Genomic DNA, 144,179 nt, shown 5'->3' with positions numbered 1-144,179 from the left:
AGGCGTTGATCCGAGCCTATCACAAATTTTTGTTTACTATATTTTGTTGGTTTTCCTTGCTTTTAGAGGTTTACAATAAAAGAAAGAGTGAGAACAACCTCTTGGAAAAATTCAAAAAATGATTTGATGGGAATTTTTTCTTGACTAGTTCACCGGAGGTGAAAGGTAGAGGGAGAACCTAGTGGTAAAGGGAAGGGAAAATATGTAAATGTGAAAAGAAAAGATATGATGTGGTTGTGGAGCCATGCACCCATGATTCAAGGGTCATGAGTGGCTCATATCATCATGGCTTTGGAGCCATATGATGATTCAAACAGATGGGACCCAAGTGGAAGACTTGGTAAAGGAAGAAAACAGACACATGATTTTGCTGGATTTTTAAAAAATACTTCCACTTCGATCCAAGAAAAGTTGTCTTCATCAAAGTTGTAGCTGATGAGTTGGAGATTCTGACCATATTTTTTTAATAATTTTTGCATCTACGGTCTAGGAGATATGGCCAAAATGGCGGACACCAATTTTTTCAACTGTGGTGGAGACCACCCCTCTACCTTTACACACACACCCTTCCTTTTCCACATTGAGACCTTCTCTAAAAATCAGCCATTAGTCTTCTCACCCTCCCCTCCTTCCTCCTCTCTCTCAAGCTCAAAAAACCATCACAAATTCCTCTTCTAATCACCTCTCAAATCATGCTTAATCTTGTTGTAATTCATAAGTTCTCATTCAACCCCTTTCTATTATTACTAGATATGTATTGATTTTATGTAGATTCTTTACATTTTAAAATAAGGAAGCTCTTGGACTCAAGCTATGGAGGAAGGAGTGAAGACAACACAAGTGATGATGGAGCCAATTAGTTGCAAATTGGTCAACAAATCACTTGGAAGGAGCTTCTTCATTGATTGAATGTCCCTAATCAAGCTTCATTTGTACAAATTACACTTGGATCTTAACCTCACTCCTAATCACTCTCTTTCCTATATAAAGAGGCCCCCCCCTTTGTAATTTCAAGTCTCCCTCAGCCCCATTGAGTCTTTGTATCACTCACCATGAGCCCATACAGCTCATTCATTCACTCTATTCTTGCACATTCTAGAGTGCAAATTGTTTTATGCTAGTAACCTCCCCTCCTCTTACTTATGTTAATTAAGAGAAATCTTTTATGTGTGTGTGAGAGTGCTTGATGTGATTTTGGCTAATCCTTGAGTTGTTGTTTAGTAATCTACATGCTATTTGTGTTGGGAGTGCTTGAAGTTATCCATTCCTTGTACACACACTAAGGTTAATGCTTCATTCATAGTGATACCTCTCTCTCTCTCTCTCTCTCTCTCTCTCTCTCTCTCTCTCTCTCTCTCTCTCTCTCTCTCTCTCTCTCTCTCTTTGTGTAACGGTCCTAGTCCACGCTTCCAAGACTAGGTGGTGCCCTCATCTCATTTCCCTTGTGGCGCAATGGAGTTTGTTTTGGTGTAGAGGCCGCCATTCCAAATTTCCTTCGTCAGCGTATGTGAGTCAGGGGAATTTTCCCATGTCTCCTTAAAACCTTCATCTAGCTAGTCAGTCGGCTAATTGAGCCAAAAAAATAAAACATATTATGGTCCATTTATGTGTAAATATATCATTGTATATAAGGCTTAAATATGAGGAGTTTTCATAATTATTTTGGTATTTATTTAAATATTTCTAATTAGATGTGCGTTATTTGTCTATGTATGCTATGTGCATTGACTCACCATTATCATAATTTTTCTTACTATTTTGCATACTCTTTGTTCCATATAGAAATATTTCATGCAGGCTTCTCTTATTTTTCGGTGTGAATCAACTCTAAGGAAAAACCTCAAAAAAAAAAACTTTCACCATCAGTCATTGCCTTTCACTAAATTCTTATTTTCTACAGGTATTTTTTTTTACCTCTTGTAAATAAATATACATCAATAAAAACAAATGAGGACCCTCCTCATTTGATTTCCTATATTTTCATATCTCTATTTCTTGTGTATACAGCTAACACTATTCTAGATTCCATAAATTGTTTATATACTAATCTTTTTTTTTCATCATTTCTATATATTATATTTGTGCATAATCCACAACCATGCATGTTTTCAAACCTCTAAAACTTTATTAGCTCATGCTCTCATGCAAGGAGGAACTCACCTTTGAAGCTTTATGCAAATTCAACAAAAGGGGGGCTACTGAAGACTTTTTTGTGAAGAAAAATAGGCATTTTAGTGAGATTTTTTATATCTATCTCCACTCTGAACTTGAAGAAGTGACTTTAAAAAAATATGGATCAAAATTTGAATAATCACCTCAAAAATTTTGATAATTTTTGGAGCTACCACTGGTGAGATAGGATTTTTTTGGTGGACCCCAGTCTGCCCACTTTTCTCACAAGTAACCCATAGTCTTCTCTCACCTCCTTTCCTACTTCCACACACAAATACTCATTTCTCTCTATTCCTCGCTCAAACCTACAACTTCCATGGTTTTATCTCACCCTCTTCACCATTAGCCTCCCCTCTCACACCCATAGCTCTCTTTTGAAGCTCTATCTACATCCTTAATCTCCATATCTCTCTCTATTACTCTCATATTACAATTTTATTCTACCCTTTCAAGAATGCATTAAAAATCAACAACCTAACCATACTTAATCTCCGTCAAATGGGGGTTTTTTATCAACAAAACCCTCATTCTCTTTGTGGTGATTCAACTATGTCGGCAGCGTGAAAAGAAGAAGAAGAAGAATGGCGATCACTTTCAACAATCTACGCAAAGGTGAGTCCAAGATTTCTCAAGGATTCACCACCTCAAGGGTACACACATCTCATTCACCCCTATTTTCTCATCCTTCAAGTCATTTTTCTCGTTGTAAATATATTACTAAACTTTTCTAGTGATTGCTAATACTAACTACTAACCTACTAACACAAACACCCATTAACCCAACTCTAAAAGGCACCTTCCCTCAAGACATGTACATATAATAAAACTATCTCTCTCTCTCTCTCTCTCTCTCTCTCTCTCTCTCTCTTTAAAAATTTACTTTCATCTTATCTAGCATCAATAATGCGCTCTCTTGAGCCCACATCCATGACTCAAGCAGACAAGCAGGCCCACAATGTTTTGATATTCAAAAAGAATCATAATCCTGATTTGTTAGCTTGTAAAATAGGATTACCAATAAGCTTAATGAGGAGTCTCCAACCTATAAATAGGCCACTCTGCTTTTGTAAATCATCTCCAACATCTAACAAGCACCCCAGTACTCTATACGCGAGGAGAGATATAGGTGTAGTCATCATCTTGTGAGCGTCACACTTAGTGTGAGAGAAGCTTTGATGCTACACATTGCAAAGTGAGAGAGTGTGAGTTCCCTATCTCAAAACACTATTTTACATGCTCTTCCACTATCAACAATTGAGGTTTTGGTGCTTCAAAGACGTGTCTTGATTTTAGAATTGTCGTCCTTTCACTTGTGCTACGTGGTTTGGTGAATGCAAGGTAACTCGTATCTTTTAAGTTCTATCATTTGAGCTTGTTTGAAAAAGTGATTAGTGTGTTTTCATTGTAAATTTCTTGTTCATTATAAGAGGGTTTTGTGGTGAGAGGTTTCCCACATCCTAAAACAGTGTGTGTATACTAGCAATGCTTACCATTCACTAATTATTGATTTAGTTTATGCAAGCTCTGTGATAGTTTATAGCCTTACCTTGCAAGTCGTCAATCAGATATTTGCACAAACTCCATTTCTCTCTCTCTTTCTTATCTTTCTCTGACTCTCTTTTAAGCCCTTTAATGTGTGTCTTGGTGTGAGATCGTTTATGTGTGTGTTGTTGCACCTCCTCTTGGTCGTGACAAAATCTCTCTCGCGTCCTAGTTCACATCCCATAATTAGGTGGTGTCCCTTCACTTGTTTGGCTATGGGTTTGTTGTTACTTTTTCTTGCTTGTGGTTGCCCTAGCCCCAATTCAGCAGCACGAGAGCCTTGAGGGGTGTTTAGAGGTTGCCTCTCTTGTTGCCCACCCCAGACCACCTCAATTTTGGTGCCCCATGGAGGACGGCTTGTGTACGTTTTTGTGTAAGCTCAACCTTTAGAATAATCAAATAGTTTGCATGAATCACGAGAATTTGTATGATCCTTTCGTTCCCATTGCAAGGCAAAAGGTACACATAATTTTTAGTACTAAGTTGCAATTTCAACGAGTAATTCGTAGAATTTTGGTCCCTCTTAGGTTGGCCGAGATAAACGCTTCAGTAAATCCTTTTATTTTGCCTCTCGTTAGGTACGACCTTAGTTTGGACGTCTATATTTTTGTTTTGTTTTAAGCATTAGGTCATGCATAGACCATGGATAATGGCCCAAGAATAGAGTTTTTTCCCTTCCATTTCACTACACACATTAGAATAAACGTTGCAATTAGTAGAAAGATCCACTTTCAACAATGTATGGTGTCCAAAGAGTAGGAGAAATTCTCGCATCACCAAACCCTATCATCTTGCCCCTCTTGTTGACTATCATAGATCATTTGATGTGCATTTTTTTTTTTGTAGAATAGATTGTAATTTAGAAAACATTATTGTGTAAAAAAATTTAAGAAGAAAACCGTGTTATCACTTTGAAATTGATTCAATGGAGGCCCAATGCCAAATGTTAGGATATCATCTCTTCTTTGGAGAGCTTGGCAAGGATGCCAAGCTAGCAAATTTCAAAATGGCTTGCCGCATAAAAAGAGTGATAGGAGATGAAAAATGCTTAGAAATGTTTGAGGTAGTTCTAAGGAAGGATGCTAGCACTTGGTTTGACTCTCTGTCTCAAGAAGTTAAGGAAAACTATGAGGAATTCATTGATCATTTCAAGCGATATTTCTTTGATCCCCAAAACACTCAAAAGCTACGGTAAGACATTGTTTCTCACAAACAAAAAGACTTAGATGACTACTATATGTACAAACAAGAGTTTCTACATCTTTGGACTGTATGGGTGAGAAATGTTTCCAACCCTCGTGATGGTGCAGAGTTCCTAAAAAAGGAGAGGTTCATATCCGGTCTCTTTCCCACACTCAAGATAAAAGTCAAGGGCTATCTTTGATGTAGGTGAAACTAGGACTTTTGAGAAGTATAGAAAACTCAAGTCCTAAGAGGAGAGGTTGCAATTGAGGGTACTAGACCCAAGGAAAAAATTGCAAGCATCAACATCTAGAGAGATTCTTGAGGTAATACCTGAGGTAATTGAAAATTTAAATGAACCCTTAAGCAACTTGTCAATTCATCTTGCACAAGCTGTAGGTCCCAAGGGACAAACAAAGAAATTTGAGGAGCAACAATGAACCCTTAAGCAACTTGTCAATTCATCTGGACAAGCTGTAGGTCCCAAGGGACAAACTAAGAAAGTTGAGGAGCAAGAGCCACAACCCAGGCGAGTACTACAATGTTGAAATTGTGGGGAATTTGGGCATGGGATGTATAATTGTCCTTAGCCCCGTGGGGAGCCATGGAGACCTAACTTTAATTATCCAGTGATGAATGCAGGTGAAGGAATTAGTCAACAACCACGGCTTCTACAAAGGACAAATGGAGCAAGACCACCTCCACAAGGAATAGAAGGAGTTCCACCTTTGCCAAATCTTAAATGTGCATGTGGTAGAGGTGACAAATTCAAATGAGGTTGACATGGAAGCAAATGACATTAAGCGTGGCCATGGAAAAGGTAAGGAGAAAGAAGGAATCACATGACAAAGTGATTATGGACAAGAAAAGAAGGCAAAGGAGACCAAGGAAACCAAGAGGACTCGACGTCGTATCAACCTCCAAGACTTCCCTTTTGGACATGGTATGGCTCCATACAACTTGTTGGAAGACACGAGAGGTAGCCTCAATTTCTTGCATAATGTCCACAAGTTAGGAGGGATTTAACAAAGGTAGTTAGCATTAGGAGAAAGGTAAAAGAGAGTGTGCCTATTGTAAAAATTGCACAAGTTGAAATGAATGAGGACATCACACCGATGCTAGACTATTACATCAAAGGAAGGTTAGTTAGGAAAGGTTTAGTGGATGGGATTGCACAAACTTGCATCATGACAGAGGGACTCATGCAAAGACTAGGGGGGAATTCTAATCACCGAGCAAAAAAAACTGAGCGAAACCAAATTTCGAGCAAATCCGGGGCAATTTGATACAAGAGCAATAATGGGGAAAGATAATAATTATGCCATTCGTGTTGTTTTCACTACCATAAATAAGGGAATTCATTGACCAAATTTAGACTTCTGAGCCATTATGAAAATTGAATACTTGAGACATAGGCAATCTCTTCATGCTACAAACATAATACAATTCCAAGTCACATACTTTCTCTAAAAAAAAGTCCACACAAAAATTGGCACCCGTATTTCGCAAAAAAAAATCAACAAAACCTTGCAAGCCGACAATGTTGTTCGAGAACCTCCCAAGGCTTAAACATGAGATGAGTGTCAGCCCATAAGCTATGTAAATGTATAGGACATGCCCCTCTTGATTCTCAGTCAGTCACTACTCTCCTATTCAATGGAAACAGTGGAGGTCATGTATCCCTAAAATTATTGCTTTTTAATTAGCGTCTTTGAAGATTGTGTTGTTGTCTCTGACGCCGCCTTGACGAACACACCCAACATCATTAGTCCCGCGCCATATCGTACACACATGAAGCTAATTTAGCACATTTCAATACTCAAAAATATGTACTCCACTCAAGTTGTATTTTGTCCGTCCGCTCTCTTGTGAAATCACTACCTTATTTTTGAGATAAGGTTACCTTAAGTAATACTCCATGCTGTTGTTGTTAGTTGCTTCATGGAAATCCACTACTCTAACCTAGTGTTGTTGTTGTTACTGCCACTCAAAGCCTTATGCTGTTGTGGTTATTGTTCTTACTGAAGCTTCTCTGCTCTCATAATCCGCTAGCTCAGTGCCAACTTTGTACATGTCGTCTGCCAAAGCCATTGCTAGCGATGGATCTGAGATAGGCGAGGGAGCGATAGATCTGACATATGTCAAGTTCTAGTGAGTTGGGGTTGTGGAATGCATGTTCGTCAAAGTAGGAAGTAGCTAACCAATTTGTGGTGCTGGGCTGAGTGTGTGGTGCGCAGCTTACCGCCAGAGCTTACGATCGATGGTTGACAAGCCCTATTGTGCCCCAAGATGAAGCAACGCTTTGCCTGGTGCCATCGTTGTTTTCTAACCAGGTAAGCCCACTAAAATGCTGCGTACAACATTAAATTGAAATACTCCTCCCCTCCATCTGTGGCGTAGACAGGTATGAAGGGAGTCGGTGCCCACACATATTCCATATGCGCCCTTCCCGATCGGCTTTAGGGGATGGGAGCGAACGTCCACCTCAAAGATGGTGCGCCACAGCATGAAGTAGTGCTTTTTGGGGCGGAGCGTGCACCATTGGGTGGAACAATCTTGGTAGCCATATAAGAACAGTGGGAGCTCTCTCTCTCTCTCTCTCTCTCTCTCTCTCTCTCTCTCTCCACAGTCCCTGTGATTTTAGGAAAAGCAGGAATTACGGGCTCAAACCTTGGCAGAGCTCCACGCGCTGGGTAGCAAGAGCAAGCCGCACGGATCGACAAGCCCATCATGGATTGTGTGTTGTGTGTGTGCGTGCGTGCACATGTGGTGCATATGACATTGAATTGAAAGACTCATCCCCTTCGTCTGTGGTGCAACCAAAGTGAGAGGTGGGCTTAATTGGAATGTAACGGGGAGGAGATAGTGGAGTTTGAGAAGATTCCTACTAATAAAATTGAAATTGATCGAGTAAGTATTTGCTTCATTTTGTGAGTTGACATCCTACAAAAATTAATGCAAAAGTTATCTCCCCACAAGCTAGTAGCCCTTCCTTCATCAGCCACAATTTGTGGCACACACATCCATTTTGCTAAGGTTTGATGAGAGAGAGAGAGAGAGAGAGAGAGAGAACTAGACCAAATTACTTTCAAGTTACAACATGATAAAGAGGATCGGGAGGAAATTGTTATGTAGGATGACAAGGAAAATGGATCTGAACTCAATAGAAAGCTAGGTTTTTAGTCTTTTTTCCTACCGCGAGAGGATCAAATGGTTTCACATGTACAAGAACAAAGGTTAGTTTGTTTGATAACATTAATTTCTCCCAAGTTGACAATTGTTTTTTTAAAACTCAATATGCTCTTGCTACTTGCTTTCATGTTAGTAAATTGTTGGCCACAATATAGTAGGAATGTTTGAAGTGAAGAGATCAATCAAGCAAGGTTGCATGCTTGTCCCTATAACCCTTTGCAATTGGTTCACATCCACTTGTGGCTTTACATCTTTGTCTCGCCTATTTTGAAAATGACCAAATGTAATTGAAAAGAATTTCTAAAACTCATTTAACGGCTTCCATGGAAAAATAACACAAGAAACACAGCTTGATGGTAGTGAGGTGAAATGGGAATGGGTAGTAAGACCCAAGGACCAATGTGGCATTGGGATATGGAGCCCAAAGCTACACACAAATTAAGTCGTGTGTGCACAACTAGTAGTATCCTTATCAAATCAAAGGGAGGATTGGGTGGTGATGGCTTCGGATGTGATTGACGGACACTTCTCTCAAGGAGGCTAAAGTTCATGAGAAAATTTTAGCTCCAAGTAGGAATTTTTGAAAGCTAGGGGGTTTGCATGGGAGGGACACTCAAAAAAAGAAACAGTGGTATCATCACTAGAATGGAGAGAGACCTTCAAATACTTCAAGTGCTCCATCTTACATTTGTCCCTTGTCTCTCTAAGCTACGAGGAGGATCCTTGAATACCTTTTGGCGGGAACTTGGTGAGTAACAAAGGAATCTCCAAGCTGGCACATTTCTCAAATGATGGCAACTATTGTTGGAAGGATGTGGACTAATTGATGGTGCAACATAGTTTGAATCTAAAATGAATAGCTAATGATCAATAAAATCTTGAAATTATTTGCAATTCATAATGTGGAATGGTTCACTCTACTTACCAAATTGGGGAGGGTTAATTGGTCTGAAGATAAGTGGCTATAAAGTATGAACAACATTTGGAAAGTAAAATATGGCCAAGTTCAATGAAGATAATCACTTTGAAGGTGTTGTAGGGCCTATCCCAACTATGATATATTCCTACCAAAGGGATTGGCACAAACACTTTGCTCCAGGTGAAAAGTAGCTTTGGCCTGGATCCCTTACATATGTTTAAAGATTCCCCTTCCTCATAGGGTCAATCTCCAAGTGGGTACAAAGGACATGGAAGTTACTCTTCTTGAGGAACGGCTCAAGTGGTTTTGAGAGGGAGAATATTTCAGCACCAAGCAGTGCTTGTGTGCACACAAATAGCTATTTGCTATCTGAACCTTTATGTCTTTGGGAGAATCTTTGTGGTAGCTGAGTTAAATGATATCATGCCTGAAAGCACTGAGCTTATATATTTAATAGGGCCAAGAGTAGGGACAATTCTGCAAGTCAAAGAATGGAAACATGCACTGCATCAACTGCTTGGGTGGTGCTCTCTAGGGGGAAAACAGACTGTTGCCTTTGGCTAAAGCTGCTAGATAAAGATAAAAAGGGCCTTTTTCTTATGAATTATACACCACCTTTTTGGAAGTGTTGTCCCCTCAAGTCACATGTAGTACGTAAGGCTCATTGTTCATTATTTGTTAAGTTAATATAATATCTCCACTCACACTTGTTAGTATGGATTTAAAAAAATATTTTTTGGTAGCTGGAATGAAAATGATATTGCATGCCACTTTACATACTGATGGTTTTGATCACCTAATGTAGTTCCAAAAAAAACTAAAAATAAAACATGAGTACATACATAGTATAATAGAACTGGAATGACAAGATAAATAAGCTATGAAATGATTACCATCATCTCATATGTATGAAAAAAGTTAATATAATATCTCCACTCACACTTGTTAGTATGGCTTTAAAAAAAATATTTGTTGGTAGCCGCAATGAAAATGACATTGCATGCCACTCTAGCTACTGATGGTTTTGATCACCTGGTGTAGTTCTTAAAAAATTAAAAATAAAACATTGAATGCATACATAGTATAATAGAACTTGAATGACAAGATAAATAAGCTATGACTACCATCATTTCATATGTATGAAAAGAGATGTATACATGTAAGGCATGGACTTGGGACTTTAGTTCAAAAAGCTTAGGCTTTGCCTTTGTACCTTCTTTAAGTATTTTACGAACTAATAAATTCTCATATAACTTTATAATTTGTATGGTGGGGTGGTGTCCCCTTCTAGACCCCTAACAAAGAATCAAAATACACCAACAAATAAGAAATGTCAAAAAATGCTAAGTATTTGGAGCTAACCAGCCTCAATCAAGCTTTAATGGGTTAGTAGCATTCATAAAAAATTTGTATTTTTTATTAAAAAAAACCTTGAGGAAGGAAGAATCTAAATTTTCATTGTGATTGAGCATGCCTTAAAGATCTACCACAATAAGTCATTTTCAATCAAGTACAAGGTCCCCTCTAAAAGAGAAATCAATTTGACTTCAACTAGCTAAATGAGGGCATTTCTCATGCCCTTGCCTTTCAAAAGTGGAGAAAGACTCATGTTCAAGTGCATCCCATAATGATTAGGTGGTAAATCTTGAAAATGGAATTCCAATCTCGCTCCATACCTATCTCCTCAATAGATTTTTGTGCATATCTCTAGACCCGTCAGACCCGTTGTTTGCCACCTTAACATGCTAAATCTCCATTTTTTTGCTTTGCTTACCTACACGAGAAATTATTTCCTAAATTTGGTGTCTTTAGAGGTGAAAAAACCTGCATTGAAACCACCCTATGCTGCATATTATTGATGAAAAACTAAATATTTTAATGATGATGACTCCCACCTTGGTGATTACATTTCCTCTTAAAAGAAGGATTGTTTGAAGATATGGTTGTGTAGGTACACGGACATTTTTTCTCTTTATAATCAAGGTTACTTCCAATTCATGGCTTCTTTGGACTTTTGTACACAATTCCATGCTACCAAATTTGATGCATATGGTCCACTAGATCAACACTTGAGCTCACATCATATGTATATTTTAAAGAAAATGCATTTATTATTGGGTAACCTGTAACTTGAAATATGGGTACTATATTGTTTATTTTTAGAGTTCATCAAAATCACCAGAATTTAGAAAAGAAAAAAAGTCATTACTTTAGTCTAAAACATTCAGAGGTGCAATGGGAAATTGGTGGAAACTAGAAGGCTATTGAAATTGGAAGGTTGAACATAAATTAGAAAGTGAAGGTTAATAATATAGGAAATGGAAAATTTGATAAAATTGAAAAGGCAAAAAAAAAAGATTGTACAACTACAAGATTTTTCCAAATTCTCCCCGCGACATGAAAAGACCTAAATCTTTTTTAAAATCTCTAAATTAGAAGCTCCCAAAAATTAAGCACTCCTTCTCACATATGTACTATCAAACTTGAAATTGGTATTTAGGCAGACGCATGGCATTGGAGGCATTAACTTGGCTATGAAAAATGCTACTGCTTTTGTCTTGTAGCGTGCTCGCATGTACTAGCTCTTGCTAAGAGCTTGTTCAATGTGGATCAGCTTGACTCTCTTTATTATCATGTACCTTTTGGTGATGCACCTTGGAAGCTCAATAAGGGTCACCTTGTGTTGGATAAAGGACATAAGAGAATCACTTTGTATTCTCTTTCTGTATCTAATGTTGTTGATCAGATGGTTGGGATCATTGAACAACCTCTAGTGTTTCATGGCATAAGCGTTTGGAGCATATGTCACTGAAAGGAATGAAAATATTAGCACATTCTAACTATATCCTTGTTTTTTGTTTTATTTCTTTTGATATTTGTGATCATTTCATTTATGGTCAACATACTTGTTCCTCTCATAAAAAGAATTCTCCACACATGAAATAGGAAAGATAGCTCTTGTACATAGTGATGTACATGAGCCTATGCTTAGTGCTTCTCTTGGGCGTACTATGTACTTATCATGTTTATTGATGGTGCTAGTAGGAGATATGGACATACCCCATTCGGAAGAATATGGTGTTTGATGTATTCAAGCAATGGGTGGCCCTTGTTGAGACAAAAGCAAGTTGTAAATTGAATTTCTTACATACAGATAATGAGGGAGAGTATGTCTTATGCTTTCACTAATTTTGTGTTGAAAAGGGTAAACGGTGTGATCTTGGTGCTCCTTATATGCCACCTCAATATGGTGTTGCAAAGTGTATGAATAGGTAAATACATGAAAAGGTTCATAATATGCTTACTATGGCTAGATTGTCAAGGGTCCAATCCATTTGATCAATCATGCACCAAGTGTTCCTTTGGGCTTTGTAGTGCCTGAAGTGGAATGGATAGGCCCTCCATCATCTTATGGTCACCTTCATGTGTTTGACTGTGAGGCATATGTACATGTTCCAAATTAAAAAACGCAATAAGCTGGATCCAAGTAAGAAATGTATGTTCTTGGGGTATGGTAGGTCAGGAGATATGGGTAATAGATTATGGAATTCAATCAATAGGAAGATTGTGCACAACCATGACGTTGACAATATGTATAGAGCACCACCTGATTAGTTGAAGTTAATCATGTGAGGATGGGCATCGATATGAGGATCGTATTGTTTCTCATTTGTAGCCCATGCACCTCATGTGGGAGATCATCACTTGTTGGTGCTTACATAGATGTACAGACTAGAGATGTCTCTGATTCCTTATGATTTATCTATCAGTTCTCTGATATATGTCATGGTGTCTATTTATCCAGATATTGCCCATGTAGTTGGTGTGGTCAACAAGTACACTTTTAATCCAGGCAAGTGGCATTTGGATGCAATGGGAGCTTTTCTCATATACTTGAGAGTTGTCCTTATGCTTTGGTGAGTACCATATGTATGTGCGTAGATATGTCAATTCATACTATGCAGGGTCATTAGGCACCAAGAAGTCTACCGTAGGTTATGTGTTCATAGTTACACGTGGACTGGTTTCTTGGGCATCAGGTTTATAGCCATGTGTTTCTTTGAGCACTATTGAGGCTACCAAGGAGGCCTTATGGCTCTCACTAATAGTAAGAGATCATGGTATGGATGCAGATGCTCTTTTGTACATTGGGATAGCTAGAGCACAATAGCGTTGGCACAAAGTCCTATCTTCCATGTGAAGAAAAAGCACATTGAGGTGAGGTATCACTTCATTAGACAATTGCTAGAGGACAAGTTCATCCAACTTGTCAAAGTACATGCTAATGATAACCCTACTAGCATACTCACCAAGTCCTTGGCCTCACGATGGTACACACTCCATATCATTGATGCGTATGGCTTGAGTTTTGTTGTACGTTAGCCACATTAAAGGCACACTAGCTTTAACTCGGATATTTTTGGGTTAAATGCTAGTGTGTCCGGCCACCCTTTTCATTAAGTCAATGCATGAAGTTTCGTAGTATATCTCACTAAATGATCTTGTGTATGTTCATTATCAATAAATATGGTTGCTCTCAAAGGTAGTAAAACAGTGCATTACAATGTGCACCATTTTTTCCATTTATTGCAAGAGCTTTCCACCTGGAGGCCCAAGGGTGATGTTATGTCGCATCACTCCAAGGTGGATTGAGCTTCACTTGTAAGCTGAACAAGGAATGCATGAGTAGGAGAAGAGGGTTGGCATTTCCATTACTCAAAGTGTGAGTGGGAAGATTATTCTTGAAGAGATGCATTGATAGTATTTTCATTATTCTTTTCTCATGATCTAGGGTAGGGTCATACTAACTTAAGTCCTTGGTTGACATTTTCAGAGTTTAGTCTTTGGGGTTCTATGCTACGAGGATGATGTTGCACAACCATCAGAGTCCCCTTCTCCTCAATTGAGGAGCTTTTATTATTATGGTTGCATGAGACCCAAGCATCTTCCTTCAAAACTTGTGTCACCCATTCATCATTGTCTTTCTCATGTTGTAGCAATTAAGTTGCACTTTGACCGCAGATTCAACCAGACCTACCACTGGCACTCGAAATTGTGCGATATGTGGCTGTAGTAATCATCAAACCAAGGACTGTTTCAGTAAAAACCCTTGTACTCATTGCGGATAGACCAATCATCCTTTGGATAAGTGTTTTAAGAAGAATAAATGATAGCCCAACATGGTTGATGGTGATGATGAAGCACCGATGCTTCTCGTAGATAGTGATGTCATGTAGTTTTCAATTTGTCTTTATGTTGCCTCTTATGTTAGTCATTACAAAATTAATTGTACGGGCTATAGACACTGCCACGCATCAGTGATAAGACCTCCCATTTATGTTTGGTTCTGTGTTCTGTTGTCTCACTTTGATAGTTGTTTGAAGGAAGTGCACACACACACCTATGTTTTTCTCAAGGGGGGAGGGATTCTACTTGTAGTTTCAGGCGATTGAACTCTACCATGGTCTACACAAAGTCCATTGCTAGTGGTTTGGGCTTGAGGAAGGGGTTGTTGGGCTCCAAGCCCAAGTCTATTCTAGTAAAGTTATGCCCGTGGGAACATCTCCTAAAGCATGCAGTTAACATACTCAGTGTGTATGGAAAGTTTTACCTATATGTAAGGTTTTGAATTAATCAATAGAGCATGCTCTTTTTTGTGTGTCTTATGAACTTTGAAAATTGCGGAATTAAGAGAATTAGAGTGAGCATTTTTTTGAGACTATTTTGAGAACATAGAGGGTGAACTTAATTAGCGATAGCAACATAACCATAATACTTGATTAAATTGGCATGAACAATACTTTTGCAAGAGAGAAGAGAACTTGACAACAATTGAGGACCGGATTTATGTGGAGCCAGTCCCCCCTCCAATAGGCTTTTGTATTATAGATTCTCCCATCAAGAGAGACTTGGTACAATACAATCTTTGTGTTCCGTGTGACCTAGGTGATGAAATGAAGATGGAAAGATTCATGCATCACGAGCATAACATAATTTTTGTAAAAGCATAAACCATCCCCGGCCTCAGTCCCAAGGCCTCAAACACCTTCAAAGGTGGAGAGAGCTAGCGGTGAATGAGGATAGGGAAGAGGAAAAAGAAACATTCATAGGAGAAAGAAATAGTTCCTCGCTTATCATCACTCTTCTTGCTTAGCATACATAATAGAATAGTAATGAAGATGGAGAAGATGGCAAGCTTAAGCATTAGAGAATGGCTCTTGGTTGAATTTTCATTCCATAGCCAAGAGTGTTGGTGTAGCCTCTCAACTTCTCAACAAGCTGGGAGAAGGAGATGGAGCTCTTGAACTTTGCATTTCACACATTGAGTGTGTGTGTGTGTGTGTGTGTGGGGGGGGGGGGGGGGGGGGGGGGGGGGGGAGAGTATACCCTGCAGCTTCCTTGGTCGACGATCCCCTCTTCTAGCTCATGATGGAAGCTCATTGGACCCCTTCAATCCTGGCCAATCACATGCATACACAATTAATTTAATTAACTAAATTATCATTGGACCCCTTGAGAGGCCAACCAATAGGCTTTAGGCACACCATGAGGGCAACATGAAGAGGAATTTGGCAAGTGTCCTAGATGCTTTCTTTAGACCAAGCTTGCTTTGTGTGAGCACGTGTGTTCTCTCTCTAGCTCCTACAATGAGGGCTCACCCCTCCTTGTGTAGGAATGTGCTTTGACTTTTTGAACACCTTAACCCCTCAAGCACCTTATTCATGGAGCACCTTAGCCATTAAGCGCCTCAAGCACCTTAGTCAGCAAGCACGACAAGCACCTGAAGCTTGGGTTGGGTTCCCACGTCAAGCACAATCCTAGCTTGCATAAGGTCAAAGGACTTTTAACACTAACCTTTGGAGGTCTTTAATGAAGCTAATCCTAATGTCGTTCAAGCTCTATTAGCTAGCATTTCTCTTTGACATATCATCTCTCATTTGGGCCCATTAACTTTGGCATGTGTCGTGATAGATCCATAAGCACATGTCTATATTCTAACCCTTGTTCCCATTTATTCTCCCACATTAAATGATCAGTTTAATATGAAAAAATCATTTAGGTTGGTTAGACATTAGATTTTATGACATTACCTCTCTCTTGAAATCATAGTCGTCCTCGACTATGAGGTAGAAGAGATAAAGCCTTAATCATTAGTCAATGTTTCTTAGCGGGTAGAGGATCCCTTTTTACCCTACAACATCATTCTAAGATGCATGACTAATCCCTTTGGTGCTTGGGAGACGTAGCTACCGCAAGCATGTCTGCTCTTTATTCCATTTCATTCTCCCAAAGTAGAGTGACAAATTCTACTTGGTGTTTGAGAGACGTCCTCATCACAAACATGATTCTAAGCATGCATACTATTTAAATTTGTGCACAATAAAAAGAGAATTACTTATAAGAAAACAACATTGGTCATTTAAAAGAAACATGTACATTTTCTTACTCTAATGTAGCATTGTAAGCATTGACAGGGTTCATACTATCCTTAAGTTGTATTGCTTGCATCCATCTAGCATCTTCAAAAGGATAATTTTGAACTTAATAAGATACCGTCGAATAATTTTACCATGTCGTAGTACCTTGTCTTCATGCCGAAGGATAGCTTCGGGTTGTAGCACCTCTTCTTGGTCTTCAATTTCTGGAGGGTCTTCAAAAACTTGTTCACTTGGGGGCTCTCCTTTGTCGGGCTTAAGTAGGCTCACATGAAAAGCATTGTGTATGAGCCAATGGTTGGGCAGCTTAAGTTGATAAGCCATCTCATTGATTGGCTTTAAGATTTGAAAAGGACCATAGTATCTTTTTGCTAGTTTACTCATCGGCAGAGCGAAGATCAAGGGATTTTTAGGTCACGGTTATACTCATCAGCAGAGCGAAGATCAAGGGATTTTTATGTCTTCCCTCTATGATTTCATCCCATAGAAGTATGGATAGTATTATTGTATGTATACTCTATAAGGGGTAGGTACTCCTCCCATTGTGAGTGTTGATCTACTTCTGTAACATAAGTCTTTAGTAGATCGAGAATCGTAAGATTGGATATCTCACTTTCGCCATCCGTTTGTGGGTGATAGGCCGAAGAGAAATTTAGTCTTGTACCTAGATTTTCAAAGAGACCTTTCTAGAAAGTATTGGTCATTCTAGGATCTCTATCTGTCATGATAAATGTTGGAAATCCATGGTGTTTGAAAATTTGAGATATGAAGAGAGTTGTCATTTGGTGTGCCTTAATAGTATTTTTGATAGGAATAAAGTGTGCTTGCTTGATAAACATGTCGATTATTGTCCATATTCCCGTATTTCCATGGATAGACTTGGGTAATCCAAAGATCAAATCCATGGATATACTCTCCCATGGTGAATTAGGGATTGGAAATGGCTGGAGTAATCCAGGTTGCTTCCCTCTATTGTACTTAGTCTTTTGGAATACCACACATTTTGAAACATACTCTTGTATGTCTACTTTCATGGTAGGCCAATAGAAGTACGCCTCTACTCCTCAAAGAGTAGGTTGAATGCCTCTATGCTCTGCATAGGGAGGAGCATAGGATTCATACATAACTTTCTCACAAAGGGAGTGGGTAACGCATAGCCTCTTGCCATGGAGAAGATAACCATCCTGCAAGGTGAATGGTTCCTCCTTCTTCCCCAATGCAAGGGCTGACATTATGTCTTTATACTCAGGGTCAGTAGCATACTCATCTATCATAGAAGATAGATCATTGTGAGTTGCTATAGACACCACATTAACTTTTGGTCATCGTAAAAGTGCATCGGCCACTTGATCAGGCTTACTAGCAATGTGAGCAATATGAAAATAAAATTGCGAAAGAAAATTTTCCCACCTCATTTGTTTGTCGGAAAGCTTGGTTTGCATCATGAAGTACTTGAGACCTTGGTGGTCTGTTCGCAAAATAAATGGAGTCCTCAGTAGATAGTGCTTCCATGTGTCTAGGGCATGTAAAACATCTAAAATCTCTTTCTCATAAATGACCAAGATGAGCCTTCGGCTCTCATATGCTATGGCATGCCCTTCTTGAAGCAAGACTGCTCCAAGGCAATCACCATAAGCATCACATTGGACCTCAAATGGCTTTGAGAGATCCGCAAGCATAAGGACTGGTTGGGAGGTAAGCTTCTCTTTGATCTTGTCAAAAGCATTTTGCTCCTTAGCAGTCCATGAGTACTTAACGTTCTTCTTTGTTAAGTCATGTAATGGTCCTGCTATTTGAGAGAATTTGGCTATGAAGCATCTATAGTATGCACACATACCAATAAAGCTTCCTAGCTCATGTAGATTCCTTGGATTAGGCCATGCTTTTATTACCTCCAACTTTGATGGATCCATACGGATACCATCTTGAGAGATAATATGACCTAAGTAGTGAATCTCTTGAAGGAAAAATTCGCTCTTCTTTTGATTGATAAAAAGCTTGTTCTTCCTCAAAGCTTGAAAAATTAGCTGGAGGTGTTTCTTGTGTTCCTCCAAAGACTTGAAGTAGATTATGATATCATCAAAGAACACTCCAGTGAATTTTTGGTAGGGTCTAAATTTTTTCTCCATTCAATGATTGAACATAGTTGGTGCCTTTGTCAAGCCAAAAGGCATGGCAAGATATTCATAAAGACCAAATGTTGTACGGAACGCGGTCTTTAGGATATCTTCATTCACTATCCTTATTTGATGGTAGCCACTTTTAAGGTCATTTTTACTGAAGTAGGTCGAACCTTGTAGCTTATACAACAGATCTTCTACCCACGTTATGGGAAATCTATTTTTGATAGTGATATGGTTTAGCGCTCGAAAGTCCACACACATGCGGTATGTATCATTTTTCTTTTTCACTACAAGGACTGGAGAACAAAAGGGAGAGGAGCTAGGCCTGACCCTCTTGTTGAGCTTGGGAAACTTGATAAGGAGGCTTGTTAGGCGGTGAGCTTCCTAGTAGAAGCTCAATTCGATGGTCATCTTCCCCTCTTTTTGGAGGTAAGTCCATAGGGATATCATCGATGAACACACCTTGGAATCCTTTTAGAAAATTAGGCAAGTCTAACTCTTCTTGTTTACATTTGATGAAACATTAGGACCTTTTAGGGACTCTTTGACAAAAATCACTTACGCAAAAACTGAGCTTTTCATCGATTTATCAAAAGCAGGGGAATTTACAAGTGGTATAGTACGACCAGACTCACTAGCATATATATACATGCTCTTTTCCCTGTAGGTGCTGAGTAGATTCTCCTTTCAGGGAACTTCATGTTGGTAGCCATGCGGTTGAACCATGGTGCCCTTAGGATAGCATCCTCATGTTGGAGAGGAGAGATGAAAAAGTCTTCTTTGTCGACATGAAGCCTCAACTTCCCAATCAAGGGAGTAACGGAGGCTTGATGTCCCTTGAAAGCTCCATCTGTAGTTACAATTGATATGAAGTTGTGAGTAGAGCTAGGGTCAAACAAGATGAAGGCATCATGCTCCCTTACCTTTCCCCAAGCATAGGAGAGAGGTGATCATTTGCAATGAGCATCCTCTTTTTGAGCTTCGATCATGGAAGCTCTAGGAGTCTCATTGCGGACATTTCTCTTGGGGCAAGAACGATAGCCATGTCCTTGCTCCCCCGCACTTAAAACATTTGTGGTCCTTGCGAAAAGCTTCAAGCTCTTCAGGAGAGAGTTTATTTTTACCTTTGTAAACTCCCTTCTCTTTGGATCGATTTTTGTTGTTGTTGTTGTTGGAATTGCCTTGGGAAGAATTTTAGGCATTGTTTTTTCCCTTTGCATCACTTTGGTCTTTGCTTTCCATGGGTTTAGTATTCCTTTTAGCCCCTTGTTGGAAATTGATGCGGAAGCAACCATACTATGGTGGATTACTTCAGTAATAGAACCAGGCCGTTGGGAGTTAACATACTCGGCCATCTCTTCAAGTAATCCTGCGCAAAATTGTTGCTTTTTCTTGGCAAAGTCTATCTTTAGAAAGACAGTAGCCTTGAGATGTAAATCCCAAAACTTGTCCACATATTTGTGGATAAACTCATGGGAGAGAAGCTTCAAACTCCACCATTCGGTAAGCACTTTGTCCTTTGCATCACTTGCAAGGAATTGCTTCATAATGCAAACTTGTAGAGTTTTTCATGTCTTTGGGGCTTTGCCGTTGCCACAAAGGCTAGCCCACCATTGAAGAGTCGATTTCTGGAAGTACATAGCTACATGGTGTAGCTTGGAGGACTCAGTGAAGCCCTCGTCTCCAAAGGCCGCATCAAACTGTTGGATGAAGGCCAATACTTTGTCGGTGGCACCAAAGGTGCCATCATAGGTGAGAAAATAGATACTCTTTCCTCCCTCTTTGAACTTCGTTTTTCGGACCTTCACCATGCAGGGTAAGATTTGCGATGTCGTCTCCCCTTGTATCCTCTAGGAGAATAGCTATTGCTTTCATCAGAAGAGGAGGAAGGTGAAGAGGGTGACCTCTTTCTTGCCCTTTTCTTCCTTTGTTTCCTCTCTTCCCTTTCAGAGTGACAAGGAGAGGGACTATGGGTTGACCATTTCCTCTTGGGAGGAGTTGGCAACCGTCTAGACCGCCATCTTCGTGGAACCACATCTTCAGAGGAACTTAGGGATTCACTTCTTTCTCGTTCTTTGGATTCCTCCTTTCGTATGGGAGAGAGTCTTTTTTTGGGAGTCTCATCAAGAGGCCTCCTAAGCTCTCTCTCCTCTTGGAGAGGAAGGGAAATCCCATAAGCATAAAGTTGCTGGGTAACTTCGGCTTGCAAAGCAGGGTTGCCCATAGCTTGATGCAACCTAGTAACAAGATAATTAACAAACATGGGGGCATCATCATTAGCACCTTCATATGCAAAATCAAAGTTATCAATGTTCATTCTACTCTCTTTTACTTCTTTCTCATTCTTTGGATTCCTCCTTTCGTATGGGAGAGAGTCTTTTTTTGGGAGTCTCATCAAGAGGCCTCCTAAGCTCTCTCTCCTCTTGGAGAGGAAGGGAAATCCCATAAGCACAAAGTTGCTGGGTAACTTCGGCTTGCAAAGCAGGGTTGCCCATAGCTTGATGCAACCTAGTAACAAGATAATTAACAAACATGGGGGCATCATCATTAGCACCTTCATGTGCAAAATCAAAGTTATCAATGTTCATTCTACTCTCTTGGTTATTGTCAGCCATGCTAATTAAACTTATGTATAGATTACTTTGTGCTTTGGTACCCTCAAAAATCTTAGTTTCTACTCTTCTTTACCTTTGAAAATTAGTTCTCAAGCAGCCACATCCGTGGTTTAGACACTGTTGATTGCAAAGACTAGTGGAGAGGATCTAGCATTGCTCGGTTGATTATGGTTCCTGTTGAGCTTGCTCGTAGCTCAATAATGGTTAAGCCAAAGGCAAGCTCCGAGAGGCTCCATTATTAAGACTAAAGTCCTCAATGGTGTACCTTGAACTAAGTCCTTCTCAACCAAGATAATAGATCCGTGTCCATAAATATTCATAGGGAAGAGGAAGAAGAAACATTCATAGGAGAAAGAAATAGTTCCTCACTTATCATCACTCTTCTTGCTTAGCATACATAATAGTATAGTAATGAAGATGGAGAAGATGACAAGCTTAAGCATTGGAGCATGGCTCTTGTTTGGATTTGCATTCCATAGCCAAGAGTGTTGGTGTTGGCTCTCAACTTCTCAACAAGCTTGGAGAAGGAGATGGAGCTCTTGCTCTTTGCACTTCACACAATATGAGAGAGAGAGAGAGAGAGAGAGAGAGAGTGGGAGAGTATACCCTACAAGAAAGCCCCCAACTTCCTTGGTCAACCCCCTCTTCTAGCTCATGATGGAAGCTCATTGGACCCCTTCAAGCCTGGCCAATCACATGCAGAGTGCATATCAAGAAAGCATGCTAGCCTTGGGACAAGTGTCCCTCTTTCCCCTTTGAGAGAGAGGACTTGATAAATGCATACACAATTAATTTAATTAACTAAATTATCATTGGACCCCTTGGGAGGCCAACCAATAGGCTTTAGGCACACCATGAGGGCAACATGAAGAGGAACTTGACAAGTGTCCTAGATGCTTTCTTTAGACCAAGCTTGCCTTGTGTGAGGGCATCAATGAGGGCTCGCCCCCCCTTGTGTAGGAATGTGATTTGACTTTTTGAATACCTTAACCCCTCAAGTGCCTTAGTCATGGAGCACCTTAGCACCTTAGTCATTAAGCACCTCAAGAACCTCAAGCACCTTAGTCAGCAAGCACGACAAGCACCTCAAGCACCTTAGTTAGCAAGCACAACAAGCACCTCAAGCTTGGGCTAGGTTCCCACCTCAAGCACATCCCTAGCTTGCCTAAGGTCAAAGGACTTTTAACAATAAAACTTTGGAGGTCTTTAATGAAGCTAACCCAAAGGTCTTTCAAGCTCCATTAGCTAGCATTTCTCTTTGACATATCATCTCTCATTTGGGCCCATTAACTTTTGCCCCGTGTCGAGATAGATCCATAAGCACATGTCTATATTCTAACCCTTGTTCCCGTTTATTCTTCCACGTTAAATTATCAGATTAATATGAGAAAATCATTTGGGTTGGTTAGATATTAGATTTTATGACATGCCGAATCTGTGTGTGTGTGTGTGTGTGTGTGTGTGTGCACGCGCGCGCACGCACTTGGACCCGCCTCCAAGCTCACCATGGCCACTTCTCGCCACCACCCACCATAGCTCGCCGAGTCCCTTCAATGGAAGCATATCAAACTTCTAGTATGATGACTGTGGTATTCCATACTTGAGGTTCATCCTTTGACATTTCATTAAGTGGTAATTTGATGCCGAGGTTTACCCTTTGACTGTTTCTTTGTGGTATTTGCTTCCTGAGGTTCGCCCTTTGATACCTATTCAATTTCATTATTTAGAGCAGTACTTGACTGAGGTTTTGATCTTTTTTCACTATTGTCATGCTCTTTTTGTTTTGTTAAAGGGTTCGCTAATAAAAAACTTTTTTAGCTTTTTAGATATTTTGATATGTGACTTGCACTTACCTTTCTGGTTTCCTCTTTCTAGGATATTATGATGAGCAATGGGAAGTTCTCTCTGAGTACTTTATTTGATTCAACATATATCGTGTGAAGATATGTCTCATCTCCACACAAATTTTAAAGATTCCTAGTTATCTCTATCTTTCGCAATTGAAACTTCCCTATTGGAGAGGAATGTTATCGCTATTATTACCATTGGACATCTTATCATTTTTGCTTATGTTTTCTTCTCAAAATCCATTCAAAAGAAGCAATGTAAATAGAACTCCTATTTACCTACTATTCTGAGAATTCCAGTGAAAAGTAGCCACTTCTATTTAGGTGCATGCATGCAAGCAATAAAGAGAGAAAGGGAATCCCGAAATCATGTCATCACGAGCACCACACTTTCTTAGTAGGAATCATCTTCTTGACCCTCTACGAGGAAAACGAGTGCTTGAAGAGTATCTAGACTAAGTGATCTACTGTTTTACTCTCCTTTCGAAGATAACGGAGCCATCCGAACTTTCATTAGAGCCAAGTTTGTTGAAGATATGCTTTCCCCCCCTTCTATGCTAATATTCTCTCTTAATGATGTCATGCACTCTTTTGATTGCATAGCTCATGCTCTTTTATCTTTAATATATTTATCTTTTCATAATTCATGCTCCATGAGATGAATAAAGAGGCGAAAGGCAAATACTTAATCATATTGATTGAGAGGGGGGATTGGTACCCAATATGGTGTCTTATGTTTTGATTTTTGTTTATGTTGTTCTCTTCATATATTGTGATTATTTAATCAATTATTTTGCTAAATTTATTTTGATTTAATGGATTGAAGTTGTGGAAGTGTTGGGAAGATATTAGGAAGCCAACATTACCAAATGGACAACTTTTATGGTTGGGCTCTATGAGATGGAGCACCGATAACCTTTCCAATATGATAATTACTGTAGATTTTGAAAGCTTGTTTGCTTAGAGAGGATTAGATGAGCAATGATAAATGCTTACCGGATGGCCTTCTCCTTTTCTTCAAATAGTTTATGGAGATTTACATTCACATTTGCCTTCTTCTTTGCCTAACTGTGGATTTATTACCGAGCTTGAGTGCTAACTTTCTAGGCCAAGGTTTATAACCTCCACCATGCAAGAATATTAAACTACTTAAGTAGAATGACAACAACCTCTATTTTGGCCATATCACGTTGGACTTATCCTAAGCCATGCAAGAATATCAAGATGCGTAGGTAGAAAAGATTAGATGCAACATCCACCTCTATCTTGGCCATGTCATTTTCTTGTAAAACAAGCTTGAACCATACCAATCTTGACTCAAGTTTTAGATGCCATGATGCTTGCTCCAAACATGCTATTTTGAGGTCTGTTGGGATATCATGTTCTTGTAAAACAAGCTTGAACCATACCAATCTTGACTCAAGCCATGCTCTTTTGAGGTCTATTGGGATTGTTGCTTTGACTTTGAAGATCTTCTCAACGTGAGAATAAGAGAGAAACATGAGGAAATTGTTACATCCACCCAAGCGTGGTAGATTATGGAATTTAACTCTCGAGTTCAAAACTGTCGGATGCTTTTAAAATTTTGAACTGGAATCAACCGCCACTTCAAAAGAAAAGTATGGCGAGGGGACAATTTTGACGACGAGCCTGTGCCCTCATCGCTACCATCATGGTGGGATTGTCTTACATGAGGATAAATTTCTCCTGTTTCCGGTTCTGAACCTATCGTCCATAAATGTCTTCTGCAGGCGGCGGGCGTCCGCTTCAATCCATCCAAAGGAGCAGGTAGCTTGCTTTCTCCATTACGCATTCAGTACTGCAGAAAAAGTGGTTTCGAGTCTTGCAGAGACTGTGTCTTGTGCCGGTTCTTTGCAGTCTTCTCATCGTTTTATCTGCATGTAAGCAGCTTTTGATGCAAGATTAGAGAAGCAGAGAAAATCTGATGAGCAAAAGGACTTAATTGTGAAGTACCGTTTCTTCCATATTCTACATGCCCATCAGATGTTCTTACTTATTCATGTTAAAATGTTTTGTAGTAAAGAAGAATTAATAATAATGTTAAACTCTCAAGCAGATATGGAGGTGCATCACAAGCAGATGCCTGCTATTTCAGCTAATAGTTACCCTCATTAGCACGATGTTTGATCAATCCGTACTGCAAGAGATAGGATTATAACCAGCACTAGGGCTGCCATATTGACTGATCTATCAAAACGGGGTGTTGGATGGTGGCATGCATGTTGAGCATATGTATATGCTTAATCTCCAAGTAGCCAGTCGTTGGGGCTGCTGCCACCTGGGCATAGATTTGTCCAAATTCAATCTACATAAGAAAAGAAGAAATCAGTGTCTATTGCATCTGATCATGAACTGCTGAATGAGTCATAGTTGGACACTTTTCAGCAGGAACTTGATTCACACTTCTCAAATTTGTTGAGTTGAGGAATGGTCAGCCTACATGGGACTATGCACATTCCATTTTGCCATTGTTGTTTAATTAACTTTTGAAAAGAAAAAACATTTGATGCTTGAAGAGTGATTTTGTATAGAATAGACGCTATTTGCAGCCATCAATCTTTCAACGCAAATGGTTGAAATTTAGAGGAGTTGACATGTATTAGTTCGGCTCTCATTTATGGACCACACATTTCACATGCTCGTGTTCTTGATAGAGGGTCATAATCAACTGTTCTCCACTTGAAAAGGGTAAACGGAGAGGCTTATTGCAATGCTGTTGGTGCAGGGTGCATCTTTTAGATGTGTTGGAGCCTTGCCTTGGGGAGGTTGTGTGTGTGTGAGCCTAGTGGTCCTTGTTTGTGGACCCACTACCCATGTATGTGGACACCCTCCATTAGTTTGGGGACTCACATTCAATATTATGGTGCCTTCTTTCTGCATATCATGGGCAGCCTATTTATTTGTTGTGGGGATCTAAATCATGTTGTAGGGCTGCCTAGAATTACAATCACATTTGCAGAATACTACAATGAGGTGTCAATGGCGCGGTAAACAAATGAAAGTGTACAATCTAGACAAAAAATGGCAAAATGGGACAGGAGTGTACACTCTAGCCTCTAGGGCCAAGGCAAAATGGCAACAAGCCGAGATAGAAGAAGTAAAATAGAGGGGCAAGAGTCAAGAGGCTAGACAAAAGACCACAAAGGGTAAAGCGACCTCCTTAGTAAAGTCCTCAACATGTCACACGCACATCTAACCTATGTGCATGTGGACAAGCTGTAACTCTTTCTAGAATTTAGGACGGCCTAGGAAGTGTTCTGGGCCTAGGCACCCTTGTGAGCTTGTACGTATGACGTGCATGTCCAGACACTTTAGTGTTGTTGCATACCCTCTAATTGCACATGAGCACAACCAGTGTCTGCTAGGTGTAGGCACTCATACAACACCATTAAGCCTAGGTAATAAGTGCGTATAAAGCATCTCTTTTTAGTAGTTCATCTACTTATTAATAAGTTGACATATTAGCATCATTTTATAAAGTCTTGGGTGACATTGCTCGACCAAGACTTTTGCACCTATATAGGAGACCCTAGCAGTCACCTATCCAGGATTCTAGTACCTACGACATAAGTATCTTCAGTGTTTTTAAGCCATCAGCCTATTGCCAACTTTAGCAACAGAATCAGTCAGCATTTTCAGATTTCACTCCTAGCCTCATTGTCAGGTAGTAGTTCCAAGCTAGATTAGTGTCACAAATTGCTGATGTGTCAAGCCACTGAAGAACGGAGCCAACCTGCAGATCTTGGTCGAGGGGCCTAAATCCTAGAAAGTAGCAGAAGAAGAATAAGCAACAAAAGAAGTTTTTACCAACTTCTCGGACCCTGTCGGATGGGGGCCCAAGTGACCTAAATGAGACAGAGCCAACGTCACCATGAAACGCGTTTAGATAGGTCAGGACAGGTGAAACGTTTCGGGCCTTGAAACGTTTCGCTCATCAAGTGAAACACAAGCCGTTTCACTAACAACAAGTTACCATAGTTTTAGTTTCAAAGTCGCTAAACGGTCTCATGTTTCACTATGCTCTCATTTTGGACTGAAACGTTTCATGGTGAAACGCCGCGTTTCAAGGTGAAACGTTTCGGCCTTGAAACGTTTCGCGGTTACGCTGGACAGAACACACCTTGTGTAGAAACTGATGACGTGGCAGATTGTACGTAGCTTTCAGATTTTTCGCTTACATGACGACGTGGCATATTGTACGGACGCCCTTGTTTTAAAATTTATGCTGTTGATGTGGCACCTGTACAGATTTCTGTAATTTGTGCTGGTTGATTTTCAGCGCTAGCTTTTGGGCCAGATGCTTTTAGAACTTGAAGCTTTTCATTGTAAACTGCTTTTGAGAGGCTAGGGCCTTTAAATATGAGCCAAGGGCTCATTCTCTGGCATGCTTTGCGTGGAGGTGTAAAGGTGGAGTATTGGCGATGTACTGAGTTCAAGCAATATAAATAAAAACCAAAAGGGGCGCCAACGTTTGGGGCCAGTGCTCTCTTGGAGTGGAACTCCGCCAATCCCGTCTCTTGTGTCGTGCATCTCTTTCAGTCCAGTGTTATTTTAAGTGCTTAAAGTTGTTCAGTCTGTTCTTTTCCGTTGGCACGTGGTACTCGTTCTTGTGAAAGTGGTATCAGAGCTTCAGACATGTGCTTTTCTGAAAGCACACCGGTCCTACCAAAGAGCAAACAGAGCAAGATGGAACTAAGTTTTACAAGAGATTGCATTAAAGAGACGTGCTTTTCTGAAAGCACACCGGTCCTACCAAAGAGCAAACAGAGCAAGATGGAACTAAGTTTTACAAGAGATTGCATTAAAGAATCTTCATGTTCCGATCCCGGACTTATTAGTCACTCCCACCCTTACTCCATCGCGCATCGGGCGCGCTCCCGTCTTCATCGCTCTATCTTACAGGGAGGGCATAAGCCATAAAGATCACTTGCAAGAGAAGGATCAAAGATGTTTTTTGAGCCACCGTTTTTTTTTCTCAGAGGCGGTGCCATGAAGTGGCGGATCTAAATAGCTACAAAGCCACACACTCCAAGGGCTTGGCAAGTTTTTAAGAAATTTTTTTGCCCGAAGTTACATGCTTTTTGGCATCTTCCTTTAGAGTGCATATTCTGCCAAAGTGGGGTATCTTGAAATGCTTGCTATGGAAAGCCTAGCAGATTACAACATGGAATTTTTGGACATCTCTTAGCAAGTGTCTCTTCTCGAACCTTGGAGGCGTGAGATTGCTATAGCTTTGGGCTATTATCACCACCACATGAACACTGTTTGTCCAAGCCAGTTTCGACGATTCAAGAGTTTATGGACCATGTTGCAGTCGGTTGCAACCTTATGGAAGAACTTTAACCCTAATTTTGGTGCAGGTTTCGGGATGGAAGCCCTGTCGACTTTCGAGTTCCAAATGACGCAGGCTGCGATCTGGGGGGGGCGTTTGGTTGTAAAAGGCCTCTATATCTCATGGCCCGGACCTTTTTAGGTTATTTGCGGGAGGAGTGATGAGGGAGTCGTTGAACAGCTCATGGCACGGACCAAGGTGATTATTTGCGGGGGGAGTGTTCATCGGTGACTATGTCTTGTAACATGCATATGTGAGCGTTTGTGTTGTAGTGTGATGTGCCAACCATTAAATACTCCTTATTGGATGACATTTTTGTGTGAAACCAACGACCGAGGATATCAACAGCTCCAATCTGGAACGAGACTCCTTATTGGATGAGATTTTCTTGGGAAGCCAACTACCCAAGATATCAAGAGCTCCAATTTGGAATGAGAAAACTGATTGTCCCTCGGAATGATCCTCGGAAATTCTTGAGCTAACTTGAGTTGTTTTGCAGAAATGCTATAATCGCGGACGATTACTTTCTTTCAAGAAGGGGGGATTTCACAAACTGCTAACGTGTCAAACCACTGAAGAACGAAGCCAACTTGCAGATCCTAGTCGAGGGACCTAAATCCTAGAAGAAGCAGCAGAAGAAGAAGCAACAGAAGAAGTTTTTACCAACTACTCGGACGAGGCCCAAGTGACCTAAATAAAGCAGGACACACCTTCTTGCATAGAAACTGATGACGTGGTAGATTGTACGGAGCTTCCGGATTTTTCACTTACATGATAACATGGCAGATTGTACAGACGCCCGCGTTTTACGTTGTTGATGTGGCACCTGTACAGATCTTTGTAATTTGCGTTGGCTGATTTTCAGCTCTAGCTTTTGGGCCAGATGCTTTTAGAACTTGAAGCGTTTCATTGTAACTGCTTTTGAGAGGCCAAGGGCCTTCAAATATGAGCCAAGGGCTCATTCTCTAGCATTCTCCGCGTGGAGGTGCAGAGGATGGAGTACCGACGATGTACTGAGCTCAAGCAATATAAAGAAATACCGAAAGGGGCGCCGATGTTTGGGGCTAGTGCTCTCTTGGGGTTGGAACTCCGCCACTCCCCTCTCGTGTGTTGTGCATCTCTTTCAGTTCAATGTTTATTTGAAGTGATTAACGTTGTTTAGTCTGTTCTTTTCCGTTGACATGTTGTGCCCGTCCTCGTGACAATCAACCCTAGAGTTTTCAGTTTTCAGCCCTTAGCCTCGCAGATCCAAGCATCTCCCACAAGATCCCATCAGCATCTTAGCATCTAGGACCATTGTATCAGCATTTGTGCAATCTAGAGTAGCGATAGAGAGGAGGGCCCTTGGAGGGGGGTTTGGGACCCCATCTGGTGTTAGTCTTCTCTCTCTCTCTCTCTCTCTCTCTCTGTCACGTGACACATCCAACCCTATGTGTCCGTGGACAAGCTACAGCATGACGAGGGTTCAGTTCAGTCAAGTCAGTCTAGAATAGGAAGTGATCTGGCACTTTTGTGAGTCTGTTAGCAGACCTTGCATGTCCAGACACTTAGATTAGATGCATATCCTCTGGTTGCACACAGCGTGACAATCAGATTCCAGTCAGATCCCATCAGTAGCATTTTTATAGTGCATAGACCAATTTTCCCTATTTTTGACATTTTTCACTTATTATTTTTAAGTGACTTTTGTTGGAAAGTAGGTAGGGCAAATTCCCTAAGTTTGTATAAGTAGAAACATAGCGCTAGCACTTTTTGGCAGAAGAGGCAGCAGGAGCACCGCTCAAAGGCACCTTCTCAGCAAGACCCTCAACTACATGACCTAGCGTTTTTGTAACTCAGCATCAAGCGAGCGTTTTTGCAAGACAGATCAGCCTTGGCGATTTTGCATAGCAGAGGAGCTTCGGCCTTAGCAGACACAGCAGAACCACTTTACAACAGCAGATCAGCCCTAGCGTTAGGGGATTTTCTCCAGCAGTAGAACTCAATCCCTAGCATTTTTGCATCAGCATCACACTTCAGCGTTTTGCAGATTCACCGCGACGGAACATCAAGGAACACCAGCGTTTTCAGTTTTCAGCATTCAGTACCCATAGTAGAACCCCCAAACCTTGCAGATCTCACCTTCTCGTAGCAGATCCTCGCCGCACGGTTAGATCCCGTGTAGTTTGCAGATTCAGCCCGGAAAACGCAGATTTCAGCATCTGCGTTTTCAGCGCGTCGTTGTCACATCATCACCATCGACATCGTCATCGACATAGAGTCAGAATTCAACAGATAAAAATTTGCAGATTTCAGCTCTTAGCGTTTTTTAGATTTCAGCCCGTCTCATCGTCGTCCTCATCGTCGGCAAGTCCAAGCATTGTAGAGATTTGTGCAATCATAAGTAGACCGCTCTCGCCATGAGAGTGGGGCCTTCGTAGGAGGGTTTGACAACTTCCTAGTGTCGTATTCTCTTCTCTCTCTCTCTCAGTCTCATGCACTTCCATTCACAGTGTTCTTCACTTTGTTTGTGTCCATTGCACTCTCTCACTAAAGGAAGGCTCTCCCTTCCGTAAGTAAAAGGAATCCTTGAGCACAGTTCGGAGCACTCATCTTGAGCAAAGTTCAACATTTACTTCCGCTGCACCTTACATTGGTATTAGAGCTTTGGCAGTGTTCTGTATCACTCAAGGAAAGAACCACAAGAACCACATAATTTGTTTTTGCTTGTTGCGGTCGCACGTAACCCAAGACCTCTTGGACGTGTCGATTCCTAATCGTGTTTTTGAAGAGTGACAAGAAACCCAAGAAAGAAGGGCTTATCCAGCCTCCCCTTGTGCCTCTTTTCACTGAGAGCGGACCGTGCACTTAGCGGCCGGCCAATCGACGTGAGGTGGGAAAAAGCAACCTTGGTGTGAGCGCAAGTGAAAGGGCGGTGGTAATGCGTGTGCTAGTCTCCACCCAACCGTGCTATCTTATAGCCTTCCCCTAGCGTACACACTGTCCGGCCGTGCCGATGGCCTTGCCCATAGGACCCATGTCCTTACATTACCCCCCCTTTGGAAAATCGTTTTCGTCCTCGAAAACGAACGTAGGAAAACGTTTCTTAAGTGCGGAGACATTCTCCCATGTAGAATCTTCTTCAAGTCTATCTAGCCATTTTATCAACACCTGTCGTCTGACATGATGTTTGGTGCGAAGCTCATGAGAATCCAAAATCTTTTCGGTCTCATGAGGAATGCTTGGCGGTTCGATAAGGTCAACCAACACACCTGTGTCAATGACATTATCATTTTGTCCTAGTTGTTTTCGTAAACGGCCAACATGAAAAACAGGATGAACTCGTGAGTGCTCTGGAAGAGCTAACTTATAGGCCACTTGACCTATACGTTTCAGAATGGTAAACGGTCCACAGTAGTGTGGTGAAAGTTTAGCAACTTTTCCCATCTCCAGAATTTCTGAATGCTCCGGAACTTTGAGGAAAATCTTGTCTCCTTCTTCGAAAGTAGCAAGACGACGATACTCATCTGCGTACTTCTTATATCAATCTTGAGCTTGCTTAACATTTTGTCGAGCAACTCGAAGCATGTCAAAATGGTCTTGGAGAAAATCCTTCGCTTGTTGTATCTTCTCCTTAGCCAACCCCACCGTAACGGGTGATCTAGGTTGAAATCCATATAAAAGCATAAATGGACTAAACCCTGTAGTCACATGCTTTGAACTATTATAAGCAAATTCCAATATAAGTAAGTAGTCTTCCCAATTGGTTTGCTTCTTGCTAACGTACGCTCGTAGCATATCCTCTAACACTTGATTAACTCTTTCGGTTTGACCATCCGTTTCTGGATGATTAGCCGTACTTAGATTAAGTTTAGTTTCCAACTTTTGGAACACCTCTCCAGAAGTGATTATCGAACTTTCGATCTCTTCACTAATGATACTAGCTGGAAGACCGTAGAGTTTATATATATGCTCTATAAATAGCCGTGCTAATTCCGGTGTCTTAACCGTAGTCTCAATAGGAATGAATCGACCCATCTTTGTGAGACGGTCTACAATTACCCAAATGGCATCATGGCCACGATTTGTAGTAGGTAGTTCTACTACAAAATCCATAGAGATACTCTTCCACTTACCTTGTGGAATCTCTAAAGGATGTAAAAGGCCACCTACCTTGAGACGCTCTGCCTTATTAAGTTGGCACTGTTGGCAGTTTAGTACGTACTCTTGAACATCATGATGTAAGCCCGGCCAATAAAATTGCCGTCTAACTAAGGTATATGTCTTACGAATACCTGGATGACCAGCACTTGAACTATCGTGACACTCAAATAAGATTTGGCGCGTAGTGTCTGAGTCCTTTGGCACACATACTCTACCTTTGTGGAGTAAGTAGCCATCATCAATGAAAAAATTCTTCCATCGCTTAAGCTCTTCCTGAGTAGGGGTGGAGCTCTATGTGTTGGAGTTTCTATCTGCGCGTGTAGAGACATGTTGATCTGGCTGTTCAGAGACCTGTGAATGTGAGGGATCCCTTTTGAAAACTGCACTCCACACTTTAGCATATGATTGATCTTGTGCACACTTGCCACGTAATGACTCTAAAAATCCACTCTTTATTTCCGTGAAAGCAAGTGAATTAATCTGAGGCATCCGACTTAGTTCATCCGCTACTATATTATATCGCCCCTTGCAATATTGTAGCTTACAATCATAATCTTAAAGGATTTCGGCCCATCTAGCTTTACGGCCCTTCAAGTCCGTTTGAGTATTAAATCATTTGATACTCTCATAGTAAAAAACTACTTCAAACTCGGCACCATATAAATAGCGTCGCCACTTTCGTAAAGCGTGAATTATGGCATAGAGCTCTCTCACATAGACATAATTATTCTGTTGAGCTCTATCTAACTTTTTACTTCAAAGGCTATACGCCTTCCCTCCTGGAGAAGTACCGCACCAATCGCTTTATCACTAGCATCAGTCGCTACCACAAACGGCTTAAGTGGGTCTACGATTGCTAGGATGGGAGCAATGGCTATAGCTACCTTGAGCTGTTCGAAACTGTATTTTTGGGCTTCTTCCCAAGAAAAGGTCTTACCTTTTGCTTTAAGTTGATCCGTCATAGGAACAACAATTTTGGCATAATCACGGATATAATGTCGATAAAATCCAGCCATGCCTAAAAATATTTGAAGCTCCTCAACCGTGTTGGGATGTGGCTATCGAAGAATCGCAGCGACCTTGTCAGTGTCCATTTTGATGCCAGAATAAGAGATCACATGACCGAGGTAATGTATCTCTGTTTTAAAGAAATCGCACTTGCTTCAGCACATGAGCTCGTAGCTGTTCGAACACTAATCGTAAGTGTTCTATGTGTTCATCTTCAGTCTTACTGTAAATGAGAATGTCATCAAGGAAAACCACAACAAATTTTCCAAGATAGGGACGTAAGACACTATCCATGAGTGTCATAAATGTAGCTGGAGCATTGGTTAGACCAAACGGCATAACCAAAAATTCAAAATGTCCAAACCGTGTTCTAAAGGCAGTTTTGGAGATATCTTGTAGTAGGATACGCACCTGGTGGTATCCTGAACGAAGATCTATCTTTGTATAGTATCTTGCCCCGTGGAGTTGATCAAACAACTCATCCACTCGAGGCAGAGGATACTTGTTCTTGATGGTTATCGCATTTAATCCGCGATAATCTACGCACATGCGCATAGTACCATCTTTCTTTTTTACCAATAGAATTGGTGATGCCCAAGGCGAAGTGCTAGGTCTAATGAAACCACGAGCGAGGTAGTCAGCCAACTGACTCTCTGTAGCGCAGACAATGTGTCGTGCTCTCTACAGTGTGTGCTCCTCAGTGCAATGTGCGTGACAATCTCACTCAAAACAGACTGAAAACAGGAAACAATAGACAACAACTGAGCTGACAGAGACTCGACTATCTCAAAGAACTGATACAGACTCTGGCGTGGCAGCACACACACTCCAGCCCAGGACTCTCAGGTACAATGGGGTGTCGAGGCTCAGATATGAAAAGGATGGTGAAGATGTGCTCTGTGTCTAGACTCACTCAAGACGACTGCGTAAAGATGATAAACATGACCCAACAACTACTACTCATATGTGCCACCATAAAGAGCCACCAACGGCTCATAAATGTCAGCCATCTACGTCTCTCTGCAAACTGAGGGTGGTGACCTGGCCACGATGTCTACTAGAGTCCCTGCCACGTGTCACTGCCCAACCTAGAGAGTCTAGTCCAGTGTGAACCAGACCAGACCAACTGTACTAACTGTGTGTCCTGTGAAGGTGACACTATAGCTTGCTACAGAATGCCCACCACAAGACCGCCCACTGTCTTGGTGAGAGGAGTACTAAAAAATTGTGAAAGAAAACCACTAGGTACTGCATCCGTACATCTTTCGTGAAGCAGGTGCTAGGCCCGCCCAACCTTGACCTTACATGCCTCAAAAAGTGGAGTAAAAAACACTGACTGCTTGCAAACGCCTTAAGCCTTTGAATAGGCAAGAACCCAGTATGATTGCATAGTCCAAGAATCCCAATTGGCTAAACAGAATGAGGCTCCCCAGCAAAGAAATATGCTCGGTTTGGATCCATCACATCTTTATCTTCCATAACCATAGTGAGATGAAAATGACCTAGTCCACGCTTGCAAATGAACCTTGCAACACTTTCTGCACAACACTCTTCTCGAAAAGAGGGATGACCATAAGGTGGAGTAACACCGAAAATAAGGTTAAGCTCCATCGTGATGGCAGAACGAAAAGCATTAACAGCAACTGGATGCTTGAAAGCCACAAGGAAACCAGGTGAATGCTTGAAAGCCGAGGGGTGGGTAGGTAGTAGGTAGGGGGAAGGCGAGGGCGAGGGGTAGGTACGGGGGCTAGGGCGAGGCCTAGGTAGGGGGAGGGCGAGGGCGAGGGGTAGGTAGGGCGAGGGCGAGGGCGAGGGCGAGGTAGGTAGGTAGGGGGGAGTGCGAGGGGTAGGTAGGGGGGCGAGGGCGAGGGAGGTAGGGAGAGGGCGAGGGGTAGGTAGGGGGGCGAGGGGTAGGTAGGGGGAAGGGCGAGGGGGAGGGCGAGGGGTACGTAGGAGGGTGAGGGCGAGGCCTAGGTATGGGGAGGGCGAGGGGTATGTAGGAGGGCGAGGGCGAGGCCTAGGTATGGGGAGGGCGAGGGGTAGGTAGGGGGGAGGGCGAGGGCGAGGGCGAGGCCTAGGGAGGGGAAGGCGAGGGCGCGGGAGGGAGGGAGAGGGCGAGGGTAGGTAGGGGGTGGGTAGGGGCAAGTAGGGGGAGAGCAAGGGCGAGGGCAAAAGAGAGGGGGTGGGTAGGGTCGAGTAGGGGGTGGGTAGGGGCGAGAGTTAGGTAGAGGGAGGCGAGGGCGAGGGAGGTAGGGAGAGGGCGAGGGTAGGTAGGGGGTGGGTAGGGACGAGTAGGGGACGGCAAGGGCGAGGGCAAGAGAGGGGGTGGGTAGGGGCGAGAGTGTGTGAGGGGGTGGGTAGGGGCGAGTTGGGAGAAGATAGGGGCGAGTGCAAGTGAGGGGGTGGGTAGGGGCGAGAGTGTGTGAGGGGGTGGGTAGGGCAAGTGTTGTATAGGGGTGGGTAGGAGGAAAGGGGGTGAGGGGTGACAGATAAAAAATACACATCTCCAATGCAAAGTATAGTCAGATGAATTCTTGTTTCAGTGTAGATGAATTCCATGGTCCACTGGTTGAAAGAGAAGATGCTACAGAGCGTAGCAACCATGAGCAAGACAATTATCATGAGCAGGGAATTCATGAAGCAGGATGGGCTCTGTGAAGTGAGCTTTGTTCTCGTCGGAGAAGCATACACCAATGGGGCTGATGTTTGAGGGGGGGTGAACTCCTGTCGAGGAGATTTTTGTTTGTTTCTATGATCCTGCATAGGCTCACCAAATTCAAAGGCTTCCACCAAGGGCGCATCCGGAGTAACTTTTATGACCTTCAATCATTGAGCTGGCTCATTGGGTTTAGTTACTTTAGAAACATTGGGAGAGGGTGTACCTTCATGAAAAGAGTGAATAGAGACTCCATAACAGGGCATAGCTTTGGTAGCATCCAACCACTCCAACAGATCCTCGTCTGACCCGTTAGGTGGAGTAGGCTGTTCCAATTCAAGGTTGGTTGCTAGGGACAAAGAACTATTTTGCACTACGGGATCCACACCTCCCTCTAGGCGAATGGGTTGCATCTGGGAGCCAGGAGTATGTATCCACATGGCATCGTTTCCCCAATCATGAAGTGCTTTAGTGTGTCGCAGCCATGGTCTACCGATGAGCAAAGGAAATCCACCCTCAACCTTGGGAAGACGAACCACAGCAAAATCCAGACTAAAAGTGAAATCTTGTACCTACAGAGGCACATTGTCCACTATGCCCACTGGGTAGACTGTCCGCTGGTCAGCCAATGTAACTGTAAAGGGATCAGGGCGACGGGCATCAGGTTGATGCCAGATCCACCATCCACTATCAGTCCTGAGAATTGCCGACCCAAAACGGACACTGTCAGGCGAGGGCTTCTATAATCAGTGAGGGGAGCAGCGGGATTGGATATCATATAGGACTCTGATGGTCGCACTGGGAGGTGCCCGCCACTAGGACTGGCTCCGGGATAAAGTGACTGAATAACAGTGAGGGTGTCACTTCTAAAACTCGCATCTAGACGCAGCATGTCATATAGGGACACTTGTTGGAAGGTGTTCTTCAAGACTGTCTCTGCTGTAAACTTTTCCTGTTCTACCAGTGGTTTCTTTGGTACCTTGATCTTCTGTAGATCGGAAACTGCTTCCAAGAAAGCTTCATCAATATCGGAGAGCAAAGATTTGGATTCTTTCATGGCACTGGGAGATGACTTGTTAACAGCTGAAGGCAGGGTATTTACTGGTGTGAGAATGTGTGGGGGAGTCGGACTAGCTGGAATAGTAAGACCGAGAGCGGTTCTCTGGGCCCGGGTGAGGACACCCGTTGGCTCCTCTAACAACTGCAACTTCTCGAGTGGTAACATGGGCGGAAGGTGGTGGTTGAGGAGTGGGACTCACTGCTATCAAATTGAGCTTGGGAAAGGTAAACTCATTTTCGCTGTGACTTGGGTTCACAGCCGTGGATGCCCAAAGTTTAGGGCAATCTTTACTGTAGTGATCCTTCGTTTTAGGGCAATGACGGCAGGGAGGAGACCTTTTTGGCAGGAGGCATTTGCTTTGGTAATGCCCATATTCTCCGCATCTGTAGCACAAAATGTGCCGATTCAATGGGCGAGTCGAAGGGCGAGGTGGTCCTTGCTCGTGGTGCATGGAGTTGGAGGTGGAGGCATAGAAGTTTTGAGGTGATGAGGGAGCATGGGTATGATAAAAGCTCTGAGACGGAAAAGTACTTTGCATACCTTGCATAGGAGGGGCTGTCAGCAAAGGTGGCATATGGTGTGGATGGCCACATGTTGGATGCAGGTGCTTGCCCTTGTTGAAGAGTAGGACCAAGATTCTGTTGTATTTGTCGCAATCCCTTGAGGTAGTAACAGTCCTTGTCCTCATGTCCAGACTTTTCACAGAAGTGGCAGTAAACCCGAAGGGGTCATTCCTGTGGAGGATGTCCTGGAGAGCGGCATGAGATACATGTACCAAACCGTAGCTTTAGTCTCCTGCTGACACTTGAGCTCTTATAGCTCGCGCTTGATCTGTTCCAATGCCTCGTGATGTGGAGGCTTCTCCTGTCTAAGAGAGAAGGACCTCTCCTCTTGAAGAGCTCGCTGTAACTTTAGGGCTTCCAGTTCCCTGCGTAAAGAAGTTAAAGGATCATAAGGACTTTCTAAAGACACTGAGGGGGTCTCTACCAGAGGAGAGTTGGTGAACAGCTTCCTAGCCCTCTCTATCCTAGTAGCAGCTGCGATGAACTCCTCCAGAGTGGAGTCGGGTCGGAGACTCTCTCGGAGTTTTTGCTGAGAAGTTTTTGGAAACGCCTTCTCCACCCACTTCTTAACCATAAATTCATCGGGTTGTTGGGGAAGCTTGGCAACCAGAGACTTGGTTTTAGTCATAAGCTCTGCAAAAGTCTCCTCTGGCTGGAGCACCATGTTGGCCAACTCATCCAACACCTTCTCCTGGTAGTCACCTGGCATGAAAGCTGCACAGAACTGTTGTCTTAAGGCTGCCCAAGTTGCAAAATGGTTCTCTGCAAACTGGCTGTACCATTTGTCTGCTAAGCCGTCCAAGGTGGATGGAAAAAGTACCAAATAAGCATCTTCTCTGTTAAGACCACGACCCTTACAGAGAGATACGAACCTCCTTGCATGGTCGTCAGCATCTTCTGAAGAGAGTCCTTTGAAGGTGGGGAACTTGATGTTTACCTTGGCCAACACACTACCCAACGCCTCCATGGCTCCTTGCTGAGCCTGTTGCTCAATACCCTGGTGTAGCAGAACTGGAGAGAGCCTTACTAGAGAAGGTGATCTGGACGATATGGAACCCGACGAAGGAATGGGGGATGTCGTATGTGGAGGTATGGGTGATGAGGTTAATGGACTTCTACTAGGTACCAAAGGTCGTCTTCTGTTATAGTACTTCAGAGGGCTCAGTAGTGCGCTTTGACGCTCGACTGACCGCCTTGTATGTGTCATGCAATGACCACCAATCCAACCAAGATTTGGGCAAGAAGACCCTTAACTGTGGGCTGAACAACACAGGTCTAGACCAGGACAAGTGAGGATAGTGACTAGACCACGTGGTCCAGGACCAGTGACTAGACCACCTAGCTGGACCAGGCCGAGGAGGACTCGACCAGGGCCAGGAGGATTGGACCAGGACTAGCAGGGACTAGACCAGGACCCGGGACGAGGACAAGGACTGGTTGGACCAGGGCGAGAGAGGAGCAGACCAGCAGACTATCTGCACAATGCAAGCAAGTGGGCAAAGCTAGGTAACAACCAACTAGCTTTACAATTTGTATCTCAACAAAGAGTGAGACTTCATTTGAGGTCCCACTGTGATCGCCAAAATGAGAGCACCTGTAGCGCAGATAGTATGTCGTGCTCTTTACAGTGGGTGCTCCTCAGTGCAATGTGCGTGACAATCTCACTCAAAACAAATTGAAAACAAGAAACAATAGACAACAACTGAGCTCACAGAGACACAACAGCGACAGTAGACCACAACAAATGACTCGACTATCTCAAAGAACTGATACAGACTCTGGCGTGGCAGCACACACAGCTCCAACCGAGGACTCTCAGGTACAATGGGGTGTCGAGGCTCATATGTGCAAGGATGGTGAAGATGTGCTCTGTGTCTAGACTCACTTAAGACGACTACGTAAAGATGATAAACATGACCCAATGGCTACTACTCATATGTGCCACCATAAAGAGCCACCAACGGCTCATAAATGTCAGCCATCTACGTCTCTCTGCAAACCGAGGGTGGTGACCTGGCCACGATGTCCACTAGACCACCGTCCGTGTCCCTGCCACGTGTCACTGCCCAGCCTAGAGAGTCTAGTCCAGTGTGAACCAGACCAGACCAACTGTACTAACTGTGTGTCCTGTGAATGTGACACTGTAGCCTGCTACACTCTCAACCTCTTCTCACGTGACACATCCCAACCCTATGTGTCCGTGGACAAGCTACACCACAACAGGGTTCAGTCAGTTCAGTCAGTTTAGATTAGCAGTGATCTGGCACTTTTGTGAGTCTATTCGTAGACCGTGCATGCCCAGTCACTTAGCATAGATGCATATCCTCCGGTTGCACACAGCATGATCATCGGAATTCCCATCAGAATCCATTAGCATCAGTTAGGGGAATTTTCCAGTGCATTTAACCTATTTTCCTATTTATTGGGATTTTCACTTATTATTTTTAAGTGACTTTCCAACAAAAGTAGGTAGGGCAATTTTGCTAAGTTAGTATATAAGCAAACCCAAGTTAGCACTTTCTACTAGAAGAGGCAGCAGGAGCTTCCTGCTCAACAGCCAACTTCTCAGCAGTACCCCCAGCGTTTTGGATCCCCATCCTCGCCGGGCAAGTTCCCATCCTCAGCGTTTTCTCAGCATCAGCCATCGCCATCAAGTCCAACCCTTTCTAGCGTTTGTTCCCCCTTCAGGCAGCCCCCAAAGCCCAACGTTTTTGGGATTGCAAAGCATCAGCAGAATCAGCGTTTTGACATCAGCAATTTCAGCCAAGCTAGCGTATTTGCTGGCGTTTTTGCCTTGCTGCAGCGTTTTGACTTTCAGCCCCAACCTGCCGCAGATACACAACATTTTCAGCCTTTAGCAAGGTAGCAGATACATCCCAGATTGGTTGCAGAAGACTCCCCGTCTTTAGCCCAAGAAAACGCAGCCAAAAACAGTCATTTTCAGCCACCAAAACAGTCCCGAAATTCAGTCCCGAACTCAGATTTCAGCCATCAAGTCGCCGTCGTCATCACCGTCGTCGTCATCGGCATAGTCCCATTGCATCAGTCCATTGCATACGCATTGTACACCTTTGTGCAATCAAAGTAGACCACTCTCGCCGACGAGAGTGGGGCCTTCGGAGGAGGGTTTTACAACCTCTCGGTGTCGTATCTCTTCTCTCTCCTTCTCTCAGTCTCATTCACTTGCACGCACATTGTTCATTCACTTTGTTCGTGATCACAGCACTCTACAAGACGGAAGGCTCTCTCTTTCCCTAAGAACTAAAAGGAACCTTGAGCAATAAAGATCAATAATCTTGAGAAAATACAACATTCATTCCGCTGCACCTAACATTGGTATCAGAGCTTTGAAAGTGTTCTGCATTACTCAAGGAAAGAACCACAAGGATTTTTTTGCTTGTTGCGATCGCACGAACCTAAGTTTACTTGGGCGTGGCAATTCCTAATCGTGTTTTGTTGAAGAGTGATAGGAATCCCAAGAAAGAAGGGCTTGTCCAGCCTCCCCTTGTGTCTCTTTTCACTCATTGAGAGCGGACTGTGCACTTAGCGGCCGGCCAATCGACGTGAGGTGGGAAAAAGAAACCTTGGTGTGAGCGCAAGGCCGCCAAGGGGTGCGCCCGTAGAAAAGGGTAGAACTCGGGTGAAGAGAAGATCCTTCTCCAACGCGATTTGCAAGCGAAAGAAAACCTCAAGACCCTCAAGAACTCAAGACTCAAGAACCTCAAGAATCCAAGATTCTCACGAATCAAGGACCTCAAGAACCTCAAGACCCTCAAGAACCCAAGTTCCTCGTGAACTTCATAACCCAAGACCCTCAAGAACCCAAGTTCCTCGTGAACTTAAGAACCCAAGACCCCCAAGAACCCACAAGAACCCACGACTTCAGAATGATCATCACTCGAAGCGGAATGGATACTTCGCTTGGAGGTGATGAGCATGAGAGAGGCGAAGAAGAATTTTCCCCACCAGGAGGTTTTTCCGACGCTTCCCCATCTACGACAAAGATTGCACTAACTCCTATGGAGGAGTTGGACCAAGAAAGACATGAAAAGCTGAAAAGTTTGTATGTCAGGAAGTCGCATTCCATGTCTCTTCCTTGGCATGACACAGTTTCCGAAAGATCACATGATAGTATGAGCACCAATCATGGGCGTTTCCATTGTGATTTGCCACAGTTGATTGATTTTGATCAAACAGAAAAGATTCGATTTCATTGTTTGCATGTGTTTGATGAACGGGTTGTCACTCCGTCTCTATGTTCATCGACATTGCATACATAGTCTTTAGAGAAGACAAGAATTTTTTCCTTTACTTTATATGGAATGGGTCATTTTCAGCCACCAAAACAGTCCCAAAATTCAGCGAATAGAAGAACTCAGATTTCAGCCATCAAGTCGCCGTCGTCATCACCGTCGTCGTCATCGGCATAGTCCCATTGCATCAGTTCATTGCATACGCATTGTACACCTTTGTACAATCAAAGTAGACCACTCTCGCCGACGAGAGTGGGGCCTTCGGAGGAGGGTTTTACAACCTCTCGGTGTCGTATCTCTTCTCTCTCCTTCTCTCAGTCTCATTCACTTGCACGCACATTGTCCACTTCACTTTGTTCGTGATCACATCACTCTACAAGACGGAAGGCTCTCTCTTTCCCTAAGAACTAAAAGGAACCTTGAGCAATAAAGATCACTAATCTTGAGAAAATACAACATTCATTCCGCTGCACCTAACACCTCCTTGGCTTCTTTAGCACTCATACGATAAGGTGGTTTACTCACCGGTTTAGTGCCTGGCAAGACATCTATGCCATGCTGCACATCACGTGTAGGGGGTAAACCCGGTGGTAAACACTTGAGAACACATCACTATACTCCGTGAGTAAGTGAGTTAGCTTTTGCCGTGCAAAAGGAGAAAGTAAACTAGAGTTATGCTGGGATGGAGAATCTTATAATTCATGTAATGTTTGTTTTACAACAGTTGCACGTTGCTCTATAGAATTAAAATTGAGAGCACTTTGCTCGTTAGATTTGTTAACACTTTGTTTATCAGTAGAATTCATTGCACTTTGCATACCATTACTAGAATTCACCGTACTTTGCTCTTGAGAATTCAAAAGACTTGGAGACAAGCAGTAACACAAAAAGACTTCATCTATTAAATCTGCTTTCTGCAAAATAGAAAGCTCGGCTGGACATATAAGAGGTGCAGATGGTATATTTTTCTCACCAAGCAAAAGCACATGTTTACCATTGGTCATAAAGGATAAGGAGTTGTGTTCATAACTAGTGTGCAATGTGTTTCCTAAACCATGCAGCCACTCCCGTCCTAAAACTACATCAGCACGGTCCATGTTCATAACTTGGAAGTCAAGGGTCATCGTATGATCTTGAACAATAAGCTCAACCCCTTGAACTACCGTGTCCCATACTTCTTTATCATTCCCAGACATCTGCTCCCACACATACTTGTGAGAGCAAGGAGTCCGTGTAAGCTTCAATTTCTTGACGAGCTTATAGTTCAAGAAGTTATGAGCTGCACCATCATCCACTAAAATACGAACACGTTGTCCGTTAATAGTGCCATGCATGCGAATCAAATCATGGGGGCCAAAGGTGGGCTGCCACATTGAAGCAAGCACACAACACTTGTGCTTTTCTTCCATATGAAGAACCTCTACAGCACAATATTTAGGAGATGAATCTAATGTGAGACGTAGCATTGTGTGCATATCCCTTTCTTTGCCTTGTAAAAGAGGACAATCTTTCTTGTTATGTTGGTCGGAAAGACATCTAAAACACAAATTGTGTTTCTTTGCATGCTCAAAATCCAGCAGTGCTGAGAGACCCACGTGAAGTATCTCGTGATTGCTTAAGCTTCTTAGCCTCTTGTGGGCGTGGAGAGGTAGATTGTCTCTTATTCCTCTTGGAACGTGTGGGAGATCTACCTCGCCATTGGCTCTTAGCCACATTGCTCTTAGCAAAAGTATTCTTAGACTAGGGAACGTTTCCTTTCCTCTCTTGGTCATCATCATATCTTTGGGCATGATTGATGGCTTCTTCCAAAGTTTTTGGATGTTGGGTCTTGACATGAAGACGATAGTCTTTGCCAAGACCCTTATTAAAACCCCGTATCGTTTGGAATTCATCTAGACCTTCTAGTTTTAATATGATTTCTCAATATTTCGAAAGGTAATGTGTGAGAGAGAGTCCAGACATGCAGCATGCATCCCATGCTAACCAATTCTTATCTTCTTCATTGGAGTCTAAAAACTCTTTGGAGAAAGAAGCTTGAAACGCAGCCCAAGACGGTGGACGAGCATCTATTGGAAATGTCATCCACCACTTATAGGCCTTGCCTTAAAGAGATAGACTTGTTTTCACAACCGTCTTTATATCCGGGGTGTGTCTCAATCTATGAATATCACTCCATTTGTGTAAGAACGTATTGATCGCATCCTTGTTGCGATCACGCTCTTCTCCGTGAAACTTAGGAATGGTGATATTCTTAAGTAATGCATTGCTACCTTCTGCATTGTAGCGCAAATAATGTGTCGTGCTCTCTACAGTGGGTGCTCCTTAGTGCAATGTGCGTGACAATCTCACTCAAAACAGGCTGAAAACAAAGGAACAATAGACAACAACTGAGCTCACAGAGACAGAGACACAATAGCAGCAGACCACAACAAATGACTCGACTATCTCAAAGAACTGATACAGACTCTGGCGTGGCAGCACACTCAGCTCCGGCCCAGGACTCACAGGTACAATGGGGTGTCGAGGCTTAGATGTGCAGTAATGGTGAAGACGTGCTGTGTGTATAGACTCGCTACTCCTAACGACGACGCTGGACCATAGACCTAGAAGATGATAAACATGACCCAACAGCTACTACTCATATGTCCCACCATAAAGAGCCACCAACGGCTCATAAATGTCAGCCATCTACGTCTCTCTCCAAACTGAGGGTGGTGACCTGGCCACGATGTCCACTAGACCACCGTCCGTATCCTTGCCACGTGTCACAACCAGCCCAGAGAGTCCGTCCAGTGTGAACTAGACCAGACCAACTGTACTAACTGTGTCCTGTGAAACTGACACTGTAGCCTGCTACAAGTTGCCTACCACAAGACTGCTCACCGTCTCGGTGACAGGAATACTGAAAAAATGTGAAAGAAAACCACTAGGTACTGCACCCATACATCTTTCGTGAAGCAGGTGCTAGGCCCAACCATGACCTTACATGCCTCAAAAAGTGGAGTAAAAAACATTGACTGCTTGCAAACGCCTTAAGCCTTTGAGTAGGTAGAACCCAATATGATTGCATAGTCCAAGAATCCCAATTGGCTAAATAGAATGAGGCTCCACAGAAAAGATATATGCTCGGTTTGGATCCAGCACATCTTTATCTTCCATAACCATAGTGAGAGGAAAATGACCTAGTCCATGCTTGCAAATGAACCTTGCAACACTTTCTGCACAACACTCTTCTCGAAAAGAGGGATGACCATAAGGTGGAGTAACACCGCAAATAAGGTTAAGCTCCATCGTGATGGCAGAACGAAAAGCATTAACAGCAACGGGATGGCAACCAGGTGAATGCTTGAAAGCCACAAGGAAACCATGTGAATGCGTGAAAGCCGAGGGATGGGTAGGTAGTAGGTAGGGGACGAGGCCTTGGTAGGGGGAGGGCGAGGGGTAGGTAGGGGGGCGAGGCCTAGGTAGGGGGTGAGGCCTAGGCAGGGTGAGGGCGAGGGGTAGGTAGGGGACGAGGTCTAGGTAGGGGGAGGCGAGGGCGAGGCCTAGGTAGGGAGAGGGCGAGGGGTAGGTAGGGGGCGAGGCCTAGGTAGGGTGAGGGTGAGGGGTAGGTAGCGGGTAGGTATGCGGCGAGGTCTAGGTAGGGGGAGGGCGAGGGCGAGGCCTAGGTAGGGGGTAGGTCCGTATCCTTGCCACGTGTCACAACCAGCCCAGAGAGTCCGTCCAGTGTGAACTAGACCAGACCAACTGTACTAACTGTGTCCTGTGAAACTGACACTGTAGCCTGCTACAAGTTGCCTACCACAAGACCGCTCACCGTCTCGGTGACAGGAATACTGAAAAAATGTGAAAGAAAACCACTAGGTACTGCACCCATACATCTTTCGTGAAGCAGGTGCTAGGCCCAACCATGACCTTACATGCCTCAAAAAGTGGAGTAAAAAACATTGACTGCTTGCAAACGCCTTAAGCCTTTGAGTAGGTAGAACCCAATATGATTGCATAGTCCAAGAATCCCAATTGGCTAAATAGAATGAGGCTCCACAGAAAAGATATATGCTCGGTTTGGATCCAGCACATCTTTATCTTCCATAACCATAGTGAGAGGAAAATGACCTAGTCCATGCTTGCAAATGAACCTTGCAACACTTTCTGCACAACACTCTTCTCGAAAAGAGGGATGACCATAAGGTGGAGTAACACCGCAAATAAGGTTAAGCTCCATCGTGATGGCAGAACGAAAAGCATTAACAGCAACGGGATGGCAACCAGGTGAATGCTTGAAAGCCACAAGGAAACCATGTGAATGCGTGAAAGCCGAGGGATGGGTAGGTAGTAGGTAGGGGACGAGGCCTTGGTAGGGGGAGGGCGAGGGGTAGGTAGGGGGGCGAGGCCTAGGTAGGGGGTGAGGCCTAGGCAGGGTGAGGGCGAGGGTAGGTAGGGGACGAGGTCTAGGTAGGGGGAGGCGAGGGCGAGGCCTAGGTAGGGAGAGGGCGAGGGGTAGGTAGGGGGCGAGGCCTAGGTAGGGTGAGGGTGAGGGGTAGGTAGCGGGTAGGTATGCGGCGAGGTCTAGGTAGGGGGAGGGCGAGGGCGAGGCCTAGGTAGGGGGTAGGTAGGGGGCGAGGCCTAGGTAAGGTGAGGGCGAGGGGTAGGTAGGGGGTAGGTAGGGGGCGAGGCCTAGGTAGGGTGAGGGCGAGGGGTGGAAGGAGGTGGGTAGGGGCGAGTGAATGTGAGGGGGTGGATATAGGTACTGCAAAGGTTGTACATAGAGCATAGAGCAGTGTCGAGAAGCGAAAGCTAGACTGAGCAGAAGAAATACTGAGTAAAAGATAGCCGTATACGCACTGATCTTCCCCGATGTTTGACACCCCGCACGTTCAAAACCATCTGCTAATGAATCGAGGACAAAGGTCACTATCATGTTGGCATTCTCAATGATGGGTGCAACCCATGGCAAGGAACTCCGTCTTTGATAAGCATGTTGAGGCAATGGCCATGCAAAAGCGTACGGTGAAGTGAGGATAAGCTGCATGGAGGATCGTTTTTGTCACCCTATTTTTTGGTTCTCCATCCGCATACAACAATAACATGTTCTGCCCCGTTGCTTGGTCCACTCTCACGGGCCCAACACTTCAGTTTGAGCTATCATCCACCAGCAGGATGATAGTGATGCAGGGGGGGCAACCTACACTCCAGCTTGCCACAGAGCTTACTCCACAAGAGTGGTGCAGTGAGAGAGAGGTCTGCAGTGGCCTGACACTCTGGTTCATTTGGCGGGCCCGTTGCTTCCGCATCTTCGAGGTGCGGCCTGTACCACCAACAGAGACTGTTCGGGATCTTTGGCTTGAGCTAGTTCATACGCTCAGAGGACAGTTCGAGAGACTCCAGGGCAGTTCCGACCGCATGCAGGAGTGCAGAGAGGCTTTCCTTTGACTTTGGCGTCCGGGGCCATTTTTCACCATGGACCAGGGTGTGCTCAGATGGCACTACCGTCCACCTGTGTGGCTCTTCCCTCCTCCCATCCCCTGATCTAGCCTCATTGTACATATGTTGTTTTTTCATTGGGAGAGTCTCCCCATCATGATTGTTGTAGTCCTCTCTTGTAGAGGAGGTTGTAGCCCTATGGGCAGTTTCATTAACTAATAGAAGGATCTTTTCCTCGGAAACAAAAAAACATGTTCTACCCCCAGTCTCTATTATTGTTGCCCACTCGGCGCCAAGCACGTTGGCACTCTTCCCAGTCCCAAAAGCATGATGGGACTCGACAAAGTTATGTCTCCCCTCGTAAGTAGGCAACAACTCCATGGATAGAGCGCTTTCGAGTGTCACTCTACCCATCAGTGACGAGGTTAACACCATTGTTGGTCCATTACTACTTCATGTGGTTGGCGGCTATCTCCATGCTTGCCTTCTCCTTACTCAAGGAGAGACATGCGAATGGTCTTTGAAGAGGGGTGGAACATAGGAGAGACCATACTCCACAATCAACTTGCCCATAGCCTGAAAGTATGGAGACCTAGTCAAAAAACAAGCAAATTTCAAATTTCTAACATTCATTTAGAGCATAAAGGAGCATTGGCAATTGCATATGATTAGTTACTACTACTGAAGTGGAAAGTGAGGACTTACCGTGCCCCTCAAAATGCTATGTGGTCCTGATAGAAGAAATGTGCTATAGACACGTCCGCCTGCTTTTCAACTGAGGGCTCCAACTCTCATCAAGAGTCATTCGGCGAGCGCAAGAGGAGTGTGCCCCTATTGATGAGCGAGGTGGATGCGGCATTGACGTCCTCACAAAGGATATGGGATTGATGGTGTTATTTTTTTATAAAATGTTCTTAGCTCGTCTTTTAGGGTGAGCTATGGTGAACATGTATACAAATATGTGGTAGTTGCTCGTGAATTTGCAGTGATTGTCATGAGAATGCTTGGTCTGTAAGAGAATATACAATTTTTGATATGGCTTGGATGTATGCTTTCTTAGTCTTGCCGCTACGGAGTTACTCCTGCATTTGGTATTTCACATGGGATCAAGTTTCATTTTGTACTTGAGGCTCTCATGGTGAACTGAGCACTGTAGCGGCCTACATAGAAAGGTGGATGATGAAGAGTGGCAGACCATAAAATAGGGCGTCCCTACCAAACAAAAATTTGGGTGTAGGCCCTATACAGTGTGACATGAAACGTTTCGTGGTTTCGGTTGTTTCGGGGTTTCGATGTTTTGAAACGTTTCGTTTCATAGCGTCAAAAACATGAAACAGGTTTCATAAACGACATTATTTTATATATTAATAAAATATGATAAATATGTATACAAAGTAGCACACATGACTCTAGACTTTAATGTCAGAGAGAGAGAGAGAGAGAGAGAGAGAGAGAGAGAGAGAGAGAGAGAGAGAGAGAGAGAGAGAGAGAGAGAGACGTGCTCACTGCTTAGAAGCGACTTCAAGCGAGCACGATCAAAGAGATGTTCAATATTGATGAAAGTTAAACACAGCCACTAGTTTCATGAATCATAACTGATGCATCATTGATTCATTTACTGAAGTACTACTATTGAACAAAGTTTCTGGGAAAAAAAGCCCCAATTTTAAACGCTTCATAAAAAATGCCTGTCCGTTTCATGCGTTTCGACAAAACGTTTCATAGGTTTGGGGGTTTCATCTGCATGAAACGCGTTTTTATGTCACACTGGCCCTATACAAGACAGGACGACCTCAAAAGGCATGGCATAGCCACAAAGAAACCCTCATTCCTAGAAGATTCAAGATAGGCAAACCAAGGAGATGACAAACTCTAACAGCACCAACGTTAGCTTTGATATGAAATAGGGTAATACGTGAGGGATTCTCCCTAGCTTGTTAGACATAACAATTGTGCCATTGTTTAAAAGTGGAGACCTATTGATTTCCAACAACTACATGATCATTAAGGTTAGCCATTTATTGGTCAAGATATGGATCTATTGTAGACCTAGCTTTGAGCAGCTAGGCAAAGATGCATTTCAAGAGACCAATGGGTCATGGCTGGGTTTAGACAGGGGTACACTAATCTACATCATATTTTTACATTTGAGGCCAATCAATGAGAAGGGCCAAGTACAAAAAAAGAGGATTTGTTGTAGCTTAATGGATCTATGTGAAGCATTTGATATTGCTCCCAGTATAAGATTGATGAGGTTCCTATGAAGATTAGATGGAGTATTTAGTATTTACACATCACGTGAAAGATGACCAGTAGAGTGCATGCCCTTGGAGGTATGTGAGGTACTGTTAAGAGGACTCAGAATGTATCAAAATGGAGCAAGCGCTAGATAACTATGTACCAATAGATAGTGTTGATACCAATATCTGAATATTGGATGACATTGTATTTATTCCATTTGAATGCAGTACAAGCCTTTTGCACAGATAGAAATCTCAAAGAGAATATTCAAAAGACTAAAGTGTTTCCACACCTCAGCTGCTTGGATGACAAGATCAACGTATCAGTTCACGTTTGGTGTGGAGCTTGTGGAGTCTGTCAGATAATATCCATATCTGGGAGATACAATTAAAGGACCAAATTTCTGTTTACAAGGACCATAATGATTAGAGGCTCGGCTTGCACGAGCGTATGCAACACTTGGTGCATTGGGGAGGCAGTATGCACAATATAGCTCCATGAGCCACGCACACATAGCAGTCAAGCACGGGAGGGTAGTCAAATACGGCATTATATAATACGGACTATAAAAGGGACTTATGTATAATACTTGATTTTTTTATAGAACTCAATTTTCTTGGAAAGAGTATGTGTGTGAATCTATGGGAGGCCAAAGCTGAAGTGCTACCGGTTGAAGGTGACCAACATTGGTGCATATGCTCATCAGATGAATGCTTGGGATGTTGCAAATTGATAGACTACCCCTTGGAGTACACTTAAACTACAATCAAAGCTGAAATGGGGACTTAGAGCGGAAGTAATCAGATAGGTTATAGAAAAGACCTGGATCACACCCCCTTCCATTGATGGCACAAGGATGGCAGATTATTGGAGTCAGTTAACAAAAGGTATAATTAAGGCGTAAGCAAGGAATAGAGGCGAGCTACTTAAGCCATAGCTTTTCAAATGTGATAGCATCGATCCATGCTTTCAAAATGCAGGAAACAGATTCGTTATGTGCGAGAAGCAGAGATAGAAGTGCTTTTTCTTTGTTGATGGCAGTTTTCCTTAAGGAGATTTTCCAGGCTGAAATGCTGCCAGCTGTTATATTTCAAACAGACATTGTTTCTTGATTTATCGTTGTATTCTGTCCCCTATTTGAAATTGTTCAACAATTCTCTCCTTATGTCTATGTTATGTTGATCATGATAACGAGAGTTTGTTTAAAGAGAACATGAATGGCACAATCTACTCTTCACATACCACTCCAACGAATTCAATGACACAGATACCTTAAGGACGACAGCTTAGCAAATGAAGGAAATTGTTTTCTGGATAGATCAGATGCCTACAGGCGAAAGCGAGAGGCAAATCTCTTGAAATCTTAAATTTTAATTTTGAGACAGTTGCAAAAGCTTCTATGTATAAACATAAGCTATGCATTCACAAAAAAACTGTTGCATGTTGTTCATGCATAGGCAGAAGAGCAAGCTGCATTGGCTTACAAAAAAGAAGAAACTGAGAAGGAAGAACGAGCTAAAAGAGCAGCTGAGTTGGTTAGATTTCTTCTCATCTTTTATAAATTCTTGAATTAATGTTAACCATGGACAATTACTTCTTGACATACATTGTTTTACCTATTTGCCTTTGATTCTTGTGAATAGTCATTGGAGTTGGTCACCAAAGAGGCAGGCTTTATGTGTATGGGTTAGTAGAGAAGGGTTCAATTAACTTATCATGAACCTGCTTTGTTGTATAGAGACTTATAAAGAACTAGTGACTGGTTGGCCAGGTAGCTATGCTGTAATATTCAAATTGAGTGTGGAGTAACTACGGTCTAGCATAAAAAAGCTGAAAAATAGGGGCCGTATTTGAACAGCTAAAAGTATGTTCTGGCTATAGAAGGAAACTACAGGGGGCAACTGCAATTTTAAACGCTTATGCATTTGTTCGCCGAACCATAGTTTAGGGTTTCGAACTGGAAGTGTCCAGATTATTTTGATAAGGGCTTTTTAGTGGCCATTAAATGTGCAAGTTTCATCCCAAGGGTCTGTTGAGAGTTGCCTCATAATCTGGGTTCTTTCCGAAGTTGACAATCTCAGTGCATCTTGGAATTCTCCTTTTTGAGATAAAGTCTTCTTCTAGAGAGATTTGAGGACTTGCTGGAGCAAGAGGACAAAGGGAATCCTTGATTTATGTCTTACTTTCCATGTGCTATGGGTCATCCTCCCTGTGGCATACACTTCATGCATCCACGATGCCTGAGAGAAGGTTCATTGTGTAAAAGAACTAGGGCATGAGATGAAGCCCATCCCCACCAATAATCCTCCCCTTCCATTTGGATCATGACTCATGGCGTACTAGTTTAACTTTCTCTGAAGCATGAGTTTTGATATACTTAGAAACCATGGGTTTCAGGTTTACTCCACAACCAAGGGTTTTTGGTTTTCCCAAAACTTGGTGGTACTAGAGAGTCTCTCTCCCCCCTTAAACTAGGGTGTAGATAAAGGTAGCCACCAAATTTTTGGTTTACTCCCAACCCCTTGAGTTTTTGGTTTCATTGGGATTTTAATTTAACTGAGAACTTGAGTTGAACAAGGTGTAGCAAGCTACAGTGTCACTTTCACAGGACACACAGTTAGTACAATTGGTCTGGTCTTGTTCACACTGGACGGACTCTGTGGGCTGGGCAATGACACATGGCAGGGATACGGAGTCTTCATAGAGGATAGGCTTGTCACACAATGGCCACAACAGGCAGAGCAAATCACGATGGAGCTAGGATAGAGGGAGCTAGGAACCTGTTCACCAACTCCCCTCAGGTAGAGACCCCCTCAGTGTTTTCGGAAAGTCCTTTTGATCCGTTAACTTCTTTATGTAGGGAATCGGAAGCCCTAAAGTTACAGCGAGCTCTTCAAGAGGAGAGGTCCTTCTCTCTTAGACATGAGAAGCCTCCACATCACGAGGCATTGAAACAGCTCAAGCGCGAGCTAGAAGAGCTCAAGTCTCAGCAGGAGACTAAGGTTATGGTTTGGTGTAGCTCATGCTGCTCTCTAGGGCACCCTCCACAGGAATGCCCCTTCGGGTTTAGTGCCACTTCTATGAAAAGTCTGGACATGAGGACAAGGACTGCTACTACCTCAAGGGATTACGACAGATACAACAAAGTCTTGGTCCTACTCTTCAACAAGGGCCATCACCTGCATCCAACATGGTTTCTCCCTGTGACCATCCACACCATACGCTACACAATTAAATTGGCCGACCAGTGGACAGTCTACCCAGTGGGCATAGTGGACAATGTGCCTCTGTAGGTACAAGACTTTACTTTTAACTTGGATTTCGTTGTGGTTCGTCTTCCCCAGGTTGAGGGCGGATTTCCCTTGCTCATCGGTAGACCATGGCTGCGACACACTAAAGCACTTCATGATTGGGGAAACGATGCCATGTGGATACATACTCCTGGCTCCCCGATGCAACCCATTCGCCTAGAAGGAGGCATGGATCCTGTCGTGCAACATAGTTCTTTGTCTCTAGCAACCAGCCTTGAATTGGAATAGCCTACTCTACCTGATGGGTCTGACGAGGATCTGTTGGATGCTACCAAATCTATGCCCTGTTATGGAGTCTGTATTCACTCTTTGCCTGAAGGTACACCCTCTTCCAATGTTTCCATAGTAACTAAACCTAATGAGCCACCTGAGCCAGCTCAAAGGTTGAAGGTCATAGAAGCTACTACTGATGTGCCCTTGGTGGAAGCCCTTTGAATTTGGTGAGCCTATGAAGAATCATAGAAGCGAGAAGAAATCTCCTCTACAGGAGTTCACCCCCCTCAAACATCAGCCCCATTGGTGCCTGCTTCTCCAACCAGAGCAAAGCTATCCTCTGTGTCTAGCGAACTCCCTTCACAGAACCCGTGTTGCTTGATGAATTCCCTGCTCATGATAGCTGTCTTGCTAATGATAGCTGTCTGCCCCTATCTACCCCTATCCCCTCGCCCCTACCCACCCTCTCACACCCTTTCGCCCCTATCTACCCCCTATCCCCTCAACCCTACCCTTCTCCTCACACTCACTCGCCCCCTGCCCACTCACCCTCGCCCCCTGCCCAGGCCTCGCCCTCCCCCTCACACTCACTCGCCTCGTGCCCACACACCCTCGCCCCCTACCCAGCCCCTGCCCACTCACCCTCGCCCCTATCTTCCCCTGTCCCCTTCACCCCCCCTACCCACCCCTCGCCCCTATCTTCTCCCCCTCGCCCCCCCCCCCCCCCCCACCCCCCACCCCACCCAGCCCTCGCCCCTAGTCCCTCCCCCTACCCACTCCTCACCCCTATCTTCTCCCCCTCGCCCCCCCCTACCCACCTCGCCCCCCCCTAACTCACCCTCACCCCCCTACCCACCCCTCGCCCCTATCTTCTCCCCCTCGCCCCCCTTGCCCACCCCTCGCCCCTATACCCACCACTCGCCCCCCCCTACCCACCCCTAGCAAAAATAAAAAGCTACCCAGCAGCCCTGCATATTGAACACACAACATCATGCGAATTATATTCCCGGGCTAGCCAAGCACCCACAATGAGCTGGATCAAAGGCATTGCCAGGTATGCCTCATTCCAAGGCAAGCTGAATCTGTGCTTCATGCTCATCCTTCGGTGCAAATGACATCGTGAGTACATCTCTGTCAAAAAGGAATCCTCCAAAGCTTGCTACACCATAGCCACAACCCATTATCTTTCCTTGACGGTTCGGTCTGAGTGGCATTGACTGTAAATGCAGTATCAGTTTCATCATTCTCTCCTTCAGTATTAAGGGCTATCTCCTCCTTTGATTCAATAAACTGAGTGCTCCAATTTCGTGACTTCGCCTGCTTTTCCATACTAAGCTCTGACTCTGCAGCAAATGTCAGGGAAGGTTTTAATTGTACTCCCCAGTTGCTGTAGCGGTCCCATTTTCCTTCTGCTTGTTTCAACTTTCCTTGAACAGATCTTTCTCCTCAGTAGGTTCAGTATCATCAGAATCCGCATCCTTTCCAAGCGCAGGCCCATTCTTTCTCTGCAGCTCGAGGTCTTTGTTTGCTACAGAGTCCTCACCTTTTGGAGAATCTTGGTCAAGATTTTTTGTGAGTATCTTCAAAGTTCAGGCTCGGAGTGTTCCTTTTTCAAGACATCCACAACTTCCTCATCGGTTTTGGTGTTTTCATGCACTATTTTGCTGGAATTTTCTGCAAGCTATAAAGAAGACTCTTCTTGAACTACCTCAGAAGACGGGGACAGTAACTAGAAACTAAGCAAAAAACACCCCAAAACAGCTCCTATGACCCAAAAGTGCCATGACTCCTTTCTTTCTCCTCAAAAGTGTACTGCTTTTTCCCTGGTGTTCCACTGTTCTCTCTAGTCTAAGTATTCCTCTCACCGAGACAGTGAGGGGTCTTGTGGCGGGCAACTTGTAGCAGGCTACAATGTCACTTTCACAGGACACACAGTTAGTACAGTTGGTCTGGTCTGGTCTGGTTCACACTGGACGGACTCTCTGGGCTGGGCAGTGACACGTGGACGGTGGCAGGGATACGGAGGATGGTCTAGTGGACATCGTGGCCAGGTCATCACCACCACTCAGTTTGGAGATAGACTTAACTGGCTAACATTTATGAGCCGTTGGTGGCTCTTTATGGTTGTACATATGAGTAGTAGCTGTTGGGTCATCATTATCATCTTCTTCATATAGGGTCCAGCGTCGTCGTCTAGAGGAGTGAGTCTATACACAGCACATCTGCACCAACCCTGCACCATCCTTGCACATCTGAGCCTCGACACCCCCATTGTATTCGTGAGTTCTGGGTTGGAGCTGAGTATGCTGTCACGCCAGAGTCTGTACTGGTTCCTTTGAGATAGTCGAATCCATATGTTTTGGTATGCTGTTGTGTCTCTGTGTTGATTTGCTGTTATCTATTGTTTCCTGTGTTTTCATTCTGTTTTGAGTGAGATGTCACGCACATTGCACTGAGGAGCACCCACTATAGAGAGCACGACACACTTTCCTCTCTACACAAGGAGGTAGTCTTACCCCTTTCTCGTGTGGCAGAGGAATCATATCAAAACTTTCAAGGCGATTAAAGCCTCTCTGCTGATAGTTGGCAAGAGAGGTTTTGATCGCCTTGAAAATTTTGATGTGTGTTCTTTGATAGGGGCAAGAGTGTGTCAAAATTGAGAATGACACCAGCACACCAGCAAAACAAGTGCTTATTTCTTTACCCCATTTATGGTCAAAGGCTATCCGCCACCTCCAACAAAACAAGTGCTTATTTATTTAACCCATTTATGGTCAAAGGCTATTTGCCACTTCCAGCACAGACGAGCAGCTGATTACATAGGTCTGCAGGGTGAGCACCTCATTTTATGTTGTTGACTGAGTAGCTGCTTTCCTCACACACTCGTTTAAGAGGGCAACTGCCTAGATGATGCATACCATTGTGCCAATCGAGAAAGGATGGGATATGCTTGACCTCAGCAACTACATGACTACTGTGATTGGTCATATTCTTGCCAAGCTTTATATAGCAGGACTTGACGTAGAATTGAGTTTTATGAGGAGTGTAAGGATTAGCAAGTGTAACTGCCTTGGCATTCACAAGGCGGTAATGATTAATCTCACAGGTATAACAATCTCCTCAATTTCTTTTATACTTGGTTGCTCCTCTGGGTCCCTATCCTTTGTCACTTCACCTTTGAAAGGTCTCTATGGACTCACATGAACTGCATTGTGAATTTTCCAAGTATTTGGCAACTTCAATCGAAAGAATACATCGTTGATCTTTTTAGAAACTTGGTATGGCCCATAGTATCTCATACTTAGCTTTGGAAAAAGCCTCTCCTTTACCCTTTCTGCTCTTTAAGGCACGTCTTCTCAAATCTAAGAAGCACCCAATCATCTAGCTTTAAGTGCAAGTTGCGTTGATGCTTGTCTGCTACTCTCTTATGCCATTATTGAGACTTCTGCAAAGCCTCCTTAACATTAGCACAAGGAGTCTCCACATCTTGCACAAAATGATTTGCTTGAAAATCTTGTCCTTGGTACACAAAGCATGCAGAACCTTTTTGCCACCCTTGACAATCTCAAATGGTGCCTTCCCCGTCGAAGTGTGATTATTGTTGCTATAAGCAAACTTCACCATTGGTAAATACTTCTCTCGTTGAGACTCATTTTCACACAGAGAGTACTTCAACAAAGAAAACAAACTTGTAAATTGGTCTCTATATGACACGATAGATTTAGGCATCCCATGTAGATGATTAATGTTTGAGAAGGTATAGGTGATGATTAAGGCGGAGTTGAGCCTTTTGAGGAGTGACATTGAAACAGAGATGTATGCAATTGCGGAGACTTACAAAAAAGCTATGTATGTAGATATGAGGAAAGAGTTGGACGAAGAGATGCTTGGTAAGCGTGATTTACCTTCTGTACTTAGCATACATAAAGGTTTCAGTGGTATTAGAGCCCAGTTGATTGTTCTTCTACGAACAATCCGATCCTTGTCACAGTAGCAGAGCACGATTTTGAGAGTCTACCTCTCACGAAAGTAAAGAGGGGAACAACAATGAAGAAGTAGAGCTCGGGAACGACATCAAAGAGAAGGATCTTGTAGAGGATGTTTTCTCTGAGGCGGATGATGAAGTAGCTAAAACAGAAACCATGCAACTCACGCAACATTTTCTTGTTGCTACTAAGGATCCAAAGCTTTCAAAGTTCATTTCGGCAAAGGATCTTGATACGGTGGTCTAACAGACTTGGACACTCCAAGTCGAGATTCTACCGCGACACAACAAGAATTCACTTCAAAACAGTTCACAGTTCACAATTGATGGCGGAGTTCCGTGCCTAGAGATGTTGGCCCCAAAGACTGGCGTCCCTTTCGGTATTTCTTTTTGTATTAATCTTCAACTCAAAGTACAAGGGAGGGGAAGGCTCTCACTCTCAGACTCTGTGTCCAGATGCTCTAAGAAGTGGGAGGCCTGTCCACACTTATAAAGGGTTTACAAGAGATGCCAAAAGGAGAGCCCCAAAAGCTGCCAATAAAAAGCACTTAAAAAAAAATAGAGTTATCTTTTTTTTTTCCTCTCTCTCAAGCCATTGCTTGGCAAAAATAAAGCAAGGCCTAAAATTTAAAACTCTCTCTCTCTCTCTCTCTCTCTCTCTCTCTCTCTCGTGTAAAGTTTACGTAGCCAAAAGCTGCCCACGCAAAAGCTGCCCGTACGCTGCCTTTCCGTACAGCCCCGCGTTTTGCGCCACAATATGCGGAAATGTTCGTACAGTCCATGTTGTGTCAGCCTCGCGCGAATTTTGGGAGCAGCAAGCAATTCCGAGACTGTGTGCTAGGGGAGAGTATATGTGTGTGTAGTGTGGGCATGCCACGTCACCTGTTTGTGACATACCTCCCTCTTGAAAGCATTGTAATCACCCTTGATTACACCTGCAAAACCGACAGAGGCCATAAACTGTCTTAGCAGACACTGACTATTAGTACCGACGCACTAGGAACACATATCTAGCACATGTACCAATCTACAGTCACATCACACGACATCACAGAACATCAGTTGACATGACAGGCATCACATGACAAATCACATTAAAAAATTAATTCGGATCTCAGACCATGATTTATCGGCAATACAATTAACAATCGCATCTAGATCCACTCAGGGCCTCATAGATGCCCGATTGACTAATCCCTATTGCAACCATGTCTATCGAGATCATTCAGTCCAAAATGCTGCAGTCATTTTGTCTATTAGTTCCTGCACTTAAACAAGTCAAGAACAAATCAGTATCATATTATCAGGAATTCCAGTTCATAAAATCATACAACAGAATATTGTCAGCTCACAGTATCCGTGAAACTCAAAGAGACATCAATGACTTTAATATCAAAAATCGAGGCAATCTGTTGACAAAGGAGCGGAGCAACTCCCCTCTTGTGCATACCCGCTGCATCAGATTCCGCCCAAGCTGAGTTCGGGGTTCCATTTAGAAGAGACTATGCTAATCCAAATGCTTCAAGGTAAAGATTCACAATCTGAGGAGTATCTGCTAGGTCCTCCTCCTCTATCCACTTCGCATCCAATGCAGGATAGTTCTTGAATTTAACCAAGAACCGCCTTATCACTTTACCCTTAATCTTTCTGTCTTTATGTGCCAATATCTGTTCGGGAACAAGGATCTCCTCGTTTTCTTCCACTTCAGGTTGCTCATCAAGCTCCCCATCTTCGGGCACATCTCCTTTAAAAGGCTTCAAGAGACTCACATGAAAAGCATTGTGAATTCTCCAAGTATCCGGCAACTTCAGTCGGAAGGAGACATCATTTATCTTTTCGGAGATCTGAAAAGGTCCGTAGTATCACATACTAAGCTTTAGAAAAAGCCTCTCCTTTCCCTTTTTCTTTCTCAAACGTGCCTTCTCAAAACATAAGAGCATCCAATCGTTCTCCTTGGATTTCAAATTGCGACGATGGCGATCTGTTGCCTTTTTCTGTCTTTCTTGAGATTTCTACAAAGCCTCGCAGACCTTGTCAAAAGCCGTGTCCAAGTCACGCATATACTCATCGGCTTCAAAAAATCTTATCTTTTGTGCTTAGGAAGGGTGGAATCTTCGTAGCACCTTGAATAATCTCAAATGGCACCTTCCCCGTCGAAGAGTGTATCGTGTTATTATAGGAAAATTCCACCAAAGGTAAATACTTTTCCCATTGAGTCTTCTGATCCGAGATATAAGACTTCAATAAATCTAGTACCACTGAATTGGCAATCTCAGATTGCCCGTTAGTCTGCGGGTGGAACGATGATGAGAACTGCAACCGCGTGCCAATGTTCTCCCAAATAGCCTTCCAAAACAAACTCGTGAATCTGGGGTCCTTGTCGGAGACAATCATCTCGGGCATGCCATGTAATCTGAAGATCTGGGCCACAAACAGTCTCGCTAAGTGATCCGGCTTGACTGTTTTCTTCACTGGAATGAAATGAGCTTGCTTGCTAAATCTGCCAATAACAGTCCAGATACCAGTGTGACCACTCTGTGTTCTCGGGAGATCAAAAATGAAATCCATTGCAATACTTTCCGAGGGGCGGGTGGGTATGGGCAAAGGCTGTAACAGTCCCTATGCTTTATGCCTGTCAAACTTGACCTTCTGGCATACCAAGCAACTGCACACAAACTCGTCCACATCCTTCTTGAGTCTCGGCCAAAAGAAGTATCTCTCTACCCCTTTCAAGGTGGTAGCAATGCTGCGGTGACCCGTAAAAGGTGGACAGTGGCATTCGGTCATAACCTTTTCCGTCAACGGGTGTGTAACGCACAACATGGTTTTCCTCATCAAGTAGCCATCCCGAATGGAATATCCTGCTGCTATCTCCCCATTCCGTATCTAAGTGAAAATATCTGCAAAGTCTGCATCTGTGTCATACTGATCCACCATATCCTCGAAGCTTCTATGATGAATCGCGGAAATAGCCAGAACCAATGGCTTCCGGGACAAAGCATCTGCCACCAAATTCTTCTGTCCTTGCACATGGACAATCTGGAAGTGAAACTGTGACAAGATGTTCGCCCACCGCATCTGCTTCTCTGATAGCTGCTTCTGTGACAAGAAGTAGCGTAAACTCTGATGCTCTGTGAAGACAATAAAATCCGCTCCAAGTAGGTAATGTCGCTACTGAGTAAGAGCATGGATGACCGCCAAAAGCTCTTTCTCATAAATCTGTGCTGTCAATTCTGGCCTTGAAAACAATCGGCTCTCGTAAGCAATGACATGGCCTTCTTGCATTAAGACCGTACCAGACTACGACCACAAGCATCACAATATACTTCAAATGACTTTTGCAAGTCTGACAAAGTCAAAACTGGTCTTGTAGTCAATTTCTCTTTCAATGTCTGAAAGGCAGTCACCTCTGTGGATCCCCACAAGAAAGGGACTCCTTTCTGTGTAAAGATATGCAAAGGGAAAGCAACCTCTGCAAACTTTCTAATGAACCGCCTGTAGTACGAACACAATCCCAAGAAGCTTCTAACTTCATGGACATTCTTCAAATCGGGCCAATCACGGATAGTCTCTATCTTGGTAGGGTCCATCTGCACTCCTGTTGCTGACACAATGTGTCCCAAAAAGTGTATCTCTGGTAGGAAAAATTCACTTTTCTTTGCATTAATCACCAACTTGTTATCTCGTAATGCCGGAAAGACCTGTAGCAGATGTTCTCTATGTTCTGCCTCATCCTTGGAGAAAACAATGATGTCGTCAAAGAAAGTGTCAACAAATAGTCTGTACTCTCGAAAAATCCTATCCGTCATCCGGTTAAATGTCGCAGGAGCATTGATTAGGCCAAAAGGCGTCACCAAAAACTCAAATAACCCAAAAGTCGTCCAAAAAGCTGTCTTGTAGACATCTCCCGGCGCGATTTGGACCTGATGATATCCGCTCTTTAAGTCGATCCTGCTAAAGCACGAGGATCCCTGTAGTCGGTCAAGAATATCATCGATCCTAGGAATCGGAAGTCTGTTCTTGATGGTGATTTTGTTGAGAGCTCTATAATCGATACACATCCTCCAAGATCCGTCTTTCTTCAAAACCAACAACACTGGAGAGCAGTACGGTTAAGTACTAAGCTGGACAAGACCCTTCTCCAAAAGGTCTTTCACTTGGTTCATAATCTCTTTATTCTAGGCTTGGCTCACACGGTAAGGTGGCCGGTTCAGTGGTGTGCTTCCAGGTATCAAGTGGTGTGCTTCCAGGTATCAAATCAATGGTACGATCTTCAGGACGAGCGGGTGGTAACTCACCAAGCAGGCCCTCTGAAAAGCAATCGGCATGAGTGTGGAGAAAATCTTGGCGTTTTTTATCAAGTTCAGACATATTCGTCCTATTCTCATCATTCATCTCTCTCAAAAAGATCGAGTAAACAAACAGACTGGATTTCATTAATTTTGAAACGGCCGAAGCCGATACAATAGGAATAAACTCGCCCTTAAGTTTTACATCAAGTACAATGGTTCGGCCCTTCTCTGTAGTCAAAGTCGCTTTTCTCACCCGATAGTCGACCAAGACATTGTTCTTATGGTACCAGGGAATTCCCAAGAGGACATCACAACCTTCCAAGGGCATTATGTAGAAGTCCTCATGTCTCAAATACCCCTGACAATGCAACCGATGTTTGCCAATGACAGGTGTAATGGCTACGACCCTGTCGGGTGCCGCTAGAACTGCTTCTACTAGTGGTCCCATTTGATCAGGTGTGATCTCGAGCCGTGCCACCAATTCAGGTGAAATGAAGTTGGCCTTGGCTCCTCCATCAAAGAAGATCAGGGCTTCTTGGTCTTTCACTTTGCCCCATGCTCGGCAAAGTTTTGTACTCTCGTCCATCGTGTTTGGGTCAGTACCCATGCAATCTGGAACCAGTCCTGTTTTCATCTTGCCTTTTCGTCCACGTTCCTCAACTGCTTTTGAACTCTCAGGCCTTTCTTCATCTTTGTCGTTCTGTTCTTTCGGTGCCTTTTTAGGGCACTTCGCGAATATATGCCCAGTTTCCCCTCATCCAAAGCACTTCCCCTCTTTGATGTAGAGAGCTCTCTCTCGAAGAGTGAGCTTGGTGAGCTTGGGTCGTGCATCCTTTTCTTTCTTTTCTGGGTTGCTCTTCCTCTTTCTACTTTCATTGTTCGAAGTCTGTTCGGTCCTTTGCATCATGATTTTATTTGTGGGGTAGGGCAAACTGCCTGAGCGAATGGCAAAACCCCGTTTTGCACGACTCATTAGTTCCTGAATGGAATCTGATTTTTGCTCTAAGCAGTGATCTCGGATCTCTGTAGGAAGTCCGAAGGTAAACCGCTCGATCTGTTCTTTGAACGAGATCTTCTTAAATGAAGAGGCTGGTACAAAAGAGCTCCAAAATCTCTCGCAATATGCGTCCAATGTATCCTTCTTGGTCATCCGAAGATGGTTCCAAGCAATTCGTATGTCGCGTTCGTACTTTCGAGTCAGCCAAGAAGAAATAAAAAGCCTTTTAAATTTCAGCCATTTAACTGGCGTTGTCTTGTTTAATAGAAGCATGGACCACTAAGTTCGAGCATTTCCCTTGAAGTAAGAGGTATCCCTCCGAATCTTGGAGTGCTCTGAGTAACGTCCTCCAGAAAAAGCTATGTCAAACTGCTGAATGAAAGCCAAAGACTTCAAAGCATCTCTATAACCAGAAAACGTGTCAAATTTAATTGACTGTCCACCTTCCTTAAACTCTCGGACTTTCTTGCTTTTATCTTCCAGAAAGTCATACTGGTTGGCTTTATAAAAATTCTTCTTCTTCGCATAGAAGCTGCTGTCGTCAGAGTCCGAGCTATCCGTAGACGAGTCCTCTGTAGAACTATCAACAACTGGGCGAGATTTAGACTTCTTTGCCTTTTTCTTGCCCTTTCCAAAGCTTTGCTTTTTACTTTGCTTTTTCCCTTTTCTGTCTTCTTCGCTCGAGTCAGAGGAGCTAGAAGAATTGTCAGAAGAAGAAGAATTGGGTACTCCTTCAAATCGCACATGGTTCTTCTGCTTTCCTGCCGAGGCAAAAGTAGACTGACGACCCAAATAACCCAGGAAGTCAATTTCTTTCTTCTGCTTTTTGTCGAGCTTTTTGGCTTTGTTCTGTGCGTCAAAAAGCTGAGAAATCCGTGTATCAACCACCTCTTCTAATTCTTGCTCCGTAAACATCCTTGGAGTAGGAGGTTTCTTGAGTGCCGGTTTGAGGGGTGGTTTTGTGGTTTGCCGCCACTGTGAGTGCACCTCGTCGAAGGAGGTCTGGCTCAAATTTCGGGTCCTTTGCAAAATTTAGCATCATCTTTGTTGCATCGTTGATCAATCGTCGATGCTCCATCTCTTCAAGCTCCGCCTGAGTAGGCCGAGGCGGACTATACTCCTCGTGTGAATCCTCTTCGTGATTTCTTCCCGCATCTCCTGATGCAGAGGAAGTCGAGATCTTTGTCTGAATCCATAAGTGCTGCGTAAAAAGGATCGGATTTCCTGGTAGAAGAGAAATCGGCCGTGCTCTGATACCACTGTAACAGACTTGGACACTCCAAGTCGAGACTCTACCGCGACACGACAAGAATTCACTTCAAAACAGTTCACAGTTTACAATTGATTCGACACTGGCCCGACGGAGTTCCGTGCCTAGAGATGTTGGCCCCAAAGACTGGCACCCCTTTTGGTATTTCTTTTTGTATTAATCTGCAACTCAAAGTATAAGTGAGTGGGAGGCTCTCACTCTCAGACTCTACGTCCAGATGCTCTGAGAAGTGGGAGGCCTGCCCACACTTATAAAGGGTTTACAAGGGATGCCAAAAGCAGAGCCCCAAAAGCTGCCAATAAAAAGCACTTAAAAAGAAATAGAGTTATCTTTTTTTTTTCTCTCTCTCTCAAGCCATTGCTTGGCAAAAATAAAGCAAGGCCTAAAATTTAAAACTCTCTCTCTCTCTCTCTCTCTCTCTCTCGCTCTCTCTCTCTCTCTCTACAGAGCCATGTCCACCTACGAGCACCTTCTTTACCACTGAGATGGTAAAGAGAGCCATTGACAGGATGAGGACCAGGAGGGCTTACGATCATGACGGTCTAGTAGCGGAGCACTTTATACATGCTAGGGATATGCTGATGGAGGTTCTTGCAGTGTTGTTCAATCGTGCCATGTGTGAGGGATTACCTGAGACTTGGAGGTTGTCTACTATTGTGCCTATATTCAAGGCAGGTGATCCTACAGAGCCTGGAAATTACCGCACTATTATGGTTGGACACACACTGGCACGATTGTATGCATCCATTATTGAGCAGCAGTTGAGTAACTGGGCAGAGGGTGAGGGTGTACGGGCAAAGGGACAGGCAGGTTTCAGGAGGGGTTTCTCCACTCTTGACCATATTCTGACACTCAGAGCTATCATTGAGGAGGGCAGGTCACATGGGAGACGGATTTATTGTAGCTTTGTGGATTTCCGCAAAGCATTTGACATGGTACCGAGAGCTCGACTGATGCGCAGACTGCAGGAGATGGGGGTGCCCACAGTGTTGATTTGGGGGATTATGGCTTTATACAGATCAGTGATGGGACATGTACGCACCCCAGAGGGGATATCTGACTTAGTTCACTCCACTATCGGGGTGAAACAGGGTTGCCCATTGTCTCCTACTCTATTTGGTATGTATGTTGATGAGGTGTCTGATTACATTGACAGAGAGGGTGATAGAGGTGCCCAGCTGGCAGGGACGTGGATCCCATTGTTGTTATATGCTGATGATATTGTCTTGATCTCTGACTCACCAGAGGGTATGCAGCGACAGTTGGATGCATTACACAGTTTTGCAGAGGATAGTGGATTGTCTGTAAACCTTGGTAAAACCAAGGTCATGGTGTTTAACACCACACCGCAGTGGATCAGGAGATCGGCACCGACCTTCACGTATGGTCAAGAGATTGTGGAGTATACAGATGCATACACTTACCTTGGGATAGTCTTCACTGGGCCGAGGTTTTCTTTGGGGAGAGCAGCAGAGACTAGACTGACCAGAGCTTATGCGGCCTTGGGAGGCTTGGAGAGGATGTGTTCGCAGGTTCAGTTCCAGGAACCTCGGACAAAGTTATGGCTCTTTGATACTTTAGTAGCCTCAGCTATGATGTATGGGGTACAGGTATGGGGACCTCCTGTAGGCCAGGATGGTTGGAGACGTATGGAGAGGCCCTTGGTATCTATGATCTCCCGATTGATTAGAGCCAAGGCCTCCGTACCTCACGCGATCATTCGAGCAGAGCTAGCTGCCCCCCGCATGGAGATTGAGGCGCTTACCAGATCAGTGTCCTTTGTGCACAGCCTATGGGATACTACTAGAGACAGATATGCTAGACTGGCCCTTGAGTCTTCCAGACAGTTAGCTCTACAGGGGGACACTTCATGCTGGTATGCACAGATGACTTCATGGTTTCAGACGCATGGCTTCACCATGGACAGGTTGCCCCCTTTCCAGTATTCTCTTCAGGCACCCTCGCTGTCTCTTACACGGGTGGAGATCACTAGACTCATTCGTCAGGACCTGATCCAGCTCGACACCAGGAGGACATGGATAGAGCCGCCTCAGGAGTTGAGCACGAAGATGGCTTTCTATAGAGAGCATCTTCTCCACCTCACAGGAGATGGGTTTGTGATTCGACCCAGCTACATGGACACACATATGTCTCATGGTTTGCGTTGTGCCATTGGTCAGATACGCACATCCTCACATCAGCTCGAGATTGAGACTGGTAGATTCAGAGGGATACCAGCAGACAACAGGATATGCCGATTATGCCAGAGAGAGCCAGAGACAGAGTTGCACTACATATGTCATTGCACAGTGTTCTATGAGATACGGGGGCGTTTCCACTGCTTATTCAGAGAGGGTTTTGGTCCTCTATCTAGGGTCATGAGTTATGAGGATCAGAGATGTCTTGGACTATATCTACTTGAGTTACACAGGTATAGAGACACTTTACTGGGGAGAGCTAGAGAGAGGCAGTCCCAGAGACACATTACAGATTTCTTTTCACTAGATATGGGACAGCCAGAGGAGCAGCCACCACTGCATAGCTCGTCCCACACTCATTCGACCACTATTGGCACTCTCATCGACCGAGCATTGGAGCTACAGAGATACAGACGACCGGGACTGAGGAGAGGAGCTACACAGCATCGACGGAGACTACAACAGAAGATTCGAGCCATACTCTCTCGACATTCAGAGTGCAGATGAGGATGGATCCTCACCATTTCTTCCATCTTTGTTTCACACACTGTTACATCCAGTTTACCGGGTACCTATTGTATCAGCTGCTACACCCACGTAGTTTTAGATTGTAGTAGTAGTAGTAGTATTTTGTTCCACTTCTAGTTCTTTTCTAGTTCTTTTGTACCCAGACATGGTATTAGATTCACTATTTTGTAACTGATTGGTCTCATAGGTCATTTTGGCCTTTTGAAGACGTTAATATAACATTTCATTTCATTTCATTTCTCTCTCTTGCGTAGAGTTTACGTAGCCAAAAGCTGCCCCGTACACTGCCTTTCCGTACAGCCAAGCGTCCGTGCAGTCCATGCCGTGTCAGCCTCAGGCGAATTTCGGGAGCAGCCAACAATTTCGGGACTGTGTGCCAGGGGAGAGTATATGTGTGTGTATTGTGGGCACGCCATGTCACTTGTTTGTGACAGGCGGTAAAGCAGTGAAAGGCAAACAATCCACAACTTATGGCAAGGGCGACTCAAGAAAGATTGGCTGCAGCAGAATGTCAAAGACAGAAGGCCCGACTCAAGATGGGGTCAACCAGATTTATGGGGAGACAATCTGTTTTCCTTTAAGCAGCCGATGATTTGTGTTCAACTCAACAAAAGGCGAGGTTTCTATGATGCTCATTATGGAAGCCTTGAAGACAAAGCAAGTGATCCTTTTGCTAGATATGAGGAATTCGAGCAACGTGGATTTGAAAATGCTTATGGAAAAATATCTACCATTAGTGAAGTTCGCCTATAAAAACACAGCCCGTACATCGACAGGGAAGGCTCCATTTAAGATTGTTAATTTACTCTCTCATTTTGACTAATGGCTTATTATTCAATTGAGCATGAGTGGATGGAATGTCTGTAGCATTCTATCTTGGTGATATACTAATTAATCAGAGACATCCGTAAAGTTCGAGTTAGAACTGGATGTGATGATTAGTATGGATAAATCTAGTGTATCAAAAGCTCCAATTTGGATGAGATAAACTGGGTTTGTGGTTTTAGTGCATCAAGACATCCGTCAAAGATTGGTGAGATCTAGATGTGATGGCTAATATTGCTACTCCAGGATATCAAAGTTCTAATGAGGATGAGATGGCCGGATAGAAATTTGATTGATTCTAGTGCATCAGAGACATCCGTGGAGCTCAAGATAAGAATTGGATGTGATGACTAGTCTGATTGATTTTAGTGCATATGGAATATCTGAGAGTTCGAGATTGAACTAGATAGTTATGCTTAGATACATGTGATGCATGCCATGTGGTTTGTACCATTCATGCATGTACATGATTGATTGACTAATTGGTAAATATTATTGTGCTACCCTTGTTTTGTTTTGCAGATGTAATCGAGGACGTCAAACAACAGGGGGGGTATGTCACAAATTAGCCCTAAAAGTGAGGCGTATAACACAAATCAACCCTAGAAAGTGGGGTGCCCTTCTTTTTATAAGCCAAGGGATTGGACAATTGAAAAGCAAAAGGTCAGGCAAATGAAAAGCCAAAGGTCGGATAAATGAAATGCCAAGGTCGGACAAATGAAAAGCCAAAGGTCGGACAAATGAAAAGACAAAGGTCGGACAATTGAAAAGTCAAGGGTCAAGGACACGCAAAAGCTTAGGCTTTTACCTCTATAAAGACCTCTTGAGGACATTTGTGGGGATGATCAGTTTTTGGGCGATCTTTCTCTTTGAGCATTTCTTGAAGACGACAAAGGCTGGAGTCTTGTGAAGATCAAGAAGGCTTTGAGCACTTGTGACAACAACTTGTATTGGCCATCTTTTGCAATATAAAAGAAATACCCTTCGGGTGCACTCGTCTTGAGGGCCAACACTTCTAGGGAAGAAATTCCGCCTTCCTGTGTCTCATGTTTTGTCTCTCTCTCTCTCTCTCTCTCTCTCTCTCTCTCTCTCTCTTTTCAAGTGGAAGTGTTTGCTATTGTGATTCACCTTCTGTGCTTAATGTACATAAAGGTTTCAGAATGACACCCGATGGGGCCCAACCAACCCTCTCAAGGGCCCCGCACACCGTTGCCGATGCGATATTTGTGTTTGATTGTGTAAATGGAATGTGCACACATGCAATATCTCAATTGTAGACTCTACTGATTCAAATGGGGAATTCCACCTCGGTAACTCTTCAAGGTGAAGCACCTCCGGGGCTGATTTGAGGCGCCTTTGGATCCTTCTTGGTGGCCACTAAGGGGTAGATCTCGGGTTGAATTGCTCTCCTGATGTGAGAAGAATGAAGGGCTGAAAACACAGATCTCAATGCGGGCGATGAAGGACAGCAATGGAGCACTCAATGCCGGAGAGGGAATTTCGGATGAGAGGCTTGATGGGCTGAAGTATCGGACTGCAACCGGAAGCTTGCGAGAGCAAATCCGAGCCACTTTTCGGCGAGGGAGAGGGCTGAAATTTGAAAACGCTAGACTTGATCTGCTTGAAGAGGCAGCGCTAGGGCTGATTTGGGGAGGCAAAGCAAAAACGCTGCTGTTGCTGGCTGAAAACGCTAGGTGATCTGTTGCAAAATGCCAGGCTGATTGCTCTCTTGTGCTAGTGGTAGACCAATTTGCTAGAAATGCTAGGTTCTAAGGCTCCTCTATAGGACATTTTTATTGGTTATAAACCAAGTAAGGGCTAGGTAGGGCAAAACCTCCATCAATTCCTACGAATAAATCATAAAAATGATTTATTAATAAGTTTGACCAAGGGGTTAGTTTCTGGGCGCACATCTACCCACCTAGGAATCCGATTGAAGTGAGGATTGGCTTGTTGAATTCCTCTAACCTAAAACTACACGCACGTCATGCTAGATGCCCACCATAGTGTAATAACATTTGTCTAAACACGTGTACAAACCATTTATGCAAGAGGGTTCCAAAACTGGAAAACCTAATCTAATGGAGTCGTCTGGACATGCAGGTCCTGTGAACAGGCTCACAAAATTGCTGGTACTAATCTTGCTAGAATGAAAAATTGATTCTAGAAGTCGATGAAGCATGCCCATGTGGCACATAGAGCAATGTGCACGTGACATGTCTATGCATGACTATTGCGGACTCATGGCAGCAAGCCATTGTGGGTAGAGGTATTATTGTGCCACGCAGGTCCCAATGGGTCACCTTGCAGGTTCAAGGTAGCCTTGTGGGCTTCTTGAACATTTATGCACCCTACCATGCGAGTGCACAAGCTGAGTTTTGGTCACGTATTGGAGTCCTTGCCTCATGCAAAGCAGTGGTGCATTGGGGGGGCCTTCAACATGGTTCAGGACCCCTTGGATAGGATTTAGGGCTACCATGCTACTATTCGCGGGGTTGAGTTGGCTGCTTGGGAGTGCCTATGTATGACTTTGAGAGTTTCGGACGTATGGTAGCATGCAAGCTTTGTACGGCCCCCATATAGCCTCTCTTTCTCTCAATTTGACCGCAGAGTAGGGGGCGTGAATATATCCAGGATAGATCGTTTTTACGCTAGTGACCACATGTGTGACATTGGCGGTTCAGTATGCATTTTGGCACGGACTACTTTTTCTCGATCATGCGCTAGTGATTCTTATTGTGTTAGACAGATAGACAAAGAGTGACAGTGTCATGCTACGCATATCTCCAGGAATCTGCAGCTCATTTGGCTGCGACCAAAGAGGAGGAGAAGCAGCCCCGATGTAAGTTCTTTGAGATTGTGGGTCCTCGCCATGTGCACACCAATGTTTGTTGCCAATTGAGGAGGCTGGATGGGTCTATCTACAGAGCCGGAGGATATGCGTGCAGTTGCTACTCACTTTTACCATGAGTTGCTTTCAGCCGAGCGAGCCACAATCAGAGCAGGTGTGGGCACATGTGCCTTATTTACACAAAGGAGATGTGCCAGAGGCTCGAAAACTCTCTTCAGCCAAAGGAGCTTCATGAGGCCCTCAAGGCACTTACCCGCCGGGGAGGGTGGTTCGAGTTCCAGCTTCTTCTTGGAGTATTGGGAGGTTCTTGGTCGAGACCTATGCAGTGCCTACTAGCGCATTTTGCACATTGGGGAGATGCTTGATAGCATTAGTTAAGGTTTGATCTATCTTAACCACAAGGAGGGAGGCTCCTTGGACAAGATTTGTCAGTGGCGACCCATTACCATTGTCAACTCAACCTACAAAATTTTAGCGAAGGCTTTGAGTTTGAGAATTCAGCCGCTATTGAAGAGCATCACACATGAGACACAGATGGGCTTTGTCAAGGAGCTTAGCATCCTTGACAACATTTTCACCTTTTGGGAGGCAACTGGTCTCGCTTCTCTCCAAGGAGAGGATCTTGTGGTACTCCTCGATTTTGAGAAGGCTTATGATAGACTTGACTGGGGTTTCCTTGAGGGCACGCGTTGGATGGGCTTTTCAGATGCATGGATTAGGGGAGTGTGTGCTGCAGCTTGCTCCACACTCATGGACCCAGCACTTTGCTTTGAGTTGGCTTAAGTTAGCAAGATGATTGTGATATAGGAGAACCGGCCTACACTCCAACCTGCCACAAAGCTTGGTTTATAGGAGTGGAGCAGAAATAGAGAGTGTTGTTCGGAGTTGACACTGTGGTTCATCTGGAGAGTCCATTGCTTCTGCGTCTCCAAGGCTCTACCTGTCCCGGCAGAGATTGTATGAGACATTTGGTTGGAGCTGGTCCATACAGTCAGGGGCCAGTTTGAGAGACTTTGGGGTAGCTCCGACTGCGTGTGGGAGCGCCGCGAGGCCTTCTTGTGACTTTGGCGACCAGGGCGCTTCACCATGGTTCATGGCATGCCTAGATTGAAAAGCCGTCCACCATTGTGGTTGTTTCCTCCTCCCATATCTTGATTAGCCATCATTGCACATATCTTATCTTTTCAGTGGGAGTCTTCCCCATTTTGATGTAGCCCTCTCTAGAAAGGGCAGGTTGTAGTCCATTGGACAATTTTCTTAACTAATGGAAGGATCCTTTTTTGCAAAAAAAAAAAAAAAAAAAAACTATTGAGAGACGCTCCACAGACAGTCTTGATCCTTTTGTTAAAATCTAGCCTACAATTCCAAAATAGCTCTAAAATGGCATAAAAACACGACAATTTACACAACCACTCATTTTTAGAGCACCAAACAAGCATGAAAAACATAGAAACAGAAAACGCTCATACTTCAAAGAGACAAACTTTTTCTACATAACAAAAGAAATATTTCACATACAGAACTTCTTCAAATTCTCACTCAAAAGTGCTACTGGCAAAACAGGTGCTCAACAAGGTGGGAATTTTTAGGAAATTTTTTCATAAAAACTAGACTTTTCCTAAGGACTTCAAACATCCTAAAACATGACTTGAAACACTAACTCCATGAAGATATGAAGAAAATGAATTTTAATAATGGCATATTACAAATTGTCTGCATAAGAGACTCGTCAAGAATGACCTCACCAATAGCAATTAACTCTTCGTTGAGATCTTTAATCCCCGCAAGAAATACATCCATATCATCCTCCTCGTGCATAACCTATGACTCTACCTTCTTACACAAATAAGCAATTTTTACCAAATTAAGGCGTGCATACAAAGAATGAGGCTACCCCTTGTCTGTATTCTGTTTGTGCTGAACAAATGTGTGAGGGAATGAATGCCTAGGAGAAAGCGCATCAACAAATGACCTTGTGCATCTTTAGCATCCCAATGTGCCGGCTCAGTTGTAGCCGGCAAGTCAGTGACAGGGCGGTGAAATGCCTTCATGACCACCACGTGCTACTTGTGCTTGATTCTCTGGATTGCATCTTGCTCTCCCCTTGTATCCACATTGGTTATATTTGGAACATTTGTGGAAGCGGATACATGTTACCTCCCATCTTGGTTGGTCTATCACATTGTGTTCTAATATAATCAAGCTCTACACAATTGTAACAAGTTGGAATGAACTTTTGTCCATCATACATTCCACGCCCACGACCACCATTTCCAATGCAAGAGCCTCATATGGACGGTTTCGCATCATCCCTCGTAGGAACTGTGTTTTGACATATCTCTGGTTCTACCCTTTTCAATTCCCATCGGTTTGCGAATGAAACGACAGAGAGAATTTGAGTATAGTTACCGTAGTACCCACATTCTCACACATTGCTCTCTAAAACAAGCTCGTAAACCTGGGGTCTCTATCTGAAACAATATAAGTAGGCATCCCATGAATCCGAAAGATGGGCAATACAACCAGTTTGGCCGCGTTCACTATCTTCTTCATTGGTTTAGATTGAGCCTACTTATTGAAACTATCTACGATAGTCCCTCCCGTCATCCCATCGTCATCCCACCCTGAGTCTTTGGGAGGTCGAATATATATTCAATAGCAATACTTTCCCATGGTCAATCTGCTTTACTTTGTGGCATACCATACAAGTATGCCCAAACTCATCCACCCTTCGAAGTCTTTGTAGGGGTTATATAAGCATGGTAGAACTGGTAGATGGTGGATGAGTGTAGAAACTCTTTTTCTTCCCCTTTCTAAAATAGCATGACATGGAAATGGAGACAATATCTTACTTCAATGTGTGTTGTTTCGGTATGCACCTACCTTCAGCTAGGTGCCAGTGGCACTCAACTATCCGGCCCTTTCTGCTGATTATGTTTAGTCACTTTGGGCCACACCAAGTAGTACTTGTCGTCTTGAAACTTCTCAATCTCAGCTCTAGCCAACAAGTGAAATTATAGCAAAGAATTCTTTGATGAAGGCTTTGAGTAAATCCTTTGTTGGATTCCTCATTCACCTCCCCTCCTTTTGCTGTCAGAGGCAGTGAGATTATCCACTTGTAAACAAGGGGGGGAGGGGAGCCTCAAAGGGGGGGGGGGGGGGGGGGGGGGGGGGGGGGGGGGGGGGAGGGGGGTTTGGGACACACCCTACCTAGTCAAGTCCACACATAGGCTACGGCACTATGAAGGGGGGGTATAATATAAAAAACAACATGATGTCTGAAAGAAAAAATCTGGCCACTGAACAAACAATGAAACATAACATATGTATACTCCAGCCATAAGCCTGCACACTAGGCATATACATGGCCTCCAGGCTCCAACATGGCCTGCCTCCATACATGGGAAAGCTACCTCATAAGGCTGGTGCTACGGCCAGGCATAGCCACAAAACAACCTTAACTCCATAAACGTTCTTGTGGGAAAGCAGAAAACTCCTCTTAGATCTTGGATGGGGGTATCATATGAAGGAGCTGGAGTGTGCACTAATATCTGTTGAGCCACAAAACTACCCTTAACTCCCTAAACGTTTCTCTTGGGAAAGTAGAAACTCCTCTCAGCTCTTGGATGGGATATCGATCTGAATGAGCTGGAGTGTGCACTAATATCCGTTGAGAAGAGGCTGGTGAACACGTTTGCAGCAGCATTAGCTTGCAGTTTTTCTGAAGTTCTGAAAAATTTTCCTGTTCATTACCTCCTGCTTAATGGAGTATCGATCTGAAGGAGCTGGAGTGTGCACTAACATCTGTTGATGAAGAGGCTTGTGGACACGTTTGCAGCATTAGCTTGGAGGTTTGTCTGAAGTTCTGAATTTTGTTTCTCTCTTTTCATTAGCTCCTGCTTAATGAAGGCAAGCTCAATCGTGTTTGCTTTACCTCTTGGAACGGATAGAGCTCCTAGGCTGTTTGCTTTGCGACCAGAGGTACGACAGGTGGTGTTCTCATGGTGAGGTTGGCATTAGTGACTATGTTACTTGCTCAACGATTTGAAGTTGAAGGGATTGTCATAGGTTTCTTATATGTCTGCTGATACATATTTATATAGTAGCTGTGTTTGATGATGCATGTGGAAGCATGGTTCATTCCTAGGTTTAACAAGTCTGCAGTAGATTTCAGGCTAATGAAGAGGACTTGTGGATTGCAAAGACCTTGGAAGAAAACGATAGAGGAGTTGAGAGAGAAGAGCGTGTGATCCATCAGCTGATTAAAGACTCCCCTGAGTTGCGAATTCTTCGAGCGAAACTGCAAATGGCAGAAATTAGCAGACAGCGCCATCACCAGGTGTATACCAAGAATCAGCGACATGCAAGTTAAGTCTCTGGTATAACCGTAGTTACTTTGAGAAGGATCTTAATCTTCAAGTTTATTGTTTCAAGACCTTTCCAGCTACGAGAAAAAAGGATTTTAGAACTGGAGCAAGCTGCTCGGAATGCTAGTTTTCATAAGGCCATGGAACAACATCTTGCAGAGGAAGCAAGGAAAGAGCAAGAGCAGCTTCGCCAGCGTCAATTGTTGCAGGTGTATCTCAAACTTATCTTGCTCTTGATTATCCAAATCTCAGTTCTTTTCCTGTTCCGGGCACTTATTTGTTTGAAGCATTTTAGCAATATGGAACAGATTGAATTTTCAAAAATGCTTGCAGCTTATCTCAAAGCAAAAGCTGGACCAACAATTACATGAGAAGGATCAGCAAAAACAAAGAGAACATGAAGAGAAGATTTTAGAACACCAGGAAATGAATAAGGTTACTGCCATTCTATGGCCCTGACTTTAATATATAGAGCTTCATTTGAGCCCACCTTCATATGTTTTTCCTTTCTTTCTCAGGAAAACAAAATTTAGTTGTTATTTTGTATGCGATGATGTTTTGCAGCTTATAGCTGAAGTCCAGGAAGATATTGATCGTGATGCAAAAAGCAAAGTGTAGTCACTCTAATTTATATATTTGTTGATGTTTATTAAAGACACGTGATGGTTGCATGTTATACAATCTGTTTCTGCAAAAATTGATTAGGTGTGGATATGTATCTGAGCTTGTGTGTTGCTCCTTTCCCTTTCAAAGTAAGACTTTACAGTTCTCACTAGGACGACTCCGAATCTTAGGGTGTGCTGTATGTGTGAACTGCAGAATTAAGCAAGCAGAGCAGCGAAAATACATGACTGAGTATCTCCACCAGCAAGAAAGGTTGCAACTAAAAAAAGTAAGCTTAAATTTGTTTTTTGATTCTATTTGGGCTACTGTTTTCTCTGGTTTGACACTGTAGTGCTCGTTAGGGAAGCATAAGATAAATTGTCAAACTAGCTAATGTATGTGGGAGGGCATGTGCTAGTTGGGTTTTCATGCTAGAAGTTGAGATTGTGTAGCTGGGCCTCGTGATGATCAATCATGCTTCTTTGGGATGGGGGAAGTGAATTGGGCAGTGGGAAGAGTGATTGGGGTGAAGACTCTCAAAATTCATCTGAACAGAAGGTCATTATTGAAGCTCTTAAACAGATGGGCTGCCACTCCATCGCATGTACAAAGGGCTTGTCTAAAGCAGGCAGCCTGGGAGTGTTTTAATCATGTATAATACATTCTGTACATGACATGAAACCATGGGTCTTAGCTAGTATAATGTAGGTTGTAAGCACTTATCAAGAAGGGGAAAAAAGCGTCTTTACCTACAATAGTGTATGGATCTTCATGGCTAGAAACGAGAAGAGGAAGCGGCAGAGCGGCAAATTTTGGAGTATCAACGACAATTGGAGCAACGAGCTGCTGAGATGGAAGCCAAGCTGAAACTGAAGAAAGCAGAGGATGAGAGGTGATTTCAGGAAAAAATTGTTCATTATTACTTGCTGCCGTTATTCTCCCATGTTTTATGTCTCTTAGATTTACTCGAGTCCTAACAGTTGTGTTTTCTTAGGATATATGCTGCACTCTCAGCTGGAAAACTTGATGAATTGCGCCAGAAAGAAGAGTTGGAAAAAGCTATCAATGATTACTTTTTTGAGGTCGCTGAAGCCCAATACCAGAAGCGACAACAGGAGCTGCAAATTCAGGCAAGTAGAGCTCAGATTCTTCATTGTTTTCCTGTTATACAAGCTGCACGAATTATTCATGTTTGATTTTGACTCAGAAAGAGCAAGTTCGGGAAAATCTCAAGGCTGCTAGTGAGATGTATCAAAACCTCAAAGAGCAACGTAAACTGGAGGAAGTTGAAGAGAGAGAGAGATTCAGAATAAAAATGCTGGAGGAATTGGCTGAGGTCAGTCATATTGTATCTGCTGATATTATCTATAGGCTTGTATCTAGATTGTAGCACCTTTTATGTGAAAGTATTTGTAGAGAAGAAATCTTTTAGTATGTCAATCAGATAATATCCTTCATGTTTCCAGAACATGGGAGCGGATGTATATGATGCCTACCTCTACTGCCAGGGATTTATCCCTCTTTTCCCTGCCATAGGCTACACACACACACACACACACACACACCTGCACCCCCCCCCCCCCCCCCCCCCCCCCCCCCCCCCCCCCCCCCCCCCCCCCCCCCCCCCAAAATTGTCCCCCCATTTTAGTTAGATGTCTAGTTGTTTTTTCAGCTTTCACAGACATTGTATTAGATCACCAACTATTGTAAAATTTTGGTCTCATAGGTCATTTTGGCCTTTTGAAGACGTTAATATGTCATTTCATTTCATTTCTCTCTCTCTCTCTCTCTCTCTCTCTCTCTCTATTGGGGTGAAACAAGGTTGCCCGCTATCTCCTACACTATTTGTCATGTATGTGGATGAGGTTGCTGACTATATTGAGAGAGGGACGGTGCAAGGTAGGATCAAAATGTACGTACAGATCCGTTCCGTACTGTACGGACGTACTGTACGATCCGTACGGTACAGATCGATCCGTACAAGACACTTTTTAAATTTTTCTTTTTGGAAGATAAGCGTGGCTAATGTTTTTTGATGCATTTTTGCTGACTTCTGGGTGACCAAACCAGTTCTCATTTGAGCTTTGATATGCCTATTCAATCATCAATGTCGTCTAATCTTTAAAGTCTCTTGTAGTAGTTACACAGTACGTGGTTGTCTTGTAAAACATGTCTTTAAATGTCTCTAAAAGGTGTTGCCCTCTCTTGTTTTTTATCAGAAATGTCCTAGAAAGTTTGGTAAATTGAGTTTTTTTTACAAGAGTGCGTATTTTTACGTACATAAATTTTTTTCCTGTACGGAACAACGTACAATACGTACATAGGGATGGTGATAGAGGAGCACAGTTGGCAGGGACATGGATCCCACTATTGTTATATGCTGATGATATTGTGTTGATTTCCGACTCCCCGGAGGGGATGCAACGTCATTTAGATGCTTTGTCCACATTTGCCCACAATAGTGGATTGTCTGTTGACCTTGGGAAAACCAAGGTTATGGTGTTTAACACCACACCACAGTGGGTCAGGAGGTCAGCACCCACTTTTACATATGGCCAGGAGACGGTGGAGTATACAGATGCATACACCTATCTTGGGGTAGTCTTCAATGGACCGGCGTTTTCATTAAGGAGCGCAGCAGAGACTAGATTGACGAGAGCTTATGGAGCCTTGGGAGGATTGGAGAAGATGTGTTCGCAGGTTCAGTTTCAAGAACCTCGAACAAAGCTGCGGCTTTTTGACACTCTAGTGGTTTCATCTATGCTCTATGGGGTTCAGATTTGGGGGCTCTCAGTGTACCACCAAGGCAGATCTGGCAGCACTGATGGATGGAGAGGCCTCTAGTCTCTATGATATCTCGGATGATTTGGGCTAAGGCCTCAGTGCCACATGAGATTATTCGAGCTGAGCTAGCTGCCAACCCTCTCGTAGTTGAGGCCCTTACTAGATCAGTTTCCTTCATGCATAATTTATGGGACCTCCCCAGAGACAGATATGCTCGGCTAGCCCTTGAGTCATCCCAACAACTAGTGCTACAAGGGGACACAGCATGTTGGTGGGAAGATGACATCATGGTTTCAGTCACATGGCTTCAGCATGGATAGATTGCCTCCATTCCAGTACTCCTTGGATGCACCTTCCCTTTCTCTCACACGGACAAAGATCACTAGAATTATACTTCAGGATTTGATTCAACTAGTTACTAGAAGCACATGGATACAGACGGTACAAGAGTTGGCCACGAAGATAGCTTTCTATAGAGAGCATCTCCTCCAACTAACAGAGGATGGATATGTGATCAGACCGGCCTCTATGGAAACTCATTTATCCTATGGGATACGATGTGCTATTGGTTAGATGCCCACATCATCACATCAGTTAGAGATTGAGACTCGCAGATTTAGGAGAGTACTAGCAGAAGCCAGGATATGCCAGCTGTGTCATATAGAGCCACAGACAGAGTTACATCACATTTCTCATTGTCCGGTATACTATGAGATACAAGGCCGCTTTCACTGTCTATTTAGAGAGAGCTTTGGACCGTTGGCTAGAGTCATGAGATATCAGGATCAGAGATGCCTCAGGTTGTTTTTGCTAGAGCTGCACAGACATAGGGAGAGTCTCTTGAGGAGACCAGGCAATGGGAGACAATCATAGAGGGAGATCACTGACTTCTTTAGAGAAGGGACTCAATAGCCAGATGAGCATGCTTCACAGCAGACTTCAAAGCGCACCTCTACCAGAGGCATATTAGTGGACAGAGCCACTGAGCTCGAGACTCAAGAGAGCTAGACGCCCACGTCTACGGGGGCAACCACGACATCGATGGAGGCTCCATCAGAGAATTAGGCATGACACAGAGCACATCTTCACCATCCTTGCACATCTGAGCCTCGACACCCCATTGTACCTGAGAGTCCTGGGCTAGAGCTGTGTGTGCTGCCACGCTAGAGTCTGTATCAGTTCTTTGAGATAGTCGAGTCATTTGTTGTGGTCTAATCGATGTTGTGTCTCTGTGAGCTCAGTTGTTGTCTATTGTTTCTTGTTTTCAATTTGTTTTGAGTGAGATTGTCACGCACATTGCACTGAGGAGCACCCACTGTAGAGAGCACGACACACTATCTGCGCTACAGGTGCTCTCATTTTGGCGATCACGGTGGGACCTCAAATGAAGTCTCACTCTTTGTTGAGATACAAATTGTGAAGCTAGTTGGTTGTTACCTAGCTTTGCCCACTTGCTTGCATTGTGCAGATAGTCTGCTGGTCTGGTCCTCTCTCGCCCTGGTCCAACCAGTCCTTGTCCTCGTCCCGGGTCCTGGTCTAGTCCCTGCTAGTCCTGGTCCAATCCTCCTGGCCCTGGTCGAGTCCTCCTCGGCCTGGTCCAGCTAGGTGGTCTAGTCACTGGTCCTGGACCAGGTGGTCTAGTCACTATCCTCACTTGTCCTGGTCTAGACCTGTGTTGTTCAGCCCACAGTTAAGGGTCTTCTTGCCCAAATCTTGGTTGGATTGGTGGTCATTGCATGACACATACAAGGCGGTCAGTCGAGCGTCAAAGCGCACTACTGAGCCCTCTGAAGTACTATAGCAGAAGACGACCTTTGGTACCTAGTAGAAGTCCATTAACCTCATCACCCATACCTCCACATACGACATCCCCCATTCCTTCGTCGGGTTCCATATCGTCCAGATCACCTTCTCTAGTAAGGCTCTCTCCTGTTCTGCTACACCAGGCTATTGAGCAACAGGCTCAGCAAGGAGCCATGGAGGCGTTGGGTAGTGTGTTGGCCAAGGTAAACATCAAGTTCCCCACCTTCAAAGGACTCTCTTCAGAAGATGCTGACGACCATACAAGGAGGTTCGTATCTCTCTGTAGGGGTCGTGGTCTTAACAGAGAAGATGCTTATTTGGTACTTTTTCCATCCACCTTGGACGGCTTAGCAGACAAATGGTACAGCCAGTTTGCAGAGAACCATTTTGCAACTTGGGCAGCCTTAGGACAACAGTTCTGTGCAGCTTTCATGCCAGGTGACTACCAGGAGAAGGTGTTGGATGAGTTGGCCAACATGGTGCTCCAGCCAGAGGAGACTTTTGCAGAGCTTATGACTAAAACCAAGTCTCTGGTTGCCAAGCTTCCCCAACAACCCGGTGAATTTATGGTTAAGAAGTGGGTGGAGATTGCGCTTCCAAAAACTTCTCAGCAAAAACTCCAAGAGAGTCTCCGACCCGACGCCACACTGGAGGAGTTCATCACAGCTGCTACTAGGATAGAGGGGCCTAGGAAGCTGTTCACCAACTCTCCTCGGGTAGAGACCCCCTCAGTGTCTTTAGAAAGTCCTTCTGATCCTTCAACTTCTTTACGCAGGGAATTGGAAGCCCTAAAGTTACAGCGAGCTCTTCAAGAGGAGAGGTCCTTCTCTCTTAGACAGGAGAAGCCTCCACATCACGAGGCATTGGAACAGATCAAGCGCGAGCTAAAAGAGCTCAAGTGTCAGCAGGAGACTAAAGCTATGGTTTGGTGTAGCTCATGCCGCTCTCGAGGACATCCTCCACAGGAATGCCCCCTTCGGGTTTACTGCCACTTCTGTGAAAAGTCTGGACATTAGGACAAGGACTGTTACTACCTCAAGGGATTGCGACAAATACAACAGAATCTTGGTCCTACTCTTCAACAAGGGCCAACACTTGCATCCAACATGGTTTCTCCTTGTGGCCATCCACACCATATGCCACCTTTGCTGACAGCCCCTCCTATGCAAGGTATGCAAAGTACTTTTCCGTCTCAGAGCTTTTATCATACCCATGCTCCCTCATCACCTCAAAACTTCTATGCCTCCACCTCCAACTCCATGCACTAGGAGCAAGGACCACCTCCCCCTTCGACTCTCCCATTGAATCGGCCCATTTTGTGCTACAGATGCGGAGAATATGGGCATTACCAAAGCAAATGCCTGTTGCCAGAAGGGTCTCCTCCCTGCCGTCATTGCTCTGAAACGAAGGATCACTACAGTAAAGATTGCCCTACACTTGAGGCATCCACGGCTGTGAACCCAAGTCACAGCCAAAATGAGTTTACCTTTCCCAAGCTCAATTTGATAGCAGTGAGTCCCACTCCTCAACCACCACCTTCCGCCCATGTTACCACTCAAGAGAAGTTGCAGTTGTTAGAGGAGCCAACGGGTGTCCTCACCCGGGCCCAGAGAGCCGCTCTCGGTCTTACTATTCCAGCAAGTCCAACTCCCCCATATATTCTCACACTAGTAAATACCCTGCCTTCAGCTGTTAACAAGCCATCTCCCAGTGCCATGAAAGAATCCAAATCTTAGCTCTTTGATATTGATGAAGCTTTCTTGGAAGCAGTTTCCGATCTACAGAAGATCAAGGTACCAGAGAAACCACTGGTAGAACAGGAAAAGTTTATTGCAGAGGCAGTCTTGAAGAACACCTTCCAACAAGTGTCCCTATATGACATGCTACGACTAGATGCGAGTTTTAGAAGTGACACCCTCACTGTTATCTAGTCATTTTATGCCGAAGCCAGTCCTAGTGGCGGTACCTCCGAGTGCGACCATCAGAGTCCTATATGATATCCAATCCCGCTGCTCCCCTCACTGATTATAGAAGCCCTCGCCTAACAGTGTCCGTTTTGGGTCGGCAATTCTCAGGAGTGATAGTGGATGGTGGAACTGACATCAACCTGATGCGCAAGATTTCAAGTTCACTATGTTAGCTTTAGGTCTACAGCCTAGTCGCCTTGCTCCCTTTACAGTTACATTGGCCGACCAACGAACAGTCTACCCAGTGGGCATAGTGGACAATGTGCCTCTGCAGGTACAAGATTTCACTTTTAATCTGGATTTTGTTGTGGTTCGTCTTCCCTAGGTTGAGGGTGGATTTCCTTTGCTCATCGGTAGACCATGGCTGTGACACACTAAAGCACTTCATGATTGGGGAAACAATGCCATGTGGATACATACTCCTGGCTCCAAGATGCAACCCATTCGCCTAGAGGGAGGTGTGGATCCCTTCGTGCAACGTAGTTCTTTGTCCCTAGCAACCAGCCTTGAATTGGAACAACCTACTCCATCTGATGGGTCAGACGAGGATCTGTTGGAGTGGTTGGATGCTACCAAAGCTATGCCCTGTTATGGAGTCTCTATTCACTCTTTTCCTGAAGGTACACCCTCTCCCAATGTTTCTAAAGTAACTAAACCCAATGAGCCACCTGAGCCAGCTCAATGGTTGAAGGTCATAGAAGTTACTCCGGATGTGCCCTTGGTGGAAGCCTTTGAATTTGGTGAGCCTATGCAGGATCATAGAAACAAACAAAAATCTCCTTGACAGGAGTTCACCCCCCCTCAAACATCAGCCCCATTGGTGTCTTCTTCTCCGACGAGAACAAAGCTCACTTCATAGAGCCCGTCCTGCTTCATGAATTCCGTGCTCATGATAATTGTCTTGCTCATGGTTGCTGCCCTTTGTAGCATCTTCTCTTTCAGCCAGTGGACCATGAATTCATCTACACTGTAGCAGGCTACAGTGTCACTTTCACAGGAAACTCAGTTAGTACAGTTGGTTTGGTGTGAACCGTCTGGTCTGGTTCACACTGGACGGACTCTCTGGGCTGGGCTGGGCAGTGACACGTGGCAGACAGGATCCGGACGGTGGTCTAGTGGACATCGTGGCCAGGTCACCACCACCACTCACTTTGGAGATTGGCTTAGGTGGCTGACATTTATGGGCCGTTGGGTCATTATCATCATCTTCTTCACATCATCATCTTCTACATATGTGGTACGTAGTCGTCTAGAGTGGGTGGGTCTATACATAGAGCACGTCTTCACCATCCCTGCACATTTGAGCATCGACACCCCCATTGTACCTGCGAGTCCTGGGCTGGAGCTGAGTGTGCTGCCACGCTAGAGTTTGTATCAGTCTTTGAGATAGTTGAGTCATATGTTCTGGTCTGCTGTTGTGTCTTGTGAGCTCTGTTGACGTCTATTGTTTCCTTTCTGTTCATCATGTCTGTTGACGTCTATTGTTTCCTTTCTGTTGTGTCTTGTGAGCTCTGTTGACGTCTATTGTTTCCTTTCCTTCACCATCCCTGCACATCTGAGCCTCGACACCCCATTGTACCTGTGAGTCTTGGGCTGGAGCTGAGTGTGCTGCCACGCCAGAGTCTATATCGGTGCTTTGAGATAGTCGAGTCACTTGTTGTGGTCTACTCTACTGCTGCTGTTGTGTCTCTGTGAGCTAGGGTGTGTCTATTGTTCCTGTTTTCAGCCTGTTTGAGTGAGCTTGTCACGCACATTGCACTGAGGACCACCCACTGTAGAGAGCACGACACATTATCAACGCTACACTGGGCAGTGACACGTGGCAGGCAGGATTCGGACGGTGGTCTAGTGGACATCGTGGCCAGGTCACCACCACCACTTAGTTTGGAGATTGGCTTAGGTGGTTGACATTTATGGGCCGTTGGGTCATTATCATCATCTTCTTCACATCATCATCTTCTACATATGCGGTACGTAGTCGTCTAGAGTGAGTGGGTCTATACAGAGAGCATGTCTTCACCATCCCTGCACATCCGAGCATCGACACCCCCATTGTACCTGTGAGTCCTGGGCTGGAGCTGAGTATGCTGCCACGCCAGAGTCTGTATCAGTCTTTGAGATAGTCGAGTCATATGTTCTGGTCTGTTGTTGTGTCTTTGTGAGCTCTGTTGACGTCTATTGTTTCCTTTCTGTTCACTCTGTTTAGAGTGAGATTGTCACGCACATTGCACCGAGGATCACGCATTGTAGAGAGCACGACACATTATCCGCGCTACAGGTGCTCTCATTTTGGCGATCACGGTGGGACCTCAACTGAAATCTCACTCTGTGAGGTACAAATCTTGAAGCTAGTTGGGTCTATCTAGCTTCGCCTACCTTGCCTTGAACTGTTCCTCTCTCGCCTGGTCCAATAGGTCTAGTCCCTCGCACTAGTCATCTCTCGCCCTGGTTTGTACCTCGTCCCTGGTCCAGCCTGGTCTCGTCCCTGGTCCAACCTGGTCTAGTCAGGGGCCAACCTGGTCTCGTCCCTGGTCCAGCCTGGTCTAGTCACTTGCTTGGTGTAGTAGAGTCTAGACCAATCTTCAACCATTTCAATGTTTTCTTGCCCAAAAGCTTGGTTGGTTTGGTGGTCGCTGCATGACCCATACAAGGAGGTCAGTCGAGCGTCAAAGCGCACTACTGAGTCCTCTGAAGTACTACAACAGAAGATGACCCTTGGAACCTGCTAGAAGCCCATCAACCTCATCAATCATACCTCCACATACGACGTCACCCATTCCTCCCTCCGGTTCCATATCTTCCAGATCACCTTCTCCAGTAAAGCTCTCTCCTATTCCGCTACAGCAGGCTATTGAGCAACAGGCTCAGCAAGGGGCCATGGAGCCGTTGGCTAGCGTTTTGGCTAGGGTAAACATCAAGTTCCCTACATTCAAAGGACTCTCTTGAGAAGATGCTGACGACCATGCAAGGAGGTTTGTATCTCTCTGTAGGGGTCGTGGTCTTAACAGGGAAGATGCTTATTTGGTACTCTTTCCATCCACCTTGGAAGGGTTAGCATAGTGACATAAAAACCCGTTTCAGCCCTTTGAAACCCTGAAATGGCGAAATGGCCGAAACGTTTCGGCAAAACGTGCGAAAGGAGTTGATTTTTTCCTTTTTGCCCCCCTTTTGACCAGCTAACCTCAAACCACCCGTTCCGGGATTTTTTAAGCTATGCACAAAGGCCGCCTCAAAAAATCGATAGATTTTTTGACCCTCACGCACATCGAATAATGTCTCTCTCTCTCTCTCTCTCTCTCTCTCTCTCTCTCTCTCTCTGAACCTTACACGTCAGCATGGCCCCCTCATCTTTACTTCCACATTGTTGCAGCTCGCTGCCGACTTACCTTGTTCACTCGTGACTCAAGTCTCACATCTACATTTTGGTATTTCATGTCTTTACAGATGAATTTGTATCTATATTCAATGTATAATTATACGAACATACATATTAAACGAAACCTGTGTTTCGCTTTCTTTGAGATCCGAAACGAAACGTTTCAGAAACCTCGAAACCCCAAAACGCACGAAACCCCGAAACGTTTCATGTCACACTGTGGCTTAGGAGACGAATGGTACAGCCAGTTTGCAGAGAACCATTTTGCAACCTGGGCAGCCTTAAGGCGACAGTTCTGTGCAGCTTTCAAGCCCGGTGACTACCAGGAGAAGGTGTTGGATGAGTTAGCCAACATGGTGCTCCAGCCAGAGGAGACGTTTGCCGAACTTATGACGAAAACCAAGTCTCTGGTTGCCAAGCTTCCCCAGCAACCAGGTGAATTTACGGTTAAGAAGTGGGTAGAGAAGGCGCTTCCAAAAACTTCTCAGGCAAAACTACGAGAGAGTCTCCGACCCGACGCCACTCTGGAGGAGTTCATCGCAGCTGCTACGAGGATAGAGGGGGCTAGGAAGCTGTTCACCAACCCCCCTCACATAGAGACCCCCTCTGTGTTTATGGAAAGTCCTTATGATCCTTTAACTTCTTTACGCAGGGAACTGGAAGCCCTAAAGTTACAGTGAGCTCTTCAAGAGGAGAGGTCCTTCTCTCTTAGACATCACGAGGCATTGGAACAGATCAAGCGCGAGCTAGAAAAGCTCAAGGGTTTGGTGTAGCTCATGCCGCTCTCCAGGGCACCCTCCACAGGAATGCCCCCTTCGGGTTTACTGCCACTTCTGTGAAAAATCTGGACATGAGGAAAAGGACTGTTACTACCTCAAGGGATTGCGACAAATACAACAAAGTCTTGGCCCTACTCTTCAACAAGGGCCAGCACGTGCATCGAACATGGTTTCGCCTTGTGGCCATCCACACCATATGCCACCTTTGCTGATAGCCCCTCCTATGCAAGGTATGCCAAGTACTTTTCCGTCTCGGAGCTTTTATCATACCCTTGCTCCCTCATCACCTCAAAGCTTCTGTGCCTCCACCTCCAACTTAATGCACCAGGAGCAAGGACCACCTCGCCCTTCGAATCGCCCTTTGAATCGGCCCATTTTATGCTACAGATGCGGGGAATATGGGCATTATCAAAGCAAATGCCCCCTGCCAGAAGGATCCCCTCCTTGCCGTCATTGCCCTGAAACGAAGGATCACTACAGTAAGGATTGCCCTAAAAATCGTGCATCCATGGCTTCGAACTCAAGTCAAAGCCAGAATGAGTTTGCCTTTCCCAAGCTCAATTTGATGGCAGTGAGCACCGTTTCTCAGCCGCCCCCTTCTACCCACGTGGTTACCCCTTAAAATAAGCCGCCGCAGTTGGCAGAGGAGCCATCGGGCGTCCTCACCCGGGCCCAGAGAGCCGCTCTCGGTCTTAGCATTCCATCAAGTTCAACTTCCCCACACATTCTCACATCAGTGGATACCCTGCCTATAGCTGTTAACAAGCTATCCCCCAGTGCCATGAAAGAATCCAAATGTTTGCTCTCCGATATTGATGAAGCTTTCTTGGAAGCAGTTACCGATCTGCAGAAGATCAAGGTACCAGAGGAACAACAGGTAGAAAAAGAGAAGCTTACAGCAGAGACAGTCTTGAAGAACACTTTGCAACAAGTGTCCCTCTATGACATGCTGCGACTAGATGCAAATTTAGAAGTGACACCCTTGCTGTTATTCAGTCACTTTATCCTGGAGCAGGTCCTAGTGGCGGGCACCTCCCAATGCGACCATCAGAGTCCTATATGATATCCAATCCCGCTGCTACACCCACTGAGTATAGAAGCCCTCGCCTGACAGTGTCTGTTTTGGGTCGGCAATTGTCAGGAGTGATAGTGGATGGTGGATTTGGCATTAACCTGATGCCCGAGCTCACTATGTTAGCTCTAGGTCTACAACCTACTCGCCCTGCTCCCTTCACAGTTACATTGGCCGACCAACGGACAGTCTACCCAGTGGGCATAGTGGATAATGTGCCTCTGTAGGTACAAGACTTTACTTTTAACTTGGATTTTGTTGTGGTTCGTCTTCCCCAGGTTGAGGGCGGATTTCCTTTGCTCATTGGAAGACCATGGCTGCGACACACTAAAGCACTTCATGATTGTGGAAAAGATGCAATGTGGATACATACTTCTGGCTCCCCAATGCAACCCATTCTCTTAGAAGGAGGTATGGATCCCGTGGTGCAGCAAGTTTCTTTGTCAATGGAAACCAACCCTGAACAAGAACAACCTACTACACCTGAAGGGTCAGATGAGGATCTGTTAGAGTGGTTGGATGCTACCAAAACTATGCCTTGTTATGGAGTCTCTATTCACTCTTTGCCGGCAGGTACACCCTCTTCCAATGTTTCCTTGGTGGACGCCTTCGAATTTGGTACGCCTATGAAGAATCATAGAAGCGGGAAGAAATCCCCGCTACAAGAGTTCACCCCCCTTCAAACATGAGTGGTGTCTGCTTCTACGACCAGAACAAAGCTCTCCTTTGGGTCTAGCGAACTCCCTTCACAGAGCCATACCTGCTGGAAGAATTCCCTCCTTTTGATAGTTGTCTTGCTCATGGTACATCCTCTTGCTCTCCATCAACTGCCGCGCTTTGTAGCCTATCAACTTTCAATTAGTCCTACATTTTTTCCCCTCGCCCCTAGTCCCCATGCACACTCACCCTCGCCCCTAAGTCCCTTGCCCTCGCCCCTACCCGCCACCTACCACTACCCCTCGCCCTACCCCCTCTCCCACTCACCCTCGCCCCCTCACTACCCCTCGCCCTACCCTCACCCCCTTGCCCTCGCCCTAGTCCTAGTCCCTCCCCCTCCCCTCACCCTACCCTCCCCCTCATCCCCTCGCCCTCGCCCTATCCTCCCCCTCACCCCCTCGCCCTCGCCCCCTCATCCCCTCGCCCTCGCCCTACCCTCCCTCTCGCCCCCTCACTATCCCTCGCCCTACCCTCACCCCCTCGCCCTCGCCCTCACCCCCTCACTACCCCTCGCCCTAGCCCTAGTCCCTCCCCCTCTCCCCCTCGCCCTCACCCTTGTCTCTCTCCCTCGCCCTCACCCTTGTCCCTCCACCTCTCCCCCGCCCTCGCCCTACCCTCCCCCTCACCCCCTCGCCCCTACCCACCCCCTCTCGCCCCACCCTCCCCCACACCTTGCCCTCGCCCCTACCCACCCCTTCTCGCCCCTAACCAGTCCCCCACTCACCCTCACCCCTACCCACTCCCTCTCGCCGCTACCCTCCCCCTCACCTTGCCCTCGCCCCTACCCACCCCCTCTCGCCCCTAACCAGTTCCCCACTCACCCTCGTCCCCACCCACCCCCTCACCCCTCGCCCCTACCCTCTCTCAACCTCGCCCCTACCCAATCCCACCCCTCACCCCTCGCCCCTACCCACCCCCTCCCTTCCCCTCGCCCCTACCCACCCCACCCCCTCTCGCCCCTACCTCTCTCTCCCTCGCCCCTACCCAATCCCACCCCCTCGCACCTACCCTCTCTCAACCCTCGCCCCTACCCAATCCCACCTCCTCACCTCTCGCCCCTACCCAAACCCTAGTCCCCTCTCATCACCCCGCGCCCCTACCTAGTGACACCTCATCCCTGCCCACAACTCTCACCCCCCTACCCACCCCTCGGCCCTGCCACACATGGCCCGAAAACATCCTTTGCTACTTCTCTTAAACCTCTCCCCGGGTACTTTCACAGTGTGTAACCTCTTGTTTTCAGATTGAGGATACAGACCTTCTATAATTTAAAAATCAAGCGGCCCTCTGGCGTTGTTTCTTTGTTCACAGAAGCAGGAGAGCGACGCAAAGGGGGAGAGTAAGTTTTCTGTATTTCCTTGTGGCTTTCAAGCATTGACCTCATGGCCATCGTGTTGCTGTTAATGCTTTTTGTTCTGCAATCATTATGGAGCTTAAACTTAATTGTGGCGTTACTCGGGCTTATGGTCATCCCTCTTTTGGAGAATAGTGTTGTTGCAATAAGATGCAAGGTGCATCTGTAAGCATGGACCATTTCATTTTTCAATCAGTATGGTTATGGAGGATAAAGATGTGCCGGGTCCAAACCAATCATACTGGGTTCTCGCCTATGCAAAGGCTTAAGGCGTTGGCAAGCAATGCAGTGTTTTAACTCCACTTTTGAGGCATGTAAGGTTAGGCTTGGGCCTAAAACCTCCTTCACAAAAGATGTACGGATGTGGTGCCTAGTGCTTCTCTTTCGCAGTTTCAGTATTCCTCTCACCGAGACGGTGAGCGGTCTTGTGGCGGGCAACCTGTAGTAGCAGGCTACAGTGTCACTTTCACAGGACACTGAGTTAGTACAATTGGTCTGGTGTGAACCGTCTGGTCTGGTTCACACTGGACGGACTCTCTGGGCTGGGCTGGGTGTAGCAGGCTACAGTGTCACCTTCACAGGACACAATTAGTACAGTGGTCTAGGCTGTTTCACACTGGACGGACCGACCCTCTGGGCTGGGAGTGACACGTGGCATGGGAGTGACACGTGGCAGTGGCAGGGTACGAACGGTGGTCTAGTGGACATCGTGGCCAGGTCACCACATGGCTGACATTTATGAGCCGTTGGTGGCCCTTTATGGTGTTACATATGAGTAGTAGCGGTTGGTGATCATCATCATCTTCTTCACCTTTGGTCCAGCATCGTCGGGGAGAGCAGTGAGTCTATACACAGAGCACGTCTTCACCATCCCTGCACATCTGAGCCTCGACACCCCATTGTACCTGTGAGTCCTGGGCTGGAGCTGAGTGTGCCACGCCAGAGTTTGTATCGGTGCTTTGAGATAGTCGAGTCACTTGTTGTGGTCTACTCTACTGCTGCTGTTGTGTCTTTGTGAGCTAGGGTGTGTCTATTGTTCCTGTTTTCAGCCTGTTTGAGTGAGATTGTTACACACATTGCACTGAGGGCCACCCACTGTAGAGAGCACGACACATTATCAGCTCTACAGGTGCTCTCATTTTGGCGATCACGGTGGGACCTCAACTGAAATCTCACTCAGTGAGGTGCAAATCTTGGAGCTAGTTGGGTCTATCTAGCTTTGCCGACCTTGCCTTGCACTGTTCTCCTCTCGCCTGGTCCAACGGTTCTCTCGTCCTAGTCATTTCTCGCCTTGCTCCAACCTGCCCTCGTCTCTGGTCTAGACCCCCTCGACCCTGGTCTAGTCCTCCTCGTCCCTGGTCCAGCCTGGTCTAGTCACCAGCCTGGTCTAGTCACTCGCCTCGTCTAGTAGAGTCTAGACCAGTCTTCAGCGAGTTCAAGGTTTTCTTGCCCAAAGCTTGGTTGGTTTGGTGGTCGCTGCATGACCCATACAAGGAGGTCAGTCGAGCGTCAAAGCGCCCTCCTGAGTCCTTTGAAGTACTACAACAGAAGACGACCCTTGGAACCTGTTAGAACTCCATCAACCTCATCACCCATACCTCCACATACGGCATCATCCATTCCTCCCTCCGGTTCCACATCTTCCAGATCACCATCACCAGTGAAGCTCTCTCCTATTCTGCTACAGCAGGCTATTGAGCAACAGGCTCAGCAAGGGGCCATGGAGCCATTGGCTAACGTTTTGGCTAAGGTAAACATCAAGTTCCCTACATTCAAAGGTCTCTCTTCAGAAGATGCTGACGACCATGCAAGGAGGTTTGTATCTCTTTGTAGGGGTGGTGGTCTTAACAGGGAAGATGCTTATTTGGTACTCTTTCCATCTACCTTGGATGGCTTAGCAGACAAATGGTACAGCCAGTTTGTAGAGAACCGTTTTGCAACTTGGGGAGCCTTAAGACAACAGTTCTGTGCAGCTTTCCGGCCAGGTGACTACCAGGAGAAGGTGTTGGATGAGTTGGCCAACATGGTGCTCCAGCCAAAGGAGACTTTTGCAGAACTTATGACCAAAACCAAGTCTCTGGTTGCCAAGCTTCCCCAGCAACCAGGTGAATTTATGGTTAAGAAGTGGGTAGAGAAGGCGCTTCCCAAAAGTTCTCAGCAAAAACTACGAGAGAGTCTCCGACCCGACGCCACTTTGGAGGAGTTCATCGCAGCTGCTACGTGGATAGAGGGGGCTAGGAAGCTGTTCACCAACCCCTCTTACATAGAGACCCCCTCTGCGTTTTTGGAAAGTCCTTGTGATCCTTTATCTTCTTTACGCAGGGAATTGGAAGCCCTAAAGTTACAGCGAGCTCTTCAAGAGGAGAGGTCCTTCTCGCTTAGACAAGAGAAGCCACCACATCACGAGGCATTGGAACAGATTAAGCGCGAGCTAGAAGAGCTCAAGTGCCAGCAAGAGACTAAGGCTACGGTTTGGTGTAGCTCATGCCGCTCTCCAGGGCACCCTCCACAGGAATGCCCCCTTCGGGTTTACTGCCACTTCTGTGAAAAATCTGGACATGAGGACAAGGACTGTTACTACCTCAAGGGATTGCGACAAATACAACAAAGTCTTGGTCCTTCTCTTCAGCAAGGGCCAACACCTGCATCCAACATGGTTTCTCCCTGTGGCCATCCACACCATATGCCACCTTTGCTGACAGCCCCTCCTATGCAAGGTATGCAAAGTACTTTTCCGTCTCAGAGCTTTTATCATACCCATGCTCCCTCATCACCTCAAAGCTTCTATGCGTCCACCTCCAACTCAATGCACCAGGAGCAAGGACCACCTCGCCCTTCGACTCGCCCTTTGAATCGGCCCATTTTATGCTACAGATGCGGAGAGTATGGGCATTACCAAAGCAAATGCCTTCTGCCCGAAGGGTCCCCTCTCTGCCGTCATTGCCCTGGTATGAAAGATCACTACAGTAAGGATTGCCCTAAAATTCGTGCATCCATGGCTTCGAATCCAAGTCAAAGCCAGACTGAGTTTGCCTTTCCCAAGCTCAATTTGATAGCAGTTAGCACTGTTTCTCAGCCGCCCCCTTCTACCCACGTGGTTATCCCTCAAAATAAGCCGCCGTAGTTGGCAGAGGAGCCATCGGGCGTCCTCACCCGGGCCCAGAGAGCCATTCTCGGTCTTAGCATTCCATCAAGTTCAACTCCCCCACATAGTGTCACACCAGTGAATACCCTGCCTGCAGTTGTTATGAAAGAATACAAGCAATCCCCCAGTGCTATGAAAGAATCCAAATCTTTGCTCTCAGGTATTGATGAAGCTTTCTTGGAAGCAGTTTCCGATCTACAGAAGATCAAAGTACCAGAGGAACAACAATAGGTAGAAAAAGAGAAGCATACAACAGAGACAGTCTTGAAGAACACTTTCCAACAAGTGTTGCTTTATGACATGCTGCGGCTAGATGCGAGTTTCAGAAGTGACACCCTTGCAGTTATTCAGTCACTTTACCTTGGAGCAGGTCCTAGTGGCGGGCACCTCCCAGTGCGACCGTTAGAGTCCTATATGATATCCAATCCTGCTGCTCCACTCACTGATTATAGAAGCCCTCGCCTGACAGTGTCCGTTTTAGGTCGGCAATTCTCAGGAGTGATAGTGGATGGTGGATCTGGCATCAACCTGATGCCCGAGTTCACTATGTTAGCTCTAGGTCTACAGCCTACTCGCCCTGCTCCCTTCAAAGTTACATTGGTAGACCAGCGGACAGTCTACCCAATGGGCATAGTGGACAATGTGCCTCTGCAGGTACAAGACTTTACTTTTAACTTGGATTTTGTGGTGGTTCGTCTTCCCCAGGTTGAGGGCGGATTTCCCTTGCTTATTGGAAGACCATGGCTGCGACACACTAAAGCACTCCACGATTGGGGAAATGATGCAATGTGGATACATACTTCTGGCTCCTCGATGCAACCCATTCTCTTAGAAGGTGGTATGGATCCCGTGGTGCAGCAAGTTTCTTTGTCAATGGAAACCAAACCTGAACAAGAACAACCTATTACACCTGAAGGGTCAGATGAAGATCTGCTCGAGTGGTTGGAGGCTACAAAATCTATGCCTTGTTATGGAGTCTCTATTCACTCTTCGCCTGAAGGAACACCCTCTTCAAATGATTCCACAGTAACTAAATCTAATGTGCCACCTGAGCCTATGAAGAAGCATAGCAACAGTAAGAAACCTCCTCTACAAGAGTTCACCCCCCCCTAAAACATCAACCCTTTTGGTGTCTGCTTCTCCGACCAGAAGAAAGCTCTCCTCTATGTCTAGCAAACTCCCTTCTCAGAGCCCGTCCTGCAAGATGAATTCCAAGATCTTGATAGCTGTATTGCTCCTGATAGCTGGGTGCTCTTTGTTTGCCACTATCTACCCTCTCCCCCTCACCCCCTGGCCCTAGTCCCTCACCCTCCCTTCCCCCTCTTCCGCTCGCCCTCGCCCTCGCCCTACCCTCCCCCTCACCCCCTTGCCCTCTACCCCTCGCCCTACCCTCCCCCTCTCCCCCTCGCCCTAGTCCCTCACCCTCCCTTCCCCCTCTTCCCCTCGCCCTCGCCCTACCCTCCTCCTCATCCCCTCGCCCTAGTCCCTCACCCTCCCTCCCCCTCTTCCCTTGGCCTTGGCCCTACCCTCCCTCACCCCCTCGCCCTAGTCCCTCCCTCGCCCCCTACCCTCCCCCTCTCCCCCTCGCCCTAGTCCCTCACCCTCCCTCCCCCTCGCCTAGTCCTCATCACTACCCTCGCCCTCGCCCTAAGTCCCTCCCCCTCACCCGCTCGCCCTAGTCCCTCCGCCTTGCCCCCTCGCCCCTAGTCCCTCACCCTCCCTTCCCCCTCTCGCCCTCGCCCTACCCTCCCCCTTAAGCCCTCGCCCCCCTCACCTTCCCCTCGCCTCTACCCTCCCCCTCACTCCCTCTCGCCCCTACCCTCCCCTGACCCCTCGCCCCTACCCTCCCCTTAAGCCCTCGCCCCCCTCACCTTCCCCTCGCCCCTACCCTCCCCCTTAAGCCCTCGCCCCCCCTCACCTTCCCCTCGCCCCTACCCACCCCCTAACTCCCTCTCGCCCCTACCCTCCCCTCACCCCTCGCCCCTACCCTCCCCACCCCCTCTCGCCCCTACCCACCCCCTTAAGCCCTCGCCCCCCTCACCTTCCCCTCACCCCTACCCACCCCACCCCCTCTCGCCCCTACCCTCCCCCATCCCCTCGCCCCTACCCACCCTCTCCCTTCCCCTTGGCTAGGCCCTCACCCCTCGCCCCTACCCACTCCCTCCCCATCCTCTTGCGCCTACCCTCCCCCTTCCCCCTTCCCCTTCCCCCTCGCCCCTACCCACCCTCTCCCGTTCCATCATCCCTAGCCAGCCCCCTAGCCCTCCCCACCCCCTCAGCCTCAGCATATTTTTTGGGCTTATGGTCATCCCTCCTTTCGAGCTTATATTCATCCCTCCTTGCGGTGTTACTTAGGTTTATGGTCATCCCTCCTTTCGAGAAGAATGTGGCAAAATTATCTGCAAGCATGGACCAGGTCATTTTCCTCTCACTATGGTTATCAATAATAAAGATGCGTTGGATCCAAACCAAGCATATCTCTTTGCTGTGGAGTTTTATTCTGTCTAGCCAATTGGGATTCTTTGATTATGCAATCATACTGGATCTCGCCTATCCAAAGGCTTAACACGTTTGCAAGCAGTGCAGTGTGTCTCAACTCCACTTTTGGGCCTAGAACCTGCTTCAAGAAAGATGTACAGATGCAATACCTAATGGATTTCTTTCACAGTTTTTTCAGTATTTCCTCTCACCGAGACGGTGAGCGGTCTTGTGGCGGGCAATCTGTAGCAGGCTACAGTGTCACTTTCATAGGACACAGTTAGTACAATGGTCTAGGCTGTTTCACACTAAACGGACCGACCCTATGGGCTGGGAGTGACACGTGGCATGGGAGTGACACGTGGCAGTGGCAGGGTACGGACGGTGGTCTAGTGGACATCGTGGCCAGGTCACCACATGGCTGACATTTATGAGCCGTTGGTGGCCCTTTATGGTGTTACATATGAGTAGTAGCGGTTGGTGATCATCATCATCTTCTTCACCTTTGGTCCAGCATCATCGGGGAGAGCAGTGAGTCTATACACAGAGCATGTCTTCACCATCCCTGCACATCTGAGCCTCGACACCCCATTGTGCCTGTGAGTCTTGGGCTGGAGCTGAGTGTGCTGCCACGCCAGAGTCTATATCGGTGCTTTGAGATAGTCGAGTCACTTGTTGTGGTCTACTCTACTGCTGCTGTTGTGTCTTTGTGAGCTAGGGTGTGTCTATTGTTCCTGTTTTCAGCCTGTTTGAGTGAGCTTGTCACGCACATTGCACTGAGGACCACCCACTGTAGAGAGCACGACACATTATCAGCGCTACACTGGGCAGTGACACGTGGCAGGCACGATTCGGACGGTGGTCTAGTGGACATCGTGGCCAAGTCACCACCACCACTCAGTTTGGAGATTGGCTTAGGTGGTTGACATTTATGGGCCGTTGGGTCATTATCATCATCTTCTTCACATCATCATCTTCTACATATGCGGTACGTAGTCGTCTAGAGTGAGTGGGTCTATACAGAGAGCATGTCTTCACCATCCCTGCACATCCGAGCATCGACACCCCCATTGTACCTGTGAGTCCTGGGCTGGAGCTGAGTATGTTGCCACGCCAGAGTCTGTATCAGTCTTTGAGATAGTCGAGTCATATGTTCTGGTCTGTTGTTGTGTCTTTGTGAGCTCTGTTGACGTCTATTGTTTCCTTTCTGTTCACTCTGTTTAGAGTGAGATTGTCACGCACATTGCACCGAGGACCACCCACTGTAGAGAGCACGACACATTATCCGCGCTACATACACTGAAACAAGAATTCATCCGACTATACTTTGCATTGGAGATGTGTATTTGTTATCTGCCACCCCTCACCACCCCTCACCCCCTTTCCTCCTACCCACCCCTATACAACACTCGCCCCTACCCACCCCCTCACACACTCTCGCCCCTACCCACCCCCTCACTTGCACTCGCCCCTATCTTCTCCCAACTCGCCCCTACCCACCCCCTCACACACTCTCGCCCCTACCCACCCCCTCTCTTGCCCTCGCCCTTGCCCTCCCCTACTCGCCCCTACCCACCCCTCTTGCCCTCGCCCCTACCCACCCCCTACCTACCCTCGGCCTCTCCCTACCTCCCTCGCCCTCTCCTCCCCCTACCTAACTCTCGCCCCTACCCACCCCCTACTCGACCCTACCCACCCCCTCTCTTTTGCCCTCGCCCTTGCCCTCCCCCTACTCGCCCCTACCCACCCCCTACCTACCCTCGCCCTCTCCCTACCTCCCTCGCCCTCGCCTTCCCCTCCCTAGGCCTTGCCCTCGCCCTCCCCCCTACCTACCCCTCGCCCTCCCCCTACCTAGGCCTCGCCTTCGCCCTCCTACCTACTCCTCGCCCTCCCCCCTACCTACCTACCTCGCCCTCATCCTCGCCCTCCCCCTACCTAGGCCTCGCCTTCCCCCTCGCCCCCCTACCTACCCCTCGCCCTCGCCCTCGCCCTCGCCCTCGCCCTTCCCCCTACCTACCCCTTGCCCTCCCCCTACCTAGGCCTCGCCCTCGCTCCCCTACCTACCCCTCGCCCTCCCCCCTACCTACCTACCTCGCCCTCGCCCTCCCCCCTACCTACCCCTCGCGCTCTCCCTACCTCCCTCGCCCTCGCCCTCGCCCTCGCCCTCCCCCTACCTAGGCCTTGCCCTTGCCCCCCTACCTACCCCTTGCCCTCCCCCCTACCTATCCACCTCGCCCTCGCCCTCGCCCTTCCCCTACCTACCCCTCGCCCTCTCCCTACCTCCCTCGCCCTCGCCCTCGCTCTCCCCCTACCTAGGCCTCGCCCTAGCCCCCCTACCTACCCCTCGTCCTCGCCTTCCCCCTACCTAGGCCTCGCCCCCTACCTACTACCTACCCACCCCTCGGCTTTCAAGCATTCACCTGGTTTCCTTGTGGCTTTCAAGTATCCTGTTGTTGTTAATGCTTTTCGTTCTGCCATCACGATGGAGCTTAACCTTATTTGCGGTGTTACTCCACCTTATGGTCATCCCTCTTTTCGAGAAGAGTGTTGTGCAGAAAGTGTTGCAAGGTTCATTTGCAAGCATGGACTAGGTCATTTTCATCTCACTATGGTTATGGAAGATAAAGATGTGCTGGATTCAAACCGAGCATATTTCTTTGCTGCGCAGCCTCATTCTGTTTAGCCAATTGGGATTCTTGGACTATGCAATCATACTGGGTTCCTGCCTCAAAGGCTTAAGGCGTTTGCAAGCAGTCAGTGTTTTTTACTCCACTTTTGAGGCATGTAAGGTCATGGTTGGGCCTAGCACCTGCTTCACGAAAGATGTACGGATGCAGTAGGTTTTCTTTCACAGTTTTTCAGTATTCCTCTCACCGAGACGGTGAGCGGCCTACAGTTAGGTCTGGTTTGGTTCACACTGGATTGGACTCTTTGGGCTGGGCAGTGACACGTGGCAGGGATACGGATGGTGGTCTAGTGGACATCATGGCCAGGTCACCACCCTCAGTTTAGAGAGAGACGTAGATGGCTGACATTTATGAGCCGTTGGTGGCTCTTTATGGTGGCACATATGAGTAGTAGCTGTTGGGTCATGTTTATCATCTTTACGTAGTCGTCTTGTGTGAGTCTAGACACATAGCACATCTTCACCATCCTTGCAGATCTGAGCCTCGACACCGCATTGTACCTGAGAGTCCTGGGCTGGAGCTGTGTGTGCTGCCACGCCAGAGTCTGTATCAATTCTTTGAGATAGTCGAGTCATTTGTTGTGGTCTACTGTCGCTGTTGTGTCTCTGTGAGCTCAGTTGTTGTCTATCGTTTCTTGTTTTCAATCTGTTTTGAGTGAGATTGTCACGCACATTGCACTGAGGAGCACCCACTGTAGAGAGCACGACACACTATCTGCGCTACAGGGGAAGGGTAGGGTCGATGGGATAGGGGGTAGATTGGGGCGAGAGGGTGTGAGGGGATAGCAGACAACAAACATTCATCTTCAATGCAAGGTATAGCTGGAAGAGTTCGTGCTCCATTGTAGATGAATTCCATAGTCCACTGGTTGAAAGAGGAGATGCTACAGAGCGCAGCAGTTGATGGAGAGCATGAGGAGGTATCATGAGCAAAACAACTATCATGAGCAGGGAATCCATCAAGCAGGACGGGCTCTATGAAGGGAGTTCGCTAGACTCCTGTAGAGGAGATTTCTTCCCACTTCTATGATTCTTCAAAGGCGCACCAAATTCAAAGGCTTCCACCAAGGGCACATCAGGAGTAGCTTCTATGACCACACTTTGAGCTGGCTCAGGTGGCTCATTAGGTTTAGTTACTGTGGAAACATTAAAAGAGGGTGTACTTTTAGGCAAAGAGTGAATAGAGATAATGTGTCGTGCTCTCTACAGTGCGCGGTCCTCGGTGCAATGTGCGTGACAATCTCACTCAAACAGAGTGAACAGAAAGGAAACAATAGACGTCAACAGAGCTCACAAGACACAACAGCAGACCAGAACATATGACTCAACTATCTCAAAGACTGATACAGACTCTGGCGTGGCAGCACACTCAGCTCCAGCCCAGGACTCAGAGGTACAATGGGGGTGTCGATGCTCAGATGTGCAAGGATGGTGAAGACGTGCTCTATGTATAGACCCACTCACTCTAGACGACTACGTACCACATATGTAGAAGATGATGATGTGAAGAAGATGATGATAATGACCCAACGGCCCATAAATGTCAGCCACCTAAGCCAATCTCCAAAGTGAGTGGTGGTGGTGACCTGGCCACGATGTCCACTAGACCACCGTCCGGATCCTGTCTGCCACGTGTCACTGCCCAGCCCAGCCCAGAGAGTCCGTCCAGTGTGAACCAGACCAGACGGTTCACACCAGACCAACTGTACTAACTGAGTTTCCTGTGAAAGTGACACTGTAGCCTGCTACAGTGTAGATGAATTCCATGGTCCACTGGCTGAAAGAGAAGATGCTACAAAGCGCAGCAACCATGAGCAAGACAATTATCATGAGCACGGAATTCATGAAGCAGGACGGGCTCTATGAAGTGAGCTTTGTTCTCGTCGGAGAAGCAGACACCAATGGGGCTGATGTTTGAGGGGGGGTGAACTCCTGTCGAGGAGATTTTTGTTTGTTTCTATGATCCTGCATAGGCTCACCAAATTCAAAGGCTTCCACCAAGGGCGCATCCGGAGTAACTTCTATGACCTTGAACCATTGAGCTGGCTCAGGTGGCTCATTGGGTTTAGTTACTTTAGAAACATTGGGAGAGGGTGTACCTTCAGGAAAAGAGGGTTTAGTTACTTTAGAAACATTGGGAGAGGGTGTACCTTCAGGAAAAGAGTGAATAGAGACTCCATAACAGGGCATAGCTTTGGTAGCATCCAACCACTCCAACAGATCCTCGTCTGACCCATCAGGTGGAGTAGGTTGTTCCAATTCAAGGCTGGTTGCTAGGGACAAAGAACCATGTTGCACGAATGGATCGACGCCTCCTTCTAGGCGAATGGGCTGCATCTGGGAGCCAGGAGTATGTATCCACATGGCATAATCGTTTCTCCAGTCATGAAGTGCTTTAGTGTGTCGCAGCCATGGTCTACCGATGAGCAAGGGAAATTCGCCCTCCACCTTTGAAAGACGAACCACAACAAAATCCAAACTAAAAGTGAAATCTTGTACCTGCAGAGGCACCTTCTCCACTATGCCCGCATGGTATACTGTCCTCTGGTTGGCCAATGTTACTGTGAAGGGGGCAGGTTGAGTAGGCTGTAGGCCTACAAAGCCATCATAGTGAACTCAAGCATCATATTGATGCCATATCCACCATCCACAATTACTCCTGAAAATTGCTGCCCCAAGACGGACACGGTGAGACGAGGGCTTCTATAATCCGTAAGGGGAGCAGCATGATGGGATATCATATAGGACTCAGATGGTTGCACTAGGAGGTGGCCGCCACTAGGACCTGCTCCGGGGTAAAGTGATTGAATAACTGTAAGGGTGTCACTTCGAAAACTCGATGGGATATCATATAGGACTCAGATGGTTGCACTAGGAGGTGGCCGCCACTAGGACCTGCTCCGGGGTAAAGTGATTGAATAATTGTAAGGGTGTCACTTCGAAAATTCGCATCTAGCCGCAGCATGTCATATAGCGACACTTGTTGAAAAGTATTCTTCAAGATTGTCTCTGCTGTAGGCTTTTCTTTTTCTTCCAATGGCTTTTCTAGTACCTTGATCTGCTGTAGATCAGCCATTGCTTCCAAGAAGGCTTCATCAATATCGGAGAGCAAAGATTTGGATTCTTGCTTGTCACTGAGTGAGGGCTTGGCGCCAGCTGAAGGCAGAGTATCCACTGTTGGGAGATTGTATGGGGGAGTTGAACGTGTTGGAATACTAAGACCGAGAGCGGCTCTCTGGGCCTGGGTGAGGACGCTCGCTGGTTCCTCTACCAACTGCAACTTCTCTTGTGTGGTAACCACATGGGTGGAAGGGGGTGGTTGAGGAGTGGTGCTAATTGCTATCAAATTCATCTTGGAAAAGGTAAACTCATTTTGGCTTTGACTTGGGTTCGCAACCGTGGATGCACGAAGTTTAGGGCAATCTTTACTGTAGTGATCCTTCGTTTCAGGGCAATGACGACAGGGAGGGGACTCTTCGGGCAGAGGACAGTTGCTTTGGTAATGACCATATTCCCCGCATCTGTAGCACAAAATGGGCCGATTCAATGGGCGAGTGGAAGGGCGAGGTGGTCCTTGCTCCTGGTGCATGGAGTTGGAGGTGGAGGCATAGAAGCTGTGAGGGAGCCTGGGTATGATAAAAGCTCTGAGAGGGAAAAGTGCTCTGCATACCTTGCATTGGAGGGGCTGACAATAAAGGTGGGATGTGGTGTGGATGGCCATAGGGAGAAACCATGTTGGATGCAGGTGCTGGCACTTGTTGAAGAGTAGGACCAAGACTTTGCTGTAGTTGTCACAATCCCTTGAGGTAGTAGCAGTCCTTGTCCTCATGTCCAGACTTTTCACAGAAGTGGCAGTAAACCCGAAGGGGGCATTCCTGTGGAGGGTGCCTTGGAGAGCGGCATGAGCTACACCAAACCATAGCCTTAGTCTCCTACTGAGACTTAAGCTCGTCTAGCTCGCGCTTAATCTGTTCCAATGCCTCGTGATGTGGAGGCTTCTCTTGTCTAAGAGAGAAGGACCTCTCCTCTTGAAGAGCTCGTTGTAACTTGAGGGCTTCCAGTTCCCTGCGTAAAGATGTTAAAGGATCAGAAGGACTTTTCAAAAACACTGAGGGGGTCTCTACCTGAGGAGAGTTGGTGAACAGCTTCCTAGCTCCCTCTATCCTAGTAGCAGCCGCCAAAAACTCCTCCAGAGTGGCGTCAGGTCGGAGACTCTCTCGGAGTTTTTGCTGGGAAGTTTTGGGAAGAGCCTTCTCCACCCACTTCTTAACCATAAATTCCCTTGGTTGCTAAGGAAGCTTTGCAACCAGAGACTTGGTTTTAGTCATGAGTTCTGCAAAAGTCTCCTCTGGCTGGAGCACCATGTTGGCCAACTCATCCAAAACCTTTTCTTGGAAGTCACTTGGCCTGAATGCTGCACAAAACTGTTGTCGTCAAGTGGCCCAAGTTGCAAAGTCGTTCTCTGCAAATTGACTATACCACTTGTCTGCTAAGCCATCCAATGTAGATGGAAAGAGTACCAAATAAGCATCTTCTCTATTAAGACCATGACCTCTACAGAGAGATACAAACCTCCTTGCATGGTCATCTGCATCTTCTGAGGAGAGTCCCTTGAAAGTAGGAAACTTGATGTTTACCTTGGCCAGAACACTGGTCAACGCCTCCATGGCCTCTTGCTCAAGAGCCTGTTGCTCAATAGCTTGCTGTAACAAAATTGGAGAGAGCTTTACTGGGGAAGGTGACTTGGAAGATGTAGAACCGGATGGAGGAATGGATGATGCCGTATGTGGAGGTATGGGTGATAGGGTTGGCAGATTTCTACTAGGTACCAAGGGTTGATGCCTAAAGTGGTAGTGCTTCAAAGACTCAGTAGTGCGCTTTGACGCTCTAATGATCGCCTTCTCTGTGTCATATAGTAACCACAAACCCAACCAAGCTTTGGGCAAGAAGACTTCTAACTCGCTGAACACCGGCCTAGACTGTACTAGACCGGGCGAGTGACTAGACCACCTGGCTGTGGACCAGGGATGAGGAAGGACTAGACCAGGACGAGAGGTGGTTGGACCAGGGCGAGAGAGGACCAGCCCAGCAGGGTGAGAGACTAGGTCAGCTAGACTAAGCTATCTAGGGTGAAATTGGACCAGACCAACAGGCTGCATCGGGCAAGGCGAAGTAGGCCGAGCTAGGTAAACCAGCTAGCTCCTCAAACTGTACCTCAACAAAGAGTGAGACTTCAGTTGAGGTCCCATCGGGCGTGCCAAAAATGAGAGCACCTGTAGCGCGGATAGTGTGTCGTGCTCTCTATAGTGGGTGCTCCTCAGTGCAATGTGCGTGATATCTCACTCAAAATAGAATGGAAACACAGGAAACAATAGATAACAACAAACCAACACAGAGACACAATAGCAGACCAGAACATATGGACTCGACTATCTCAAAGGAATCGATACAGACTCTGGCGTGGCAGCACACTCAGCTCCAGCCCAGACCGCACGGATACAATGGGGGTGTCGAGGCTCAGAGGTGCAGGGATGGTGCAGACGTGCTGTGTGTATAGACTCGTTACTCCAGATGATGACTCTAGACCTTAAATGAAGATGATGATAATCATGACCCAACAACTTCTCCTCATGTGTCCCACCATAAAGAGCCACCAACAGCTCATAAATGTCAGCCATCTATCTCCAAACTGAGGGTGGTGACCTGGCCACGATGTCCACTAGACCATCGTCCGTATCCCTGCCACGTGTCACTGTCCAGCCCAGCCCAGAGAGTCCGTCCAGTGTGAACCAAACCAGACCAACTGTACTAACTGTGTGTCCTGTGAAAGTGACACTATAGCCTGCTACATCAACTGCACGCTGTCTAGTCCTATTTTTTTTGGAAAGTGACCCTTGCAAAAACAGCTATGTGCATAATGCATCAAACTTGATAACTTTTGGATTTCCTTGGGTCATAAGTCTCCAAGTACTAGCAAAAGTCTGGTAAGAATCTGGCAAAGCATCAAGAACAATCTGCACAAGGGAACTGTTAGAAATGACTTCGCCTGCAGGAATAAGTTGCTTATTGATTTCCTTGACACCAGCAAGAAAAGTGTCCATATCATCTTCCTTATGCATAATCTTCGACTCCAGCTCTTTACGCAGCAATGCAATTTTTGCCTCATTGCGACTTGCATAAAGACTAACGAGAATATCCCAAGCCTGTTTTGCAGATTTCACTCAATGAATGTGAGGAGTATTAGTGCGCTTCATAGACAACGCAATCAATGCATGAGCTTGCACATCTTTTACATCCCAATGAGCTTGCTCAACCGTAGACAAAACAGCTCTGGCAACAATCCTGCCAGCAAAACCTGCAACATCCTCAACATCGCCTACATCCTCAGATTCAGGATGTACATGCCCTGCACAATATTCCAGACACCCTTCGACACGAAGGGCATGTTGCATCATATAAGCCCACATAGGGTAATTGTCCCCATCCAATGTATCCTCAACAACAAACATCTTGAACACATCTGTGTTGTTGTCAGCAATGGCAAATGTTGCACCTGATGTGAAAACTACTCAAAAAGAGGAGAAATGAAGCGGGAACAACACGTGCTATATAGCACAAACTGTAGAAGACTGTAAGGAACCTCTTATGCAAAAAACAACACCAACAAAATTTCTGCACAAAATGACGAAATAGACTGTGCAGTACTGCCTATAGTGGAAACAGAGGCTGAAATGAGTCTGAATCAAAAAATCTGAGTAGACCAAGCTCTAGGAGCTCACCCAAAATATTTGTCGATCTGAGGACGCTCGCCAAAGCTCACAGGAATCGGAAAAAGTGGGCAAGCGTGTGTTGGAGCTGCTTGCGACTAAGCCCAGGAGGACGCAACTTGCTCTGATACCAATTGTTGGAATTAGGGTTGCATGAAAAAAACACAGTTTGGAGAAGACGAAGGAAGCTCAAGGCACACAACAGAGAGTGTATTACTTAGTGTGCAATGGAAAGATAGTTAGCCCTAGAGTGATGGGCGTATATACAATGCACAGGGGAAAAACCTCCTAGTGACGAAAAAGATGCCCGGCGGTCCTAAGTGTGTTCACACACATCACTACCACATGTATATGGTAACATCAATCAGACATTGTTACTGCTCTCTTGAAAGGTGATATATTTGAGGAAGCTTTTGTAACGCAGCCTCACGGTTTTGTGTAGAAAGGACAAGAAGATAAAGTGTGCAAATGTAAGAAAGCTTTGTATGGGTTGCTCATTTTGTTCTTTGCCTATTTTCTAAAATTTCTATGGTGTTTCATTGCAATCTATGGTTGTGTGCCTTTCTATTCTTATGTCATATGTAGGCTGTTTTTAGTGTGTCGTATATGGAATCCAACATATGGAATCCTTGGGGGGTCTAATCCGTACTTATTCTGTACACATACTACGAGTCTGGACGTATGGAAAACCATATTTTGGGTATCTCTTATGTATCTTTGTATGTACGATCTCTTGTCCAATTGGTGTCTGTATGGCATAAAGCATGTGAAAGTCCATATGGTAGCATGTGTAGCTTTCTACTTAGGGTGATGATCTACATGATAATCTTTTATCCCATGATGCCTATGTGCTGGTGGTCAGTGCACCTACATTCTGCGTTACCTTTTCAGGCACAAAAACTGGAGCAACTGAGCCAACAGCGGCGTCGAATGAAGATTGAGGAGCACAAACGGGAAGTGGAGAGACTTTGGCATGCTAAACAACGAGCTTTTGAACTTCAGGTATAGCACCGGTTTTTCCATTTTAGCTTGTAGAACGTGGCTAGAATATAGATGCTATGTGCTGTCTACATGCTTCTGCAATAAATTCCATGCTATTTAAATTTAACATCACAGCTTGAGGAAGCCGCGCAACGGCAAAGAAAAGAAGAAGAGGAAGCGACAAAGAAAGAAACTGCAATAGAAAAAGAGCGACAAAGGCTGCTTGCTGAACATGGCAAACGATTGGCAGAGTTCCTGCCACCAGGAACATTGAAAAAGCCTGAAGATTTAAAGCTTGTTGGTCTGAGGCCTTGAATGAAGTGAAATTCTCAATGTGTGGGTTTTTGTGGGGTCATTAGTGCCTCTTTTGGCATCTCCCAAAACCAGTGTTTCAGACTTTATCAAAAGCTTTTGTAAGTATTCTCGGCAAAGCAACAGTAAGAACATTGCTGGGTCCTCCCCATGTTAGGACCACAGCATTGTATTAAACACTTATTTCTCTTTATGTTCTTTGAGCCCTTCATTTCTGATGTTAGCCTTCAAGCCTCTTGATTATTCAGATGAGTGAAGTATACAGTTGAGAAGGTGCAACCCACCAAGGACACGAGACCTTGGAACCAGACTTCCAATATGCTCAAAAGGATGTGTAATCAGGTTACTTAGAAGAGAAGCTGAGGAGGATAGGATTAATTTCAAGTCCATTGCGATCTCTAAGGCCTCAAATCGTATACTTTGTAGCGTGATTCCAAGTATGTACAATTCTTTCTGTGGGGAATGGATGTTTAAAACCAGCAACGGGGCCCAGATTATTAGAGAGCTTGGAATTGTTTACACCATTCATGTGCATTGTGAACCATAATAAACAAAGGAGAGGAGGATGTGGACTATCGTTCATATCTTGGGCGGAGAGGCCTCTGAAAGTTGGGAACTTGATGTTGACAGAGCTCTGTTGAGGTCATCATCCATGGTGGTTTTAAGAGCTAGGGCTTGGCCCCTCAGGTGGTTGGGTTGGTCGGGGTGGCACAGAGTGATCAGTGGAGGAGGAAGGGACTGAGTCTCATTGTGTACGTCAACTAGTTTCTTTTATTCGTTGTGTTGACTTTGGAGCACACATGTGATTTTCGAGCATTGACTTGCCATGCAATCATTGGCTATGATGATTAGAGGAGGTAAGCTATGATTTCGCATGCTGAGTTGGACACATGATATTGGTCGACTGCATCGAACAACCCTCCATGCTGATTCTGTCAGTAATGTGGGCGGGATGAACGGCCAGGATGGTGTGCCGCCGACCCCCGACCTTGACAGACCCTTCAAAGCACAATAGTCATTGAGACACATGACAAAGTGTAGAGACAAAAGCACGGTTCGTTAAATGCACAGTACTCGCCATTAGAAAGATGTGTCCAACCCATAGCGAATCTCTTACAGCTTCAATAGGGCTAACAAAGACATTTTTCCTAACCGATCAAGATAAGGGGAAACTTGAAATTCTCCCAGTTTTCAGGTCAAAATTTGAAGCTTTTGCCGGTAATTACACTAAAACTTGTGTAAATTTGCCGGTTTTCTTCAAGGCAAGCTCAAAGAGTAACCGGAATTTTATAATTTCAGTCGGGTAAAATACACTAGACCCTGGTTTTTTTCTAACATTGAGCTTGAATCGAAGAAGCTAAATCTAGTTGTTTCTAGAGAAGAACAATGCATTGGAAAGAAGTAAACAAGGCTTGTAAACAATCGAAAGCAAGCTTGGATTAATCATGGCATTTTAATAACACACCGAAGGGCCCACATGGGGAGGTGCTTATCCCTTCCAAATACTAGCCATGAGACATGGTCGAGCAAGGACCGCGTACCATCAGGCAAGAGCCACATGTATGCATCACCATGACCACCTAAACGATGCACCATGTGTTGAGAACGACGGTGAACTCGTAGTAACGAGCTAGGAACCTCCTCGGGTGACTCACCTGAGGAGGAGGATGCACTCGAATGTTTAAGGGCAAGAGCCTTAGCAACGTGACACCAGGTTAGCACAAGGTGTCCCTCTAGAGAGAATCCAACGATGGATTTGAACCAACAATCCTTAGGTTGAGAACCCAAGGCCTTACCCTTAAACCAACTCTTTGGGGACATAATCATGACATTTTATTCTTGATTTATAAAGCTAAATGTGATTACCAAATGCTAAGAGAGTTAGGAAAATGTCAAGGTATTTTAAAATAAGTTTTGCACATAAAACAATGGAAATGTGCTTCAGCTCTCCAGCAAATATGCACAAAGTATCTATCACTAGCACTGCTACTTTATGCATACCTTTCAAATCAAACAATAGGAAGTGGTTGAGATACAATCGAATAAGCTACCTCCTATGGAACAAGCAATCTTCATATCTTCACCATACGTGTCGATTTTGGCCTTGTCAAGCCATGTGATTACCATAATGAGGGATTACAATAGGTTAAAACATTTTTGCTAAAGATCAAGTACACATCACTTATAGGGGAGAAATGCTACAAACCTTGCATTTACTATATAGGGTGCACCTTATGCGATAGAGTATCAAAGCATTTTGGCGGACTCATAGCGATATTTTAAGTGGGGGGTGGGATTATGCAGTGAGTCCCTTTCTATTCACAAGAAGATTTAGAAATTTTCTCATGTAGGAAAATGGAGTCTCTTTCAGTTTTTTTCATACAATGCATAACATCATGAGCTTTTGCTCGAGAGGCACCACATACCTAGCTAGGTATGCGGTGCCTCCCTCGCTGAAGCTCATGATGTTGAGGTAAGTCACAATGTGAGAATTATTGTGAGAATCTATCCAAAACTTCTTGTGATTGTGGGGGCAAGATAGCATAACAGAGCCCTTCTTGGTAAGCAAATGCTAGTAGATGGGTTATACATTGCTTTCATAGCTACTTAGTCTGCAAGGCCAAAGGGTCAAGTTTGAAACCAAGCTCGAGGGTTGTCTGTAAAAGAGCCGGTTTCCGCGGCCAAGGGGGAGGAGATTGCTCATGTTCTTGCTACCGGTCATCGCTGAGAAGCAAGAGGGGGGCTTTCACATGAAGTGGCCTACCTTTCGAGATTTAAGGGCCCGTTCTCCGACGGGGTTATCTCCGCATAAATTAAAGTTTTTAAGCTTACTTCTTCCTTACTGAGTGCTCTGGAGGTGGAAGTTCTCCAGCCCACAACAACTCATAAATTACTTCTTATCAAGCAAGCTTCGGTAGTTGGCGGCTTTCGGAAATTGTAGTTGATGTTCAAGGCGAATTCGATAATCTCTCGGAGCTTTTTGGTAGGAAGTGAATTTGTAATCAATGTCAGCAAATTCCTTCACACTTTGTGGCTTCGATCTAGCACAACTAATCGACCTTTCTCTTGTGGTTTGTCATCTACAATCGCTCTTTAGTTTTACCAGGAGAAATTTGAAACAAGGTATTCATCTTTTTTTGCTCGCACAACACATTATGCCATGGATTTAGATATCGACATGCATTATAGTTTCGAGTTTAAAAACTTTACACCAGTTTTGCCACCTGTTGCCCCACAATCGATTACTCTCATGGAGGGTATCTGTGTGGCAACTGGCCAGGAAGATAGCACAAAACTGCTTGATATGCAAGAATTTAGGGTTGTGCAAACATGCATGTCTATTTTAGAGTCAAATTCTGCACAATTGAATACGAAATGTGAGCAAAATGCTTGATATGCTTATGCAATTCATACAATAATCAGCCAAGGGCTCTGTTACCGAGCACACTAGGGTTTCTTTGGCCCTCGTGCCTGGAATAAACACCTACGGTCTGCAGGAGCAAGGCTCCAATCTGGAGGGATTGCCCCTTCTCTCTCAAAAAGAGATGGATGACTTGTTTAAAAAATATCAAGCCACTAATTTTTGAGGAAAGGAAAAGGAGCGTAAAAGGGATATTGTGAACATATTCGTGAGCAAATGGGATGGTATTCATGATCTTAGACGAACTACAAACGTAGTCAAAGCAAATGGATGGTATTTACGATCTTTAGACGAACTCCAAACGTACTCAAAGCATAGCAAACAAGTCTAGCACTAGAGAGTAAGGCTTATTAATAGTGGATGTCACTCAAGGAGAAGGGCATTATACCACATACATGGATGGCCTTCGGTGATGTTTTTAGAAAATAATTTTTAACCACCAATGAAGTTGAAAAAACTTGGACTGCATGGGACAAGTGCTCTATGCGTCAATATAAGATACTACTAGAGTATATCTCACACTATCTTGATGTGATCCTCAAGGTGGAGGGTCTAGATGCTTGCTAGCAAGTTCGTGGATTTATCCGTGGGTTAACATCCGAGCTTAAGAAGCACGTTAAAGCACAAGATCCCAAGACACTTGAGGAAGCTCTAGTGCAAGCACATATATATGATGATCTCGATGAAAAAGCATTGTATAACATACTGCATATAATCTAGAAATGGATGGTCAGATTGAACATATTTATCAGGTGCTAGAGGATATGCTTTAGCAAAAAGCAACTTGATTGAGAAGATTCTCTCTATTTTACAGTTTGCTTATAACAATGCAAAGGATATGACAAGTGGTTTTAGTCCTTTCATACTTATGAATAGATACAAAAAGTACGTTAATGAGAAACGTCGACAAGTAAACTTCATGGGAGGGAAAGTATTTTTACGTGTGCCAAAACATTCAAAAATTCTGAAAACTAGCCCAATACTTAAATTATCTCTGAGATATTGTGGGCCTTTTAACATACTCAATCGAGTTGGAGATATGGCTTACAAACTCTCTTTATCTGCGTACTCTCGTATTCATCCGGTTTTTCATGTAAGTCGTTTATGTAAACGTTAGCATAGGGACAACAAATGTCATTGACCAACAGATTTTGGTTGATTTCATTGAATCTCCAACCCAGACACATGAACCCAAATGCATTATAGATATCATGATTTATGTATTCGTCTTCATGTGCGTCCTCAAGATTAGTTAAGTGGAAATATCGACTTGATGAAGGTGCCACTTGGAAAAACATTAGTCTTCTTAGAAAGAGATTTTCCACTTTTGTTTTCGAGGACAAAAACACTTTTTCAAGGGGGGGGAGTAATGTAAGGCTAAGGGTCAAGTCAGAAACCAAGCTCGGGGGTTGCCTATAGAAGAGGCATGAGGCTCGAAGATTTTCAGAGCCCAAGGCTTCACATAATCTAGCTTAACACAGTTAACATACTTGTTTCACATGATTTGATATTTTTTTTCTCTTTTAGCCTGATAGATAGATATAAATAAATTTTGTGTGTGCGCGCGCGTGCGCGAGAGAGAGAGAGAGAGAGAGAGAGAGAGAGAGAGAGAGAGAGAGAGAGAGAGAGAGAGAGAGAGAGAGAGAGAGAGAGAGAGAGAGAGAGAGAGAGAGAGAGAGATTTCATTATTACCCTTGAAGGTCAAATATAATCAATGTGACCAAAAAAATTATATCATGTGGGGTGTGGAGCTAATAAGTGACTCTCGATGCTCAAGCATTGTGGAAATGATCGTCAAAATTGAGAGTACATATTGTGGAGAGCTCATGGTTGAAGAAATGGGGAAAGGAAGCTCTAATGTGATAAAAGCTAAACACTCATGTAGGGTGTGATGCTCACGCTCACAAACTTGCTGGGGGTATAACGTGCATAATAACTGAGACTCCTCGAGGGTCCTCGCCAGTGTCCCAAAGCCGTATTTGAAATGGTTGAAAATGAGAGCTGAGTTTGATTGAGGTAGTGTGGATCACAATCATGGGTATGCTCTTGAGCATGGAAGGCTAGATGCAACTCCACATGCTGCACTCAAGTAGGGTGTGATATTACGGCTTGCGAACTTGGTGGTGACATAAAGTGCATAGTAAATGATACTCCTTGTCGGTGTCCAATGCTCTATTCAACATTGCTCAAAATGAGAGCCGAGTTGGATTGAGGCGATAGTGCAGATTGTACTCTAGGGTGAGCACTTGAGCATGTAAGGGTGGGTGTGACTTCACATGTGGTGCAATGTATGAAGTGTGAACTAATAGATTGACCCCAAGCCATGATACTTTAGCACTATAAAAAAGCCCCATTCGCTTTGGAGTCTATTGTTATCATATACATGTGGTAATGATGTGTGTGGACACACTTAGGACCGTCGGGGAATTTTTTCCCTCACTAGGAGGTTTTCCCCCCCGTGCATTGTACATACACCCATCACTCTAGGGCTAACTTATCTTTCCATTGCACACTAAGTAATATACTCTTTGTTGTGTTCCTTGTGCTTCCTTCATATTCTCCAAGCTGTGTATGTTTTCCTGCAACTCTAATTCCAACAATTGGTATTAGAGCATGTTGCATCCTCCCGGGCTTAGTCGCCAGCAGCACCAGCACACGCCTGCTCACTTTCTCCAATTTCTGTGAGATTTGGTGAGCGTTCACAGGTCGACAAACATTTCGAGAGAGCTCAAAGAGTTCAATCTACTGAGATTTTTGATTCGGGCTCATTTCGGCCTCCATTTCTATTATAGGCAGTATTGCGTAGGCTATTTTGTCATTTTGTGCAGAATTTCTGTCAGTGCCTTTTTATGCATAACATGTCCCTTACAGTCTTCTACGGTTTGTGCTATATAGCAGGTGTTGTTTTCGCTTTGTTTCTCCTCTTTTCGAGCAGTTTTCACATCAGGTGCATCATTTACCATGGCTTACAACAACACAGATGTGTTCAAGATGTTCGCTATATCTGAGGATAGATCGGATGGGGACAATTATCCTATGTGGGCTTATATGATGCAACATATTCTTGTGTCAAAGGACGTTTTGAACATTGTGCAGGGCATTGATGTACGTCCTGGTTCTGAGGATGTAGGCGATGTTGAGGATGTTGCAGGTGTTGCTCCAGTTAGACTTGTTTTACCTACGTCAGAACAAGCTCGTTGAGATGTAAAAGATGCGCAGGCTCATGCATTGATTGCTGATAAGTATGGAGCCTGATTTACCCCTTGTAATTTTCTGTGGTAAAAGCGCACATTTGTAAGGCCCCATTATGAGGAGAAGCCATCGTGCGTAAAGGAAAATCACTCACCGGAAACCAAAATTTTCATGGCAAAGAATCAGGGGAAACTTTAGGGGGCACAGCAGTAAGCTAGGCTTCAAAGCTGCAGAAAGTGGTCTCACTTTCTACCACGGAAGCAGAGTATGTAGCAATGACGGAGGCAAGCAAAGAAATTCTGTGGCTTCACAGATTTTTAGAAGAGCTTGGATTCAAACAAGACAATTGTGTCTTGTACAGTGATAGCCAAAGCGCTATCCATCTTGCGAAGAACTTAGCCATTCATTCAAGGACAAAGCACATTGAGGTGAGATATCACTTCATACACACTCTTTTGGAAGAGGGACAGCTAAAGCTAGGAAAGGTGCATACAAGTGAAAATCCTGCAGACATGTTTAGAAAGGTGGTCAACAAGGAGAAGTTGAGCTTTTGCTCATCTTCAATCGGCATTCAAGGATAAGAAGCCAAAATGGAAAGCAGTCACAGGTTTGGTTTGGAGATCAGTCTCCAAGTGGGAGATTGATAAGTATGGAGCCTGATTTACCCCTTGTAATTTTCTGTGGTAAAAGCGCACATTTGTAAGGCCCCCATTATGAGGAGAAGCCATCGTGCGTAAAGGAAAATCACTCACCGGAAACCAAAATTTTCACGGCCAAGAATCAGGGGAAACTTTAGGGGCCTCGGGGACGGAAGCCCCCGAGACTTTTTTTTTCCCCTTGCTGGAATATTCCTTTTCGCCGGAATATTACGGTCGGACGGCGGCCGAAAAATGGTCGAAACACGACCGGTCAGTTGGTCGGTGGCCTGTAGTCAATGGCTGGTGGTCGGTGGTCGGAAGTCAATGGCCGGTGGCCGGTGGCCGAATTCAAAAGCGGATTTGTCTACACAAGGACGGCCACACATGGGCGGATTGGAGGGTCCGATTTGGACTTATTCACACAAGGGCGGCTACACATGGCTGCCTCTCATAAGAGAGGGCAACACTTTTGGCCTATAAAAGGAGGCCATTTCTACACACATTTCATAGTGTGAAGTTGATGCAACAAGGTGGGTGTGAGGTGGTGAGAGTGAAGCAAGGCGGGAGCTCTATTAAGGGTATAATCCCTTTGTAAATTACTTCTTGTTTTGAAGTACTAAATCCATTGAGTGGCTGCTATCCCGTGGACGTAGCCCACATTGGGTGAACCACGTATATCGTGTGTACTCTCTCTCTCTCTCTACTCTACTCTATAATCTCGTGTATGTAAACCTGTTTCTCTCCATTAAGTAATCTACTCAATTATCTAGTTAGCTACGTCATATTTCCTAACAATTGTGTTGTCTGTGAAGCACACTATTACTCCTCACATTCGTTCAACGAAATCTACAAAACAGGCTTGGGATATTCTGGTTGGTCTTTATGCAAGTTGCAATGTGACTAAAATTACAATGCTGCATAAAGAGTTGGAGTCAAAGATTATGCACGAGGAAGATGATATGGACACTTTCCTTGCTGATGTCAAGGATATCCATGAGCAACTTATTTCTGTAGGTGAGGTCATTTCAGACAGTTTCCTCGTGCAAACTGTTCTTGATTCCTTGCCAGATTCTTACCAGACTTTTGCTAGTACTTGGAGACTTATGACCCAAGGAAATCTGAAAGTTTTCAAGCTTGATGCATTATGGGCATTGATGTTGCAAGAGTCGCTTTTTAAAAAAAATAGGACTAGATAGCGTGCAGTTGAACAAGCTTTTTAGTGCAGAGTGTACCTATAATCCTGATGTCCACGATGCATGGATGTCAGTTGCTGTAGATTCACATGTGCAGGGCATTGATGTACGTCCTGGTTCTAAGGATGTAGGCGATGTTGAGGATGTTGCAGGCCTTGCAACAAGGATTGCTGCAGTTAGAGTTGTTTTGCCTACAACTAAGCAAGCTCGTTGGGATGTAAAAGATGCGCAAGCTTATGCACTGATTGCGTTGTCTATGAAGTACACTATTACTCCCTACATTCGTTTAACAAAATCTGCCAAACAGGCTTGGGATATTCTGGCTGGTGTTTATACAAGTCGCAATGAGGGTAAAATTGCATTGCTGCTTAAAGAGCTTGAATTAAAGATTTTGCATGAGGAAGATGATATGGAAACTTTCCTTGCTAGTGTCAAGGATATCAATGAGCAACTTATTTTTGTAGGTGTTCAGACAATTCACCTCTCTTGAGTCTATCCCTCATGGAAATTCAGTTACTTGTGCCAACAATGCCTCTTTTCCGGTTCAGGGAGTTGGAAAGATTGTGTTTACTGCTCCAAATGGTAGTTCTTTCACACTTGTTGATGCACTTTATGTACCTGGGATCAAGAAGAATCTTTTGTCAACACCATATTAATGAATTTGGAAATTTCTGAATTCCCAATTTCAAAACAAGCTTGAGATTTGACCATAAGGCCAAATCTTAGCCAAAGTTTTGAGAGCATGGTTCGGAAGAGCTCTTCAAGTACTACCTTCTAGAAGTCTTTGGCCTTTAAAAATACTTTGAGATTTGTCCATATGGCCAAATCTTCAAGACATTGGTGATTCCCCAATTGGCTCTAAATTCTCAAACTCTTTAATATGGTGTTTGTCTGTATTTGCACTTGGTAGACTTGGTCTTGTAGTCAAATTTGTGGATGACAGATGTATAGTACATGATCTCAATTTTGGTGATGAAATTGTTGCATCTGACATTTTATGCCATGGGCTGTGTAAGCTCACTTTGTATGATAAGTGTGGGCAAAATTTTGCAAATGGAGTTGTGGATTCAAAGGCTATTTCAGATGCAAAACTTTGGCATGCACTGTTTGGTCATTTGAATTTTGCCAGTGTTACCATATACATGTGGTAGTGATGTGTGTGAACACACTTAGGACCGCCGGGGAATTGTTTTTCCTCACTAGGAGCTTTTCCCCCCGTGCATTTTATATACGCCCATCACTCTAGGGCTAACTTATCTTTCCATTGCAACCTAAGTAATATACTCTCGGTTGTGTGCCTTGAGCTTCCTTCATCTTCTCTTAGCTGTGTGTGTTTTTGTGCAACCCTAATTCCGACAATTGGTATTAGAGAAGGTTGCATCCTCCCGGGCTTAGTCGCGAGCAGTAGTCGCGAGCAGCTCCAACACACGTTTGCTTTCTCCGATTTCAACGAGATGTGGCGAGCGTTTCCAAGTCGACAAAAATTTTGAGTGAGATTGAAGAGCTTAGTCTGCACACATCTTTGATTCACTCATTTCGGTCTCTGTTTCCACTACAAGCAGTACTGCACATGCTATTTTGTCATTTTGTGCAAAATTTTTGTGAGTGTTGTTTTCTACATAACATGCCCCTTACAGTCTTCTACGGTTTGTGCTATATATCACGTGCTATTCCCACTTCCTTTATCCTCTTTTCAGGCAATTTTCACATCAAGTGCATCATTTACCATGGCTGACAACAACACAGATGTGTTAAAGATGTTTGTTGTTGAGGACAGATTGGATGGGGACAATTACCATATGTGGGATTATATGATGCAACATGTTCTTGTGGCGAAGGGTGCCTGGAAAATTGTGCAGGGCATTGATGTACGTCCTAGTTATGAGGATGTAGGCGATGTTGAGGATGTTGCAGGTCTTGCAGCAAGGATTGATGTAGTTAGAGTTGTTTTTCCTACAACTGTGAAAGCTCGTTGAGATGTAAAAGATGCGCAGGCTTATGCACTGATTGCATTGTCTGTGAAGCGCGCTATTACTCCCTACATTCGTTCAACAAAATCTGCCAAACAGGCTTGGGATATTCTGGCTGGTCCTTATACAAGTCGCAATGAGGCTAAAATTGCATTGCTGCTTGAAGAGCTGGAATCGAAGATTATGCATGAAGAAGATGATATAGACACATTCGTTGCTGGTGTCAAGGATATCAATGAGCAACTTATTTGTGCAGGTGAAGTCATTTTAGGCAGTTCCTATTGTGCAGACTGTCCTTGATGTCTTGCCAGATTCTTACCAGGCTTTTGTTATTACTTGGAGACTTGAGACCCAAGGAAATCTTGAAGTTGCCAAGTTTGATGCATAATGCACATTGCTGTTGTGCAAGAGTCACTTTTTAAAAAAACAGGACTAGACAGCGTGTAATTGAACATGCCTTTATTGTTGCTCAAAGAAAAGATGGTAACATTAATGCAGCCACTTCTCATAGTTCTTCTGCGAGTGGAAGATAACCTGTTCCTAATGCTTCTGCTGTTAGCAATTCATGTAGAACTTCTGCTGATAAGCAAAAAAAGAAGATGTGTTGCCATTACTGTAAAGTTAATGATCACTTGATCAAGCAGTGTCGTAATTTGAAGACCAAAGAGGCTAAGAAGAAAGAGGGTGGTTCCACTGCAAATGTTGGTTCCACTACAAATGTAGCTATTGTTGAGTCTTCTGTGAAAGGAGACTGTGATGCTGATGTTGATGCAGAATGGGATTTTAGTGCAGAGTGTACCTATAATCCTAATGTCCATGATTCATGCATGTTAGTTGCTGCAGATTCACATGTGTGGTATTTTGCCAGTGGTGAACAAATCACATTACCTCACATCGTGATTTGTTCACATCTCTGGAGTCTGTCCCTCATGGGAATTCAGTTACTTGTGCCAACAATGCCTCTTATCTGGTTGAGAGAGTTGGAAAGATTATGCTTACTGCTCTAGATGGCAGTTCTTTCACACTTGTTGATGCACTTTATGTACCTGGGATCAAGACAAATCTTTTGTCTGCATCTGCACTTAGTAGACTTGGTCTTGTAGTCAAATTTGTGGATGGCAGATGTACAATACATGATGTCAGTTTGGTGATGAACTTGTTGTATCTGGCATTTTATGCCATGGGCTGTATAAGCTCACTTTGTATGACAAGTGTGGGCAAAATTTTGCAAATGGAGTTGTGGATTCAAAAGCTATTTCAGATGCAAAACTTTGGCATACGCGGTTTGGTCATCTGAATTTTTTCATTGTTACCATATACATGTGGTAGTGATATGTGTGAACACATCACACACATCCTAAGTGTGTGAACACACTTAGGACCGCCGGGGAATTTTTTTCCCTCACTAGGAGGTTTTCCCCCCATGCATTTTATATACGCCCATCACTCTAGGGCTAACTTATCTTTCCTTTACACTCTAAGTAATATACTCTCGTTTGTGTGCCTTGAGCTTCCTTCGTCTTCTCCTAGCTGTGTGTGTTTTCTTGCAATGCTAATTTCATCACTTGGTATCAAAGCGGGTTGCATCCTCCTGAGCTTAGTCACCAGCAGCTCCAACACATGTTTGCTCACTTTCTCCAATTTCATTGAGTTGTGGCGAGTGTCTGCAAGTCGACAATGTTTTTGGGTGAGATTGAAGAGCTCAGTCTGCACAGATTTTTGATTCAGTCTCATTTCGGCCTCCGTTTCCACTACAAGCAATACTGCACAAGGCTATTTTGTCATTTTGTACAATATTTTTGTTAGTGTCATTTTCTGTATAACATGCCCCTTACACTCTTCTACGATTTGTGCTATATAGCACGTGTTGTTCCCGCTTCGTTTATCCTCTTTTCAGGTAGTTTCCACATCAGGTGCAACATTTACCATGGCTGACAACAACACAAATGTGTTCAAGATGTTTGTTGTTGAGGACAGATTGGATGGGGACAATTACCCTATGTGGGCTTATATGATGCAACATGTTCTTGTGTCGAAGGACGTCTGGAATATTGTGCACGGCATTGATGTTCGTCCTGGTTCTGAGGATGTAGGCGATGTTGAGGATATTGCAGGTCTTGCAGCAAGGATTATTGCAGTTTGAGTTGTTTTGCCTATAGCTGAGCAAGCTCGTTGGGATATAAATGATGCGCAAGCTTATGAGTTGTGTTGCCTACAGCTGAGCAAGCTCGTTGGGATATAAACGATGTGCAAGCTTATGCACTGATTGCATTGTCTATGAAGTGCACTATTACTCCCTACATTCGTTCAACAAAATCTACCAAATAGGCTTGGGATATTTTGGCTGGTCTTTATACAAGTCGCAATGAGGCTAAAATTGCATTGCTTCTTAAAGAGATGGAATCGAAGATTATGCATGAGGAAGATGATATGGACACTTTCCTTGCTGGTGTCAAGGATATCAATGAGAAACTTATTTTTGCAGGTAAAGTCATTTCAGGCAGTTCCTATTGTGCAAATTGTTCTTGGTGCCTTGCCAGATTTTTACCAGACTTTTGATAGTCCCTGGAGACTTATTACCCAAGGAAATCTTGAAGTTGTCAAGTTTGATGCATTGTGCACATTGCTGTTGTGCAAGAGTCTCTTTTTAGAATAAACAAGACTAGACAAGGTGCAGTTGAATAGGCCTTTATTGTTGCTCAAAGAAAATGTGGTAACACTAATGCAGCCACTTCGCATGGTTCTTATGCGAGTGGAAAATCACATGTTCTTAATGCTTCTGCTGACAGCTATTTGTCTAGGAATTGTGGTGATAAGGGAAAAAAGAAGATGCCTTGCCATTACTGTAAAGCTAATGATCACTTGATCAAGCGGTGTCGTAAGTTCAAGGCCAAAGAGGCTAAAAAGAAAGAGGGTGGTTCCACTGCAAATGTTGGTTCCACTACAAATGCAGCTATTGTTGAGTCTTCTGTGAAAGGAGACTATGATGCTGATGTTGATGCAGAATGGTATTTTAGTGCAAAGTGTACCTATAATCCTGATGTCCATGATGCATGCATGTCAGTTGCTGCAAATTCACATGTGTGGTATTTTGATAGTGGTGCTACAAAGCACATTACCCCACATCGTGATTTGTTCACCTCTCTGGAGTTTTTCCCTCATGGGAATTCAGTTACTTGTGCCAACAATGCCTCTTATCCGGTTGAGGGAGTTGGAAAGATTGTGCTTACTACTCCAAATGACAGTTCTTTTGCACTTGTTGATGCACTTTATGTACCTGGGATCAAGAAGAATCTTTTGTCTGTATCTGTGGATGTTAGATGTACAATACATGGTCTCATTTTGGTGATGAAATTGTTGCATCTGGCATTTTATGCCGTGAGCTGTATAAACTCACTTTGTATGACAAGTGTGGGCAAAATTTTGCAAATGGAGTTGTGGATTCAAAGGCTATTTCAGATGCAAAAGTTTGGCATACACGGTTTGGTCATCTGAAATTTTGCCATTGTTACCATATACATGTGGTAGTAATATGTGTGAACACATCACACACATCCTAAGTGTGTGAACACACTTAGGACCGCCGGGGAATTGTTTTCCCTCACTAGGAGGTTCCCCCTCTGTGCATTTTATATACGCCCATCACTCTAGGGTTAACTTATTTTTCCATTACACACTAAGTAATATACTCTCGGTTGTATGCCTTGAGCTTCCTTCATCTTCTCTTAGCTGTGTGTGTTTTCCTACAATGCTAATTCCAACAATTGTCATCAAAGCAGATTGCATCCTCCCGAGCTTAGTTACCAGCAGCTCCAACACACGTTTGCTCACTTTCTCCGATTTCATTGAGCTGTGGCGAGCGTTTGCAAGTCGACAAAATTTTTGGGTGAGATTGAAGAGCTCAGTCTGCTGAAATTTTTGATTCATGCTTATTTTGACCTCCGTTTCCACTACAGGCAGTACTGCACAAACTATTTTGTCATTTTGTGCAAAATTTCTATGAGTGCCATTTTTTTGCCTAACATGCCCCTTACAGTCTTCTACGGTTTGTGCTATATAGCACGTGTTGTTTCCGCTTTGTTTATCCTCTTTTTGGGCATTTTTCACATCAGGTGCAACATTTACCATGGCTGACAACAACATAGATGTGTTCAAGATGTTTGTTGCTGAGGAAAGATTGGATGGGTACAATTACCCTATGTGGTCTTATATGATGCAACATGTTCTTGTGTTGAAGGGCGTCCGGATTATTGTGCAGGGCATTGATGTACACCCTGGTTCTGAGGATGTAGGCGATGTTGAGGATGCTCTAGGTCTTGCAGCAAGGATTGATGCAGTTAGAGTTGTTTTCCCTACAGGTGTGCAAGCTCGTTGGGATGTAAAAGATGCGTAGGCTTATGCACTGATTGTGTTGTCTATGAAGCGCACTATTACTCCCTACATTCGTTCAATGAAATTTCCCAAACAGGCTTGGGATAGTCTGGCTGGTCTTTATACAAGCCGCAATGAGGCTAAAATTGAATTGCTGCTTACAGAGATGAGATCAAAGATTATGCATGAGGAAGATGATATGGAAACTTTCCTTGCTGGTGTCAAGGATATCAATGAGCAATTTATTTCTGCAGGTGAAGCCATTTTAGACAGTTCCTATTGTGTAGATTGTTCTTGATGCCTTGCCAGATTCTTACCAAACTTTTGTTAGTACTTGGAGACTTATGACCCAAGGAAATCTTGAAGTTGTCAAGTTTGATGTATTATGCACATTGTTGTTGTGTAAGAGTCACTTTTTAGAAAAAACAAGACTAGACAGTGTGCAGTTGAGCAAGCCTTTATTGTTGCTCAAAGAAAAGGTGGTAACACTAATGCTACCACTTCTCATGGTTCTTCTGCGAGTGGAAATCACCTGTTCCTAATGCTTCTGCTGGCAACAATTTTTCTAGAAATTCTGGTGATAAGGGAAAAAAGAATATGCCTTGCCCTTATTGTAAAGCTAATGATCACTTGATCAAACACTGTCATAAGTTGAAGGCCAAAGAGGCTAAGAAGAAAGAGGGTGGTTCCACTGTAAATTTTGGCTCCACTACAAATGTAGCTATTGTTGAGTCTTCTGTGAAAGGAGACTATGATGCTGATGTTGATGCAGAATGGGCTTTTAGTGCAGAGTGTACCTATAATCCTGATGTCCATTGTGCATGCATGTCAGTTGCTGTAGATTCACACGTGTGGTATTTTGACAGTGGTGCTACAAAGCACATTACCTCACATCGTGATTTGTTCACCTTTCTCGAGTCTGTCCCTCATGGGAATTCAGTTGCTTGTGCCAACAATGCCTCTTATCCGGTTGAGGGAGTTGGAAAGATTGTGATTATTGCTCCAAATGACAGTTCTTTCACACTTGTTAATGCACTTTATGTACCTGGGATCAAGAAGAATCTTTCGTCTGTATCTTCACTTAGTAGACTTGGTCTTGTAGTCAAATTTGTGGGTGACAGATGTACAATACGTGATCTCAGTTTGGTGATGAAATTGTTGCATCTGGCATTTTATGCCGTGGCCTGTATAAGCTCACTTCGTTTGACAAGTGTGGGAAAAATTTTGCAAATGCATTTGTGGATTTAAAGGCTATTTCAGATGCAAAACTTTGGCATACATGGTTTGGTCATGTGAATTTTGCCATTGTTACCATATACATGTGGTAGTGATATGTGTAAACACATCATGCACATCCTAAGTGTGTGAACACACTTAGGACCGCCGGGGAATTGTTTTCCCTCACTAGGAGGTTTTTCCCCCCGTGCATTTTATATACACCCATCACTCTAGGGCTAACTTATCTTTCCATTCCACACTAAGTAAGATAATCTCGGTTGTGTGCCTTGAGCTTCCTTCGTCTTCTCTTAGCTGTGTGTGTTTTCCTGCAACGCTAATTCCAACAATTGGTATCAAAGGAGGTTGCATCCTCCCGAGCTTAGTCGCCAACAGCTCCAACACACGTTTGCTCACTTTCTCCAATTTCTGTGAGATTTGGTGAGCGTTCACAGGTCGACAAAATTTTTGGGTCAGATTGAAGAGATCACTCTACACAGATTTTTGATTCAGGCTCATTTCGGCCTCCTTCCACTACAAGCAATATTGCACATGCTATTTTGTTATTTTGTGCAAAATTTTTGTGAGTGCCGTTTTCTGCATAATATGCCCCTTACAGTATTCTACGGTTTGTGCTATATAGCACGTTTTGTTCCGGCTTCATTTATCCTATTTTCGGGTAGTTTTCACATCAGGTGCATCATTTACCATGGCTGACAACAACACAGATGTGTTCAAGATGTTTGTTGCTGAGGACATATTGGATGGGGACAATTACCCTATGTGGGCTTATATGATCCAACATGTTATTGTGTCGAAGGGCGTCTGGAATATTGTGCAAGGCATTGATGTACCTCCTGGTTCTAAGGATGTAGGCGATGTTGAGGATGTTGCCGGTCTTGCAGCAAGGATTGATGCAGTTAGAGTTGTTTTTCCTACAAGTGTGCAAGCTCGTTGGGTTGTAAAAGATGCGCAAGATTATGCATTAATTTCGTTTTCGTTGAAGCGCACTATTACTAGTTCAACTAAATCGGCCAAACAGGCTTGGGATATATCTGCTAGTCTTTATAGAAGTCGCAATGAGGATAAAATTGCATTGCTGCTTAAAGACCTGGAAGCCAAGATTATGCATGAGGAAGATGATATGGACACTTTCCTTGCTGGTGTCAAGGATATGAATGAGCAACTTATTTTTGCAGGTGAAGTCATTTGAGGCAGTTCCTGTTGTGCAGATTGTTCTTGATGCCTTGCCAGATTCTTACCAAACTTTTGCTAGTACTTGGAGACTTATGACCCAAGGAAATCTTGAAGTTGTCATGTTTGATGCATTATGCACATTGTTGTTGGGCAAGAGTCACTTTTTAGAAAAAACAGGATTATACAACGTGCAGTTGAACAGGCCTTTATTGTTGCTCAAAGAAAAGATGGTAACACTAATGTAGCCACTTCTCATGGTTCTTCTGCGAGTGGAAAATCACCTATTCCAAATGCTTCTCCTGGTAGCAATTAGGCTAGAAATTTTGGTGATAAGGGACAAAAGAAGATGCGTTGCCATTATTGTAAAGCTAATGATCACTTGATCAAGTAGTGTCGTAAGTTGAAGGCCAAAGAGGCTAAGAAGAAAGAGGGTGGTTCCACTGCAAATGTTGGTTCCACTACAAATGCAGATATTGTTGAGTCTTCTGTGAAAGGAAACTGTGATGCTGATGTTGATGCAGAATGGGCTTTTAGTGCAAAGTGTACCTATAATCTTGATGTCCATGATCCATGCATGTCAGTTGCTGCAAATTCAGATGTGTGGTATTTTGACAGTGGTGCTACAAAGCACATTACCTCACATCGTGATTTGTTCACCTTTCTCGAGTCTGTCCCTCATGGGAATTCAGTTACTTGTGTCAACAATGCCTCTTATCTAGTTCAAGGTGTTGGAAAGATTGTGCTTACTGCTCCAAATGGCAGTTCTTTCACACTTGTTGATGCACTTTATATACCTGGGATCAAGAAGAATGTTTTGTCTGTATCTACACTTAGTAGACTTGGTCTTGTAGTCAAATTTGTGGATGAGAGATAGACAATACATGATTTTAGTTCTGGTGATGAAATTGTTGCATCTGGAATTTTACACCGTGGGCTGTATAAGTTCACTTTGTATGACAAGTGGGGGCAAAATTTTGCAAATGCAGTTGTGGATTCAAAGGCTATTTCAGATGCAAAACTTTGGCATGCACATTTTGGTCATCTGAATTTTGCCAGTTTGTTGCGTTTGCAAAAATCTGATATGGTTACTTCTTTGCCACGTCTTGAAGCACCTGTCAAATATGTTTGTGAAGGTTGTATTTTGGGTAAGATGCAGCGTTCTAACTTTTCAAAGGACGGTTCAGTTAGGGCCACATGCAGGTTGTTGGTTGTGCATAGTGATGTTTGTGGACCCATGTAAACTTTGTCCTTGGGCAATTACCTTTTCTTCGTGACTTTTATTGATGAGTACTCCAAGCATGCATGGGTATATCCACTTAAAGAAAAGTCCAAAGTGTTTATGTACTTCAAACAATTTCTCGCTATGGCTGAATTTTTTTTGAAATGTACTATGGACACCCACCATTCCGATCAAGGGGGGGAGTATATGTGTCATGAATTTAATGCATTTCTAGCTAGTCGTGGGATCAAACACCAATTTATAGTGCCTTATATGTCTCAGCAAAATGGTGTCACTGAGAGAAAAAATAGGTCACTTACGGAAATGGCACGATATATGGTCAAAAGTCAAGCTTTACAGCATTTGTATTGGCTGGAGGCCATGATGTGTGCCACTTATGTACTGAACATGTGTCCTACAAAAGCTTTGCAGTCTATTACTGCATATGAGGCATGGCATGGTAGAAAGCCTTCTATTGAGCACATGCATGTTTTTGGCTGTTTGGCATATGCTTTGGTGCCACAAACACAACACAAAAAATTGGATGATAAGACTATCAAATGTTTTTTTTGTTGGTCATAGTGCTGAAAGCAATGGTTACAAGTTGTATCATCCACAAACAAAGCGTATTCTAGTTTCATGGGATGTTGTGTTTGTGGAAGATTCTGTCCAGTCCTTGCTATCATGTACTAGAGACAATAATGTAAGCTCACAGGACATTTATGACACTTTGTTGCCTCTTTTCAGTGGTGGAAGTTCAAATGTAAATTCCAAAGAGGAGAATGTACAGCCTATGGGGGTTTTTGAAAATGTTATAGATCAACATATTATTGATGCAGATGTACATGATGTTCTTGATGAGGAAAGGGATGAAAATGAGTAGTCTAGAGGTATGCAAAAATGGCTAATGCACGCATTGCGTCATTGTAAATTGGATGCACCTTTGTCTAGTTGCACTCAGTCAGGATGTCGCCATGCTTCCTATGCATCATTAGATTGTTATGCTTTGGCTGTGTCTAGCTTACATGATGTTAAGGAACCTGTGTCTTTTGATGAAGCACAAAAATAAAAAAAATTAGATGGCTGCCATGCAATCAAAATATACTACATTTATAAAAAAACGGCACATGGACTTTATGTGATTTTCCTCCTGGCAAAAAGGCCATTGGTACGAAGTGGGTTTACAAGTTGAAACGCAATCCGGATGGTGAGATTGATCGTTATAAAGATCAATTTGTTGCAAAAGGTTATGCACAACAAAAAGACATAAATTATGAAGAGACTTTTGCTCCCACTTGTTGTATGACTACGGTGCATTTTCTATGTGCATTGGCAGCTCATTTTGGTTGGGATGTACATTAGTCAGACATTGTTACTGCTTTCTTGAATGGTGGCATATTTGAGGAAGTTTATGTAATGCAGCCTCACGGTTTTGTCGAGAAAGGACAAGAGGACAAAGTGTGTAGATGTAAGAAGGCTTTGTATGGGCTGCATGAATTTCCTCATGCTTGGTATGAGAAGGCTGATACTCATTTGGTCAAACAAGGCTTTTGTAACAGCCCAACAGAAAGCACATTGTATGTAAAGCGTGAGGGTGATGTACTTCTCATTGTGGTTCTTTATGTGGATGATTTGCTGACCACTGGACCAAATGAGAGACATATTGTTGAATTTAAGGCTGATTTGAATGCTACTTTCAAGATAAAAGATTTGGGGTTGTTGCATCATTACTTGGGTATATAGTTTAAGCAGCGTGATGGTGGTATTGCTTTGTGTTAGAAAAGTTACATAGAGACATTGCTATGTAAGTTTGGACTTGAGGATTGCAAACCTATTTCCACTTCCATGGAAAAAGGTTTGAAATTAAGTCTTCATGATGCTGGTGATCCTGCAAATGTCACTCTGTACCAAACTGCTATTGGATGCCTCATTTATGTATGCAACACGAAGCCGGATATTCAGTTTACAGTCTCACAGGTCAACATATTTTATGCATAGCCCAGGGTGTAAGCATAGGCAGGTTGTTAAGAGGATTTTTGGCTACTTGAGTGGAACTTTATATCTTGGCTTATTTTATCTCAAGGGGGGATCATTGCCGCTAGACCTACATGATTTTCAGACTCAGATTCGGTTGGTTGTTTTGACATGCGAGTATCCACAAGTGGTTTTTATTTCATGCTTGGGAGTTCATGTATATCATGATTGAGCAAGAAGAAATCTACTATGGCCACTTCAAGTTGTGAGGTTGAGTACATGGCAATCTTCACAGCTACATTTGAGTGTGTATGGCTCATACGTCTTATGACCGATTTGGGTGTTGGATAGGACACTGCCAACACTATCTACACTGATAGTCAAAGCGCGTTGGTAGTTTTGAGGAACCCGGTTTTTCATGCTCGCACAAAGCACATTGAGGTGCATTACCACTATTTCAAGGGAGAGGCTCTAAGCAAGAGAGACCAGCTTGGCTTATGTGTCAACACAGGACAACCTTGTAGATCTTTTCACAAAGGCATTGTCTCTTGTGAGAAGTAAGAAGTTTTTCACAAAGCTTTGTGCTTACTCCCATTTGTGCTATGTGCCATCTCTCGTTAGGGGGAATTTGTTACCATATACATGTGGTAGTGATGTGTGTGAACACACTTAGGATCGCCGGGGCATTTTTTCCCTCACTAGGAGGTTTCCCCCCCCCCGTGCATTGTATATACATCCATCACTCTAGGGCTAATTTATCTTTCCATTGCACACTAAGTAATATACTCTTGGTTGTGTGCCTGGAGCTTCCTTTGTCTTCTCCAAGCTGTGTGTGTTTTCGTGCAACTCTAATTCCAACAACTAGTTTGCTGTGTGTGCAGAAATCAGATATGGTTGCTTTTTTACAGTCTCTTGAAGCACCTGCCAAACATATTTGTGAAGGCTGTATTTTGGGTAAGATGCAGCGTTCTAAGTTTTCAAAGGATGGTTCAAATAGGGCCACATGTAGCTTGCAGCTTGTGCGTAGTGATGTTTGTGGGCCCATGCAAACTCCGTCCTTGCGCAATTACCTTTCCTTTGTGACTTTTATTGATGATTACTCCATGCAGGCACGGGTATATCCACTTAAAGCAAATTCCAAAGTGTTTATGTGCTTTAAACAATTTCTCGCTATGGCTGAAAATGTCTCCAAATGTACTATGGACACCGTCCATTCCGATCAAGGGGGGGAGTATATGTCTCATGAATTTAATGCATTTCTTGCTAGTCGTGGGATCAAACACCAATGTATAGTGCCTTAAACGTATCAACAAAATGGTGTTGCTAAGAGGAAAAACAAGTCATTTATGAAAATGGCACGATGTATGGTCAAAAGTCAAGCTTTACCGCATTCATATTGGCTTGAGGCCATCATGTGTGCCACTTATGTACTTAGCAGGTGTGCTACAAAAGCTTTGGAGTCTATTACTGCATATGAGGCATGGCACGATAGAAATCCTTCTATTGAGCACATGCGTGTTTTTGGTTGTTTGGCATATGCTTTGGTGCCCCAAACACAACACAAAAGATTGGATGATAAGGCTGTCAAATGTTTTTTTTGTTGGTTATAGTGCTGAAAGAAAAGGTTATAGGTTGTATCATCCACAAAAAAAGCGTATACTAGTTTCACGGGATGTTGTGTTTGTGGAAGCTTCTATTCAGTCCTTGTTTTCATGTACTAGAGACACTAATGTAAGCTCACAAGACATTTATGATACTTCATTGCCTCTTTTCAGTGGTGGAATTTGAAAGTAAATTCCAATGAGGGAAATGTATAGCCTATGGGGGTTTCTGAAAATGTTACAAATCAACCTATTACTGATGTAGATGTACATGATGTACTTGATGAGGAAAGGGATGAAAATGAGCAGGCTAGAGGTATACCAAAATGGCTAGTGCATACATTACGTCACAGTAAATTTGGAGCCCCTTTGTTTAGTCGTACTCGTTCAGGCTCTCGCAATGCATCTTATGCATGAGATTGTTATGCTTTGGCTATGTCTAGCTTACATGATGTTGAGGAACCTCTATCTTTTGATGAAGCACAGAATTCAAAACATTGGATGGCTCCCATGCAATTAAAATATGATGCACTTATAGAAATTGGCACATGGACTTTATGTGATTTGCCTCCCGGAAAAAAGGCCATTGGTACAGCAAGACGGATGGTGAGATTGATTGCTATAAGGCTCAACTTATTGCAAAAGGTTATGCACAACAAAAAGGCATAGATTATGAAGAGAATTCTTCTCACACTTATGGTATGACTACTATGCATTTTCTATGTGCATTGGCAGCTCATTCTGGTTGGGATGTACATCAGTCAGAAATTGTTATTTCTTTCTTGAGTGGTGACATATTTAAGGAAGTTTATGTAACGCAGCCTCGTGGTTTTGTCTCAAAAAAGGACAAGACGATAAGGTGTGCAAATGTAACAAATATTTGTATGGGTTGAAGCAATCTCCTCGTGCTTGGTATGAGAAGGTTGACACTCATTTGGTCCAACGAGGGTTTTGTAACAATCCAATAGAAAGCACATTGTATGTAAAGCATGAGGGTGATGTACTTCTCATTGTGGTTCTTTATGTGGATGATTTGCTGATCACTGGACCAAATGAGAGACATATTTCTGAATTTAAGGCTGATTTGAATGCTACTTTCAAGATGAAAGGTTTGGAGTTGTTGCATCATTACTTGGGTATACAATTTAAGCAATGTGATGGTGGTATTGCCTTGTGTCAGAAAAGTTACATAGAGACATTGCTATGTAAGTTTGGACTTGAGGATTGCAAACCTATTGCCATTCTCATGGAAACATGTTTGAAATTGAGTCTTCATGATACTGGTGATTTGGAGATGTCACTCTTTACCAAGCTTCTATCGGATGCCTCATTTATGTATGCAACACGAGGCTGGATATTCAATTTGCAGTTTCACACGTCAATAGATTTATGCATAGCCCAGGGTCAAAGCATTAGCAGGCTGTTAAGAGTATTTTTTGCTACTTGAGTGGCACTTTACATCTGGGCTTGTTTTATCCCAAGCGGGGATCATTGCCGCCATACTTACATACTTTTTCAGACTCAAATTGGGCTGGTTGTTTTGACACACGAGTGTCGACAAGTGGTTTTTGTTTCATGCTTTTGGCAGTTCATGTATATCATGGTTGAGCAAGAGGCAACCTACTGTGGCCACTTTGAGTTGTGAGGCAGAGTACGGGGAAGTCTTCATATCTACGATTGATTGTGTATGGCTCAGACGCCTTATGGCTAATTTGGGTGTTGGACAGGACATTGCCAACACAATCTACACTGACAATCAGAGCACATTGGCAGTTGTGAGGAACCCAGTTTTTCATGCTCGCACAAAGCACATTGAGGTGCATTATCACTATGTCAAGGAGAGGTGCTCAGCAGGAGAGATCAACTTGGTTTATGTGCCAAGTTGTGTGGGGTTAAGGAGGCAAGGGCATTGAAGAAGATAGTTTTGAGTAGGCTTTTCTAGCCTTTTTTTAAGACAAATGTAGGATGTGGACCTAAGGGGTTACTTTCTCTCTCTAGCTTTTTTAAAGTGAAGGAAGCATAGGGGTGTGACCACATCAGCAAAAACATGGGCCACTAAGAGTCAAAATTTGACTTTTAAAAAAAAAAAAATCTTTTTTACTTATTTTTAACTTAAAACTACCTCCCAACATATATACATATCCAAAAATCATTTTTTGATCCATTTTTTAATCCACAAGCTTAGAAAGTCCATTTTTTCAAAATATTTTCTCCCAAAAAGTAAAAAACACTTTGTTCTCTCCTCCTCCTCCCTCCTCCCTCCCTCTCCTCTCCCTCCCTGCCCCTACCTTCCTCCTCCTCCCCAATCTCTCCCTCCCCCCTGTCCCTCCTTCTCTCCTCCCATCTTCCTCAATCTCCCTACCCCTCCCCCTCTATCTTCTCATCCTTTGCTTCCTCATGCAACAACTTCCAGGGTGCTCACGAACATCACAAATGGTTTTCTTCCACCACCACATACTCCGCACACCAAAAGCATACATATTTGCTTACCCACGGCGTTTGCACCGAAGACCGCTGTTGAGGGTGATCAAAGGTCATCACAGGAAAGTGCACCGCTCGTGAGACCAATGTTGATATTTGGGTGGACGGCCATTTGTACCCTTATGATCCTATAAGCTGCTTCCATCTATCCTTTAATAGCCTTTTAACATTTCTTCAATTTCTTGGGAGGGGAGAAGCAGGCTTGTTAGGCTATTGCAAGCAATTGTGTATGGGTGCAGGTGCTTCTTTGCATATGTGGATGCACGAATGTTAAGCTCTTCACCTCAAGACGACACCATTACAAGAGAGTGTTGCCTCTTCAGAGAGGGTGGTTGAAACTCTTTAATAACAAATACAAGAAAAGGAATCCCACATTAAGAAGCTTTCCAACACCATCACATACTTGAAAGAAACACCCCTTGGTGCAAGGGAACACAAACGCACGTATTCATTCATTGAAACTCTTGCACACTCGGGAGGAGCACGCAAACGATGAGTGATAGCCACAAGGTGATTTGGTCTTTACTTGCATGATGCTTTTTACTTCACACTATTTTCAAACATTTATTTTTATTGGTTGCTAGAAACTTCATCCAGGAGGCATGCGGTGGAACAAGCCAAGATGATCGAGTCAACCTTCTCACTAGTTGTGTCAATACCTAGGATGTGATTTCTATCTTACAATCACCTGGAGGTAAGCACATTAAGGATGCAGTCACCAAGGATCTTATGCGTAAATTGAGAAATGTGGTTAGTGATGATGATGTGCAACAAGCTTGTGATGAGGATGGAATCAGTACCAAAGCTTATCAGGCTATTTTCCAACTCCTAAAGAATGCCCTCAAAGAGCATGGCATTGTGGAAAACCTATTTCCCGTTCCTCACAAGGTCAACCTTGCAAAGAAGGCCACAGACGAAGATGTGTTCTCCCGCATTGGGACATACCTACACATTGAGGACACAATGCCAACTTCCCTTTATGCTTCGTGTGCAACAAAGACAAGGGGAAAAGGTAAGAAACAATCCATAAGACCTTCGGAGAAGGGCTTCCCTTACACAATGTGAAACAATATTTTTGTGGACCTTAGAAGACTTCAACAAGCCATGCTTAAATTTTACGAGTTACCTGAAAAAGGTGACACACTATACTTTTTTCTTTTGTTTTTGTTCTTATCATAGATTTTGAAGTTTAAGGTCTTGGCACTATTTATTTTGTAGTGCTTGGCACAAAGGTCGCTCTTGTGTTGAAACTCGATGAGTGTAAAATAGTGAAAGGTCAAAGGTTAGAGAGGCTAAGTGTCACTCTTAAGAACGAGGCCCTTTGGCAAACGAAGCGAAGGGATTCAGTCAAGCTATCTCCCACCCCGTCTTTTAGCGTGCAATCAGAGAAAGACATTTGGTGGTTGCGTGCTATTGAGGTGACCAAAGAGACCAATGGATTACTTTCATGGATTTTTGACAAAACTCCATGGATCACAGAAGTAATACACTCCCAAATTGCACGTCAGGATTTGGAGGTTGAGGGTTTTGGTAGCTATGATGTGGAGTGGCACTTAGGTGGGGACTTGAAGACCATTAAGTGTTTGCTTGGTTGCAAACAAGGGGCTTCTTCTCTCATTCCTTGTCCATTTTGCACTCGAGGGTACAAACCTAATGGACAAAAATCACACAAGAGCAGTGCAAAGGTCGGCTCCATGCTTCCATGGCAAGGGCATAGAGAACAAGGGTTAGATTGTCGTGATGTCGGAGATGAAGGTAGAGAATGGGAAGCGTCTATTCTGAGATGTCCCATTCTCAATGCCCCAGACCGTGATCAAAAGGACCATGCTTGAAATCCAATCTTTCCATTTCCTCTATCGAATGTACATTTTTGTACATTACACGCATTCATGCACATTTTTGATAGGCTATTGAAGCTCCACATTGACTATGCTTTCACAATGAAACCATTGGAAAATTCCCATAAAGCGATTGAAAGAGTGGAGGTACTCTTAAATTCCATTGGCTATCACAGTGGAAATGTGTTTATCGTTGCTGCAAAGAACACAGGGGAGGCCCATGATATTGCTCAACAAGTGTCAATGAGTCGATAAAAAGCCAGACACTTTTTGAAGAAAGTTTCCCAAGGAAAGCCAAGTCGATATGCTGCTCAAAAAAGATCCAACCACCAGGCAGGTAACCTTTGGGAGCTTTGGAAGGAGTTATGCAAAGCTACTACTGACAATGATTCAAATGGAGAGCTTGCAAACAAGCGCAAGCAAGTTTGGGTACGTTTTGATAAAATGGTCAAGCTTATGGGTCTTAATAGCACAACAGAAGAACAAGGCCAATCATTGCAAGAAGCCTTGGCAGATTTTACTAAGGTCGTCACCCTTTCTTGGGGTGAAAATAACATCACACATTACATGGTAAGCCATGTTACATGGTGAATTTGTTACAAGGGATTGTTTTCATTAAATAATGTGGATCATTAATGTGGATCGTTTACTCATGTGAACAACATATCTTGTTTGCGCATGGTGCATTTTTTATGCACAAGTATGGATGGCTTGAAATTTTTAGCACTCAAGGCATGGAGAAGTCCCATTATCAAGCAAGGGGAGTGTAATTCAAAAATACTCCACATGGTCGTGGAATGGTGCAATCCAATTATTTGGAGGAGATGTTCAATTGGTTTTTTCGCACAACATTTTCTCGTCAGCTCACAATGGAGTGTGCGCGACAATCCAAGATTGCTATTGAAGTGCGGAAATGGAGTCGTCAAGAGCATAGCAACAAGTGGCAAATGTTGCAAAGGTCCCTCCAAGCATGCTGCATGGCGGCAACGCAGAGTGCGACAAGGGTCAAAGTGGATTCTGCGCGAGTCACTACACGTGAACGCAGGGTCTAACTCTTAACGACATGTTCATTTAAAACATAATAGTTTTTTTCTCAAAACTAGTGTGAACAGGGCTCTTTTTAAATGAGCCCTTATAAATATTGCATGCTCTCATAAACTACTCATTTCTTAAGAACAGGTGAGCTCTTACCATACCAAATGGCGCGCACCAAACAAACCGCGAAAGAGCATCCACTTGCCAACAAAAACACCCTCCAAGGATGTGAGAAGTCGGCATGGCTTAAAGGCACAAGAAAACGGCCACGAACACATGGCCGTTCCAGGAACTCTTCTGGCAATGGGCATGGTAGTAGGGCACCAGAGTCATCGAGGGCTGTAGAAACTTCATGTCCACAAGAACAAACACCTAGAAAAATAATGAATCAACACGCCCAGTGCTGGTGAGAAGAAGAGGCCCAGCAAACAACAGAGTCCGACAAGGAGGAGCCGCCGTGCCACCAATCACAAGCAAGACCTTCCAGGACTCGGGTGGTCCATACAGACACTAAATCAGAGATAGAGCCACCATGGCAGCGAGCTGATATACCGCGCACACATCGGGTGCCCGTTGGGGGGAAGACACTGCCTCGAGGCCAGGGAGCTCTCCCCACAACACAAGATCGAGAGCCAAGGAAAGAGGATGAATTAGAAGAGGCTGCAGATCTAGCCCCTAAGCATGTAAATAGGTGCAAGTCAAAGTTTTTCGAGAAGCCTAAACACCGCCAGCCAGCAAATGTGCAAGTGCCTCCAAGACAACCACAGTGGCGCCAAAAAATAGCAAGGGCATTTGCAAAAATCCGCCACTACCAGAAGACTACAGAGATTTTAATTTGACGCCCCCTTTGCTTGCACAATGAGGAGGTGCTTCAAAGCTATGGAAATCAGTATAGAATGCAAGCAATAGTACTAGAGGCTATTCAAGAAGCTGCAGAAGCCCACATCATTTCCGTGTTGGAAGATACCAACCTATGTGCCATTCATGCAAAGCGAGTGACAATACAGCCAAAAGATATGCAGCTTGCACGTCGATTGCGACGAGACTTCGAGCATTAGCCGAAGTTACCCCTCTTTTTGTATTGCACACCCTTATCTTTGTAATGAGATGACTTTGCAGTGACAATATGATCAACAGTTGTGTCTACTGTGTCTATTATCCATGTGTGGCCCTTGTGGCCACCCTTTTTTTTGCAATTTCAAGCTTTGTTTACCCCATAGGATGTCAAAAAAGTTAAGATATTGTGAAACCAGGTGTCTATGCAACATTAAATTAGGTTTTTCAAATGTTCAATGTAATTGGGCCTTTTGGTGCAGGGATGCATTAGGTAGAGCTGAAGCACGTGATAGTGTGCTTGGAAACTTAAATTTAGAGTTGATCTCACCTTTTCTAGTGTCCTTGAGTGCAAACATATACTCCATCTGCCAAAAAAAGGGTGGCCACAAGGGCGCGCAAAATGGCCATCCAAAACTAATGGATGGGCCATTTGCACGCCCTTGTGGCCACCCTTTTTTTTGGCAATTTCAAGCTTTGTTTACCCCATAGGATATCAAAAAAGTTAACATATTGTGAAACCAAGTGTCTATGCAACATTAAATTAGATTTTTCAAATGTCCAATGTAATTGGGCCTTTTAGTGCAGGGATGTATTAGGTAGAGCCCCAAGTTTTGTGAAGTTTGGACACTTGGGTTGGGTTTTGGTCCCATTTTAGTATTTCAATCGGAGCTTGATTCTCTATCTGACCCTCAGCTTGACCTTCAGTGATCTAAATGCCTTGAATTTTGGTGCGTCTGCTAGTTAGGCCCTGATAAATCTCTCCCTAGGGAAAATTTGAAAGAAAAGTTCTCTAGCAAAAATTTCCTTGGTCTATCGCGATAGACTGAGCACTTTCTCCATTTTCAGTTTTTTTCCAAAGTTTTCTCCACAGTTGGTTTAGCCTCCCCTTGTGTAGTGCATTGACCAATTTTGACACTGTTTGGACATTTGGTCAAAGACTTCTTGCCCTTGTCTCTGAATTCAGACTCCAAACACCAGTTTTGAAGTTTTGGGGTCAAAATTGGTGTTCAAATTCACTCAATTTTTGTGAGTACCCTTGTATTGATGTGTTAAGCTTGTGGTATAAGGTTTTTTTTGCTTGTTGCTAGACAAACACCACCTTCACTAGTCTATCGCGATAGACCAGGCAGTGAGCAATGGGGACTTAATTTTTTGTCTGTTTTTGTATAGTCTTGTTCCCTGTGTCCATATAAGTCTATCCCCCAAGTTTTATGAAGTTTGGACTTATTTTGACCTCAAACTCAAGCACTTCGCAAATTTCACTTTTCTCTGACAATTCACAACTCCATTTCACTTGAAGTGATGCAAATTTGATGACACTGCATCTTAAACTTGTGCACATCAGTCATACCTCATGACACAGTCAGTTTACCCTATCTCATCTTGGCCTCTTTAGGTTCACTTAGTGTTTCCTTATGACAATCACTTGTTTCTTTTTTTTTTTTTGCGGTTTTATAGCGTTTTTCTACTCTATTTCTTCACAAGTATAACAAGCACTCAAAACCAAAAACCATAACTCCACATTATCCTATTTAACTAAATCTAACTAGTCGCAGACCTTCGGCAAGACACACGCTTCCTAGCTATCCACTAGACCTCAGGATACTCTATCCTGGATCTTGTTCTAAAAGTTTAAGCTCTCTCTAGTCAAGACTAAAGTAAGCTAACCATCACACGAGTGACGTAGATCTCCCTACTTAAGGTCTTGTGTCCCCGGCAGCGGCGCCAATGTTTTAGGGACAAACTACTCCCCTGTTCATACTCACGAGCACGACACAGATAACATACTTATCATCCGATGACATGACTAACCCGTAGGTGTACGTAGGCAATCTCGTTAGCTTGTCAGGCTGAGACCAATCTACACATACGCACTTTTATGATGCATCAATCACTAACCCTGGTAGAATGCAACCCACTCTATCCCTAAACACTCATAACACCGTTTACACATCCAATGAACTCGGAATCGCATCAAACTTACTAGGCATCATCCTCTCACTAGGACATACTTACCTATAAGTCTAATTTCACTAGATTTGAACCCTAGCTATCTCGAATTTTGTCACGATAGACCAACAGGTCATAATCCAAAAGTGGGCGAAACTTAAGTTTATCAGTATCTATGTGTAGATAATCTCTTTCTCATTCCATGAAGCACTTGATTATTGAAAACAGACACCGTTTGTGCTACTTACAAGCAAAACAAGCTCGAGGAAGAATCGATCGCGATCAACTCGAAACGGCGAATGCGTGGCGTGGGCGCGTAGCTCTCGGAGAGACTACCGCGATGGTGTGGTCGCGTCGTGAATCCGGTGAGGGAGAAGCGCGTAGCGAAGAGGATAAGACACACTCACTCTCTCTCTCTCTCTCTCTCTCTCTCTCCCTCCGACTCGTACGACACAGGATTAAAATGTTGTCCAAAAAATGGTTCTAAGGTGACTTTTATACTTTAGTCACCTTAGCTCAAAAATGTACATGGGGTTCTCTTGCTCATGATTACAAAGTGGGAATAAATCAGAGTCCTAACTAACTGACTAATATTTACATAATCCAGATGAATGGATCAAAATGATAAGACGTCTTTGACATAAAAAATGGAATTTGATATGCTTTACAAAATGGGCTCATTACAACAGTTGGACCAATGGGGCTCCAACATGTGTTAATGGTGTATGATTAGTGTTAATCTTCTCTTCTCTCTCAAGTTTTTCCTCTTGTTTGAGCATTCTTGATTCACATGTGTGCTAGATTAGAGTGTGTGTGTACATGGGCTGCATACATTTCTCTCATTAGGCTTCTTTGTGTATGCTTAATGTGTGACTAGAGTGTGTGTGCTTTAGATTAGAGCAAAGGGATACACCATTGTCTGCATGATTAGAGAGTTAGAGTGTAGATTGAGAGTGTATGTGCATAGATCTTGCTTCATCGGCTTTCCCTCTTATCCTCTCTTGCTTTACCCCTCTTCCTAGAGTCCTCATTCTGTCACATTAGGTGCATCCATGCCTCCATGCACTAGATGGGTTTCGATCCACCGGATTGACATTATGTCGGTGGATTGTGCGTTGTGCTATGATCGCCAACATTGGTGCCGTTGCCGGGGATCGAGCGCCTAAGCTAGAGGATCACCCGTGTGATGGTTTGAGTTTCTAATTTTCATTAGGATTAGGTATTGGTGATGGTGAATGGTTGATTTGTGATAAGACTTTGTTAAAACACTTGTGTGTAATTTTCATGTTTCTCTTCATTTTCACTAATTGATCACTAATTTACTACTAATCCGCTAACAATTGGAGTGTTTTACATGTTTATGTGCCTAATTAGAGGCTTGTGCATCACTCTTACGGGTTGAAATTTCATCAATTTTGCATGATTTGAGTGATTAGAAAGTGTGTAATTATGTGCGATTTATGCTAATTTTGATGTCTAATTACTCACTAATCTTGTGTGTTTTTGGTGCTACACATGAATGAATCTCTAATTGGATGATTTGCCTTCATGATTATGTGCTTGATTTGTAGAAAAATGATGCTACACATGATGCTTTGTGATTGGTGTGTGTAGGTGGAGATGCGGTGAAGCGGTTGCCTACACACACACACACGTGTGTAATCGTCAATTGGAGTGGAGAAATCGACACAATTCTTGTTGGAATGTGAGTGCATTAACCCATTCATTTGCTGATTTGATTTGCAACTTTGATTAAATATAAATTTCACAAAAAATTAGTGTAAATCTAAGTGCAATTAGTGTGCCTATGTGTAGGCAAAGTGCACATTTTTTAGTGCAAATTATGGTCTAATTGGTACCAATTGGGTTCATAAAAAGCATTGGATTGCTTGTTGTTGTTATGATGATTATGGATCAATTTTTTCATTGCTAAAATTGCGTCAAAATGCTGCCCAATTTTGGGTAGAATGTGTGTGCATTGATTAGCGATTAGTGCTTGATTATGCTTGTGTGTGCACACTTAATTGGGCTTGTAATTGATTGCAAATTGATGTGAAATTGGATGAATTGCAAAGTTCAAAGTGTGATGATCAATTGTATATGCTTAATTTTGCTTAATTCTATCGCTAATTATGCTAATTTTAGTCAAAATTATGCAAAAAGAGAAGCAAAAATCGACCTAATTTGGATGCAAAATGCATTGAAAATTGATTTTGGGTGTGATTTTGAAGTGTTAATTGCAAACAAATCTTCACCAAATTGAGAGCGTACGCACTTCACGACCTATTTTTAGCTTTGCATGCGCATAGGTCTCACTTCTCGGAACAGTGTGTGCATTTACTTAAATTGGGTGTGTGTGTGTGCACTTACTTGATTTAGGTGTGTGTGCATTTACTTCAATTGGGTGTGTGTGTGTGCACTTACTCGATTTAGGTGTGTGTGCATTTACTTAAATTGGGTGTGTGTGTGCACTTACTTGATTTAGGTGTGTGCATCATTTAAGAGGGGTGTGTGCCATCCTCAATTTGGGTGTGTGTAAAGTGTAGTGCACAAGCAAACAAAGGGAGTGGGGGTCAAACACATGTGCATGCTTGTTTTTAGGTGTGTGGAAAGGGAGTAAAGTCAACAAAAGACAAGGCATGTGAGAAAAGAATCTAGGTGAGAGAGAGAGAAACAAAGTCAACAAAGATAATAAAAAGAGTGTGAAAGCACAAGAAAACAAAATTTGATTTGCATGGGCGTCCGAATTTAAAAGGCCTAATAAAAAATAACCAAGAAACCAAAAAATAAAATAAAATAATGCTTTTTTTTTAAACGATAATTTTTTTTCTTTGCTTCTCACACATATTCCACACGCATCACACGCCCCACATACTTGGTACTCGCGTGCATGTGCACACGTTAGACACATTTAGAGCAGATACGTCCGAGAGTTAGGTTTTGTCAGATTTTGTCAGATTTGAGTCCGATTGTACGCATAAATCTCGATATAGTGCAGATTTTGATTCTAATCTACATTCGACGAGTTAACGAGGTTTAGAGGCCTATCACACGCCGAGAGCGCACATATGATGTCCATGACCACTTCGTGCTCTGAGTACACATTGCTCACACTTGTAGGCGAGCACAGAGGCCGGTCCTTTTACACGGACACATATGGACATTTCTTTGTCCAGTGCCGTGCCTCCTTTGGCCCCACACAGACCCAAGTGGTGGCAATCCTTCCCGACGACACGCGGGATGGCACATTTAGAGATGACTATCGCGCCACGTATATGGTCGACCATTTGATTAGGCTAGAGGAGATAGAGCTAGTACACGCAGATGATTGCCTTGAAGCCTTCGACCATCCTGTGCAGGTTACATTACAGCGGGTAGGTCCTCGAGTGATCTATATAGATAGTGCTCAACGCATATATCGATTAGAGGTCGCACTTCTAGTAGACGCCTATCCACAGATGTTGTGACACTAGTTGGCGAGCCTAAAGACAGATGCTACATGAGCACCACAGGCACTGAGCTTTACTTTTTGACTTGTGGATTTCCGTACGATCCTCGACCGACCCAACGCCCTACTTCGAGCAGGAGTGCCTCACCTCCTTTAGACACAATGCCACTACCCACATCACTCAGGAAACCACCGCCAGGATTCTCCTCACCTAGACTTGATTTGCCACCAAGCATTTCGAGCTATCACGAGTCTAGAGCGATGTATACAGCGATTGCTAGCACTTTGCGTACCACTCAGAGTGAGCCACAAATAGAGACCCAGAGCCTTCGAGACACGTACTTTAGAGAGTCTCAACCTTGACACCTTGCACCATCTAGAGACCCATACCAGCCTTTGATGACACAGATTAGAGAGCATACGAGAGGTCTATGATGACCACATCACCCTAGTTGAGAGCACCGGAGGTAGGGCCCGGTAGATCACCCATTGTAGATATGAGTGCCCCCAGACCACTGACCCCCACCCTTCAGATACTGTCCGAGACCAGAGAGACTAGGGATAGCATGAGAGATATAGACGGTCAGATCTTGCATATAGTAGGCCGATCTCCACGAGGGGTTGCATATTATGTTGACACTTATGATCACCCCTTTGTGAGGCTAGCCACCCCGCAGCGCATGATGTCTACACCTAGGCAGATTGTGAGAACCTACCCACAGGCCGATAGAGCAATTTTTATTGATGAGCTCAGAGAGCACTATCTCTTGATTAAAACCCTTGATTTTGATGACATTGAGCGAGCACACCTAGATGATAGCCTAGACACACGGACACATCCTAGGCTAGTGGAGCTTCAAAGAGTTGAGCAGACCATGACCTATCTACATGAGCTTGGTCGTAGGTACAAACGCCTGACGAGTGGTGGATCCAGAGATCCTTCAGCCTGCCTTCTTGCATATTTGATAGGATATCCACGTGAGCGAGTTTTTAGGGATGGCGATCATGCAGTATATGTTTTGACTATAGGTCTACTCTACTCCCCTCGACTTAGACATGATGATTTATGTTTACCCACGACGACCACGCTGGCTCCACAGCTACCGAGAGCTCCGAGTCCTCGAGAGACACCACTAGAGAGATCACCTCCTAGGCTTCTTTTGTCACGTCGTATTCTACCACCTTGGGAGATGCCATATGAGGATGATAGTGTGCCACGAGAGATAGCTCCAGCACCTAGCCTGCCACAGGTAGAGCCCCTGAGACTAGAGCCCAGTCTGAGTATTGTTAGGGAGCCTACACCATCCATGAGACTTCCAACACACAGCGAGAGATCTCACAGAGTCATAGAGTGAGTGACTCCAATGGCTTTGTTATAGATGAGACCACTCCACAGATTCTAGTTTCCCTTGAACATCCTTGTTTAGATCTACCGACCCCACAGAGGCCCTTAAAGATAGTTGTCAAGCTAGATCCATCTACGAGAGTAGATCCCCCTATGAAAGAAGATGCAGAGCCGACATCATCTCTATCCCACTCTTTTAGCTTGCATAGCGGTGTCATAGCCAGTGAGTCACAAAGAGAGCAGCCACCACATATAGATGTTGCCCTAGTGCCATCTACGAGTGCCGATTCACGATCAGATCACCCGATTGAGCGGAGACCAGCCACGAGCCGTACTTTTCTAGATCAGGTTCCTAGAGACCACATTACTGACACCACAGATACATGGACGTACACGGACTAGAGTGACCTCTACTCATACCCTATGTAGGGATACGATAGAGCCTGCTAGACTTGTTTGGAGACCAGCTACACAGGCATCTCTGCCATGTGTAGAGCCTTCTCTAGGCAGAGGCTCTGCGATGATGAGTAGTGCCAATGAGGAGCAACACATGATAGATCAGGCACATAGCTCTCCACGTAGAGCTTCCAGGACAACCCAACAGGTATTTGTTCCCCGTGACGAGATACATGCTAGATTTTTACCTTGTGAGGACACGATCATATTTCTGAAGAGCCGTATGACCGACAACGGACTTTCACATGGTTGGCTCACATCTAGACGGTCACTTGAGGCATAGGATTACTTTGAGGGACAAAGACATGTTTGGGTACCTAGTCCACGAGCGGTAGCACACACAACGCATACAAGATCATACCCTAGAGCGAGACCTCCACAAGCCAGATGTCGAGAGATGAGACTACCCCTAGAGAGGTCGGTACCTTCACAACAGATAGTATGTCCTAGAGCTAGATGCACACGTAGACACGCTAGGAGAGCTCAGACTGACATCCCTACGAGAGCGCGAGCATTACAGATTTGGCTACTGAAGAGCCTTCCACAGACTATTCGAGTAGAGGCTGATGCCCCCCCTACGCCCATTCCTTGTGCTGTTGAGCAGACTTTACATATGGAGCTAGGTGTTAGCCATCCCTTGACTATTAGAGATCGAGCTAAGAGACTACAGATCATGCTTCATGGTGAGAGCTCTCTCTTGACTCCTAGTTGCACGAGATTTGAGTACACATTGATATGTGCATATACCAAAGGCATTTTTTTCCCTTTTGGGTTTTTTCCCTTTGGATATCCAGGTTTTAGACCCTAGCTTAGATGTTTTATTTTATTATTCTGTTACTTTTGTTATTTTATCTTACTGCTGACATACCTCTTGGAGGTACAGTGCTTTTGTTGATCTTTTGATGTAGCACGTAGACAGACATTAGCTTGCCCATGGAGATTGGACGACCATGTAGACATGATGTATCTCCAAACACGAGGAGCTTCCATGACATCGACCTCTTCATCGAGCCCATGCACATGTGTACTCCTTCCTATGCTATATGATTTTGTACATTTATATTTGTTGATTGTGGCTTCTTCTTGGTTTGATTAAGTGCATTCAATTATGTTTTGTTATCTGCCATTAAAGATGTATAAACTTGTCCTTTCTTTAGTTAATTGACTTAGAGTTTAGTTTTATTGATGAGCCTTGAGGTTAGGCGGCCGTGACTTTAGGTTAACTCATTTACTTGACTACTAGTCCTAGTTGGTAAAATTATTTGAGTGTTTGAAACCTTAGGAGTGTTTTAAGCATAGAGAGGCTTTCTCACCCAGACAACAAAAAACACTAGTGAAAATACAAAGGAAATGGAAGAAAAACAAAAGTGCCACAAGTGTAAAATCTTAAGCTGGAAGAGAAATCCTGGCTTGATCTGGTACTTCACGCACATGTATTGCCTATGGTACTAGAGCCCTAGAGGTTCCCAATGTGGGTGCTTTTCTTTGAGAAGCAAAAAGCCCCGGGTATACAAATAAGCACACACGTCAAATGATTTTGCAAAATGTGAAAAATAACAAATGAAAAGCAAGAAAAATGAAATGAGAAAGACTTCCATTGAGCTTCAAGTAAAAAAAAATCAAGCTTTTGTTTCGAGTTGTGAAAGTTAGTTAGCTAATCTATGACAGACATAATTAGGGAATCTTGCATTGGGATAAATTTACTAACTTAGCTAGTACTAGAGTAAATGTTTTAACCCTTAGTCGTAGCTAACTAATTGATAGACTCATTCATAAGCCCAAAACTCTTGATTAATTAATTTCAGCAAGTGCAATTTATGTTTCCTTAATGGCAGTGTAACATTTCATAATTCTTTGCATTTACTCATTACTACATGTGCTTTGACTTTTCCTTATGCCTTATCACAATATATTTGAGCTTGCTACCTCATCCACCTTTTTCTTTTTGCAGGCACATTCTTTCTCAAGCATCTACCACGACATGGCTTTGTCAAGGACGACAAAGCTTCCGGAGGGGAGAGTGTTGACGGGCGAGCGTCAATGACATGCATTATGCTTCCATTGGTGTGTACACATATGTGTATGCATATATTTTTTGTATTTATGGGCTCCATAGTGGATTCCAAGTTGTACATTGATGATTAGATGAGCCTAGATACCTGCAACATGTTATACATTTTTTGGCCGGCCGCCCATTTTTAAAAGCCCTTGTATATAAGTCAATTCACAAGATGTGAAAGGGCATTCTTAGAGAAGAGAGTATGAGGGAGTGTGGAGAAGAAGAAGAGGAGTGGCTATGGAGCTTGGATCTTCCACATCATATGTAGTAGTCATTGGGATTAATGGAAGCTAAGTTCTCTCTACTTTCTCTTGTCTTTCAAGCTTATGTGTGTTAATGGTGTATGATTAGTGTTAATCTTCTCTTCTCTCTCAAGTTTTCCCTCTTGTTTGAGCATTCTTGCTTCACATGTTTGCTAGATTAGAGTGTGTGTGTACGTGGGCTGCATACATTTCTCTCATTAGGCTTCTTTGTGTATGCTTAATGTGTGATTAGAGTGTGTGTACTTGAGATTAGAGCAAAGGGATACACCATTGTCTGCATGATTAGAGAGTTAGAGTGTAGATTGAGAGTGTGTGTGTGCATAGATCTTGCTTCATCGGCTTTCCCTCTTCTCCTCTCTTGCTTTACCCCTCTTCCTAGAGTCCTCATTCCGTCACATTAGGTACATCCATGCCTCCATGCACTAGCCGGGTTTTGATCCATCGGATTGACATTATGTCAGTGGGTTGTGCGCTGTGCTATGACCGCCAACAAGAAGTAACTTCCAAGGCTACACGCATACATGGTCCTAGAATTTACAGGACAACTAGAAAAAAAATTGCCCATACTGCAAAACTTGGTATGTTGAACCACAACAACCCAAACGAACCTCTGTTCAAGAAGCATTTGCCAATTAAGTAAATCATTCTCTTTGTACGGACTTTTTGACACTGGTAGCGTAGTACTCTACTAAGACCACTCCTAAAATGGAAATCAGTGATAAATTCAACGGCACAAACTTCTTCACATGGAAAACTCAAATAAAATTCAGACTTATGAAAAAGGGATTATGGGATATTGTAGGAAGAGAACCTGCAGGGACTTCAACTAGAGAAACTTCCACAACATTTGAGCAAAGAAACCTAAAA

The 144,179-nt window shown here is 44.4% G+C and overlaps 1 protein-coding gene and 1 pseudogene across 2 annotated transcripts; both read left to right on the top strand.

Annotated features, from left to right (window-relative positions):
- Positions 1 to 24,647: 24,647 nt before the first annotated feature.
- On the top strand, positions 24,648 to 105,859 carry LOC147426892 (uncharacterized). Of its 2 annotated transcripts, XM_086498405.1 has the most exons (15): positions 24,648 to 24,703; positions 24,780 to 24,816; positions 24,938 to 24,998; positions 50,997 to 51,075; positions 51,187 to 51,264; positions 74,374 to 74,538; positions 74,644 to 74,775; positions 74,900 to 75,001; positions 75,131 to 75,180; positions 75,386 to 75,458; positions 75,949 to 76,061; positions 76,164 to 76,299; positions 76,377 to 76,505; positions 104,989 to 105,099; positions 105,214 to 105,859. In XM_086498405.1, exons 1-15 carry the CDS (start codon positions 24,701 to 24,703, stop codon positions 105,391 to 105,393), a joined length of 1,449 nt encoding a protein of 482 aa, XP_086354531.1. In that variant the 5' UTR covers positions 24,648 to 24,700; the 3' UTR covers positions 105,394 to 105,859. The 2 variants fall into 2 exon arrangements, with proteins under 2 accessions (XP_086354531.1, XP_086354530.1); XM_086498404.1 differs by lacking the exons at positions 24,648 to 24,703; positions 24,780 to 24,816; positions 24,938 to 24,998; positions 50,997 to 51,075; positions 51,187 to 51,264 and having other exon boundaries at positions 74,400 to 74,538; positions 74,634 to 74,775.
- Positions 105,860 to 138,812: 32,953 nt separating this feature from the next.
- Positions 138,813 to 139,404, top strand: LOC147426891 (uncharacterized; annotated as a pseudogene).
- Positions 139,405 to 144,179: the final 4,775 nt, after the last annotated feature.

This window comes from Adiantum capillus-veneris, chromosome 24, assembly GCF_014529385.1.
Source record: "Adiantum capillus-veneris isolate H3 chromosome 24, ASM1452938v2, whole genome shotgun sequence".
NCBI lineage: Eukaryota > Viridiplantae > Streptophyta > Polypodiopsida > Polypodiales > Pteridaceae > Adiantum > Adiantum capillus-veneris.
This window is presented reverse-complemented; position numbering and strand designations above follow the sequence as displayed.

Bases quoted from the DNA above. Each gene is read 5' to 3' on its own strand.
- LOC147426892 (XM_086498405.1), top strand. The intron at 76,062-76,163 runs GTGATTTCAGGA...GTGTTTTCTTAG, and splicing joins AAGAAAGCAGAGGATGAGAG to GATATATGCTGCACTCTCAG. The intron at 76,300-76,376 runs GCAAGTAGAGCT...ATTTTGACTCAG, and splicing joins AACAGGAGCTGCAAATTCAG to AAAGAGCAAGTTCGGGAAAA.